Below are 144,179 nucleotides of genomic sequence, written 5' to 3'. Positions count from 1 at the left end.
GCATACCAAATCATTTGGAGACAACATCTTGTGTGGATGTATGTCTAGGGTGTCCTAAGAGTCGTGCAAAGTTTCATCCCCAACAGATAAGTCCACATGCGTATTTTGTTAGTATGTGCACCATTTTTCATACGTAGTTGTGCTAGTAGGGACCAACAGATAAGTCCACACACGTATTTTGTTAGTATGTGCGCGAATTTTCTTAGTCACGTTTCTAAAATGTCCTAAAGCACAAAACACAATTACAACATTACTACTAATAAACAATTTTTTGTTTTACAAACACAACAAATCCCATTGAGAAGACAACGGACATCATGTATAAAATAGAATCTAATACAATGATGTGTATGAGCGTGTATACAACCATCGTAGTGAAATACAAAATATGAGTCCATGAAAATTACAATGGTACGGTCACACAGTGAGCCTATACATATCAAATACAAAAATATGTAATCAACTAGTGATACCCAATAAAAATCAATCTGATCAACTGATGATCCCAAAAAATATGATATGTAATGTGCTACTCCTCAGGATCAGCTCTCATGCCAATAGTTGCAAGTATGCTCTCGTGATCCGCCACTGCAAGGCGCCATCGTGGAGTGCACGTCGCCTTGCGAGTGTGAACACGGCTCAAAGTAATCTTGATCGCAACAACAAGATGAGAATATATGTATGCCTCCTGATCTGCCATGTACTCCTGGAACTCAATATAGCGACCACGCCTCTGTATCTGCTGAAAATAGTTGTTCCGATGATCATGCTATGAGCATTGAAGTGCATCCCATGTCCATCCACTATATCCTCATTCAGCACACTCTTCACCATAGAGCATCGCAACAAGTAATAATCCACACCCTCCTCATTGCCCTCCGAAGCAATAACCACAAAGATATCACCAATGCGCAACATATCTGTAAGCTGGTCATAATCTCTAGAGGAACTGAATCTCGCATCCTGATCATCATGTACCTCCTCCCAAGGCTGGAAGGGAGAAAGCACTCGCCGTGCCCATGGATTGGCCCATGGTATCATGGAGTATCCTCCCCAATCATTATCAATGCATGCAGAGCAAAAACATGCAAACTGTCGAGAAAAGATCATGGGGTGAGACTCACCTATGCTCCTGATGGAATGGAAATCAAGAGTGCCAGACACTGAACGACAATCAAAAGGCCTAGACCGATCAAGACTCCCAATGTCCACGCACCAAAAATACCGGCTCACCACCCTATCGTCACGCGACTGAAACGAGGAGATAGCACTAGTGGATAAGTGTTAGCTGCACCACCGCACCACATCATGTGCATCCTTGAAGCGATTGGCACTGTGACGCAACTGGTATTGACACAAAGCACGCTTCATGCAAGCACATGCACCATCATGCTCTCCCTTACCGTGCCCTATCTCGAAGTAGCTCCATGTGATCGGAATGCCTGTCTCACGGTGCCATCTATAGAACCAATAAAACTATCTAGCAGATTTGAACTAACCACCACAGCCGTCTGACCAGATCCAGTGCCGCTGCCACGTGACACCATGTCCCTCAAGAAACTATCATGCAAAGTGAAGCAATGCTGCACAAAATGGGCATCATGTGATCGATCATCACTAATGTGGAAGTGATACTCTCACACAATGACACGTGAGTCCATGGTGCTATCAATGCCATCCACATGAGCTTGTGCATGACGATAGCTAATGTGCACAAATATAGCAACCTGCAATATGGCATTGAAAAAAAAATATGACTATTGAAATAATTCAATATAATGAGGCCATAAAAAAACCAATAACTCAATCACACGTCACTTGTTCAGAGAAATAATACTCCGATTGGATCTCATGCTGTGGTGCAAAGGTATAATTCTCCGCAAAGTCCACCACTGAGACAACCACCCCTATAGGAAATGTCCTCAAACATGCACGGAACTGATGATCCTCCCATTTCACAGTGTGCGAGTGGCGTATGTAGCAGTATAGCTTCCCTTGAAAATTGTCAATGAATACAACACGTGGTGTCTCCTTCCCCACAAGTTGCAACCTCCTCGACTGTGCACCACCATCTAATGTCAAGGTACTGTACTCATACTACTGCCAACAAACCATCTGCACATTACAAGTATCTAGTGCAACTTGTGGCACTCTAGCAAAGTCACCACACAAAGTACACCTGCCTTCCACACAATCAAGGGAGTGGAATAAAGCATCACCATCTCGTGTACACAATATGGAATGAATGAAGTCGTGAGGGCTAGTAGGAACCACTCCCCTATGACCATCAAGGGAACAAAATACGTCATACATTAATCCAAAATCCACATGGTAGTGACAACAGCATGTGTCACGCTCCTGAGAGCATTGCACAAACCATGGCCTGCATCGCTCAAATGACCTCTGCCCAATCCTAAACTCCGGGTGTGCCTCTACAAACTGAGTGTACAACTCAGTCTGGGTACACTCCAAAAAACATGCACCATGCTCAATGTACACACCGCGTGACACCCTCTTCCACAATGCCTTCTTAAACACTGGGGATGCTATGCAATGCTCCTCCCAAAACTGTTGTATGAAGGAACTAGTGGAATCATCCAACAATCGATCGCTATGAGGTGCACGACCACTCGAAGCCCAAAGAGCATCAGTCTCACTATCCTCTAGACTCTGCCTCCTAATCATGCCTGCTCACAATGTGTGCGGTGCAATCTGAAGAAGACGTGAAGCGGTACGCACATGGCCTATCATATGACGTCTACTAATGGCAACCACAATAGCACGACATGCTGCCAAGGCATCACTGGAGTTCCTATGCTTAATAGAAGCATAGGAATTTCGGACACTGCTAAGGACCTCGCTACATACAACCCTATCTCTACGTGCACCAAGACCAGTAAGCCTCCTACACTCTACCAAGTCAGGGTGATCAATCAGGGACATGAGAAGAGCAGACTGTGAAGCTGGCGTGAGGTCACTAAAAAAAGACTGCACAATCTTGCTAATACGACGACGGATAGTGGACTTCAGCAAGTCACGTCGTGAAGCAACACTGCTGCTGCAAGGTGGGGCAAGGGGATCAATGGGAGATGGTAGGGTGGAGGGGGGAAGGGAAGCACCAAGGGGAACTGAGGGAGGGGGAGGGGGAGGGGGAGGGGGAAGAGGTAGGGGTGGAGGCCAAAATGTAGGTGGCTAGGGGAAGGGCAAAGGCTGGAGGTAGTGGAGCGGATGAGGATGGGGGGACAATTGAGGTGGGGGTGGGGGTGGGGGTGGAGGTGGAGGTGGAGGTGGAGGTGGGATGTAGAGGTGGAGATGGATTGGTGGTGGCAACGCGAGCTCTAGCTCTAGAGGCTCTCTTGCACTCACGAGCCTTCCGCTTGCGCTCCTCGTCAATGAGATTTGGGGGGGGGTTCCTACATCTTTCACATCTACTAGCTCTACGGTTTTGAGAACCCATTCTCAATGAAAGTAGGATGGAAGGTGTGACAAAGTGATGAGGAGGCAAGAATGGCTAACAATGGGTGAAATGAACCAAAACGTGGTGTCTTATAGAGAGCCTCAACTCATCCACTAGATTGCTCTTAGATTGCTCTTGATTATTATTCATGGAGAAGGTGCTAAGATTGAAACTAATTGGCTGGAATCCAACGTTAATTTTGAATATTTGCATTGTTTGATTTTATTCCAGTTTTGTACCTCTAAATACCTTGATCGTGGTCATAAACCTCGATCGAGGTATGCTATGCCTAGGTCATATACCTCGATCAAGGTATTCAATGCCTCATGCAAGTCATAAACCTCGATCGAGGTACTCTATACCCCATGGTCATATACCTCGATCAAGGTATTCTATGCCTCACGCAGGTCATAAACCTCGATCGAGGTATTCTATGCCTCGCACATCGCGGTCATAAACCTCGATCGAGGTATTCTATGCCTTGCGCACATCGTGATGTGTATACATGTGGCTGATGTGGCACCATGCATGGTCATGATGTGGCAATATGGTGTGGAATATATGAGTCTCTTCCATGACATGGAAATGTGATGTGGCATGATGAGTTGGCATTCATGAGGTGGTAGATTAACATGGCAAATTGAGGTGGAGGGATTGGTGACGTGGCAAGGTTAACGAGGTATGCCAAGGTGGCAAGGTGTGATGACATGGCTCCAAGAGTTCCTATGACATGGAATGATGAGGTGGCACATGTGGCTGATGTGGCAGCATGTGTGGCAATATAAGGTGACATGGTAAGGAGTGATGTCACATCTCCTTGATGACATGGCACCACTCGGTCTAACAACGTGGCATGGTTGCAAGGCAAAAATAGATGACTCAGCCTTCCGCATGGGCAGCATGCACACTCCAAAGGCTTGCCACTAGGGTCGGTGATGCTCCTAGCCTCCCTCACCAAGCCTAATACCAAGCCTACCTTGTCTTGGTATTAGGCTTGGGTGGCCCTTTTTCCCCCACAAAAGGGAGATTTTAATCTTGGAGGCCATATCGTACGTTTCCCTTACTCAAATTTAACCAAAATTTTTTCCTCTTATTCATCATGCGGAGGACTAAAAATATTGACATTTTTTAAATGTTTGGTCATGTTTGAGAATTACTAGATTTATTTTTAATATTCTTTATTGATCCTCTAAGTAGTAAAAGTAAAAATTAAACTTCAATCTTCCTAAATCTAACCGTTGGATTTGGGATTTGATGATTCAACCACACACCCTTATGTGCCTACTAACCTTCCACCAAATTGGATTTGCTTAATTATTCAAAATACTAAAAAAATGTGGTGTGCTACTAAAATGCATGTATTTTATGACTTTATTTATTATAAATAATTATTTATAATTAGATAAATCATTCAAAAAATTACCAATAAATCAAGTTAAGCTCTACATAATGTAAAGAGACCACCTACAAAGTTTCAATAACATTGAATCTAAAATGAGTGAGAAATTTAGAATTTAATATGACACTCTCTCTTCTGACAAAGGTGTGACTACCCTGGAACCATGCCATGTGACACAAAGAAATTTTTTGTGTGTGCATGTAATTTTCGATCGGACTATACGATTGTGTGCACAATAGCATGTGTGATGTTGTGTCTGAAGACTTCAAAGACTAGATCCATAGGGAAGTAGGTGAGATTTGCATTTTTGTTGCTAAAAAGCTTGTTTTTCCACCTCCTAAGGATTGGGGAGTGAACAAAAAGTGGACACCCTTAGCTTGCTACTTCCTCCTAAACCCAGCTGGGTGAATAAAGCTTACTCGAAGTTTTTGAAGGAGTACAGGGACAACCCCTAAAAGTTCGACAGTCAGAGGAGGGCTACGGGGGGACGGCTAGACACCGTAGGTACTTTGTACTTTGGCAGTGGTGGAATGGCCGTGTTTGAGGCATGGGTGGTAAGTCTACTTCTTCTCATTTAATTTATTATTCTATTTGTTTTATTACATACTGCATGCACTTTATCTAACTCTCATAATTTGGGTCCACAACAATATGTGATTGGTCACCTTCCTACGAACGAAGAGACGAGATGTGCATTCTGCATAGGACTGAAGCCGTGGTTTATTGAGATGGAGGTGCAGGGAGTGGTAGTTGATTGGGCTGAGGTGGCTGCTTGCTCGATATAAGTCTACTCCTACTTGTAATCTCACTTTTTCAATTTTTTTATTCTTTAAGTTCCAACCTAATTTCCAATTAATATGGTTTCACTCTTAGGGTGCAAGCTCTAATGTCCCATTAGCGGAGGCAAGTGGTGATAACGAGGAGGTAGGTCTCAAGGGATTTGGCTTAGATGGCTTCGATGAGGGCCAGGGATCATGCGAAGCTCACGAGGGCTAGGGATCAAGGGCCAAGGATCAGGCCAAGGTGACCATGACGACGACAATGATTCGAATGAGCAATAGTAGTAGTAGTAGTATTAGTGGTAGTTTGTATATACTTTGGCATGTATATGCTTTTGTCTGTTGGCTCATTTGAGCGATTTTTAATCACCCTTTTCGAAAGGAAAATTTTGTAACAAACGAGGTTATACTTCGGCATGTATATGCTTTTGTCGTTTGACTCATTTGAGTAATTTTGTTTCACCCTTTTCATCACAAGGACATTTTATAACAAACAAGGTTTGAGAGTTTTATCTCGCCTGTGTGCTTGTAAACATTCTTTTATAATGCAAAAAGAAAAAACATTAGTGGGGCAAAATAGGGCCACAGAAAGCCCTGTTTTGCCCTACTGATGTTTTTTTTAGAGTTTTGTTAAGGGTCGCTATATACCGACGCTTTACCAATGTCGCTATATACCGACCTTCACTAGCATTGTTATATACCCATGCTTATATTGTGACATGTTTTCCAACGTTAATAGTGACATAAATAATGACCTTTGCGCCCATATAAAAAACTTTTTAGTGTAAAAAAGGTCGGTATTTCCATCGAAAAACGGCCTGTGCCTTGTAGTGAGCTTTGAATCTTAACAAGAGTCTATAATAGCTCATTTTCAAACCTCTTCTCTTCATTGAAAGAGATTAGCTATCATAATAGATGAGTTAGAGGGGCTATGGATGGATAAATATCCAATCCATCAGATCAAGACACTCTTGCACTCCACCATCTTCATATTGGTCAAAGATCTACTCGAGTGATAGTGCACGAATTACGACAAGGTTCTCTTTCAGCAAGAACACCATTGTTATAGCTACTTTTAGCGATCAACGATTTAAAAAGTACATTTAAAAAAAATGTAGTACATACTTTTTTATTTAAAAATGTGTCTTGATTTTCTAAACACAAAAAACACATTTTTTCTAGTTGGCTGGAGGTGATTGTTTGATCAGAAAAATGCCATGCAGTATACAAAATACCATGCAATATATCTTAAAAATATTGCGTTGTAAACCAAAATATGCGTAGTATGATGAAAAACACTATGTGGTAAATTTGTATACCACATGATAAATTTAACACCATGTGGCAACACGCAGCACGACTTTGGAAATGCATCTCAACTGAGGCCCTAAAATTATTGTGTGGTAACTCAATTTACAGTAAAACTTATAAAAAGGCCCCTTTTGCATTTTCTCAATTCATTGCCAAAATAAGGCTTTGTTGTCGCCACATTACGCTTCCTTTTGGTGAGTTTTTTACTATTGTTTATAGCTTTTGCGTGTTAGTCAGGCCAGGTAATGGCCCTCTTCGCTCTATCAAAGTCACCTTGCCCTAGTTGACTATAGGATGAGAGAGAGAGAGAGAGAGAAAGACAAAGAGAGAGAGAGAGAGAAAGACAAAGAGAGAGAGAGAGAGAGAGAGAGAGAGAGAGAGAGAGAGAGTTAGCCCTCGAGTTAGACTAACATGGAACCACGGGTTAAACTGGTCACTAAGTGTCAACCTCATGTTGACCTTAGAAGTGGTGGAATCATGAACGGACACCCGTTTTGCAATAGAGGTGCAAAAGATTGTGGCATTACCACCTATCAATAGAAGCAGAATGATGCATCAAGTGCTTTTACACTCAGAAGGCAGTTCTGTTTAGATAGATGATGTGGTTGTAATAGTACACAGAGAGAACAAGAGACTAGTGCACCAAGGTCTCTTCTTGTGACCTAAGCTTGCTTACTATATGGAGTGATTGAGTGTTCATTGGAAGCTGAGGCATCTTGGTTGTACTCAAATCCACACAAGTTAATTCAATACAAGTTGATTCCGTTCTTGTCCATAGTACATACAATTGTCTTTGTTAATGAATTGCTCAGTATTCTCTTAAGTGTGTGTGTAACTTGGGAGGTAACTTGGTATTCCCCTATCATCATATGGTTCTCCTGTGAACATCTAACCCCGACCTATGAGTGTTAATGATGCCATTTGTTCTAGATCACATGGGCATGTCATACTTAGGATGACAAGAGAGGGCATTTTTCTCAAGCATAGCACCAAGTTGGGTTGACACCGTTGACCTTTTCTAAGTTAGCCACGTGTGAGTGAACCCAACCAACAACATTTTTGTGATCTTGCTTGGGAAGGTCAATTGAATTGCAAGTGGCCAAGTTGTTAGTTTAGGAGATTTAGAGAACCAAGTTAGTAATCTCAGTGTTGAGGTCAATGAGGTTCATGTTAACCATGACAAAGTGAAACAGTTGGTGGTTATTGTGGGCTACTATAGGAAATTTCTTTAAGTGACTCTAGACGAGTGGCGCAGTCTAGTGGTTTGCTTGAAGATCAACATGTGGGATACACAAAGTATTTGGATTGCTACCCGGATATTTTCTATCTTAGTCAATGGCTAAAACACACAATGAAAGAAGAAGAAGATACGCGACCAAGCACAAAGAGTCTTTGAGACAAAGGAATTGATTACATCCTACCTTGAGTGTTGGACCACAGTCTCGAAACCGGAGTTGAATGCCCAAAGGAGGAGGGATGAAGAAACAACTATCCAATAGGAGCAACCAGAGCAAGGAGAGAGACTCGGCCATGCTATCCTAGGGGTGGAAGTTGATTATCATGCAGAGTCAGAAGGATGGAACCTTGGTATTAGGCTGACACATCCCATAAGATTGACAGATGAAGGTCCATCATGGTAAGTGGAGATTGAGCACTCAGCGGAGAGCTTGGATTTTGAGCGGATGGCCATTTCCTATTTAGAACATCAAAATGAACAAGAAGACCAACTCAAAGAATTAAGAGAATGTCTTCGACAATACTCGACTCTATCATCCCAGAGGAATTACGTCAAGAAAGATCTGAAGGTAGAAGACCAGGTATAATAGATGGACAAAAAAGTAATCGAAAAGAAGATCGACGTGCTTTTTACGGAGAGATATGCCACTAAAGACCTAACATGAACGTGGAGCAACTAAGGCATTCTGCTTGAGTTTCTCTCATGATAGACAAAAATTCTACTCAACTTATAGACGTACATCGAACCATAACCCTAAGGCCTAAAGATAGTACCAATCGACTACGAGAAAGTCAATATTGGCCTATATGCATGAAGGCAGATATGACATGTGGAAGGCTAGTGACTCAATCCTTCAGAGTGGAAGACCTTCATACTTAGGTTTTGGAGCAGAAAATTCTAAGTCCAACACCAACATCAAAGTCTACTAAGGGTGAATGGGATACCAAGCTACATCTACTTTATGGGCTTATCGCACTATTTACAAGGTAATTACAAATCTTACACCCTTTTATATGGCCTTTGGCTTAAAGGTAGTTGTTCTTTTAGAATTTGTGGTCCCAAGTCTTCAAGTTTCTCTAGAGTATAATATAGATGAAACGGAGGAAATCAAGGGCCGATTCCATCAACTAAGCCACCTGGATGAGGTAGGCCTTCAAGCTACCTTGTCATAGATGGTAATATAGCATAGAAGGAAGGCTTGGCATGATTGACATATTGTGCCTAGGCATTTGAAGGAGGGTATGTTTATGCTACTCTATACTAAGTTGGGCCTATCAAAACCAATTTTAAGCTGGGATGGAATGGACCCTACCGGCAGCGGCTAGTGGAAGTTTTTGACAATGGGATAATGCAACTTGCAAATTTAGAAGGTAATGTGTTCTCTGAGTTGTACAATGGAAGCAAAGTAAATCCATATAGTGCAACAAGCTCTTCAAACGAATGAAACTCATAAATAAATAACCTAGTTCACAATGCCTTGGTAGATTTCTCAAAAGGCAACATGCCAGCTAGTTGCTTAATTATGATGGAGCAAATTCCTCATGTTCACCATATGGCATCATTAATGTTGAAGTCTTATTAATGCAGGATTAAAGCAAGGGAGGCTCATGCAACCATTGATTTGATAGGAACTACAGTTGTAGATTCTGATAGACTACATTTGGTTAGGAACTCTACTAATCGGCCTCACTTGCAAACTTAGTATACTTCATCATTGTCATCTTAGTAATTTTCAACAACCCTCTCTATGCTTCCCATTGCTACAACTTTCATGTTTCTATCATCCTCTTCGAGCTCTCTATCTCTCTTATGCCAATTTGTTCTTGTTACCCAGCCTCTTTGCCAACCATCTTCCTTCTCCATCACTAGTTGTGTTATATTTGTCATTATACAAAGAGCAGGGTGCCAAGTCCGACAGAAGAGGAAATGAAGCTCTCATGTGTCACCCCCAAACCTGGTTGAAGACTTCTCCTATGATGTCCTGATAAGAATCTTGGCAGCCAACCATCTTTAGAAGTTTGCACAATTGCCGTGGAAGGATGTCTATAACAAAGAGCTAGCGGAGGAGATCCTAGACTCATATGATGCATATGACCACAGTCTCTTAATCAACAAAACACATGTTAGGATCACCTCAAAGTTGCTAAAGAAGGCCTTCTAGGTGAAGCAACACACCACTCTTGCAAAATTGGTGGATGCCAAATGCTGTGATGATTACTTTGAAGGAGGAAGCTACTCGTCATCACAGGGGTACCTGATCAACAAGGATGGAGATGAGGGCTTGAAGGCCATTTGCAAGTTCCTGATCGAGTTGATTCAACTAAAGAAAAGCATGGGATATGTGTCTGTTGGGATATCTCAAGGTGTATGCCTCAGGCACACCTTATGTTTCTATGTGTAAGTGTTAGAGGCACAGTTAGGTGCCCACAAGCATACTTAGGTGGTGGAAAAGCCACATAGGATGATTGAGAGAATCTAGGAGCAGATTGAGGAGATGATTGTGGAGCTCTGAAGTCATCAGTGATGTCAGTGAGCATGTATGAGGTGCCTACTTAAGGACCTCACTCTTCTCCATTCTACAAGCAAGTAATGCAAGTATTCTGAGTTTGTGTCCACTCTTTGCTTTCCTTTCAGCTTACCAACATGGTATCAGAGCCCTTTGATCCCTCTTGAGCCCATTTTTGCCACATCATCATCTTCTTCTTCATCTTCTTCTTCACCATCTCTCCCTCTTCTTCCCAAAGTTTGCTTAAGCTTGGGTTCTCATCCATTTCCCACGTCCTTCCTGCTAGAGATCCACCTTGAAGGGGCAAACTTCTGGCTGAGAGGAATCAAAGAAAACCGCGCCCGTTTCGTCGCCATTACACGATTTTCATCGATTCTTCCTTCTACATTTTCTCTCAGCACACCTTATCTTCCTCTAATTCCTTTCAGGGGTAGATTCTCCATGCCTTGGGCTATCCTGTGCTAAAATCTGAGCAGCAATGGTTGCTTATTCAAGCTGAAAACAGAGAAAAACCAGTCGACGTTGGAAAGGCAAGCTATGGAGTTCTGACACCTTTTTGCGCCTCTTCTTCCCAGAGGATCTTCTGTGGTATAACATCTCTCTTTTGCCTTAAAAGCCCTCTTTTCCTTGCTTTGAAGAGTGAGCTACAAGCCCTCCAAGTTCAGCCTTTTAGTTTTGACAGTTTTGGACAAGTTTTTGAAGATGATGCTACATAAAATGCTACTCTAGCATATCTAGTTTTTTGAATCTTTCAATAACTTCAGTACAAGTGTGGCTTCAATTTTGTTTTGAATTGCTAGGCCTGGTTTTGATTGGAAAGTATTCATTTTAGCCACTTCTATGAAGCATGTAAGAAGAAGCATCATTGTTTGAAATTTGGTCACACGACTTTACTACATTAAATGCTTATATTTTGAAGCATTGCAGTTGTTATTCTAAGCCCTATAAGAGAGAAGACAATGCCCAATACCTGGGTTAGACCCTCTCATGGCTTGCTTATGCAGAATATGTGAAAAGCCAAAACATAAAGCAATGTCTTGTTATGCTACAAAGGATGAAAATGTCAACCTGACTTCCTTGTTGAAGATTGCCAAAACAATGGTTGCCAAAAAGGAAGCAACTACAAAGCCAGAGATCTATCCTCTCATGGCACTTTTATTTGACTCCAAGTACAAGAAAAAGATGAAGGTCAGATACCTAAGATATGCTTCTCCACACAACTATGGAGATGACAAGATAATTGTTCTCTTGAAGGATATGATTTTCAGATCCACTTGTTCTATCATAGTACCATCTTATAAGGCACTAGACATTGCCCATGTGGTAAGACCTTGCCTTGACATGGATATTCTGCCTCCACAAGATGAGGCATCCTTTGAAGATTATGCATTTTAAAACATCTCTATATATGCTCCAGATCTCTCTTTTTATGTCAAGGTACTCAGCCTGGATAGTCCTCCAAAATGAATGAAATAAACTATTGTGTTTTGTGTGTTTTGTAAACAACTCTGGTCACCTTATGATGTAGGCCATGTGTATGTTTTGCTCCATGGTACCTCCTGCAGACATTGTGTGCATGTACATGTAGGGGAGATAACCATTGGAAGGTCTTTTTGTATCCCTTTTTGTTTACCTAACACCCAAGGGAACCCTTGCTAGCATGAGAACCTAGCCATAGATTAATCCTTGACCACCATGAGATGGCATGAGAAACTATGAGACTAGATGTATCCTTGACATAGCCTGAGGCATTCCCTTGAGGGGGGGTTTGTTGGGATATCTCAAGGTGTATGCCTCAGGCACACCTTATGTTTCTATGTGTAAGTGCTAGAGGCACAGTTAGGTGCCCACAAGCACAGTTAGGTGGTGGAAGAGCCACATAGGATGATTGAGAGAATCTAGGAGCAGATTGAGGAGATGATTGTGGAGCTCTGAAGTCATCAGTGATGTCAATGAGCATGTATGAGGTGCCTACTTAAGGACCTCACTCTTCTTCATTCTACAAGCAAGTAATGCAAGTATTCTGAGTTTGTGTCCACTCTTTGCTTTCCTTTCAGCTTACCAATAGTGTCAAGGTAGTATGTGGCTCAAGTCATCAGCGTAGTGGTGCAGGATCTTCTTCACCAATTGTGCTCTGCCTCAGTCACAGAAGTTCCTTCATCGTGTTCCCCGCTTGTTTATTCCTTGGATTTTGTACTTTTAGTCTCCGGTCTTCAACAGGCTCAGCACTTTGGAGTCTGCCTCTATTTTATGGTAGGGTTTTATCTTCAGCTTAGCTTCGTCATTGGGCTAATGTTGTAGTGGTTCTGGATTGTATTTCTTCCTTTGTCTTTCTGGGCCGCGCATTGGATGAGCAAATCCCAAATCAAGATCCAGAGTAGATGGCACAGGCTGCATCATATCCCGTGAAATACAAAGCCTAACATCATGGGTAGCCTGCAAGAAATCCTATCTAGGAACGTGGAGAGGCCTGCCCAAAAAAGCTGCAAGAGTTCTGCATTCCCTTGTAAGCTCTTCAATGCTAAAGGCACATACTGCCAAATATTGTTTCATGTCTTCAAGGTTGTCTTTGCAATCCTGGAGCATTTCTTATTTGTGAATTAGAGTGAGTCGAGCTGGTGCCACTACCTCCGTCTGCTGAGCATGTGCGAAGGTCAAGGAGTTATAGTAGGTCTATAGGATTGCTGTTTCTTGTACTGCTGTTGTTAGTTGTGTTTGACTTTGGTGGAGGTTGGAGGTCACATCCCTCACTGCCTTCTCTTGAGCTTGGAGAGCTTCATTCATGCGCAGTTATTCTACCTCCTTCTCATCTATCTACACCCGAAGTGCCTTGACCTCTATGGCAATTACCTGGAATTGGGGTCTTTGATTTCTATTCAGTCTGTCTGTCCAATTCTCTTGCATATTTTTCCTTGGCCAAGCTAGTGAATAGTTTTGACATTTGGATCATTTGGCTAGCTTGATGTTGGAGAATGACAGATGGTGATGAGAACTCACGATACTGCTGATACAACTAGTGCCCATGTAGCCATCTCGATGATTGTGTAGTACTTGTGGGAGGTTGTTCCAATGATATTTCAAACACTTGTGTACAATAGTCATACTGTTGATCTGAACTAGCTCCCCTTGTGGCTCATGAACTGGCATGGCGTCAATGGGCAGTTCTAGTGCTGATGTAGCCTTAGGCTCTGGTGCCGATCTTTCCTCAGGCTCTAGTTACTCCTGTTGTTAGAGATATATTGGTTGCAGTTGTGCACTGAGCTGCAGCATCTCGTGGAGTAATTCCTCAATTTCGACCTCCAAAATAGGTATTTCTTCTAAGGCATCTGCACTTGCCAGTGTGATAGTATGAGAAGTTGGTGACGGCTCCCATACTGGTGAGAAAGGAACATCCAACTCCTCAATTAGTTTTGGTGACTAGGCTAGAGTCATTTCTTATTCTTGTAGCTCTTTTTTTATGATTATAGCCAATAAGTGTGGAATTTTACATCTTTTGCCTAATGAACCATCTAGTTTTTTTGTAAAGAAGATGACTAAGTGCTAGATCCAGTCTTGCTTTAGCTTCCTACTCAGCAAAACAAATGTGTGGAATGGAAGGGATTGATTCTTACCGCACTTAACCCCTAGGATTTGGATAGAAATTATGCTACTTCGCTGAGGCAATGGTTAAGGATGGTGCGAAGTAATATGCCATCCCTATGGATTAGTGTGCCCTTGGCGAGGAGAGGCTGTACTTCGAGAAATTTTGCATCGGTAGGCCATGTAGGATATTTGGCACCTTGTGTTGGGAGTGAGAAAGCCCTTTGAATGAATGTATTATCGAGGATAATGCTGAGTGGGCTCTGATGTACAGTGATGGTACCGTACTTGCCAACCTGTGCATTGCTAGAGTGGTAAGAATGGAGAAAGTCCCTAATGTATGTGGTCATTATAGGACTGTCCTCCAAGGATTTTAGGCACTCATGCAAATTGCCTAGACCCCTTTGCTCTAAGTAAGATGTTGCTTCCTTGGAAAGAGCATAAGTCGATGTAGGCGACCAAACGAGTTCTAGTGATTAGGCCTCGTCAATGGTTGTGTAGGCCAGTGGTGACTGGGGTAGCATTTGTTCTTCTTGGTCATGCATTGAATCATCCTCAAAGCTATCGCTCTGTACCACAAATGCCTGTGGTTGTCGTGGTTGAGAGAATGTAGATGGCTGCGAACTCTAGAGGGGGTCTTATGGTTGAGGCGGTGGGCTCTTTCTGTGTGTCTTGTTTAGTGGCAGCATTTTTTCTGAACTTGCATCCGTGTGCATGTGGTGTACCATTGATCATTAGATTAGTTGGCATGCATGTATGACCTTTATGTGTGTTTGTGAGAGATCTTATTTTTATACATGCTTTGAGAGTGTGGAATGAAAGTGTGTGGCACAATTATTCATGCAATCATCTATGTGTCTAAGCAAAAGCGTGTGAGTGCACATGACCTGGTAGCTAGGTAGAGACTAACTATATGCTTTTTTTGTTGCTGGGATTTCATAGGGCAGCTAGAACTCATGCATCACTTCTGAGCCTTAGGTTAAAATCATTTGATTCTACCTATATGTGCGAAGATGTACATATGCAAGTGAGTGCTCATGATATAATCTAATCCTAACTAAGGAAGACTTGGTTTCCCAAATCTTCATTTTTTTTGGGGATGGCTTGCATGTTGAAGTAGTAGCACTTCAGTCAGCTCTCATTTATTGTTGTGTTGAATTGGACTTCGTCTAATGTTTCTAGTAGCACAGCTCCAATGGGATTAATCTTTCTTACTCGGTAGGATCCTTAACCTAGATACTTTAGTTTTCACTTGTATACTTTGGCATTGTATAACACCCACGTCACATTCCTTGATGTCTTTAGCTTTAAGATTTCTGTCAAACCATGCCTTTCTTCTACGTTTTTCTATTGTCATGGCATGGTAGGCGACTAGTCTTATCTCTATATGTTTCTCCAACTGATACAGTCTTTCTTTCAAGGATTCATGGTCTCCCATGTGTTCCTGTACTACTATGCATAGGCTTGTATTACAAATTCTAGTGGGACCACGGCTTCAACGCCGTACACCAATTGAAAATGTGTGTTCCCTGTACTGACCTTGAGTGTGGTTCAGTATGCCCATAAGGCCACATTCAGTTTCTCTGCCCAATCAGAACGCTGTGGTTCTACTACCTTGGTGAGGATAATGCATAATATTTTGTTGATGGATTCGGCTTGTTGTCCATTCCCTTGGGGGTAGTAGGATGTGATTTTTCTATGGATTACCATAAAGCCAAACAAGAGTTCTTGGATTACCTCATTGAGAAAATGTGTTCCTCTATCCGACACAATTTCAATGGGACACCCGAATCAAGTGATCACATTCTCGTATAAGAATCTCGTTGTGCTTCTAACATCTGCCTTTCTGACTGCTTTAGCTTCAGCCCATTTTGTAAAGTAATCAGTGGCCATAATGATGTAGCATGCCTGTGTTCCCTTTGCTACTGGATGGATGGGACCCACATAGTCAATCCCCCATTTTTCAAATGGTTTTTGCGCAACAACTGTTGTTAGGGGATTAAAGTCTTTGTGTTGTGGTTTAGTAGTCCATTGGCATACATCACAGCCTTTGTGTTATGTTAGGGGATTGAAGTCTTTGTGTTGTGCAAGCATCCAAAATTCAATATGATAAATACACAATTGATTGTAATACGCAATACAAGTCCTTAAGGAATGACTGGGACATTGCATATGCATAGCCACTTTTGGTCTCGAGGATGAGAAACAAGACCCATACTACCTCGTAGTAGCAATCTACTTCCTTGGCTAAAGGAATGGAAGAGGGACCCCTATCCAAAGCAATACTTTCATAGCAATACAGTCACCAGCCTTGATGATGAAGTCTCTCAACTTGTCTTTAGTCAAAAGGTTACAATAGATGCAAGCCTGTAGGGATTCCAACCCTTCTTTATGGCTTTTGCAACTCCTATTTTTTTGTTACAAGACTCAGAAGTAGATGTTATTCACCTATTGCAGTGATAGTTATTTAATGAAAACTAATTCAGCTAAATTTTAATGCATATCTTGTTTTTTATTCTCTTTGTTAGAAAAAGTTTGACTATGTGTGCCGTGCATGGATGCGTCAATTTTACAAGCAAAAACCTATGAGCAGGTTTATCCGAGCGTGTTTTTCAAGAGATTTAAAAAATAGTATTTCTTTAAGAAACATGGTATTTTCACTTTTATTTTATACAGACTAGTCACTCATTCATTTTTACATAGCATAAATCTTCTTATTCATAAACGTCAGTTTGTACCCTTGTTATTACCTTAAAAAAGTGTTGAAAAATAATTTTTTAAAGAAACATCCCTCATAATCACTCTCAATGTAATAATATTAGACATAAATAATTACTTATTAAACACATTTATATCATATGGCAATATCTTTCTAGTGTTTTTATAGTATTAATAACAATATATTTATGGACATGTTTTTAAAGAAGTTTAAATTACTATAAACAAGTATTAACTTGGGCTTAAATATCACTTTCATAAAATACATGTAATATTTAATACTATATATGCCAGATTTTCCAAAATATAACCTCATCGATGTGCTCAAATGGGACTTTCCGATCAATTTGAGTAGCTGAATGACTATATTTAGACATTAGATGTGAAAGTTATGTCACTTTTAAAAGTACTGTCCAAGGTAGTTGCACCAGCGAAACTACCTTGGAAGACTACTTCAAAGGGGTTTCGCTAGCGAAACTACCTTGATGGCTTGCTTCAATGAGTTTTCTTTGGAAAAGCCCTTTCATGAAGATAGGTTGAGAGAGGTTTTTCAATGTCACCCAAAAGTTGTTAAGAAGGATCATAAGGAAATTTTCATGGAGAAGTCTACTCTACATGTGGGTTTCTTCAAAAGCCATCCCATTCTGTTCTCACCATTCCCAAAGATTCACGTAAAGATTCGTGTATAAAATAGGCATTGTTACAATACTTTGCATATTTCTAAGTGAAACTATGTTTACTTCCGATCCATTTTTGCCATATTTTTACATAGTTGGAAGCTTTTTTTTTCCTTCGCTCGAACGCTCGAAAGATTTTGCTCGAAAAGTGCTCGTCCCCATGCATGTTGAGCTGTAGCAATTTATGGCGTGCCATTCTCTCTTTCTCTTGTGAGCTTGTTCGCATGTTTTCATTTAGCTAACTTTTTGAAAATGCATGGTGTTAATATTGCATTCGTGCATGTTGAGCTGTAGCAATTCATGGCATGCCATTCTCTCTTTCTCTTGTGAGCTTGTTCGCATGTTTTCATTTAGCTAACTTTTTGAAAATGCATGGTGTTAATATTGCATTCATCTTGGGACAATAGTAGGAATGCTACTGACATGATATCCTTACTTCACAATGTATAATATAAAACACACGTGACTGATCCTTTTACACCGAAAATTGTATCATGGTCTTATTGGATAGATATAAAATAATAGTAGGGTGATACATGTCATAAAGTGATCTTGTTGCTTAAGCTATTACACAAGCTAAGGTGGATTCCTCCTATTCAAAATCAAGCTTCTCCATTAAAGACAGACATTAGCCCGATTCTACTCTTAAATTTCAAATTTGCGATTGTATTAGAAATTTCCCAAGGATGAATAAGGAATGAGTGGAACAAAATCAATTGTTTTGGTACATTTTTATGGTTCTTGTATCCTTCTTTTTATGCAAGGTCTTTTACAATCTCTTGATTTCATTTTTTGGATATGTGTCATCGTTTAGATAATGCAAATCTATATAAATCGCAATGTAAAATGCTTGTATGAGGGTTTATTTGTTCTATACATATAACATAAGATAAGCTACCATGTCTCTTTGCACATGTATACTAAAAATATTATATATTTTCCAATAATTGGCTATATGTACTTGTTTTGGGTCTTTTGAAGTGTGGACTTCATGTAGAATTTAATGCCATTTGTGCATGTCGTTATGTATGGACTTTACTATCTTTACTATCCAAGCTTGTAAAAGTATTATTGTAAATTCATCCTAATCCTAAACCTTTTATCATGCCTTGATTGCTTTATGATATTTACAACAATTATTTAGTTGAAATTATGATGATCTTGTGCTCTTGACTATAATAACAAGTAGTCAAAGGTTATGATAGTTGCGGTCCCAATATTCTCAACGAATTTGTACTAACTTGTGTTTTGCTAGATAGTAGGTAATAGGTTTCAACTTTTGTAGCACAAAATTTGTGTTCTTTTAAGAAATAATTTCAAGTTGTGTGTGTGTGTGTGTGTGTGCACGTGCGTGCATGCATGAGAGAGAGAGAGAGAGACAGCACGAAAGTTGTGTCTGTGTGTCTGTGTGTGCACATGCATGCATGCATGAGAGAGAGAGAGAGAGAGAGAGAGAGCACGATCTATGTTTAAAGCACAATCAATGTTGGTTCAAAGAACAATCTATGTCTATATAGCTAATTGTGTGTGTGTTGCATGTGTGTGTGCGCACGCGCATGCATGCATGCTTCTAGCACAAAATCTCTTTGATTTCAATCAAGACTTTCAAACTCTATGTATGGTTTATAGCAGAGCTTTGTGTGCCTTCAAGCATGACCCACATATGGATTCAATGTGTATGTATGTGTGTGTGTGTGTGTTGGGGGGGCTGGCTAATAAACTAAACTTGGTGTGCTTTAAAGCACTTAGACTATGTTTGGAGGCATGTAGCTATGGCAATGAAGTTAAAATCACATTGAGGGAAAGGATACAGAAGCTCTTAAAGGGGGTGGAACTTACTTATAAATGAATCACCAAGCAAACCAATGAATTGCACAAAAGGGCACAAGTAGTTGTCCACAAATCCTAATCCTACTAAAAAGGTTACAACTAGTTATGGGAGTATTACATCCTCATCATCATAATATGAACCATGCACTTTTGAGGTCTAGCAATATGTCTTATAATCCTTGTCTATTTCCTACACTGGAAGCTTATTAGCCTTTATAAGATGGGATAGCAGTATAGCAACTAGTTGGTCATCCCATAAACAATACGTGTGATGTTGAGAGTTCACGCTCAACATCATGTGATCATGTGTGCATAGCACCATCATGAGATCATATGTGCATAGCACTAACCCACTAGAGTGCTATAAAGGAAAGGGTTAGATGCCCTGACCTTCACCCTCAATGGGTTTGTATATATTCTAGTTTTTCAACTAAATCTAGTATACAATTAGTCATTTGTGGTGTGCTCTTTAGCTGTGCCCTCTCCTCATCTCCACTCTTCTCCTCTCCCCTCTTCATATTTTGTCATGGTATCACAGCATCCTTTCCTTCCGCTGAGACATTCAGATCCTTACGAGAGTAATTGAGAGATAGAGAGATCGAGAGAGATTGAGTGTTCATCTTTCATTCCGTTGAGTGCTAGGAAATTTCGTCCATTTGAGAGAGATTTTCGTCTACATTTGAGAGATTTCTTCATTTCTTTCTTCTAGGTTTTGTGAGAGATCTTCTTTGAGTGAGAGAGTTTTAGTGTGAGAGATTTCTTTGAGTGAGAAAGATAGACATAGGAAGTCTCATAGCTCTTGTTGTCAATAGAGAGATTGTTTTTGAGAGGCTTCAATGCCCTCTTGACCTGCAAGGGACTCTTATGACCTCTACAAGTAGGAAAAATGACCGACCAATGCTCTCAATCAACTCGACTATATGGACTCCAACAGGCCCGTGAAAGGTTAGATGGTCATCATCGCCTAGTGCTACGCCCTTCTTCAAGGAGTCTAACCTTCCTGCTTGTAGTACCTTGCTTCAAGGAGTCTCCCTTATCGGTTCTCTACAATGAGCCGTCCGCTCCTATCATAGAGCCCAGCGCTCTAGCACAATGAACTCTGCATCCATCGTTGCGCCATCAACGGCAGTGGCCTTGCAACATAGAGCTTCTCCAACTCCGCGCGATGGCCCCAACTCTCCAACCACATCAAAACAAACGACACACCTTCTGCGTTCCAGCGCCCATGCAAAGTAGAAACGACTCGGACCTCCATCTATGTGCAACAGAACTTCACGTCTCTCTACATCTCAACGACTCGCCGCAAAGCTTCTACCAAAGATAGCGCATCGATCCGCCTGCAACCAAAGCCCACACGTGATGCCACACAACACACTCCAGGCAAGGCGACGCCATCAACCTCACTCACAGAAATCTCTAAGGTTCGCATACCTTAGGAGACTAACACGTGTCCACTTTATCTTGATAGGCTTGGTAAGCCTAACCCTAGTCACTTTAACTAGATAAGATAACTGTGGCTAGGTAGCTGTGAATCCCAGTTAAGTGGACTAGTTAGGTTAGGCCCAGTTTAGCCAGTGGCCAAGTTTTTGCCATGTGGTAACCCTTATCTGATCTGTCACATCATCATTACGATGTCAACCTACCACATCACCATCGACTGCCACATCACCACCCACTACCACATCATCATTGCCAGCTCAGCTACCACGTCAGCATAGCCACGTCATCTGTTGACATCATTATATGTGCCACCTCATCAGTGCCACGTGGCACACTAACCCTCTACAGACACACACAGTGCTCCACATGCACTTCATGTGACCACTCCTGCCACCTTAGCATAGGGCTTCACAGGCACAGTGCCACATCATCACTACATGTGACCCACAGTGACATCATCACTACAGTGACCCACAGCTCCTCCACTTAGATCAAATCGTATCTCTTGATCCAGAAAGATTTTCAAGGCGCTTCAAAAAGAAAAGTCGATCAATTTTTTGTGCTCTACATGCTCGTCACATCACACGCATATTTTGACGCAAGTATCACTAACTTTTGAGCCTCGCTGCCGCGATAAGTCCACTTCCTACACTCACATCAGCCTCTACATCGACGCATCTGACCCAGCACTTTAAAAGAAGAAAAGAAAATGAATTATTTGCTGTTCTTTCATCAATCGATGGTTGGTATAGATCTAGATCAAAGTAGACTAGATCGCCATAGAGGGGACGCTTTGAATCTCTCCAAGTTGCCAATCTAAGCCATGCCCGAAATTCTCAACCAGTACCTACTTGGAGTCAGTCCATATGCTCACATACAGTTTCACATCATCACATTACTTGAAACCTAACATTCATCAGTTCAGTGAGCAGACTTCAGAGTATTCAGAGGCATTGCCGATTGTTTAGTGGGCAGATAGCACATGATTTGATTTCACACACACATGCCACCATTGTAAAGCCTATATGGCTATTTCACGACATTGTGCACATCATTTCAACCTTGTAAAGCCTCTTGGCTATTCCCGACATCATTTGCCACAAGCCTTGTAATACAAATTGGATTTATATATTGCAGCTCTATCTTCACCGAGAGTTCAGATTTCCCTTAGCACAGTCAGTATTTTGCAATTGATTCATACAGTGATTTTCACGACACTTTGAGTATATTTCTTGCACCATGTCTACGACTAGCAACCTCAATTTGAAGGCATCTACTAAGCTAGACAACTCCAATTATGGCACATGGAAATACCGAATGGAGACCATTCTTGTACTTCAGGACAAATGGGAGTATGTCGATGGATCTACACCTAGGTCATTGGACGATCCAACCAGCAATAGCTCTACTCCACCGGTTATCACAACACCAGCAGCGGGATCTACAGCTACACAAACAGTGATCTACACCTAGGCCATTGGACGATCCAACCAGTAGTAGCTCTACTCCACCTATTGTCACAGCACCAACAGCAGGATCTACCGCTACACAAATAGTTTTTGCACTTCTAGCACATCATGCCATTGCCCGAGCTCAAGTAGAATGGGATAAGAAAGACAAGTACGCATATCATCTGATCGAGCAGAATGTGCAAGATGTCATGCTAGGACAGCTCATCATAGTCAAGACATCGAAAGAAGCATGGGATATGTTCGCAGCTCTCTACGAGTCTAAGAACACTTCCAGGATTCTCACATTGAGAAACCAAATTAACCAGATTTTCCACAACAGTAGCAAAATCAGTCATGCTTATGTACTCCGGATAAAAGACTACAAAAATCAACTTGCAACAGTGGGAGAGACTATGAACCTAGTAGAAATGGTTTAAGTCATCCTAAATGGACTAGGAGAAGGATACGAGAATCTAGTCCAGAGTATTGCCATTCAACGATAAATTCCGACACGGCAAGAGCTCAGTCCTACTTGGTGAAGAACTCAGAACTCAGGCAATTCAAGTGCGAAAAGGTCATTCTAATGATCAGGCATTCACAGCTTCAGACAGAAGCAGAGGCAAAGGCAAAGGTAGAGGTAGATCATTTCAGAAAAGTGGTCATCAACAACAAGGTCATCATCTGCAAAGTCGAAATTAACATCAACATCATCCTCAGTCAGCAAAGAGGAAATCATTCCAACCGAGGAAGACTACAAGGATGAGAGAATGCATCCACCGTGTCAAACATCCAGTGCAACTACTATCATAAGTTTGGACACTATGAAAGAGATTGCAGCAAGAAGCAGTACGACCAAGGCAGTCAATCCAGCAGTAGTAATCGAGGGAATTTTCACAACAGAGAAAATCATGGTGGACATTCTAGTCACTGTCATTTTGCAGATGAACATGGGAATATGTTTCTTGCAAACGAGGAAATGCAACAAACTAATACAGTGTACTTAGACACTGATTACAATCCAAAAGAGGATTTCAACTATCAAGTCGACCAAGCAGAATAAGATCCTTGGTACATCGACAACGATGCATCATCTCACATGACAAATCATCAGGAATGGTTCACAGAGATGAAAAGCTATGCTCTCTCTCCTCATCTCCACTCTTCTCCTCTCCCCTCTTAATATTTTGTCATGGTATCAGACCATGGTTTCGCCTTCCGCTAAGGCACCATCTTTGGGAGAGTGTGAGAAAGTGATTGAGAGATTGAGTATTCTCTTCCGTGAGAGACTTCCATTCATGCAGAGATTGTGGCATAGGACATGCCTGTATGGATTGTCCCATGAAAAATAAGGTCCCACAACAAACAGAGGTTAAGCATGACGTCCCAATCGGCATCATTGGGGTGGACCATCAAAGTCTGGGGCCGGCAAGCATAATATCACAACTTGTGAATGTAATTACACGCCAGCAGAAAGAGGCCACCAAGGACCCTAACATTCCAATCCACCCAAAACAACTTCTTAAGAAGAAAGCACAAGTGCCTCCACCTCCGCCAAGCAATGAGCAGCCAAGTTCATTCGCATCAACTCCCGAGTCTCAAATAAAACAAGCTCCATACCCAAATGCAGAGGTGAAGAAGGCTCATTTTCAGAAACTTCAACAATGGGTACAAAAGAAACAAGCTCAATTTGAGGCTGAGAAACAAGCTCAATTTGAGACTGAGAAGCAAGCACCAAATCCAATCCATGACTTCAATCCATGACTATTGATACTGTACTCGAGCCTCTGTTCCAACAACAGACTCCACAACATAATGTACCGCCACGTCAACTTGAAGGAGCCGCACTCTCTAGCATCTTGAGTTGCCCTATGTCAATTTCCATCGAAATCCTCCTACACAATTATCCCAATCTTTGGGAGAGTTTCAAAGGATGGATTGAACTCGCAAATCCCCCTCCACCTATGAACGACATCGAAGATATCCATGTGCGGATGGGTGAGAGATGGCATACGCAACATTACTGTGCCTTTTATCCACAAGGCATATAATGAAGTCCAAGCCATAGTGGATGGTGGAGCAGGTGTAAATGTCCTATTAAAGGAGCTCTACGATGAATGGGGTCTCCCACCAATGCAAAAGACTAATTTTAATATACGCCTTGTCGATGATTCACAGGCTAAACCCTTGGGAATAGTGAATGGTGTGTCAACAAAGGTTGCAAGAGTCCACTTTTTCATTTAATTCACAATCTTGAATCTTCCCAAAAAATCCTATTAAATCTTACTAGGACGTCCTTGGTTACGGGAAGCATCAGTCCTCCATGACTAGATAACTAATAGATTGACAATCCAGAATCGTGATACCATAGTAAGGGTGAATGTGGGAATAGGAGATATAAAACCAATTGTGCCTAGAGCATTAGATGACACATCTTTAATGACAATCTCAAGCAAATCAGCTCCCTTACAACAGCATGCCATAGTGGGCGATTCATAAAAGCCTTTGAGCTTTTAAAGTGGTGCTTAATCACAGCACCCATCCTTATATCTCTCAATTGGGATATTGATTTTCATGTTTATACTAATGGATCCAAGTATGCAATTGGGAGGGTGCTTTGTCAACTTGGTGAACATAAGGACTACCCATTCTACTTCGCCAGTCGACAACTCAATGATGCAGAGATCAACTATACCACCACAAAAAGAGAAGCCCTAGCAATGGTGTATAGTGAATTTCAGCACTATCTACTAGCAAATGATTTTGTCTTCTATACCGACCATCAAGCATTGATTTATCTTGTGAACCGTCCATGTACAACATGAAGAATAACCAGATGGCTCCTCTTGCTTCAAGAATTCAACTTCAAAATAGTGGTTCGCAAGGGTACCTGACACTACATTGCCGATCACATGTCTCATATCAAGTCAGGAGGAGAAGCCACTAGAGTAGAAGATGACTTGCCAAATGCCACACTATTTCAAATAGATGCTATTCCAAAGTGGTGTGGAGATATCATTAGGTATTTAATGGTAGGAAGACTACCCCCCGAAATGAAAGCAGTAGATGCGAGAAAACTAATTTTAAAGGCTGCACCCTATGAACTCATTGCAAGACAACTATACAAGATGGGCAAGGACCATGTATTAAGAAGATGTGTGATGCCTCATGAGATGATGCCAATCCTGAGTGAAGCCCATGAAGACATTGCAGGAGGACACTTCCAAGGGAAAGCCATAGTAAGAAAAGTCCTCGTAGGCTACTGGTGGCCAATACTTTGGACAGATGCCTATGAATATGTAAAAGATTGTGATCTATGCCAACGGACTACTAAACCACAACACAAAGACTTCAATCCCCTAACAACAGTTGTTGCACAAAAACCATTTGAAAAATGAGGGATTAACTATGTGGGTCTCATCCATCCAGCAACAAAGGGAACACAAGCACGCTACATCATTGTGGCCATTGATTACTTTACAAAATGGACTGAAGCTAAAGCAGTAAGAAAGACAGATGCTAGAAGCACAGCAACATTCTTATACGAGAATGTGATCACCCGATTCGGGTGTCCCATTGAAATTGTGTCAGATAGAGGCACACATTTTGTCAATGAGGTAATCCACGAACTCTTATCTAGCTTTATGGTAATCCATAGAAAAAGCACACCCTACTACTCCCAAGGGAATGGACAGGCCAAATCCACCAACAAAACATTATGCATTATTCTCACCAAGATAGTAGAACCATAGCGTTCTGATTATGTAGAGAAACTGAATACAGTCTTATAGGCATACAAAATCACCTTTTCAATTGGTGTACATCCTTGAAGCTGTGGTTCCACTAGAATTTGTAATACCAAGCCTACGCATAGTAGTACAAGAACGCATGGGAGACCATGAATCCTTGAAAGAAAGACTCTATCAGTTGGAGAAGCATACAGAGACAAGACTAGTCACCTACCATGCCATGACAATAGAGAAACCTAAAAGAAAGTCGTGCTTCCATCAGTAGAAAATGACACAGTATTTGATTTTAAATATCATGATCCGAATAATCCAATTAGCACTCCCATGCCAAGTTTCAATTATGGATATGATTTTGATGAGATACCACTTCCCAGTAACCCTATCAAGAAATTTTTCAGCAAATATTCTGATATGAAAACTCGAAGTGGATGGATCCTAGACAACTTTTCTACCAACCTTCATCAGCATCAAATTAGTGAAGATTGGATAAGCAAGTTGGATTCACAACCTGATTGGTGTCGTCCCAAGCTCTTTAATGTAATCTTCTTAAAAGAGTACCTACGTGCACCTCCATGTCTCGAAACCCATTCCAAGTTCTATGCAGTTCCACGATATAAAAAATGAAAAACCAATATACACACTTTGGATGAAGATCGCAGCATTAATTGACCAATGATCGAACCATACTCTGGCTTAGAATGAAATACCCAAGGCACAATAATCCGAGCATTTCATCAGCATGAGCAAATAATGCGCGGCAACATTGATCGCTTCCTTCGCCTAAGTGCTATCTTTTGCAAAACATTGGAATACATTCTAAAAGTCTCATGTTACCTCGATAGCCATTTGCCTTCACTCAGTTTTAATCCCAATAAACGGGTCGATGCTCAGATTACAAGCCAACTCTATCAAAGAGTGATCTTAGAAGCACGCCACATATCTCTGTTCAAACAAATAGTGGATACGGGCTACCTGAAAACTGAGCAAAAATTGTATGGTACAAAGGCTTTACAGCAAGATCGACTAGCACGACACAAGTTCCACAGCCACTTGACTAAAGACATGGCAACTCAGCTACGTGCTCGCAATAAGCCATAACCCGAGAATAAGTAATAAAATGGATCCAAGAGTATGTTTTCTTTGTGCCAACATGAACTTAGGTAGTACAGAATATGTGTGTAGAGTAGCAACAAAGCTCCGCTTATACTTGCATAAGGCTAGGAATAACCTCTCTTAGGAATCCTCAACATGCAAGTTCTACTTGTGATTCCTACATACGAGTTCTACATGCAACTCCTACATGTATGTTTTACTTGCAACTCCATGCATCCGATCTATACATGCGAGTTCTACATGCAACGCCTACATGCAAGTCCTACATGCAACATGCAACTCCTACATACAACTTCTATATGTAAGTTCTACATGTAGAGAGAAATTGTCTTACAATTCCTACATTCAGAGAGAGAAGCTCTCCAACTTGTATAAATACCTCATAATGGAATGAAGCCCACACTCTTTGGGGCATTGTGTTGAGTTCTACTTTGATATTCCAAGCAATTGTCTCAAGTGTCCATGCTTCCTTTCACTCCACGTCCAAGAGCATGTCCTAACCTTGTAACTCCTCCTCCCCTCTCCTCCAACCTTGCAACCCATCGTCTCCCTCTCCTCCTCCTCCTCCTCCTCCTCCCTCCTTCTCCCTCCTCCTCTCTCTATTTTTCCCCCATGCTCTTACACCTTCTTCGTCTCCCACTCCTATGCTCCCCCTAAACCCTTAACCTTCATGATCTACGAGGGAGACGAGTTCTCCACCATGTACTCTACCCTGAATCTTGGATCCTCCTTCTAACCCTGGAACCTCCTTCTAAACTCTGGAACATGTTTTAAACTCTGGAACCTCCGTCTAGACCTTAGAATCTCTTCAAAACTCTGGAACCCCCTTCTAAACCTTAAACTCCTTCAAAACCCTGCAACCCCCAATGAAGGCGAAATCCTTCATTACCTCAACCATGACGATGCATGTTCCTTTCATACATACATGCACTAAGTTTGCTTACCATACTTAAGCCTACGTCTCTCACTCGAGGTCCTAAGCTACACGTGTACTACAAACGACAACCTCAATATATCTGTAGGTGACAAAAAGCCTCAGAACCCTGCATAAAGAGAATACCCTGCTCTAGGATTCTGGTTAGGAACGTATGCTTAAGTGTGGTAAGTAAACATAGTACATACATGTGTGAAAGGAACGTCCATCGTCATGGTTGAGGTAATGAAGGCTTTCACCTTCATTGGGAGTTGCAGGGTTTCGGAGGAGTTTAAGGTTTAGAAGGAGGTTCCAGAGTTTTAAAGAGATTCAAAGGTTTAGAAGGAGGTTCTAGAGTTTAGGACAGGTTTCAGAGTTTAGGAGGTTCCAAGGTTAGAAGGAGGATCCAAGGTTCAAGGTAGAGTACATGGTGGAGAACTCGTCTCTCTCGTAGATCATGAAGGTTAAGGGTTGAGAAACTAAGGGTTTAGGGGGAGCATAGAAGTGGGAGAGGAAGAAGGTGTAAGAGCATGGGAGGAAAGAAGAGAGAGAAGAGAGGAGGAGGAAGAGGGAGGAGGAGAAGGGAGGACGGAGGAGGGAGGAGGAGGAGGGAGGAGGAGAGGGAGACGATGGGTTGTAAGGTTGGAGGAGAGGGAAGGAGAAGTTACAAGGTTAGGACATGCTTTTAAACGTGGAGTGCAAGAAACCATGCACACTTGAGACAATTGCTTGGAATACCAAAGTAGAACTCAACACAATGCCCCAACGAGTGTGAACTTCATTCCATTATGGAGTATTTATACAAGTTGGAGAGCTTATCTCTCTGCATATAGGAATTGTAAGACATTCTCTCTCTATATGTAGAGCTTGCATATCGACGTTGCATGTAGGAGTTCCATGTACGACTCGCATGTAGAGCATACATGTAGGAATCGTACGTAGGACTTGCATGTAGAACTCGCATGTAGAACATGCATGTAAGAATTGCATATAGGACTTGCATGTAGGACTTACAAGTAGAGCATGCATGTAAGAATTACATGTAGGAGTTGCACGTAGAACTCGTATATAGGAATCGCAAGTAGAACTTGCATGTTGAGGATTCCTAAGAGAGGTCATTCCTAGCTTTATGCAAGTACAAGCGGAGCTTCGTCGCTACTCTACACACATTCTGTACTACCTAAGTTCATGTTGGCACAGAGACAACATACTCTCGGATCCATTTTATTATCCATCCTCGGGTTATGGTTTATTGCGAGCACGTAGCTGGGTTGCCATGTCTTTAGTCCAATGGCTGTGGAACTTGTGTCGTGCCAATCGATCCTACTGTAAAGCCTTGGCACCATATTAATTTTGCTTAGTTTCCAGGTAGCCTATATCCACCATTTGTTCGAACAGAGATATGTGGCGTGCTTCTCAGGAGGAGGTAGAAGAAGGAGGTGAAAGTCCCATGTTACCTCGATAGCCATAGCCATTTGGCGTGCTTCTAAGGAGGAGGTGGAGGTCCCACATTACCTCGATAGCCATTTGCCTCCACTCAGTTTCAATCCCAATGAACGAGTCGATGCTCAGATTACAAGTTAACTCTATCAAAGAGTGATCTTCTTAGAAGCACGCCACATATCTCTATTCGAACAAATGGTAGATACAAGCTACCTGAAAACTGAGTAAAAATTATATTTGCCAAGGATTTACAGCAAGATCGACTAGCACGACACAAGTTCCACAGCCACTGGACTAAAGACATGACAACCCAGCTACGTGCTCGCAATAAGCCATAACCCGAGGACGGGTAATAAAATGGATCCGGGAGTATGTTGTCTCTGTGCCAACATGAACTTAGGTAGTACAGAATGTGTATATAGAGTAACAACAAAGCTCCGCTTGTACTTGCGTAAAGCTAGGAATAACCTCTCTTAAGAATCCTCAACATGCAAGTTCTACTTACAATTCCTACATACGAGTTCTACATGCAACTTTTAAATACAATTCCTATATGCATGTTCTACTTGCAAGTCCTACATGTAAGTCCTACATGCGATTCATACATGCACGTTCTATATGCGAGTTCTACATGCAAGTCCTACATGCGATTCCTACATGTGATTCTTACATGCATGTTCTACATGCGAGTTCTACATGCAACTCCTACATGCAACATGCAACTCCTACATGCAACATGCAACTCCTACATGCAACTTCTATATGCAAGTTCTACATGTAGAGAGAGAATATCTTACAATTCCTACATGTAAAGAGAGAAGCTCTCCAACTTGTATAAATACCCCATAATGGAATGAAGCCCACACTCTTTGGGGCATTGTGTTGAGTTCTACTTTGGTATTCCAAGCAATTGTCGTCCATGCTTCCTTGCACTCCACGTCCAAAAGCATGTCCTAACCTTGTAACTCCTCATCCCCTCTCCTCCAACCTTACAACCCATCCTCTTCTCCTCCTTCTCCTCCCTCCTCCTCTCTCTTCTTCCCCCCCATGCTCTTACACCTTCTTCCTCCCACTCCTATGCTCCCCCTAAACCCTTAGTTCCTCAACCCTTAACCTCCATGATCTACTAGGGAGACGAGTTCTCCACCATGTACTCTACCATATATTTTGATAAACTCACATTATAAATGTCATGTGTAGGATTAGTAAAACCTTTCCAATACAAGAATATTGCTAGTGGATATGCCACCTTTGAAGGGATAGTTTAATAGCCCTACATACTGAAACTTTTCGAAAACTTGTTATGTGACTTTGTTGATGTCCTTAAAGGAGTTTTGGTTTCGCATGCCCATCATATGGTAGGCTAAAGAAAATGACACCATTGAAAATACTCTTAAGACTAATAAATCTGGGACAATAGTCTTATCATGTATAGCAATACCTATAAAAATTCATGAAGGATGTTTGAAAAGGTACCACAACAAATATAAGCTCTTGAAATGTCATAATGTTAGTGTAAGTTAAGCTCCGCAATAAGATATAAGTGGAAAATGGAATCCCAATTGTGGATACTTTTACGAGATCTCTTAACATTTTGTGAAAATGCGTCTGCCACTCAGCAGTGTAAGAGAAGTGCAACCACTTATTCCTCTCTATCTGCCCTACTCAAGATAGTAAACCACTCTCTTGGATCCCACTGCAGCTCCCTCAAGGGGAAGCCCTCCCAAAAAGCCCCATCATCCTTGGTGTCACTGTCTACGGTCTCTAACTCAAATTGCAATACCCCCTCGAGACCTATTATGCTAAGGAAGATTGGATAGGGCATGTCCCCAAAGACCCATCATAGCACAACCTAAGGTGATCTGCATTTCCAGTGTACATCAGTGGCTTTCATTGTCTAAGCCACTCATGAGCCTCTGGAATAGCTGTGCATCGATCTTCGAAATCCTGCAAGCTGCCCTCTTCGTGCCAACGCCCACAGTTTCTCGTCTGGCTGATGCAAAGATGGCACCATACATCCATTAATCTAGCCGATCCACCATTCCATTGTGCCCAAGTGATATGTGTCTAATGTCCGACCATGAAGGCTTCTTGATCCCAGACATCTAGGTGCCGAATAAGGGTTTTCTGCTTTCTCATTCTTGCAATGAGGGCTGGCACAAATGAGAGCAGTCAATAAGTGTCACCAGACGCTCTTCGAAGTCCTCATCAAGGGAGGATCCCTCCCAGTTGGTGGGGCATCTGTGAAAATCCACCTATGCAATGGATGCCACTGTCCATTCTATGGGTGTTCTTGAGAAGCCCTTCCTGAAGCAATAGCTGGGAGGGCTTTGAGCCTAGAGTGAAACCACGCGCAATCAACTTGCCCAGAAACAGTACACGTCCACAAAGTGTCTCACCCTCTCCATGCTAGCTATTGTTCCCTGCAAGAAGAGATCCATGTCGTCTGCAAACTTTTGAGTCCAAAAGCTCCTCATCCTAGTGGATAAGGAGGCACTTCCCTATCAAGATTGCCTCCAGTGAAGGGAGAAGTACATCAAAGCCTGTACAATGAATAGAAGCAGAAAGGAGGCAGAAAGGGAGAAGTACATCAAACCCTGTACAATGAATAGAAGCAGAAAGGAGGCCAATGTCCTACCTCAAGGAGGCCAATGGATAGTCCTACCTCACAGAGCTTGTAAGGAAAAAGGCCTCTCTAGCCACATACAATTCTGAAACCCCACTCACCCAGTTTGCTGAGACGACCAAGCACCCCATAATCCTTTCCAAAAAGGTCCAATCTACTGTGTTACATGCCTTCAGGAATTCACAAATCCATCCATGAGAAAGGGACAAGGGCATTTATCCTCAGTCCAAGATCTCCTAAAAGACAAAGCGAAGAGTGGTACTGATCCAATCCAGATACTGCATAGAGAAAACGGATGAAGATCATCCTTCCTGAGTGTTTCTACAGTAAAAGACCTTCAAGGCCTCAAGCATCTCCTTGACTATAAAAGGGGCCTGCAGCTGTCACATAATGTAAAGGGTGTAGATTACTCCTACCAGAAATGACCCATAAATTTTGAATCTCTATCACTGACAATTTCATGAGGGATTCCATGATGCTTAAACATCTGATCAATGAACTGCCAAGCAAGCTGAGATGCCGAATGTCGGGTCTTAGTGGTATGAAATGGGCTTGTTTTGTCAGCCTATCTGCCACTACATAGATGCTATCGCATCCCATATTTGTAGAAGGCAATCCCGTGATGAAATCCATCGTGATGTGTGTCTATTTGCCCTCTGGAATGGGTAATGGCTGCAACAAACCAGCCAGTAGTTTGCTGTCCACTTTATTTTGCTAGCATGGCAAACATTCAGCAACATGTTTGACTACATCTCTCCATAGACCTTCCCAAAAACTCTGCCTTACCCTCTCATACCTCTTTGTGACACCTGTATGTCCTACCATAGGGGAAGAATGCATTTCCCTCAGCAGCTGTCCATATCTTTTAGTTTGGGACCAAGAACATTTTTATCTGGAGCCATAACAACCCGTTATGCAATTTAAAGTGAGGATGATCCTGGCATGAGGGCTGCTGCAATTCTGAAAAGATGGCTGATGTCTTTGAATTCTGCGTGTACTCTCTTAAAAGCCATGTATCCAATCCTAATAGATGGTAGAAACTGCAGACAACATGCAAGCCACATCCTAGACAAAGGCATCTGTAACCACATTTTCTTTCCCCTTCATGTTATTTTGTTTGGCTAACAAGTTGGGATGCGTGAGAAAAAATATGAGTTTTCTGATTGATCAGTTTTGACTTTGATTTTGCTCCCGTATAGGTAATGATGCCCATGTTTTAAGGCATGTAGGATCGTGAACATTTCCAGATCATAAGCATGGTAGTTAAGCTCTTTGGGATTACATTTTCTGCTTCAAAAGGTATTACACCATACTCTTGCCTTAGAACAGCCACCAAGCCTTTACCACTAGCGTCTTCCTCCACATGATGGCCATGAGAAGTCAAGGCATACCAACACAAGGGCATGAGTCAATGCAAATTTCAGGTCTTCAAAACTGAGTTGCGATTCTTTTGACCACAAAAAGGCATCCTTCTTTAAGAGGACCGTAAAAGGGTCTGCCCTCTTAGCAAATTTCCATATAAAGTGTATGTAGAAGGAGGCAAGACCCAAAAAGCGTCTTAGCTGGATGGGATTTAGTGGCTGCATCCATTCTCTCACTTTGCGGTCTCCACCCAAACCCCATCTCTGCCCACAATGTGCCCCAAGTATTCAACCTCTTCTGCCATAAAGATACATTTGTTGACTTTTGCATAGAGCTAACGCAACCTCAAACTTTCCAGCACTCGTTTGGCATGCTCAATGTGCTCTTGTTTTCTTTTACTATAAATGAGGATGTCATCAAAGAACCTAGAACATATAGGAAGACAAGTGGCTTCAATATTTTGTTCAGGAGAGTATAAAAGGTAACCGGTGCATTAGTCACCCAAATGGCATCACCTTGAACTCAGACAAACCCCTTTTTTTTTCGGAAGGCTGTTTGTGCTCATCACACTCTTTTCGATCTAATTTGATGATAGCCTAATCTCAAATCTATCTTTGTTAAGAACAAAGCACCCTTTAGTTCATCCAACACATCATCAACCCTGGGCATGGGTAATCTGCTTTTTATAGGGGCATTGTTGAGATCCTTGTTATCAATGCATATGCGGTATGAAACATCTTTCTCAGCAACTCCCACAAGCCTAGTATATGGGCTTACTTGTAGGTTCCAAAACAACCGCATGATCATTGACATGGCATATCAGTAAAATTAGAGAGCTTTCTTTCTTGCCTTGCTGAATCTTTGGGGCTGTCAAACCCTGCAATACCATTGTTTTGCCCTTACGTGCAAGGCAGAGGGTCATGGCATTCAAGCAATACTAAACGCCCCACGGATTTCATCCAATCACATCCAAGACAATGGCAATTGGGCCCATGTCCAATGCAAAGCGATCACCTACAAAATCATAATCATGAGAAAGCCGGATCCTCGCATCCTGGCAACATAGTCTACTAATCATATGCTGTCCATTATGGCAACAAGCCCCAAATTCTGCAAGGTCCTAGTGTTGATGACACTGTGCGTGCCCCCACTGTCCACAAGCGTATGGACAGCCTTGCCCTTGATGTCACCTTTCAAGCTGAGTGTCTCGGCACGCCTAGCACCCATCGATGCATCAAAACATATTGAGCAAAGCACCAGCTGAGCATCGCAATATTGCTCCTCCCCATCTACAGGGGCATTCCCATCAGCATCATTCTGTGCATAAAATCGCACATCAGCATGAAGTCCAATGAAAGTGACTCTATTGGGCTAAACCCTGTGTATGTCATGAGTTTTCCCTCCACGGAGGTGGGTTTATAAAAACTTCGGTGCCGCCTCCTGCACCATTGATATTGAAAACCACAAAACACCCCATTTGGCCACTAACAAAATTTCCACAACATAGTCCCACCCAGCTGCCAGGTATGCAATGCATACTCAGCAGCTGTACGAACTGAAAAAGCTTCACTTGATCTTCATGTCCCTCCAGACCAATGTAGAAGCTTGTATGCATGCCACCTCTTCTTTCCAAGAGGATTTTCTACATATATTCCTTGAGTATGATCCATTCAAAGACTCGACCCCTTAGTATTTTTGCCTGAACAAAACTACTTTCAAACTTGGTCACATCATCAAGTATGCCCACATGCTATAATGAAACTCATCATCCAACAGACATCCACCAGCGTAGCCTACTTTTGCACACGAGAACCAGGTTCAGCATGAGTAGACATGACCTCCCTGCTGTCCACAAGTGTTTCTCTCTCTATTCTAAAGGTTGCATCCAATGCATATACCATTTCAAGAGATGCCTTCACTCTATTCTCAATATACACATGGGAGCCCTCATTCACGAGTAGTGTATATGTGCATGACCAAGCTCTATCCTCTTGAAAATGAGGGAGTTCACAACACTTTCTTGTCCATTGGGACTTCGGTTTATAAATGATAGGGTAAAGTCTCATCCAGGAGGCCAGCATCAACAACATTAGCACCTAGACTATATCTGTGTGTGTGTGTGTGTGTGTGTGTGTGGGGTACTTGGCCCATCCATGGGCAGTTTTCCCACGTTTTTGTGCATGAAAATACTGAGCTATCTTTCTTTTCTACACTGCTGTATTTTCTGCGTGAGTTTCAGGTAGTGAGTGCTGTTGTTCCTAAGGGAGATCAGTGAGTGATTCGAGTGTGTGTGTGTGTGTGTGTGTGTGTGTGTGTGTGTATGGATACTCTTTCTCCTCGGGTCGTGTCTGCACATCAGCTTCTTTTGTAGCATATTCATCCAATTATGTCTGATGCTTAGGCTTTGGAACTTGAACATCCCTTCATTAAAAGGAAATTGTCTGATGCACTGAGATCCTGTGGCAGATGGAAATCTCCAGGATGGGATGGTCTCACTCTTGAATTTTTTCTTGCATTCTGGGATCTTCTTAAATTCACCTTGCAAAATCAGCAGATGCCTGTGTCATGGAAAAAGGGTCTTCTCAAGCTGATTCCAAAAAAGCAGCTATGTGATTCACTTGGTGATTGGAGGCCAATCACGCTCATGCCAGTCATTTACAAGATCATTGCCAAAATGGTGGTTGATCGGATTAAAGGTTATTTGCATGATGGGTTGCATCCCTCCCAATATGGCTTTGTTCCACGTCGCCATATCACAGATAACATTGCCAATGCTTATATTGGGATTGAATATGCCAAATACACGTAGCAAGATGTTCTACTCTTGCAGGTAGATATTGCAAAAGCCTTTGACACAGTTCAATGGGATTTCATCTCGCAAACTATGCGAGCTTTGGGGTTTGGACCAAAAATGCAGCAGGTTATTTACTGGCTTTACAAAGATAGCAATGTGGCTTGCATTCTTTCTGGGGATATCTCTGATGAATGGACTCTTCGTTGTTCGGTCCGCCAGGAATGCCCTCTCAGTGCTTTACTGTATGCCATTGCTACTCATCCTATGCTGCAATATATTGATCATCTTGTGGCTACAGGATCACTTCATGGCTTGGAATTGGATGCTAATCGCAGCATGGTTGCTCAAGCTTATGCTGATGATTCTTTCTTTACCCCGAAGAATACACCCCATGATCTTGGTGCCTTGATGCAGGCCCTCTCTGTTTATGGTTTGGCCACTGGTCTTCATGTTAATTTTCAGAAGTCTAAGCTGCTCCCTTTGCATTCCAAAGACTAGCATAGTCTATTATGGCCCGGGGATATCAGTCCACCCACTCAATTTGTTCGTCATCTTGGTTACCCTTTGGGGTGGGAACTCACTCGCCGACAACAAACTGATTGGGTTTTGGCTAAGCTTCGGAAAAAGCTTGAGTATTGAGAACTGGCAACCTGGCCTTCGCACGTTCGTCTTCGAATAGTGCAATCCATCCTTGTGGCATATATTCAATTTTACTTTCCATTGATCATGTTCACTAAGGCAGATCTTACATCTTTCATGTCTGTCTTTATGGAAATCTTCATGTGCATATTCTTGCCCACAAGGGGAAAATGTTGCTGCAATTTCTGCAAGGTGGTCAGCCTTGGGCTCTTATGATTAGGACTCTGGTTACTCATATCAGTATTTCTGCGTTTGGTCATTGGCAACTCGATCACTAGAATTTCTTTTTTGGCTGCACTGATGGCACATTGCATGCCTGCCCTTTTGTCTCCCGCTTGCTTCTTGACTGGAAGCATGTTCTTTCTTATCTGGAATGGAATGGACGGCAATCTTTGCTTGGGAATTCTTTGAGAGCTGAAAGCATTCATTGGTCGAAAGTCTTTCTGCCTCCCTTGGCTTTACAGGAACCTCGACATTCCTACTTTGTTTCGTTTAAAGGCATCACCTCGGTTGCTGATGTTATAGATGATGCTGAAACTTGAAGGGTCTGATGAGAGAGAGTGTGCAGATAGCAAAGGGTCACAGAAGAACACCCGTCACGTCAAACTTAGATAAACCAAAAACAAAGGAGTACAAGTACCCAGACCTAGGATAAGTGTCCTAGGTGTCACATAGGACTAAGTGTCCTATGTGGCCTAAAAGACACTAACACTATAAGTGTCTTTATTTATGCCTACAAGGCACATACCATGGCCTATAGGGCATCACTAGAACCACCATAGAATGGCCTATAAACCCCCCTCCATGGGATGGGCTGAAGTACTCTAGAAACGTCTCAGAATACCTAGTATTTTCTAGTCATGGTGGCACATGTTCATCCAAAAGGATATAGCCACCTATGAATGTACAAGGGATGTCAGATCATGTAACAAAAATAATCAAGTGTAAAGCCTGTCGAAACACTTCGAACTTGGGACGAGGAAGTACCTTTGTAAACATAACTGCTATGTTGTTCTCTGTGGGAAGATAGGACAACTCTATGTCTCCTACTGACAACCGTTGGGTTACGCGCAATGGCCAAAGCACTCTCGCTGTCAGTGTAGACAATAGTGGAGGATGTCTGGCGAATACCAAGATCTGTAAGTAACTGTCTAAGCCAAACACACTCTATTGTAGTGGTGAAAGCTGCCCTGTACTCAACCTCACAGCTAGACGTGGCAACTGTTGGTTGCTTCTTGCTGAGCCAAGAGATACATGAATTGCCAAGCAAAAAACAATTGCCAGTATGTGACACTCTGGTGTCGGAACATCCTCCCAGTCACTATCCGTGTAAGCATGCATGGTAAGTGAACACTGATCACCATAGAAGAGGGCTAAATCCTGAGTGCCTCTGAGATATCTGAGGACTCTCTTCACTGCCTGCCAATGCTGTGAACTGGACATGTGCATGAATCTGCTAAGCTGAGATACTGCATACTGCAAGTCAGGTCTGGTGTGACATAAATAAATAAGGCATCCAATAGCGTGCTGATAAAGAGTCATATCACATGGTGAGCTTCCATCATTTGAAGCCAGGGTCCACTGGAGTAGAGATTGGCTTGCAATCGTCAAACTGAAAATGATCAAGGAACTGTACAATATACTTGGACTGAGACATCATGATACCCCCCTCGACATGAGCAAACTGAATGCCCAAATAATAATGGAGCTGTCCCATGTCTAACATGTCAAAAATCTGCTGCAAATCAGCCTTGAAAGCTGCAATTTGCTGAGTATCTGGGCCTGTGATGAGCATATCATCCACATATAAAATCAGCACTAAAAAATCAGATCCACTCCCACGGACATAAAGAGTGGGTTCTGTGGGACTATTCTGAAAACCAAGGGATAGTAAGTGTGCATGAATTTTGGCATACCATGCCCTGGGTGCCTGCTTCAAACCATAAAGGGCTTTTCTAAGCCGGCATACCTTATTTTCAGAATTAACAACCTCAAAGCCAGGAGGTTGTGTGACATAGACTTCTTCCTGCAGATCCCCATGGAGAAAAGCAGTTTTGATGTCAAGCTGGTGCACTTGCCAATGATGATGGGCTGCAATGGCAATGACACATCTAATGGTAGTAATCCTGGATGTGGGAGTAAATGTTTCCTCAAAGTCAATGCCTTGTTGCTGGGCATACCCTTTTGCAACAAGACGGGCTTTGTATCGATCTATGCTGCCATCAGATTTCCTTTTTAATGGATTACCCATGGCCACTAATCGAAGGGTTGTAGCAAACCCTTGATATGTATCTAGCAGTCCATTCAATAGACTCACCTTCATTCATACTGACTTCCTGTAATTGCCTTCTCAAATATGCAACACGAGCTTCATTGCGAATCTAATAGATAGAAGCCAATTTATCCCAAGCATCCTTTGCTGTCCTGCAAGACCGGATGTGTGGAATAATGATTCTCTTGCATGATAAAGCAATGCATGACTATGTATTTGCATCTCTTGCATCCCATCTTGACTGTTCTTGAGTTGGAAGAGCAGCAACAGGAGTGCTAGAGGAAGAAGCATCAGGAGTAGTACCCCCTGCAGAAGGACCAGCAATAGAGGCAACCACTGTAGCATTGGCTGGCCTCAAATCAGCCCCAGAATCAATATTCCACAAATGCTTTGCAACAAGAATATATTTCAGGAGATAAGACCACATCGGATAGTTGGTGCCATCCAACTTATCATCTTCACGAAGAACTCCAAATAAATCTTGATTGTTCCCAGCCATAGCAAATGTGATACCCTGAAAAAGACCTGAAAACCCAAAAGCCTCAAGGCTATCACTGCAAAAAGCTGGCTGTCCAAAAATGACAGCAAATATCTGCAAATTTTTGACCCAAATCAAAGGGCAAATGCAGAGCTGACCCAAAAGTGACTATGGCAGGCAATGTTCACTGCAAAAACAGTAATTCTAGCAAAAGCCCCAAATTTATTGAGGGCAAATAGGCCAAAAAGAGGGCAAATACAGAAAAGCCCAAATTTTGCTGAAATTTTTGCAAATGTGACCCAATGTATAGCCTCAAGGCTTTAAACTGCAAAAGTATGATTTACTTTCCCAAACACTAGCTGAAATTGAGCTCCCAACACAAAAGCCGCAAATTTTGTTGACCTGAGTGATGATGTGGCACAATGTGACAGCAGTCCTGAACCTGAAATTAACTGAAAACTTCAATTTTTGGAATTATTTCAGTTGTCAACCTTGTCCAAAATATTGTATTGATAGGTTAAAGGTCCAGATGTCAAAGCCCTAATTTTTAATGTTGGAAATTAGGGTTTGACGGTCAAATACTGTCACAATGCAGTAGGTTCAACAAAGGGGAGGCTGTAGGATCCTGTAGAGAGCAAATTGGACAACTCTAGAGAGGCTCCTAAATAACTTGCGTGGAGTAGGCGCCTGCTGTAGATGAGCAACCGCCACTTGGAGGTGCCTCGAAATAGAGCCTAGTGCAGATTGCGAGCTGAAAAATTGTATCCAGCTGGTCGCCTAGCCAGTAGAAGTACCTGCAATGGAGATAGAGTCTCCAGCAGAGCAGCAGCAGCAAGTCGAGGTGAAGGAGCAGCTACAAGATGGCTGGAACTGCCTCAAAAGGCTTTGAGCTAACGATGTAGCTGCTGGAAATCCCTGAAGAGTGTCCTAGACAGATCGCGATCTGCTGTAGAAGTAGCCCGAAGTGAAAAGGCAGTCGTACAAAGCTTAAACTAGCTGATGGAGATTTGCGAAGTGCTATGGACAGACGCCTCTGAAGTTGCCGATGAAAAACTCCTGGAAGTCCCTCGAACAGCAGCTACAGGAAATGTACGGTATCCGTACGTGTCTGTACGGACTGTACGGAGAAATGGCGCAAGATAGCAGATCTGTTGAACGATGGAGCAGGTACAGCACAATACAGCAGGTGTACGAGCAACTAGTACAATTTGTATGGAAAGGGTGCTTGGGAAGAAGATCCTGCTCTGATACCACTGAAGGGTCGGATGAGAGAGAGACTGAAGAGAGCAAAGGGTCACAGAAGAACACCCGTCACGTCAAACTTAGATAAACCAAAAACAAAGGAGTACAAGGTACAAGTACCTAGACCTAGGACTAAGTGTCCTAGGTGTCACATAGGACTAAGTGTCCTATGTGGCCTAAAAGACACTAACACTATAAGTGTCTTTATTTATGCCTACAAGGCACATACCATGGCCTATAGGGCATCACTAGAACCCCCATAGGATGGCCTACAAAACTGTGCTCCCCTTTTCTCTAGTAGCCACTACATATGGATTGGGCTCTCATTATCATCATTTGTGGCGACAAATTACTTCTATGCTTTCACCTTTTGTTTCGATTCCTCCTTTGAAACTCCAGGACCGCCGGCTGGAAGATTGGACTTTGACTTCTCCAGAGTCCCCTTCTCGTCCTTTGAGGCTATCTCAGATTACTATACCTACATTGTATAAAATCCTTTTGCCTCAACCTTGGGTTTCAGAGAGAAATGATTATGTTTGGCAAATGCATCGCCCAGCCAAGTGGAGGAAAAGATTACAGCAACTTTGGGCCTATAAAGTACCGCTTCGGCAACAGATTTTCTTTTAGCGAGTTCTTTTGGGAGTATTTCCATCTGGACAGCTATTAGCTCATTGATACTTTTACTCTTGCACTTTGCCACAGATGTTCTGCTTCTTCGGAGACTGTGCCTCACTTATTTTGGCATTGTCCGTGCTCTCGTGAGTTTTTTGATCTGCTTCGACAACGCTTGCAAGCGAGATTTCCATCTGTTCCATTTGGGAAGTTCTTCTGGCTATTTGGGTTTCATCCATCCAAACCGGAGTTTCATCTTTTCTTCGTTTGGGTTTGCTACTGGGCACTATGGACTTTATGGACATATAGGAATTGTAAAGTCTTTGGTGATCCTACTTTCTCTCTGTTTGGCTTTTTTAGGCGTTCTCTGCAGCAATCTTTCTTTGATTGCTTGCAGACCCGCTGCATAGATCATGAGGTCTTTTTGGCATATACTGAAATTTTCGGTTGATATAATTGTAGCACCCTATTTTGAGGTTGCTACTTATATAATATAATCAATCAAAGAAAAAAAAGAGTGTGTGTGTGTGGCAGTGGAGAGCAGCTATGGCATTTTGGATCTCCTAGAAGCCTGCTTGACGTCCCCGCCAGCCCCCCATACTGTCTCCGTATAGCCTGACAACCCCTGTTCTGTTTCGTACGACCTGACATCCTTTCAGTGTCCATATTGTGTACGCCCTCTGCACCGTACTGTGTACTGCATCCGTACTATGTATGGTTTTCTTCCGTACAGTCCAGTACTGTTGTACAGCTCTGCCTCGGGCTGTGTGCAGTCCTCTTTCGTCATTTCCTCCTCTCCACCGCCTTTATCCTACTGTTTTTGTCTTTCCACAGCGTGTGTTTGTGTGTGGGTGTTGTGGGCAAGTTCCGGGACTTCTTTGCTGAAACTCGAGGATGTGAACACACGCTACAACCACAGTGGACTCGGAGTTGACAGTAAAGCAAAGGCGAGATCCCTCTCTACCTCAGCTTCAACTTCAGGGTTACGCTCAAGTTGAGGTAACATGATCTCGGAAGGGTCAGTCGACATTTTCCTTTAAAGGATCAATGTTTGTATTATATTTGTTTGGGCTTCATGTAAATGATCAAAAAAGGAATCAAGGTCAAGGTCCTTGGTGAGGGTGACATGGCACTAGACTAGGTGGATCTAAGGCTAAGGGACCTAAATGCATGAAATGTGCCAAGGGGCAAATGGTTTTAATGATATCCCAAGAGAGGGGTAAATGATGCATTAAGGAGGGACCCTAGAATGAAGACATGTGGCATACTAGATCCATCTAGGGAATTTTGGGTCTTGGTGGAAATCAAGTAAGCAAGAGCTTCAACGTAACGATTTGGAAGAAGAGAGAGCTTACTACCACTGAGGTTGGCTGGGAGGTGATTTCGTGTGCCTGTGCCCGTGATTCAATGTAAAGCTAGCACTAAGCAGTTCTGGATGTGTCATTTGGTATCAGAGCGCAGGATTTGGTGATTGCCATTGCAGGCACTCTCTAGCAAGGTACTGTGGACTTCTGCAACCTGCAGCCCGCCTCCGCCTTGGATAGCCACTGCGTCAAGCTTCCTTCAGTACTCTGTCTCCCCTCTTTTCGTTCCCATCCTCTAGAAGTTCCTCTCCCTTCATTGGCGGCAGATTACGGGAGGGCGAATGCATTGGATTTGCAGGCGAAGCTAGGATTGGTCTCCTCTCTTCGATGCTATGCCAATGTGAACTGCCTTCTCTCAAAAGGCCGTTAGTTATTCCTGTGGGCAGCAGCATTTTATGTACTTGTATGGCAGCAATTGTGAAGTGTCGGAGGCACGATGTGATCGATCAAGATGGAAGCTTTCCACCAGCAATTGGGCAAAGGAGGCTTTTGATCAGTACCAACACGCGCCGGTGGCAGTGAAGAGGACCTACAAACACTCCAACCAAGGTTCCTTGTCGAGGTTTTCATCATAGGCAGGCTTAGGTATCGGAACCTGGTGCCTCACATCGGTTGGTGCACTAAAGGGGCCCGGGACGTAAAGGCGAGCACAGTGTATGTACGATTACCAAGGAACATGGGGCTATCTCGTGCCTCGTTTCTGCATCACTAGGAAGACATCCGACAAGACGGACGTGTACACTCCCGTACAACATCACCCGTCTTCAATCGATGGCTACGCGGGTTGGGCTGCAATTTGAAGTTGGACTTGTGATTTGTAAATACAGTTTCAAGCGGTGTTTTATTATTTATTCGGGAAAGAAAAAAAAAAAACACCCATCGACCTAAATGGAAGTAGAAGAAGAAGCTTCTAGGATGGATCCCGTAGAGTCGGGAGTCCGGCCGACCCCGCAGGTGTCGCGCCCAGCAGGTCATACACTATCTGGCAGAATTGCAATGTTAGAGGATGCCTTGCAACAGATTTTAGCGCAACAGTTACAAGCAAATGTAGGGCAATCTAAGCTCATGAAAATGGTACATAGTATGTCTGCTAGGCCATCCCGTGAAGAGAAAGGTAAATCTCCAATGGAACCGGAGTCCAGTGTTCATACAGTCGAGCCTAGGAGGGCTAAGGTGCCTAATATTGCCAATTATAGTATTCTGATCAGATGTCTGACCGTAGTTCCGATATCATTGAGACCTGGTTACACAAATGGGACGAGGCCTTCGCCATTTGTGAAATCAAGAATGATATGAAGAAAATCCGCGAGGCCACCCATATGTTTTATGAGGCAGCGGATAGGTGGTGGATAAAACAGCAGAAAGATGAAGTGGCATCCACTACTTGGGAAAGGTCTAAAAAGGAATTTAGAAAGCACTTCCTACCTCTTGACGAAGCATCTCGAGCTTGGGATCAGTATCGAAACCTTCGTCAGAGAAATTTATCAGTGGCGGAATACACAGATAAGTTCAGAGAAAGTGTAATGAAGGTTGATGAACCCCTACCTCAGTCAATCCAAGTAAAAGATTTTATCTTTGGATTGAATGATCGGATCAAGATGGAAGTTCGGGCTAAGTATGCGAACACGCTAGTTGAAGCAATTGCCATAGCCCTGAACTATGAGGATGCAAAAGGAAATAGACCAAGTGGGTTTTACCGAAGAAGCGGAGGTACGAAGACAACTGGAAGAATACCTCAAGCTAGGGCATATTCAACCAAGTTTCTCACCTTTTGCTTCGCCAGTGATATTAAAGAAGAAGAAAGATGATACTTTTCGCCTCTGTATAGATTACAGAGCATTGAATAATATCACTATTAAGCACAGGTATTCGATGGCTCGGATCGATGATTTGCTAGATGCGTTACATGCGGCCGTAATTTTTAGTAAGATAGATCTTAAATGTGGCTACCATCAGATCCGTATTAGAGCCCAGCATGTGCATAAAACCGCTTTTAGAAGCAGGTTTGGACATTATGAGTTTTTGGTAATGCCGTTTGGGCTTACCAATGCTCCAGCTACATTCGTCATGCTTATGAACGATTTACTACGTCCGTATATCGGAAAGTTTGTAGTACACTTTATTGACGATATTTTGGTATTCAGTAAAAGTATTACTGAGCATCGCGAACACTTAAGAATAGTGTTCAGTACTTTGAGGAAAGCCAGTCTTTATGTAAATAAAAAGAAAACTATACTATGTATGGTAAGACTTGAATATTTAGGATTCATAATTACTCCTAAGGAGGTAGAAATGGATCCAAAGAAAGTGGCTGCGATACTGACTTGGCCAATCCCTCAGAGTTTGACCGCTTTGCGATCATTCTTGGGATTTGTCCAATTTTATCGAAGACATATCAAAGGATATTCCCAAAATGTATCGCCATTGAGTTATCTGACCTCAGATAAAGTACCTTTTATATGGGGACAGAATCAACAGGAAAGTTTTAACACCATAAAACAAGCTGTGGTCTCAGGACCGGTGTTAAAAATGGTTGATCCCCAGAAATCGTTTTTCCTTGAAACCGATGTAAGTGGCATTGCGATAGGAGCAGTTCTCCTCCAAGAGGGAAGGCCAGTAGCCTTTGAAAGCAAGAGGCTTTCTCCCTCTCAACGAAATTGGCCAACTCATGAATTAGAGTTGTATGCTGTTGTCCATGCTCTGAAAACATGGAAACATAATTTGTATGGGTCAGAGTTTTATGTTGATGTTGATCACGATACTCTAAAACATTTTTGTAAACATCCTGACTTGAGAGGCCACCAAGCTAGGTGGGCACAACTCATGCAGGAGTTTAACTTGACGATTCGGTACCGAAGAGGGAAGGATAATAAAGTTGCTGATGCGTTGTCACGCATTATGTATAATATGAGTTTCACGGTATTAGAGAGTGCTCTAATGACCGAGATTAGAGAAACCCAAAAGGTGGACGAGTTCGTCCAGAGCCTTTGGCCTAAGGCTCATGTATTCAAATCTGGGGAAAAGGATGACCTGGCATCCAGAAAAGACCAAACTTATGCAAGATATGCCATAAGGGATGGTATGCTGAAAAGAAATGGCAAGGTAGTAGTACCTAATCAGAATGATCTCAAGCAAAGAGTCATTCAACAATGCCATGATAGCCCATGTGCAGGACATCCAAGAGTCGAGAAGACATATGATCTCATGAAGCGAGATTTCTTTTGGCCAAAGATGAAAAAGCATATTCATGAATATGTGAAATGTTGTTTTTTATGTCAGGTAAGTAAGGCAGAGCGGGTGAAGCCGTCCGGACTTTTACAACCCTTGGAAATACCACTAGGTAGATGGGAGAGCATTTCCATGGACTTTATTGTAGGTCTGCCTACGACACAAGGTGGATATGATTCTATCCTTGTGGTGATTGATCGTCTTACCAAGATGGCTCACTTCATTCCAACTAGAGAGTCTGTTAGTATCCCGCAAGTGGCGGATTTGTTTATTAGACATATATTTCGTTTGCATGGATTACCCAAATCCATAGTGTCAGAGAGGGATGTCAAATTTACCGGTCATTTTTGGACTGCAATGTTTGAGACACTAAGGACTGAGTTGGGAATGAGTAGTGGGGATCATCCATAAACGGATGGTCAGACCGAAAGAATCAACCAAATTTTAGACGATATGCTTAGAGCATATGTGTCATTGAGGCAACATACATGGGACAAGTGGTTACCATTGTTAGAATTTGCCTACAATGATAGAAAACATTCCTCTACAAGGTTCAGTCCTTTTGAGCTGAACTATGGTTATAGACCAGCGAATCCAACTATAGTTGAAGTACCTCAAAAAGTGCCTAGTGCCGCAAACTTTGTGGTTCAGATGCGGGAGATGCTAGCACTTACGAGAGCTAACATCCACCAAGCTATGGATAGAGCTGAGGCATATGCGGATGAAAACCGATCCGCTAGAGAATTTAAGGAAGGAGAAAAAGTTTTTCTCAGAGTTCCTTCGTACTCTAAGTCTTTGACTACAGGAGAGTGTGCTAAGTTACCACCTCGATATTGTGGGCCATGGTTAATTCTAAAACGAATAGGCAAGGTAGCCTATAAATTAGAATTACCACAAGGTTGTAAGGTGCACCCATTGTTTCATGTTTCTCGTTTAAAGAAATTTTTGCATACAGGTGACTCGCTAATCGAGGGTGTTATTTTGTTTCAGGAGATAGAGAATAATGCAAGACGCAAAGGAATCATGGACCGAGAAACAATGCAAGTACGCAATCGGAAGATACCCACGGTGTTGGTTGCATGGCATGGTCTACCTCTATCAGAAGCTACCTGGGAATCCATATACCAATTACGGAGAGTATTCCTAGACTTTATCATCGAGGACGCTGATGCCTGAAGAGGGAAGGAATGTTACACTCAAGTTGAGGTAACATGACCTCGGAAGGGTCAGTCGACATTTTCCTTTAAAGGATCAATGTTTGTATTATATTTGTTTGGGCTTCATGTAAATGATCAAAAAAGGAATCAAGGTCAAGGTCCTTGGTGAGGGTGACATGGCACTAGACTAGGTGGATCTAAGGCTAAGGGACCTAAATGCATGAAATGTGCCAAGGGACAAATGGTTTTAATGATATCCCAAGAGAGGGGTAAATGATGCATTAAAGAGGGACCCTAGAATGAAGACATGTGGCATACTAGATCCATCTAGGGAATTTTGGGGCTTGGTGGAAATCAAGTAAGCAAGAGCTTCAACGTAACGATTTGGAACAAGAGAGAGCTTACTACCACTGAGGTTGGCTGGGAGGTGATTTCGTGTGCCTGTGCCCGTGATTCAATGTAAAGCTAGAAGTAAGCAATTCTGGATGTGTCATTCACTCTCAGCTTCGGTCTCAGCTACATCCTCATCCTCAGCTTCAGCGCCAGCCTCAGCGTCAGCTCCAGTTCCACTTTCAGCTCCACTTCCGTCCAGAGCCTCTACAGTTACAATTACTGGCTCTTATATACCCCTACCATCAGTACTTGATTCTGAGGTAAGTAGATTTGCAGAGTATCAGGGACTTAGAGCAGCAGGACAAGCCGGTTTCAGGCAGGATCATGGGACCATGGACCACATTCTCGCACTCAGATGTATCATCGAGGAGGCGAGGGCACGAAAGCAGAGGGTTTATTGTTGCTTTGTGGATTTTCGCAAGGCATTTGACACAGTTCCGAGAGCCCGCCTCATATGACGCCTACAGGGTTTGGGTTACAACCAAGAGATCATTTGGGCTATCATGGCACCTTATGAGCGAGTTTCAGGCAGAGTCCAGACAAGATCTGGATGGACAGACGAGGTCATGAGCACTATCGAGGTCAAACAAGAGTGTCCATTATCATCTACCTTGTTTGACCTTTACATTGACGAGCTCGAGACAGTGATGCAACACAGGGGGGTAGGTTGCTCTCTCGCGGGCACGCTGATCCAGATATTGCTTTACGCAAATGACGTGGCTCTCTTGTCTTCCTTAGCTGAGGGGCTCCAGAGACACCTTGATAAACTATAGTCCTTTTGTGAGTCTCATGATTTGAAGGTCAACTTGGGTAAAACGAAGGTTATGATCTTCAATACGTCTCGAGCCATCATGTGCTAGAAGCAATTCGCATTTGATGGGTCCCTTGTTGAGGTAGTTTCATCATACACTTATGTTGGGGTCGTCTTTTCCAGACCCATCTTCACTATGAGACCCGAGATGCATGCACGTCTGAGCAGAGGATATGCTTCATTGGCTAGACTAGAGAGGCAGTGCTTCTGCTCTCACTTTCAGGATCCACGGACCAAAGGGTTGCTTTTTGACTCCTTGGTCTGCCCAGTAGGGATGTATGGCGGTCCATGCTAGGGGCCAGACTTGTCGGATACAGAGTGGGTCAGGGTGGAGTGGCTACAGGTTCTCATGTTATCACGGATGATCAGTGGTAAACCATCCGTTCCTCACCAAATCATTCGGGCGGAGTTTGGGTCACCCCCATCACAGCTAGATGCTGCATTTCAGGTCATCACGTATCTGTACTGAGTCGGGGAGTATGGGGATTACACCTTTGGGCGTAGCAGGATACCATGGCTAGCACTGTCCTCTTCTATGGCACTTGCAGCAGGGGGAGAGCAGAGGTGCTGGTATGCACGCAGAGAGAGATGGTTTGAGGGACTAGGGCTCCACATGGACAGACTACCTCCATTCCAATATAGCATGAATGCTCCGTTCTCACCCCTCCTATCACACGAGGTCAACCAAGTTATCTGTGAGGATCCACTACAGCTACAAACATTCCGGACTTGGTTGGGCCCGAGTGATCTTCCAGTGAAGCTGTGCTTCTACAAAGATCACTTCTTACATATCACAGCGGAGGGTTCATTGATCCACCAGGATACACGCAGATTCACCTACCCCACTCGCTGAGGATCTCTCTTGGGCAGTTTCGGGTCTCTTCACACAAACTTCGTATCGAGAGCGGCAAAGCAGAGTGGTTACCCAGGGAGAGGCGCATATGCACACTGTGTGACATGCAGGAGATTGAGACAGAGGAGCATTTCATCTTCAGATGTCCTGTTTACTATGAGATCCGAGGGCGTTTCTACGGCTTCTTCAAAGATAGTTATGGGGTTTTGGCCCATTTCCTCTCCTACCCAGACCAGCGGTGTTTGGCTGGTTTCATACATGAGGTGCTTAGACACTGCGAGAGGATACTCCAAGCACGGAGACATGAGCAAACTTCTTCCTCGACTAATACTTCTCAGAGCTCTATCACGGAGTTCTTTCAGCCAGATCACATAGACCCCCACGAGACGAGACCTCGACATGACCGTGACTCGGAGCCTGTGACCCGACAGCTAGGACAGAGGGTTGACACATAGATCATACTTGGGGACATCCCCTCCTTGTTTAGGGTCGGAGCCCAACCGACGGGGGTCACAGTGCCCTTGGTTAGACGCAAAGCTACAACCACGAGACGTACCAGGACTGCACCCTTGAGGGACCGACAGCGCTCTATTGCTGACCTCATGCCTCCACTGCCTCATCCATCCTAATGTCATGTTGCTGCTGATGATGATGATGATGATTATGATGATGTTGATGATGATGATGATGATGCTGACATTGATATATAGTCGACTATCGACATGACTATGTTGTACCATGTTGTACTTAGGGCTTAGTACTGCCATTTTGCATTTTTTGCATTCTGCATTGGTGTGGATGCTCGTTTAGTAGCTCCACTACCACAGCTCATTGTATCACATTTTTCACAGTTTCATAGACCCATCGGTCTTCCGAAGACTTTAATAAACTTTCTTTCTTTCTTTCTTTCTCTTCTTTTGGGTACTTTTTTCTGTTGCTTGCCTCTTTTTTTGTCAGACCTCTCCCTTGCTCTTCTCTAGCCTCTGTCGATACCTTTCTATCTCTATTCATTTTTGTCCTGTATCTCTTTTTTTGACCTGCCTATTTTACATCTATATATTTGTCTTCTTCTAGTCTTTTCTTCCTCTCTTCTACTTACACAGGAGATCATGGCTACCATGAAGATTTACACGCATAAGAAACATAAGTAGGATTTGGGTCAGGATGACCTCGGGCAAATCTCTCTGGAAGCCCAATTAGTATATGATGTGATGCACGAGGGATTTGAAGACACTCGCAAGGATTGGAAAGACTTGGTTCCCACTGTTGGGATCATGGTTGATGTTGATGATATTGTGGATCATGTGCGTGAATATGCCAAACATGTAGTTATTATCTTTTTTCCAAGCAGGATGGATGCTAGTTGCAGCTGTAACTAGCTGACACGAGCTTTAGGTGGTTATTTTGTTCTTGCAGCTAGGGGCTTTTTTGAAGTAATTATGGTGGATAAACAACATAAACAAATGCTTTTGGAACACTCCACTTTTCTATGGACAGCAAATGGTACATGTTCTCCCATGGTCGCCCACCAGGGACTATCAAGCTTTAATTAGGCATCGTTGTCTGGTATGGGTGGAGGTAGTGTATTTTCCTCAGTGCCTAGCTTCTTTATTGCCAAAAATTGCGGCATCAGGCTCTTTCTTTATATGGACCAGCTGCTGGTCTTCATGTCAATTTTCAAAAATCTCGCCTATTGCCTTTGCACTCAAAAGACTGACATAGTCTTGTATGGCCAGGTGAAATTCTTTTGCCTACTCAGTTGGTATGCCATCTTGGTTATCCTCTTGGATGGACCATTACTCGTCGTCAGCAGATTGATTGGGTCCTTGTCAAATTAAAGAAAAAGCTTGTATATTGGAACCTGGCAACGTGGCCTCTACATGTTCGGCTCCCAATTGCCTAATCTATCCTGGTGGCATATATTCAATTTTATTTGCCTTTGATCTTCTTTAAGGCAGATCTTACTTCCTTTATGTCCACCGTTATGGAAATTTTTTGGCTTTCAAAACATAGCAGGAAAAGCTGGCGCTTACTTCCTTTACAACAGTTCTGTTCACCAAAAATGCATGGGGGATTGAATATTCTAAATATTCACATGCATACTCTTGCTCATAAGGGGAAAATGATGCTTCAATTTTTGCAAGAAGATCATCCTTGGGCTGCTATGATGCGTTTTTTGCTTCTACGTATCACCACACCTAGTTTTGGCTATTAGAGGCCTACTCAATGGGATTTTCTGCTAGGAAGTATTGAAGTAAAAGTCAAAGGTTGCCCTCTTGTCTCTCAAATGTTTTTGGATTGGAAACATGTTCTATTGCATTTGGCTTGGCATGGCCGTGACTCCTTGCAGGGCAATTCTTTGAGAGCTGAAAGTATTCACTGGTCCCGAGTTTTTTCTCCACCGCAGTTGGCCTTGCAAGAGCCCAAATGATCATATTTCCTTAATTCAAAAGGGATCTCCTCTGTGGCTGATGTCATTCAAGATGACCGGACTCTCTTGTCCTTTCCATTGGCTACTAGAAAATATGGGTTAGGGATGCATTATCGCCCTGTATGGCAGGCTATTACTCATATGCTCCACTCTTTTCAACCGGTACCAGCTCTAGATAGACTTTAGGAATGGAACTCTTTCTCCACTAAATTCCTCCATTCGTCCTTTGAAGCTCTCTCATATTACAGTGTCTTCTTTATATAAAGTTATATTGCCTCCACCTTGGGCTTCAATTAGAGCAAATAAGATTTGGACATTGGATCGTCGAGTCAAATGGTCGCGGAAATGTTTGAGGAAGATCTGGCATTCCAAGCTCCCTCTTCGACAACACGTCTTTTTCTGGCGTATTCTACTGGGGGTTTTTCCTTCTAGACACTTGCTCTCATGCCAGCGTATTGCTCCAACTGTTTGTCATCGTTGTCTGGCACCCAGGGAGTCTATGTCTCATATTTTCTGGTGTTGCCCTGAAACATGTGATGTCATCGGCATTCTTCAACAGAGATTGCATTTACGCTTTCCTCATACTACTTTCAGCAGGTTCTTCTGCCTGTTTGGGATTTATCCTCGCCGACCGGAGTTTGACTTGTTCTTTTCTTGGGTTCGGTATTGGGGACTCTCTCAAAAGCTAGAAACCACAGAGTCTATAGTGATTCTAGTTTTTCTACTTTCGTTTTCTTTCACCGTTCTTTGCAGCAATCTCTTTTTGATTGCCTGCAAACTCAATACATAGAGTATGATGTATATTCGTCCTACAGTGAGATTTTCTCTTGATGTATTTTTCAGCTTTCTGGTTTGGGAATTCTATACTTTGACATATCCCATTTTGGGATTGTTACTTTGTAATATAATCCAAAAAGTGTGTGTGTGTTTGTGTGTGTGTGTGTACATATATATATGTAATGCAAAGCACAACTATCTATGTCCAAATCAAAAGCATTATATGCCGGCATCCTCTCCTCAAGCCAACTGCCAAACCCCAAGAAAGAAGCTTATTGCATTGGTGAGCACTGAGTAGGAACCTCCCCATGACACAAATTCCAAGAAGAATCTCTTGCACAAGGTGATCACACGTGCCAAGCACCAACCCTATGGTATATCCATACCGCCCATGGACTCACCACCCTAAGTGGTCTTGCAGCATGGATCAACCTGGCAAAGTTCTTCCTCAAACAAGCCAACAAGACTATCCTCAAGAACCTCTTCCTCATGGCATCTATCGTACTCATCAAGTAGAACCAAAGGCAACACAACAAAAAATCCTCACTCACATAATTTTGTGCTTCTACTAGCAGCAACCTCAAGCATGTCTTCGGTACGATTAGCAAGGTCTTCATCATCAAAATATTCACATTCAAGAAATGAAGCAGTGTCATTTTGCTCATTATCCTTCAGCTCTTCCCGTGCTCTCGTTTCACCTTAAACCTCTTCACCAAAGCCTGCGTAAGAAGTCTCCAACTTGATTGGGAAGAGCATCACTCCATGTTTGTGCATATTTGTTAAGACTTTGACCCAAATCCATCCCTTTGCAGTAAACAACATGAATATGCTGTTTCTTATACTCCCTTTTCACATGTTCAATAAAAACATCTATGTTGTAAGAACCATCACCCTGTTTTCACTGAGCTCCACAGATGCCAAGACCTTTACATTTTTCCCTTCCTTTCCTCAAAAAATAAGAAGTTCTACCATCTTTGTGCACTGCCCTATCACACCTTCAAATAAAACCAATTCCCCAAACTACTCACACTTAAAACTTCCTCCACTTGCCATCCATCCTTTCTTTTTTTTTTTCCCCCAAAAAAGAGACTTCTATTAAGTAAGAAAGAAACTCGCTAGAGCAAGCTTTGAGTGAAAATACAACATCATGACATCATGAGGATAAATAAAACCCCCTCAAAGTGAGGTGGAAAACAATCAAGGCTGAGGCTGAAAGTGCCACCTCAACCCTGTAGGAGTCTCAGAGAAGAAAGGAGAGTCATTCCATTCCCTGAAGAAAGAAGCCCTCCTAGCTGAGGCTGCACGGGAGTCTCCCTGTATACTCATCCATATGGCCATCAAAGTATGTACGGTGTCTGTCCAGATACTAGCCAAAGTGTGCGAGGGATGAACCTGAGTACCCTCCATAGCCTCTGTACATTTGGCCCTCCAGATATGCTAGGATGCTATGCTCGCTAAAATCTCCCAAGAAGTATCCACCGAGGCATGTACATCTGTAAAAGGAAGGTGTGGTACCACATCCAACGAATAGGACTCAATCTGATGACGTCGAACCAAAATGGCCCGAGAGGAGTCAAGTCTCTCATAGAAAACCTGAGGCCCTGTAAGAGAAAGCCAAGCCACTGAGCCCCATGTCATAAAGAATGGGGAGTGGGCATGGCTACCCCCATCCAAATCATCCTCGCCTGTCTGCAGTCCCATAAACAATGCTGAATAGTCTCCGAAGCAGAGAGGCAACGAGGGCAAGTAGGGTCGGCTTCGAACCTGGATCTCCAAAGGTTCACTGCAATCCCACCATGGATAGAAAGCCAAAAGAAAAGAGTGATCTTTCTATTCCTATGGGATTTCCAAAGTCTCCTCTAGAAGCACCTCTGCAGATCCGCAGTGATATCAACAACCATCCTCTCTCACTTAGGCTTTCACAAATTTGCTCCTTCCCCACTTTGATTGTCTTCAATTTTGCAGCTCACACCCCTAACTCAGCAACTCCCTGCACACATCATGGCTCCGTGCAAAGATCTCTTGCCATAGAGGATGCTATCGACCCAGCCTACAAGGGATGAAAACGGTACGTCTGCGATCCCTCTGTAACCCCAAGCTTTCAATGCTCACCGCACCAAATATAGCAAGATAAAAAACTTTAAAACCCTCATCCATGGGAAGAAAGGGTGCTATCATGACCCTCCCATCCTCTGGTCTATTTGTTTTCTTCCAATCTTTCACCATACCCTTCTCCTCTACGTCCCTCCTCACTATAAAGTTTTCCTCAACATCTCATCCTCCTAGATCTTTCTTTATTTGTCATTTATATTGCCCCTTCATCTTTTTTTAAACTCCTAACCACTCTATCCCCAACCATATAACGCGTTTTATCACACATCTTGGCTTCCGGTGCGCGATTGGCAAGAAAGAGTCACAAAAAGAAGCCCCCCCAAACCCCAACCTCCCTCTTGATTCCATAGCGGAGGTCGGTTTACAAAAACCTTGGTACAGTCTCCTGCACCAGTGATATTAAAAACCGCAAAACACCCCATAAGGCCACTAACAAATTTTCAACATTACAGTTCTGTGATGGTCTTTGAGCTTAATCAAAATTTCCTTTTCGTGCAAAAAGTTAGAGGCTACTGACTATAAGTAGACCCATGTCCTTGTAAGCAAAATGACCCAATTACGACCCTTCTCTTTTGCAGCATCCTATGGCTGGAAACTGTATTAGGTGAATGTCCAATGCAAAACGTGCTAAAGAGGGGGTTTTTGGCTGGAGTGTTTCTTTAAAGAGCCCCAAAGTTTCCAAAGTTCAAGGGTAAGAACATAAGTGTGTAATTGGACAAGGCATTTCATGGGTTGGAGCAAGCCTCAAATGCCTGATTTTAAAACCTTATGCATACTTTTTTCCAAAGGGCTTCAAAACATCCCATTAGAAACTATTTTGTGAAAAACTTTGATGAAAAATTAGGAATGGGTCCTTGTTATTACTTTAAGCAGATGTAGCAAGCTACTAGGCCATAAGCTGTCATTGAATCCACCACCAGGGAGGACTCATTGCACATAGTAATGCATGCGATAGAGGCCATGAGAGATGCTGTCATTGAAAGCACTGTTCTCACTGTAGTAGACTTAGCAACTTGTGCAACAGCCTATGTGAAATCTACCCCCTCCTCTTGAGGGTACCATTTGACAATGTACTTGTCAAAGGAGCCATTTGCTTTGCTAGTTATATTATGAGAGATCTTTTCTATAAGGATTTGAGCCAGAATTCTTTAGATTCAGAAACTGGAACACATTCCACTTCATTCTTGGCAATAAAGGCTGCCATTTCGTAGCAGCAGACCGCTCACCTGTGCGTTACCTATGGGTTATCCCAGTCTTTTTGGCAAAGACAAGACCTTGATTGATATTCTGAAGGAACTTGCGGCATAAGGCTTACATTCCTCTTCAAACCGCCCGTAACCCCAAGCAAAAGCACACAAGGATAGACAATTTCTAACCTCAAACCTGTAAGATGAGTGAATTAAGGTTTAGCACCTATGGCTAAGAACTTCAAAAGGAAGCTATGTGTATGCAATTTTGGTCCAATTGTATGGGAGCAGCTACAAGCAGGAAATAATGATACACCATATTTATCAGCGTGATACACATCAGCCAGAACAGTTGGCATCATCATCAGCAGCATTGACAGCTGTTCAATGATCTACAATAGCTGTAGAGGAGACTGCTAAGCCAAAAATTAATGATAAGTTAGTGATTAAGCACATGAGCCGTCATGAATGGGGAAGTAAAATTTCAGGGGAGCAATTGCCATTTACTATGCAGGTAAAAATATTTTTAAATTTTGCTTTCAGTCCAGGGCTGAAACCTGTAAGAATGTACCTTAGGCCCCAGAATAAAAAAGGCAAGAACTGTTAAAAGTAATGCCCACAACATGCAACTGCTCCAAATATGACTTCTGTCTTTCCAAGCAGTAATGTACTACCTGAAGCAGCTACAGAATGCTCACAGGTGGACAATTATCCACACCAGTATTTAAAATAAATTGCCTATTTGCAATAACATGAGGCAAGAAACAAGAACTCACCACAACCCTAGCTAAAGACTGTGTTGCTGCAAACAAGGCTACGCCACTGCACTGAAAGCCCACAATAAGGAAATTGAAAATATCAGAGTTAAGAAACCACAGTGATCTTATAATGCTCCAAGATGTAGACGCCTTATGTAAGAATGCACTGAGAAATATTACAGCATCACTGAAACTGTAGAGTTACCTTTGATATAGCCACAGAAAATGGTAAGCTCCGTGGTCGGGGAGTGGTTATTCTACGGACTGCACAAGCTTGATTATTGTATGAAGACAAAGGCATAACTTTGTGAGAACAGTGAGCCTGAAAAGGACGATTGACCAAGAGAGCATTGCTAGCTGTATTCACTGATTCATCTAATTGCTTCATTCTGGTTGAATCCAGCATATTGCATTGTTGTCCTCGAGCTAGGGTGCCACTCTTTCTGGACATCCCATATGATGTTGATCCAGCATATGGATTGGAATAAGCCTCTACAAAATGCAGAAGGTGATAACACCTCATTTTTCTGATTGACAAAAAGCATTGTATATCAATCTGACTGAACCCTGAACAAGCAGATACCAGAACCTAAGAGCTTGTACCAGAAAGTTGTATGGCAGCTTCTGCTAAAGCATGGGCCGCAGTATTGTGATCCTACACAAAAGCATCATCCAGTGGTATCAGATCCAACATAGAATGAAATTTTAAAACTTTGAAAAAAGCATGTGTGTTTCTTTCCAGTCTTAATAACCACTTTGAAAACATTTGGGTCTTCGCTGGCAGACTAAAGCTATATTCATCTATTGCATATGCACTTCTCGAAATAGGTCACCTTGTCAACATTGCTGATTGAAAATTTTTCGAACCTCCTACGCAAATCATTTGCCTCTTTCCACAAAGCTCGCAAGTCTTCACTCTTAACCTTGGATTGCCCCATCATCTGATTCATCACAGAACTCACCATGTTAGTCCCTTGAAATTCCTTCTTCTGTTGAAGAAAATATTAACCTTGTTAGATTTAGACCACGACAAAACGTCCCTTGGCTGTCTCTCAACCCAAACTGGCCACAGAAACCTCAGGTTACAATGGCATAGCACAAACTCTGTCACCTTCTTCATGGCACAAAGTCTCAAAAGCTCATCAAGCAATACAGGAAGAAAGTGAACCCACAAAGTCTCAAAAGCTCATCAAGCAGTACAGGAAGAAAGTGAACCCACAAAGTAGCACTTGCAGAACATTCCTAGGTCAAGTAAACCACCAAAAGAAAGGCCACAAGTTACAAACTACAGTTCATCTAATTGCAAAGAAAGAATTTTGTGGGGTACCTGCTTGAAGACAAGATCAGAATCACCCAGTACATTTATATGGGAGATGCCACGATCAAGTGCTGTCCGCAGCCCAATCACCAGGGCCTGGTAATGGGCAGCATTACGTGTTGCAGTCCCTAAGCGTTCCTTCAGCTCTAATTGCTGTGCAGTTCCACCAACAATGTCTCAACCCAGATATCCAGCTAAACATCAAACCAACAGCAAAAATTTAACTAGGTACTGTAATAACAATGACACTACTATCAATGTGTCCATAAATCAAACCTTTTAAAGAAAGGTATGTTCACTTAACATTAAAGTAAAGGCAATATCTCTTAAGTCCTGACAAACCTACCACTCCTTACCGCACTTGCCTCTTTCTGTACTCTACCAATCCAAAACCCGGTCTTGTGCTTTCCTTCCCACCCCTTTGTTTCTCCACACCTTTACCTTAAGTTCCTGAAGATAACTCAAGATAGTGCTGCTGAAAGAAAGAATCCCTTTATTCAAAGGGAGGAGAAATAGACCCAGTACACATTAGGGATGGCTATTAATCTCCAGCTGTTTTTAAAGAATGATACATAAAAGGAGATAGCAAAGATGGCTGATGCCAAAGTGGAAAAGGAACATGGAGGCAATATTAGAATAATCATGTGGGCGGTAATCAGATATTCCCTAGCATGAGCTACCCGGACAGCAAGGCGGAAGGGATCACTGGACAGAGAGTCTACATAAGCTCAAAGGAGCACGCGGGCTCAGAGATCTAGAGGTGCTAGGCAAATATTAGGACATTTCGGTAAGATCAGAGGACCATGGTTTGGTGGGCATCTCCTTTTTGTATTGTGTCCGGTTTGTGAACAGACGGAAATATGCACATGTTTACGAAGTTTGGTAGTTTATCCTCACTTTATTCTTATTCTAATATTAGTATGTTGGATGCTTAATCAATTATAGTTGGGAAAGTCATACACATGAGGATGCACCAACAGCATTTTGTTGTGTAACCAGTGATATCCAAGTGCCCAGCAGCATCACACAGCACAATATTAGAACTTGCATAAATGCATCCAATATAGTCAAGAAATATTTCAATATACCAATCGCAGTCACAATTAGCAAACAGGCCTACCACTGAGCCATCAGGATGGCGCAATAGAACTCCCACACCAGCCTTGCCAGGATTGCCTTGGGATGCACCATCATATTCAAGCCAGTGAAACTTCTGCCACGGCAGCCATGCATCCAACAACTGTCAATATTCCTCCAAATTTTGGTATACTTTTTCAGAGAAGTGCTTCTCATTAACTTCATCAACCACTTTGGTTGGTGATAGAAAAAAAAGCATAAGGAACACAGAAAAAAAGGTTACAAGATTACCACTCCTTCCTCCAAGGCAGATGAAGAAACTTTCGAGTCCTGATAATCCATCTTAGGCCCGTGCTCATATGCAACATCAGCATCTGACTGCTGACGAAAAACATTCCCTGGTATCTCTGGATCTGCAGCAACCTAAGACTAAGAATATCACGAATCCATGAGTGCTACACCTAGCAAGGTGCACTTTCAAATGTATGAAAACCCCACCAAGAGATTGCAATAGTAGACTGTCAAACCTCATGTCGACTAGCAGCAATGTTCCTTGAGACCTGCACTTCCACCTTTCCATGATACTCATCACCTGATGGAGTTACTGTGATATAAGCCTTTGTCTTGTGACAGGTTACAAGTTTGTCCTCTGCACAAACACAAAATGGGAAACGGGGGAACTGCACAGTTTAAATTGTTATCTAGGCAGAAATTTAAAAAAATTATCTGAACTAGTAACATCAGAAGACAATCTGAAAGCAGCTGACCAGGAAGCTCAACTGCAGTGTTGGCAAGCGCATCAGCGGCAGAGTTTTTGTCCTATCAATATAACCAATCAGTTGTCAAATCATCAATAATGTTCAAGCAAACATGAAGTGGATATGGTCAGCATAATTTCCAACTATGCAAGACTATAATCGTAGGCAGAGCAAACACATACTTCATCTCTTGTTTTGTCAGAAAAAATACAAATCACCATAATTCGTAATACTTAAGAGCTGTCCTCATCCGGAATCCTTATGTTCCATTTCTTATTTATTAACTTCTTATTCCTTAAAGTAGAGATAGAATCATTGGATGATATGAATGCAATCTTATTGGATCTCAAGGATCAACTTGTTTTCTATGTAGTCAAAAAAGCCTTTCAGCCTTGAAACTTGTGCATGCATATCCTAGCATTTGGATTCTAACTTTGGGCTAAGAGATGGAAACCAGTAAACACACACGCACACACATCCCAAAAAAAGTGTGAAATTGTATAAATAAAAATATTTTTCCCCTAAAAAGAGACTTTTATTAAGTATGACCAAAATGTGCAGCTTGGTAAGATCTATAAAAGTATATTTTCAACATTTGATACAATGGTCTACATCACACCGTCATCAGGGCTGGGGGACAAGGAGATGATATTACATGACAGCAGCCGATGGATAGGCCCTCATAGGCCTCTAGCTCTAGGAGACCTTGTTCCCTGACCCCCCGTAGCACCATCAAATGGATTTTGGTGAGCTTGAATATGCACGGCCTCTCAACCATGAAAGTCGGCGACCACAACATTTGATTCTTCGGTAGGAGTTACATAAAGCCTTAGTTGGCAGTCAGGTGAACACCTTTATGGTATAGCACACACACATATATATATATGTATCTATGTATGCATGTATGTGTCTATGTATGTGTGTGTGTGTGTGCGCACGTGTGTCGTTGAGCGGTGTGTGTAGTGGTGTGGAGGTTGCTGAGTTTCGCCATGGCGTTTCCTTGCTGCCGCAGTTCTGCCTCGGGTCTTGTGCCCTCTTGAGAGCCTCGTCCAAGGTCCTACGCCTTCACTTCAGCCCCGTCTAGGGTCCCATGACCAAGAGGAGCCTCGTCCAAGGTCCCGCATCATCCCTACGTTCTTGTCTGGGGTCCCGTGCTCACCAGCAGCTCTTGCATCATCTCTCCCTGGTTTCGTACCCTACCGTACGTCTCTTTTGCCGTGTTGTATGTCGTTTTCAAGGTTCATCTCCAACGCCTCTCTCTTTTTCTCTCTCTCGCATCTTTGTTCGTCCGTTTTCCGTTTACTTCTAACCTATATGTGACTCTTTGTGGGATATTCCTATTTTCCTTCTTGTCCTTCTTTATCCTATGCATAAGCTTCCTCTTTTCTGGGCCCTTTCTCTTTTGTCGTTCTACATGAAGTCTTCCTTCTCTTCCTGTCTTCTCCTTTGTTTTTCTCTCCTTTCAGTTACATGACTTCAATGAAGATATATTCACACAAGAAACAAAAGCAGGACTCGGGTCAGGATGACCCTGTGCATGCCTCGCTTGAGGCTCAGCTGGTTTTTTATGTTATGCATGAGGGTTTTGAAGGTACCCGCAAGGATTGGAAAGATTCCGCACCCACTGTTTGGATTATGGTGGAGGTTGATGATATAGTGGATCCAGTGCATGAATATGCAAAGCATGCTGTAATTATCTTTTCCCAGATCGTATGCCAGCTGCAGCAGATGTGGGTAGCTGGTTGACCAGAACACTGGGTGGTTGTTTTGTTCGTAAGGTGCACTATGCAACCCATGGGTTTTTTAAAGTTATTATGGTTGATGAGCAGCATAAACAGATGCTCCTTGAACATTATCCACTTTTTTACCGACAACAAATGGTTCATGTTTTGCCATGGTCACCCACCAGGGATTATCAAGCTTTGATTCAACATCGTTGTCCGGTGTGGGTGGAGGTGGTTAATTTTCCTCAATGTTTAGCCTTGCTTTTGCCAAAAATTGCAGCTTCTTTAGGCAAGGTGGTGTGTCCACCAAGGACAAATGGAAATTCAATTAGATTTTGCATTCTATGGGATACTCGTAATCCCACACATGAATCTTATTCTGTTACCGTGAACAATGTTGATATGGGAAGTGCCTTTTTTTTTTCTCCAGAAAAAAAAGTTTGTTTATATTATGATCATCATATGATTTGTACAAATAAGGTCCTCAAAAACCAAAAGTCCCTCTCAAGAGAGGAATATACAATCTATAGCCAAGATATCTCCTGATCAGACCGAAAAGACCAAAAAAAGCTGTTTCTAGTGACCTAGCAGCATCCACATAGCCTTATGACAGAAGAACATGGTGTCCTTTCAGATTGTAGGTTCTTCTTTGACAGGGAAAAGGGAGGGTAAGAGCTGTGATTGAATATCAGCACTGCACCTCCCACCATCTCTGATATGGTCCTCCAGTTCAGCCTGCAATTGTGAAATCTATTCATTAAAGTTATGGAATTCTTAATCCAACCTAGACCACAGAAGGTAGTGATTAGTTAGTAAGAAAATACCTTCCATACCAATTCAAAAACAATTGATCAGCATGCATGACCTCATCATTAAATTAATAAGCATTTCTGGTAATTCAAATAAACCATAAAGCATGTGCCCTGATATACACCCATGTGGCAAAGGGCAGTTTGAGTGCATCTCCCAAGAGAAGTAACTTCCAGTTGATTGGTTCCCTAGCATTAACTGAACCACCTTCTGAACTTTTCTTGCCCTAGGGCATGAGATAAATAGATGGAATATGTCTTCTTTGAGTCCAAAACAATATTTACAAGTGTCATCTCCCTTACCAATCCTGAGGCTTCTGCAATTAGTCCAGACAGCTTTATGCAAAATTAGCCACAAAAGAGTGGACATTTTCACTGGTATCCTTCTATCCCAGATCAATCAAAACATGTTATCCCATTTCCTTTCACCATCAGCAAGATTCCATCTGGCATTGAGTGTGGAAACAACCTCTTTAATGCCCTCAGAAGAAGTAGGTATAGGTAAAAAAGACGAACTGCCAACCCAGTTAAACTCTCTAGTGAAGTTTAAGACCCTACCCCCTTTCCAGGTAATGTCTCCCTCCCACAATTGTAATCTGCTCATAACCAGCTCTTGATCTGCATTACTGAGTCCATATTCCCTTCTTATCTCTAGCCACGTCTTCCATTTGAGGTTGGTTTTGTCCCACAGATCTCCCCAGTTGGTTAGCCTCTTCTTTGAGAGTTGCCATGCTTTTAGGAAGTCCTCATCACTTAATTGCTGTTTGGTAAAGAAAACAGACACCCAGATTGAATCTAGAGTCATGAAACTCCCTTTTCCAAAGAGAACAATATGACTCTTGATCTGTTCAAAGACCCCCCATAAGGTTTTCCAAAGCTGACTCCCCTTAGTCATGCAAGGTTCTGGGTTACCAATAGCTGAGAGAAGAGGAAAGTCCTTCCACCTAGGGGCCCTGTAGGATCTAACAAATTTGAAGTTTCTAAGTAGGAGGTTAGCCCAGTCACTGTCAGGAGAGGTGATGGTTTTTATTATCCATGTGGCTGCCAGTTTGTATGCTACCAATTGTATATTAATAACTCCCAACCCTCCTTCCTTTCTAGGTCAAGCAGTAACAGAAAGGCTTTATAAATGGGAAGTGCCTTTTACAAGCTCAAGTGGGGTTTATTTGCAAGAGTTTATTTTGAATGCAAATTATTTGGGCATATGGCTTTACAATGTCCTTTGCATGTGCAAAAAATGCCACTAGTAGCTATCCTTATGCAAATGCCAAATAAGGATACTGGCGGGTCTTATGCAGTCAAAAATAAAGGCAATAAACAGGTTTCTGTAGCACAAGATAACGGCAAAGCACCAATTGTTGCTAATGAGACTAATGGGAATGTATCTGCTTCAATGCATTCTGCTTGTCAAGCACAAATAAAGGGAAAATTTCAAATGAACCTCGTCAAAATCCAAGAAAAGTTATCTCAGCCAGGAGACCCTTACCGCCTCACACATGACTTCCTCTAATGGCTATACACCTGAAGAAATGCAGGTGTTGGCATTACTTCGGCTGCTGTGACAGCCAGTCGTACTCTTTTCCCGAAAGAGGATATTGTGGATTGTCGTCTTCTCAACAGGTGCTTGTGTCACCTCAGGGTAGAGGCCCTGATCCTGAGGTGGATATGCAGACTTGATTTAGCCTTGCTTCAGCTGTATATAAACTGTAAATATGCTGTCACAAATCAAATGTTTGGCACTTAATGTACAGGGTTTGTGTGATGCTAGAAAATGGAAGCTAGTTTGGGTGTATCTCAATAATTTGCAGCTTGATATCGTGGATCTACAGCACAATCAGCATACGTATGCGGGACAACATGGTCACTTTGCTGGCTATGACATCTTTTATGCGGGAGAGCACTCTTTTTCAGGTGTGGTCTTTTTGGTGAAGCATGATCTTCAGCAAACTGTTGCCTTTCATGACACTCAAGGTAGATGATTGTTATGCATTGTCTTGTTCAAGGAGAGATCTTGAATTTGCTTTGGTTTATGACAACCATCTCATAGTAGAAATATGATTTGGGATGATATGCAACAATATCCGTGGAGGCACCATGCTTTCCTCTATGGAGACTTTAATAGTGCCCCTCAACAGGGAGATAATACATCTAGTCGTACTCATATGTTGGCCTCAAAAAGGCATAATTATTGATTACTCTGGCTGATCTTTGGAAGGAATCGCAACCATGTTTGCCAGGCTACACATTCCAACACAATGCACATTCTTCTTATCAGGCTCACTTGGATCGTTGTTATAGGGTCAACCCACAACATTATGATAATCTCACTGCCAAAATGTGGGTGGCCAATGCTTTTACGCCCCTGTGCTCTCCATTCTTTGACAGGCCCAGTAGCTTGAGATTTGTCTTTATTTCATGGGCAGGGTTATTTATAACAATCAGCTTCATCATCGTTGGGCTGATGTTGCATTGGATCCTGATCATATTTCCTCCTTTGTCTTCATTTTGGCAAAGGTTTCTATTATGCTTGCTGCTCCTCGATTGATGTGGTAGAGAAATTGGTGACTCATGCTAGTGTCTCTGGTGCCTCTTTGGTGCTAAATCTTTTGCATACGTTATGCCTTGGGATCGTTTGTTTGATTTGGTAGCTACTCTACTTACTCATTGTCCTGTGTGGATTACCCTGAAGGCGCCACTAGTTTCTTTACTTTTGCATCTTCCTGCCCTAGCAACACTTTTGGGCAGAGTATTGCATGTCCTGAGGTAGGATTTCTTTCAGGCCACTAGGGATATTCCGCTATGTGTGTTGTGGGACATAGAGAAGCCTTTGGTTTTTCCCATCCGTTGTGCTATAGGCTCCATTTTGCTTTATTTCCTGCAACCTGTTACACAAATGCAGATATGTGGACCTTTATGGACCCCCCCCCCCCAAAAAAAAAAAAAAAGAGGAATCATTCCCCCCATTGAATCTCTCTTCATTTTAGGATTTCTTTAAATGAAATGCCAGATGATAGGCTGTTACAAAAAAGACTGCTCATTGTAAACAATAGTTATTTGGAGCATGATGCATATAAGGCAATGGTCTATGATGCATGTCAGCCTCTTTCGCATCAGAGTCTCATTGATATGGATAATGCTTGGAATGCTTTTGTTGCTAGAATGCAATCAGTTATTCAAGATTATGGCAAAACTTATATGAAGACCTTAAGGGACATTGTTGCTCAGGCCAAAAATACTTGCCAATCTTTGACTGAGCTTAGTCATTTTCAGCCTTTGTCCAAGGAAGAAAGCACATCTCTATGTCAGTTACTATCTGTGCGAAGTAAAGATCATAGAAAAATCACTAAATGGGAGACCAAAGAAAGACAAAGGGCTTTCTTGGATAAAGGTTGTTCATCCAAAGAATTCTTTAAAAGCCTACATTACAAGAGACAATCTGCAAATATTTGCCATGCTCTTATGCCTGATGGTGTTTGCGAGCACAACTTGCTGCAGCATGAGTTGCTCATTTTTCTAGTCAATTTGGGATTGCAGACCTCCCTTCACAAGAGGTCTCGCAGCCAGGAGCCAACTGTTACAGCATGTCTCTCCCATTATCTCTCCTACACAGGCTCTGGAGCTAGAAAGTCCTTTCATTGAAAGAGAATTATTTGATGTGGTAAAACCTGTGGCAGATGGAAATCTCCAAGATGGGATGGTCTCACTATTGAATTCTTTCTTGCATACTGGGATATCCTAAAATCAACTTTGCTGTGTATGATCAATTCTTCCTGGGAAAATCAGCACATGCCGGATTCCTAGAAAAAAGGGCATGTAAGCAAATATTTGAATCCTTGCCTGATTGAAGGCCTCACACAAAGCAAATCATCTTCGCAAATGAATCATCCTACAAAGTGGTGGCATATTGCTTCAGCCGTTTGCCGTAGATGTTTAGCTCCACCGGAATCAATGCCTCATCTTCTTTGGCATTGCTCCCACACCCCGTGATTTCTTGGGCTTCCTTGGGCAGCATTTGAGACCCACATTTCCAAATGCTACTTTTGGAAAGTTTTTTTGGCTTTTTGGGATTCACCCACCTAGACAGGAGTTTGATTTACTTTTCACTTTGGTTCACTACTGGGTACTCTGAACTCTATGGAAGGACAAAAATCATAGTGTCTTTCGTGATCCTGCTTTCTCATCTCTCTCTATCTGCAAACTCATTACATAGACTCTGATGTATACTTGTCTTATACAGAGATCTTCTCTTGATGTATTTTGGCACATCCCATTTTGGGATAGTTACTCTGTAATATAAACCATCAAAATTTTCACCCCAAAAAAAATGTGTGTGTGTGTATGTGTGTGTGTGTGTGTGTAGTGCGTGTGTGTGTGTGTGGTGTGTGTGTGTGAGTGTGTGTGTGTGAGAGAGAGAGAGAGAGGAGAGGGTCTGTCCGCCTGCTGTACAGCCTCCCCAAGATCCCGTACAGGATCGCGACCCGCCCGTACAGACGTACGGATGCCGTACGACCACTGCACAGCCGTACGATTACTCCGTCCCCTCCCTGCGCAGTCCTCAGTATCTCCGCCCCTTTTCCATCGTCACTTCCACACCTTTTCTGAAACTTCCTTTGTATGTCAGTACCCTCCTGTCCCCTTCCGTACAGCCTAGCATTCCTACCCACTTTTCCCTTCTCGTACAGTTTCTGCTCTCCCCCACAGCATCCCCGTACCCTTTAGCTTGTTCCGTACAGCTCCTTCCGTACACCTGTACGCTCCGTACAGTCTGTACAGCCCGTACAATCTGTACTCTCACCCTCTACTTTGTCCGTACACTCTGCCCGTACAAACCCCACCGTACACCTCTGTTTTTTCTGCAATTCCATTAATCTTGCCCTGCTCCCCTCCATGGAAGACCAGCTTAAAAGCTACTCCTGCAAGGACTCGACCCGAGACTCTAAAAGACAGCAGGTTGATTTCTCTTCTGCAGCCTCCGTGGACGCTCATATGTCTTCAACATGCTTAAAGATGAATTTCATCACAGTCGAAAGGAATGGGCCAAACCTCCCCCTGCTCTCAAATATAAGTTAAAGCTGCCCTCCTTGGTCGCTCCTCTTCGAAAGTTCTCTCAGCAAGCAGTTATCATTTTCTTTCCAGGAAAGTTACCTTCAGCAAATGATGTGACTCAATGGGTTCAGGCTTTGTTGGGAGGTTGCTTTGTTGAAGGTGTATACTTTGCCTCTCGCGGTTTTTATGAAGTGCACTTCTCGGATGCCTCATATCGTCAGCAGATATTGGAGATGTCACCTCTTTTCTATGGCAGACAAATGGTGCATGTCATGCCATGGTCGCCAAATAAGGATTATCACAGTCTCATTCGACATCACTGCCCTGTATGGGTTGAGGTAGTGGATTTCCCGGATTATATGAGGGCCGAGTTACCAAGTTTAGCAGCTACTTTGGGGCAAGTTGTATGCCCACCCCGTCCTTCGGGCAATCAAAATCGGTTTTGTATTCTTTGGGATACAGATCACCCGACCCCTCCTTCCATTGTGGTGGAAGTGGAGGATGTTCCCCTGGGTGAAAAATATTTTGACTTGAAATGGGGAGTATTTGCAGGTGCTTGTTTTACATGTCATAAGTTTGGCCACCTGGACCAGCAGTCCTGCATCAGCTCCCACCCACAGCCATTGCTCCAGAAAATACCTCCCCCCCCACTTATGGCCCGGGGCCTAAGGCTATGCCAACCAAGCTGGGTGATGTGGCATCTAAATCAGTCCCTCCCAAAGAAAATGTGGTTCAGGTTTCAGCCAAGCAAAAAGATAAAAAAGGGCAAAATTTCAGAATCTCATGCCTCCTCCCAAAGTGCCTGGCAGCAACCCAAAAAGGTATTTGCGCTCAAACCACGACCGTTACAATCTCATCATTGGGATGCCTCAACTTCCACCCCCGGTCAGACCTCTACCCCAGCTGATAGCCTCGCTTCTCAACTGTGGGTTGATGTGTTAAAGAGGGGCATCCCTGTATGTGACAATGATGAGGATTCTAGAGCCAATGATCCAGGAGGCCAGGTGGATGTTGACGTCATGGCTGAGGCCTGACAGCTTATACCTTTGCTATGCTTTTTGGTTTGACTGTACATATCTCTCATGTCAACTTCAATTACTTGCATTACATACAATGTTCAAGGTCTTTGCAATGTCAATAAGTGGAGACTTTTCTGGCATTATGTACATAGAATGCACCCCGATGTAATTTCTTTACAGGAACACAACCAACACTTCTTGGCTGGCCAGCAAGGTCACTATGCTGGATATGACATCTTTTATGCTGGCACAATGCACTTTTCGGGAGTCTGCATGTTAGTGAAACATGATATGCAGCCCATGGTTGCTTACAATGACCCCCAGGGTCGATGGATGGTGATCAAATGCACTTGTCATGCTGATCTCTATGAAATAGCCTCTGTCTATGCCTCTCAAACTTCAGTGACAAGAGCTCGAATGTGGGCCTCCCTCAAACAATATCCATGGCTGTCCAATGCCTTCTTGTGTGGAGACTTTAATAACTCGCCTGCCACTCAAGACAATACCACTCATCGTTCTCATATGATCCCCACTGAGCTTCAACTTGGGAAGATATGCTTTCTTTCTTGCATGCAGAAGATCTATGGCTCTCAACAAGGGACAGAGATACAGGTTATACATACCATCACAATGCCCTTACTCATTACTGGGCTCGACTTGACAGATGGTATTTGTTGCATGCTCAGCAGTATGCCAGTTTTACATGTGCATTATGGGTTGATCATTCCCTTGCTATCTGATCACTTCCCAGTATGCTTGACTTTATCTATGGCACGTTTGACAGATGATATGCCTTTTTTTGGTCGTCGCCTACTTCATGTTAATAGTGCTTATCTACTTCATCAACAATTTCAAAACATGGTGAAAGTGGCTGTCCGCCCCCTCCTCTCACATGCTCAGGAGGACATGGATTTTGCTTGGATCAGTCTTGCTCATCGCTTGCAGGCTGTTATTCAAGACTATGGACGGAGTTACATGGGAGACCTCAGGCTCAAGCTGAAATGGGCTCAATCTCACAAGCAACAAATGGATATAATCAGCTCTTACAGGCAGCTCACCTCCTCTGAACAGGATTCTTGTGCTTATGCGGCTCACATCATCCATCAAAATGATCTTCGTAAATTAAAGAAGTGGCAAATCCGAGCTCGCATGAAACCCCTTTTGGACAAGGGCTGCTCCTCCAAAGCTTTCTTTAAAAGCCTACATGCAGACAGGCGAAAGAAGGATATTTGCAGGATCAGGAAAGATGATGGCACCTGGACTACCTCCAAATCAGAATTGGAATTGCAATGCTCCAGTCACTTCCAGCATCTCTTTTCTCCTCAGATTGATCATTCCGTGCAAGTGAATGCAGCCAGGTCTCAATTCCTTACGCATGTTCAGCCCATATTGTCTCGGGAACAGGCTCATGCATTAGAGCAGCCCTTTAAGCTTAATGAACTAAATGATGCTCTGAGTAATTTACGTAATGGCAGCTCTCCTGGTTGGGATGGATTGACTGTTGAATTCTTCCGTGCATTTTGGGGTGATCTCAAACACACACTTCTTCTTATGATCAATCATGCTTGGGCAGAACAATCTCTTCCTCCTTCTTGGAAACATGGCCTTGTCAAATTGATCCCCAAAAAAAGGTTATCTGAGACAATGGCTGATTGGCGGCCCATATCTCTTATGCCAGTCATTTACAAACTCATTGCCAAAATGATTGTCCTCAGGGTTTGATTCATTTTGCATGCAGGACTTCATCCCAGGCAGTATGGGTTTGTTCCCAGAAGGCAGATTACTGACAATATCTCCAATGCTTTGCTTGCAATTGAGTATGCTAAATATTCCAAACAAGATGTTCTCATCCTGCAAGTAGACATTGCGAAAGCATTTGATACTGTCCATTGGGATTTTATCTCTCAAACTATGCATAAATTGGGATTTGGCCCTCGGCTAGTTCACATTATTTACTGGCTCTACTCTCATGCCACTACGCAGTGTTTGCTTGCTGGTGGGTTGTCAAGAACCTGGACTATGACCCGCCACATTGCATGTGCTGTATGCTTAAGAAACAATCAACACAATACTAGTTTTGGGGTGCTCTTTCCCATTGGATGGCCATATCCAATGTCCATTTCTCTTCCCTTCCAGTATAGCATGGATGCTCCGTTTTCTCCCCTCTTATCACACAAGGTCAACCAGGTTATCCGTGAGGATCTACTACAGCTACACACTTTTCGGACCTGGTCGGGACCGAGTGAACTCCTAGTGAAGCTTAGCTTCTACAGAGATTACTTCTTACATATCACAGCGGAGGGTTTCATTGAGCCACCAGGATACACATAGATTCACCTACCCCACTCGCTGAGGATCTCTCTTGGGCGGGTCTCTTCACACAGACTTCGCATCGAGAGCAGCAGAGCAAAGCGACTGCCCAGGGAGCGGCGCATATGCACATTGTGTGACATACAGGAGGTTGAGACAGAGGAGCATTTCATCTTCAGGTGTCTTGTGTACTATGAGATCCGAGGACGTTTCCACTACCTCTTCAGGGATAGTTATGGGATTTTAGCCCGTTTCCTCTCCTACCCAGACCAGCAGTGTTTGGTAGGTTTCATTCATGAGGCACTTAGACACCGCGAGAGGATACTCCGAGCACGGAGACAGGAGCAGACTTCTTCCTCGGTTGATCCCTCTCAGAGCTCTATCACGGAGTTCTTTCAGCTAGATCACATGGACCCCAACGAGACAAGGCCTTGACATGACCGTGACCCGGAGCCCGTGACCCGACAGCTCAAACAGAGGGTCAACACACAAATCACACTTGGAGACATCCCCTCCTTGTTTAGAGTCGGAGCCCGACCGACGGGGGTCATAGTAGCCTTGGTTAGATGCAGAGCTATGACCAGGAGACGTGCCAGGACCGCACCTCTGAGTGGCCGACAACACTCTATTGCCGACTTTATGCCTCCACTGTCTCATCCATCCTGAAATCTTGCTGTTGCCGAGGAGGATGATGATATTGATGATGATGCTGAGATTGATATATAGTCGACCATCGACATGACAATGTTGTACTTAGGACTTAGTACTGCCATTCTACATTTTTGCATTTTGCATTGGTATGGATGCTCATTTAGTAGCTCCACTACCACAGCTTGTAGTATTAGGATTTTCACAGTCTCATAGATCCATCGGTCTTCCGAAGACTTTAATAAACTTTCTTTCTATCCCTACACTCTTGTTTGCTGCATACCTTAAGGAAAATAAACAGTAATTTGAAGCATTCACGAAAGAGAGAGAGTACGTTGCATTTCACTTGGTATTAGAGCATGCTTGGGGCAAGCAAGGAGAGAGGGGGCAGCACGACAAGGGTCCAAAGTGGGGGAAAGAGAGGTGACGTAGAGTGTCGATAGGCATCACGGAACAACATGTGACAAGGGCGCATCATGTAACAAATGCTTGCGAAAAAAGGAACGGCGAGGTACTCGGTAGAAGCGTCAAAGCCAAGACCGAACAAAGGGAAGAGCAAAGTAGAAATTGTTAGAAACATGGTGAGAGTGAGAGAGAGAAATAGTCTAGGGAGTGAAGAAATGATACACAAATGTAGAAACCAGAGAAGGCTTTCATTCGTTCATCATTATCAAATGAGACAAGTGAAGTACAAGCCTTTTATAGGCTACACACTCACACAATAGCACGAAGTGCATACGGGATCCGTCCCATAGTGACATGTGGCACTCACACATGACTCACACATGAACTAGTACTAGATCTCCTATTACAACACATCACGCATCACATCTCACACACTCTTTGGCTATGATTCTCCAACACCTCCCTTCAGAGCAAATAGTGTGAGACCCAACACGCAAAGAGTAGACCTATCCCCCCTCCACCGCAATACTGCAACGAGCAAGTCAACTATCCAACACCTCCCGTGTGATAGTGACTTCTCAGTCAGCTTGCGACTGGCAATGGCAAATCATCACTCGCCACCCCCCCTTACTATGAACTGGGTGGTCAATACCATCATACCAAAGTAAAAGACAATATGTTCAATTTTGGGGCACAACCTAGGGCAAAGTATCTCTTATTGACTCCAAATACATTCATTTTAGACGGACAACTCAAGGATGAGAACCTTTATTGACTCAACACAAAAACACATAGCATATAGGGTGTAGAAAGCCTAATCCGTGTCATATGGGTCCACGATAGAGAGGCTGTGAACCTCAGCTGTGGCTGCATGTATCTCCTCAGGGGACTCTTCATGTTCGACCTATTCTTCAGCAAGGAGATTGGCATGATGCTTCTCTTGCTCCTGTTCCTTCTTCTTGAAGCAATGATCCTCAAATATGTCCTTTGCTAAACCTGCAAATAATATTCTTGTTGGTCTTTCATTTGCTTGTGGAAGCAAATGCTTGATCACCAGGAGAGGCAAGATTGTCTTCTTTATTCTGACGGTCCTTCTCAATGAGTAGTGCCACCATATCATCAAACGTGGTAGTGGCAAGGCATAGCGGGATATCCCGTGCATACTCTTCATAAGGACAGCCATCTTATCTTCATCATCAGGCGTGCTTTCCAAAGTGGAAAGTTGTTGAACAAGAGATTGAAGCCTTGCTAGACTCAACTCATCACTCTCTTTCATTTTTAAATCATAGAACATGAGCTTCAAAAAGACTTTGGAGTTGATGATTTTCTTACCAAATAACGTCTCAAGGTGATCCCAAATATTCTTAGTTGTTGATTTGAAGAACACATGATGGATGAGAGAGTCAGCCCAATGAGGGCAATGGCTTTTGCATTTTGCTGCTTCCAAAGCTTGCGTTGTTGCTGATCAAGTAACTCAACATCCCAAACTCCGTCACGCATAAGGAGCAGCCTTGGTTTGCCATGTGGGAAAACCTTCCCCCTTGAACTTCTCCACGAGCAAGGAATAGAAGACAACGAAGTCATGATGGTGAAGACCTTCGTGAAGCCGGGCAAAAAGCTGAGATGAAGAACCAGCAAAGGAATGGGGGCTTCAAAACACAACAACAAACTCCTCGTGTGCGAAGGGGAAGATATAGATGCCTAGTGAAGCTCCAAATGTGAACCTGAATCAAGAAACAACAAGTATATGCCCCGAAATGCAGAACTGAGTGCTGCAGCAGATCTGTACTCTTAAAAAACGGCTCACTAGGGCACTCTGTTTTGCCAGGCAGTATCAATCATATGCAATAAAACATGCTTAATGGCATCCCAGGAAGCCAGAAAGAATCCCAACATGGGGACTTCCATTTACCACATAACTTTAGAGCATCAAGGAGCTCCCTTTTCGTGAAATGTGACTCAAGCTCCTCAGCCTGAGCAAGAGTAATAATGGGAGAAACATGCTGTAATAACTTTTGTCTTGCCAACATAACTTCTTTGTAATGAGGACTTCAGATTCCCAAATTGTCGGGCAAAATGATCAACGCACGCTTTGTGAGGAACTCCAAAGACCATCATAAGTCAAAACCCTGTAAATATTTTGAGCTTGCACGCACGTGTGCGCGCGCACACCCACCCACACATACACACTTTTTTTTTTTTGGGTAAAATCCAGTGCATTGTATTTATATTCTCATAACTTTACAAAACGGGAAGTCTCCAAAATGGAGAGTATCCCAAAGATCAGAAGCATAAAAAGAAAAGCTCTATGCAAGAAGCATGTATATCACCCACACATGCACACACACACACACGCTTTTTTTTGTAAAACTAGTAACTATATTATTAACATGAGATCAATGTACATGACATTGGACTCTGAGATAGAGCCTAATGGGAGAACTCAAAAACAGTCAGAAAATACTTCAAGGCTAGTAGCATCCAAGTCCCTCGCAGCATAACTATCATATAGAGATTGCTTGAGGGACATTCTGAAGAAAGCATATGCCTGAGGAAAATGTTGTCCCATCCTAAAATGCATTCTCTGTGTCCAAATGGTCCATAGTACCCAAAAGTGAGTCCAGTGAAAGAAAAGGAGGAATGGAGACATCTGAGATCAGAAACATCCAAACATCTAGAAGAGTTTCCCGAGTCTGATGGAGGGAAACCGAAGCCCCAGCAAATGAGAGACATGAGTGATCAATATCCGGGAATGCGAGCAAGACCATAATAGATGAGGAATTGTCTCACGGTGATGAGAGCAATGGGGGCAGGAAGGGGAAGCAATGCGACGTGCTGCCAATTTCACCCCAATGGAAAAGGCTCCCACTATACATCTCCAGAAGAAAAGCCTCTGTTTCAATGGCAATTTGTCTTTCCAAAATTTCTTGAGTCGTGATTGCCACCAAGATAAAGACCTATCCAAATTCCAAAGAGTGTTGGCATGCTTATCAATCCATGGCAATGGAAGAAGAAATCTGTAGACCATCGAGGAGGTCAAATTGTGCATTGAAAGCGAACAGAAAGCAGGAGATGGAGAGATCAGATTCCAGTCCAATAATCTGTCCTGTGCAAACAGTGGAGGAATATGAGCAAATGGCTGCAACATAGTTGTAAGTATTCTCCAAATGGATCTATGATGTAGACCCAAAGGGAATGTCCTGCAAGCTTGTGGAAATGAAAGCATGTAACCTTGTTGATCCAACATCTCCAACAGATCTTATGCCCAATTTCATTAGATTATACGCTTTAATGGGTGCCTGTAAAGCGAGGGGCGATTCAAACACCTTGCTCCAATGGATGCTTTCCAAGCGAAAGGAATTGCCATGATGAGAAGAAACACCTGTCCATTTAGCATAAGAGAGAATTCTCTTCCAATCATGAATGAAAGCAGTAGAAAGAGGGCAACCAGGAATTTTCCCTTGAAATGTGGTCATGATTGCTTCCCAGTGATCCGTAATCCAGTGCCCATATGTATGGGACGTCATGTTTCCACACATGGCTGCTAACATTATGGCCCATGGCTGTTTTTGTTGAAAAAAATCAGCAATCATAGTGCTCTTTCTTGCCAACATATGAAACTGAAGATTGAGAATATTCAGCCCCCCATGAGTCTTAGGTGAACAAACAGACTGCATTGGAAGTAGTCGCAAAGCCTTTTTGTGAGATTTGCTTTTCCAAAATATCTCCATGGCCTAGGACACATAGGAAGCCAAATGCTTATGAGACCAGGAAAGAAGAGGCAAATAAAATTGCACATATGCCATAATGATGGATTGTACTATTCGAAGTCGAACGTGTAGAGGCCAAGTGGATAGATGCCAGTATTCCAGCTTCTTGTTGATCTTTTGAAGCACCCATTTGAGCTATTGTTGTGGGGTAATATTCCAGCCAATGGGATACCCTAAGTGCCTCACAATAGTATGGGAAGAAATAATGTGACCTGGCCAGAGAAGTGCATGCCAATCAGTTTCTTTCAAAGCTAGAAGATTTGATTTCTGAAAGTTAATATGCAGTCCAGCAGCTATGCCAAAATTCTTCAAAGTATGCATCAAATGAGAGAGGTCACTTTGAGAATTACTGGGCATGAAATATGAGTCATCAACATATGCCTGTGCAAGAAATGGCTGTGCCCTTGGAATTTGCTAGCCATGAAGCCCTGTATCTGCAAGATGGTCCATATGCAACAATAGCGGGTAGGTAGCAATGGCATACAATAGCGAACTAAGGGGGCAACCCTGTCAGAGGATGTGGGTGAGGTGAGTGAATGTGAACAAGAAGACACACGATGTGATATGAAGACGCTCACACCTCTTCGCACCACCCCATTTGCTCAATTGAGATACACTTAGCCCAATTTAAATGACTAAGGTCTTGGACCTTCTAAAAGTGCACTCTAATGTGTCTACCCGCACCTAGGTGCCTCATTGATGACTCTTCTTATTTCAGTAATAAAATAAGTGGTACATGTCCAAAATTGCTGCCGCCTAAAGCAATGGCTTTACTTTGATGGGCCCTATCTACCTAGACGATCCACCACCATAACAATCTCAGTCGGTGTCCATCATAAATACAAACATATGTCGCACCCTAACATTGGTAATAATGTTCTAATGTATGTTAATTAACCAAATAATCATTTTCCTTGTATGGAAATGCCCAAGATATGGCTCAAACATTCTCGTAATTATGCAATTGCAAATTTTAAGTTATATTCTTCCATTCGGCTACCCCATTTTGCTGGGATTATAAACCACCAAGTATCAATACATACTCCCATTGGCTTTGCGATTATCTTTGAAAGCCTAAGAGAACCCACTTTATCACTCCAAAGTGTTTTACTTTTCACCACATGGTTCCCACCCTAGATACAAATTCTGTAAAACACACAAACACTTATAATTTATAACTGCCATGTTGACCTCATCGAACTTTCAAGACAGCATACGACATTCAATCAATATAATTTACCAAGGATACAATCGTCATAAATAGGTGATCGAACTTTCCAAACAGCATGTGACATTCAATCAATGGAATTTACCAAGGATACGATGGAAACCTTGTTGGGATTATTGTGGTCACCTCCCCGACCGTGAGCCCCCAAATGAGGGCATGAAAAAATTGGACCAGAAGCATGTAAAGGATCTAGGAGTAACAGTCTGTGCAGTGCATGGGGCTGCTTGGTGGGCTGAACAGGGATTCATCACATGGTCTGCCACAGGGAAGCAAACAGCTGCCATGTAGGCAGTATGGACAGTCCCTAAGGCTGACTGTAAGGCAGAACAAAGCTGCTGTGCAGGTTGGCAAACAGGGCTGTTTTTGGCTCTGATTTAGGGCATGGCAGAGGCTGGAATGAGGTCCAGGTGAAGGGGGCAGAAGAGGCTTCGGCCAGGGCCTTCAACAAGCAGCAGAGCCTGCAGCAGGACAGAAGAGATACATACCAGAGCAGCAAGGAGGACAGGAATCAAGATCAGGTCAAGGAGAAGGTGTACAGTGTCTCACCATGGACTGCTTTGCAGAGCAGCAAGGAGACCTGTTTGTGCGACATCGAAGCAGCCCAATGAAACTCTGTATGAGCACGCAGACTGACAGTTTTGGAGGTGCCAGGAGGAGGTAGAAGACAGTTCTAAGGTGCCATGGATCCACATCTAGGCAGTAATCTATCTGCTAGATGGTGGCATACTAAGCACATCTTTTGTATAAGATTTTTGTCCTTCTTTGGAGCAATTCTTGTTTATTGTTTCTACTTTACTATGCATGGTTCATTATTTGTATCTGCATCTATCACTATCTGTGTGCACAAAAGAAAGCAGTGAGATATGAATTAAGCACTTTGTGTTTCCTAGGCTACGTTTCTATTCCACTGCAGGAGTGTTGGCTACAGCAAGCAACCTCTGTCTCTCTTTCTAACATGGTATCAAAGCCCTAAGGAAGAACCACAAATGCAAGGAGCTTGGAGGTGAGAATCTTCCGAAGGAGATCTCAGTTAAAGTCCGTGGAAATCATCTTCTAGGTCCGAAGGACAGGTACCTTTGCGAGAAGGAAGGTGACCAAGAGTCAGACAGGTATGTCTTAGTGAGAGATTGCTTGTTCTTCTTTCGGTTGCACCTATCTTGAGTTCAACAGAGGAACTTCAGTTCAATGCAACACACGCGCCAATTCCAAATTTGGAGAAGCGGGCAAGGAAGGTATGGAAGATAGCAACAGGATAAAAATATAAGCCCAAAGACATCAAAGATGCGACAAGAAAGGTAATTAAACAAGCTGATCATGACAAGGTAAGAAGAGTGGGAAGAGAACGATGCCGAAAAAGCTGTCAATGATTATCATCGGGACAACATCAGACGGAGTAATTCTGCACATCCAATTGGCAGATAATTTGAAGGAAGCATGGGACATCTTGAAGGACCTGTATGGATCCTCAATCTCGAGAGCCAACTATTCACATGAGGGATGGACGAATGTGACACCAAGCGGAACTATCTCATGAAAGTGAAGGTACTGAGATCAACTTGGTGCGGTTGGTCATAAGGTGGGCCCGGTTCAATTGCCAAAGCCTATGACGGCAACGCTGCTCACCTTTGAGGAGCTGGGGGACATGTTGGGTACAGGAGGTAGCTAGGGCAAAGATCTATGATGCAGAGAGTGGCAATGACAAACCCTTTGTTGCACAAGGCAAGAGCAAGGACACAGGAAAGGACAAGCTTGGCAATAGCAAGTCCAATCAGAGGAGAGACAACAAAGTTGATGAGGACAACTCTTCTAGTGGAGGAATCTAGAAGAAGAACAAATGCTTCTATCGTGACCAACCAGGAGATTATGCAAGGACTCCAGAAAGAAGAAGGCTGATCAGAAGAGAAGAAAGGGGCCCAAGCAAGGATCAGAGAGGTCAAAACCATACGCCAAATGTGGCAACAGAAACAGGTGAGCTCTTCTCGGTGACAACTCCAAGTGTTGCCAAGATCAAGTATGCTGATTTTGGTGAAACTGTTCTTATGCCTAATGTGTATAAGGGAGGCGTCTTTGGAGAGACTTCAAGGATCAGAGTAGAGGAGTACACGGACACTAGAGGCGAGAGTACAAGGTTACACTTGGATGCTACGGGTGCCTCATGAAGGTACTAGTTTACTTTCAAAGCAAATAGTCAAATGGATGGATCCAACAGTTTGTATATTCTTTGTGCATACATTCAAACTTCAATAGCATGGTTTGGGCAAATTTGCCTTGTGATTCTCAAGTGATGAGGAAATGGAGGGTGAAAGCCTTCCTAGCAAGCAGAGGGGGAAGTCCTATTGCAAAGGACTTTAATGACTTCTTTAATGACTTATGTATTACTTTAGTCAAAGGCAGTGATGATTGCTTTGAGAAGCATGACTTACTGACAGGGACAAGAAGGCTTAGTTGTAGAATACTGGAAGCAGAACAAGGTGCACCCGTTGGAGCCTTTATAGTGATAGATGGGCATCTGGGTTACTAACTTGAGAGCTCATCTAGAGCTTATAGTCCAGGAGTTCTAGAGAGACACTTGAACATGGGGATCTATGCGAACAAGCCATAGGGATCTCATTGTTCAGGTGGAGTATTTGGAGTGGTGAGAGGTCAAACAGAACTTGGGAGCACGGTGTTGGTAGGAACCACGCTATCCTTGGATTCTGAGGGGGACAGCAGGACGTGCCTGATGTTTGTACCAGGATTGTTCGAGTACACCAGAGTGCTCATGATCAAGGATGGTGGTACCATGGACTATGGGTGTGTTGGCCCACAGTGGGTTGGTGAGAGGGGTGTTGGGATTATTGTGGTCACCTCCCCACCTGTAACCCCCAATATGAGGACATGGGGAAGGTTTACAACAGCATGTAAAGGATCTAGGAGAAGCAACCAGTACAGTGCATAGGGCTGCCAGATGGGCTGAACAGGGATTCATTAGATGGTCTGCCACACGGGCAGCAAACAGGCAACCGCAGCAAGGACAGTCCCTAAGGCTGACTGTAAGGAAGCATCAAATTGCCGTGGAGATTGGCAAACAGGGCTGTTTCTGGGTCTGGTTTAGGCCATGGCAGAGGTCGGGGCCTTGAACAGGCAGCAGGCCAGCAAAGAAAGGTGCCTGGAGCAGGACAGATCATGGTGGATTGCATACAGCAGTCAGAGCTACAGGTCGTCTGTCAGACTGCGTTGGTGGTCAGATCGGGTGCATGTGTAGGAGACTGGCTAGGGGCAGGACCCAGCAAAAGGCAAGTGGGCCAGGGCCTTATATAGGCCTCTATGCAGGAGCTCGGCTGAGATTGGTCCACCCAGTCTGGTGGGCTGACAGACTGGTTGGCCAATCTGTAGAGCTGGCCGGCCAGTTCAGCAGGGCTTGAGCCCTGTAAATAGGCCCCTGCTTGGGGCAGTCCATTATTTCATGCAGTGCCTCATGTTCGGCTGCATACCAGAGCAGCAAAGAGGCCAAGGAATCAATATCTCACACTTGGGCTGCATCAAGAGCAGCAGGGAGGTCAAGGAGAGTGTACAGTGTCTCACTATTGGCTGCTTTGAAGAGCAGCAAGGAGACCTGTTTGTGCAGCATCGAAGCAGCCCACTAAAGCTCAATAGCAGCATGCAGGCTGACAGAGTTTTTGAGATGCCAAGAGCAGGTAGAAGACAGTTCTAAGGTGCCAGGGGTCCACATCTAGGCAGTACTCTGTTTGCTAGGTTGTGGCACTGAGCACACCTTTCATCTTTGGAGCAATACATGTTTATTGTTTCTACTCTACTGTGAATGGTCCATTATCTGTGTTGGCATCTACATCTGTGTGCCAAATGAAAGGAGTGAGATTTGAATCAAGCACTGTTGTCTTTCCTGGGCTACACTTCTGTACACTTCCTGCTGCAGGAGTGTTGGCTACACAAAGCAAGTTCCGTCTCTATTTTCTAACAAACCTGCTGAATGTCAAGCATATACCGAACTTAGTGTAGCAAGTACTTGAAGAATAAAAACGAAGGCTCTAGACTACATGAATAGAAGACAGACTCTGATAAGAGAGAACACCGACATTTCATATGAATCTAGATACTTTAGATTGCAATTAAAAGAACACCACGTTGTATGAATAATACCTAATTATAGCTCAAAGGCAATAAAGCAAGAATATGGTTACTTTAAGGCCAGCAGAAAGCATTGAAGAATGAAAAGATGAAAGAGAGAATACCCTGTAAACATGATGAATTGAGAAATATCGAAACCTTTTTACTAGATTCATGACATCAGAAAAGAGGGTTGCAAGATTCTGGCTATGGACTTTCCACTCTCCCATCACCTGCAACACTAGATCAAGATAGGAAAAGAATATTAATAACAATTCAACATTTTTAGGTATGATATTGAAACCTAGCTTGAAATTTACTGGTCATCAAATGGACATTCTTGTGTGTAAGCAAGCCAAAACCAAAGCAGGCAAGTATGAGCTGAACTTTTTCTCTTTATGGGCTGGTACTTTTCTCAAGTATAGCTTCACCTGGTTGCACACAAGCTTTGAATCCCCTTGTGCTCTTATATGAAATATGCCTTGGTCCAAAGCAGCCTGTAAACCCATTAAGAGAGCAGTATACTCTGCAGCATTGCATGTGGCAATGCCAATTCCTTTTGTAAGCTCACAAACCTGGACCAATTCAAAACATGCAAACTTAATCCATTGAAAGATATTTCCTAATCAAAGCTTAAGTTTTATGGTACTACATCAAGTCATACTCGCACTCCTCACCCGAGACTTCTATTAAAACTGAAAACAGTAATACCCCCAAAAGCACCTACACTGCCTAAGATGAAAGGGAAAGAGTATCAGAGTCAGAGGATTCAGAATCTGAGACAGAGGAGCCTGAACCACCAAGACAACTTCAACAAAGGAGAAGAGACTACCACGCAGGTATCTGAAGACCTTGCAGGATTATAGATTGACAGATTTTCCAGAGACAGGTTCAGGGGTGAGGATATCCAGTCAAGTGCAGAAGGACCCCACTTGAACATTGTAACACAAAAGAAATCAAATTGATATTCACTTGAAAATGACAGTAGATGGCCATGGAACATTTTGAGTTGAATGGCATCTTGCTGGTGATTTGAAAACTCTCAAGTGCTTGCATGGTTGTGATACAGGGGAAAATGCAATGTTCACATGCTTTTATTGCATGGTTGTGATATAGGGGCAGTGATCTAGTGGCTCAGATTTAGGAGCTTGCACTTTAAAAATGCACCAAAATGGCAGGCTGCTATCGAGGTGGATATTGAAGCCATTCTAAAGAACCACACCTGGGAATTGGTGGAAAGACCTTAAGCAGAAGTACAAGGCAAAGTACAAATCCTATGGCAGTCTTGATAAGTATAAAGCAAGGCTGGTGGTCAAAGAATATGTTCAGGCAGAGCAACCAATATATGCTAGTAAACCGTTGATAGGTAATTGCATGGTAGAAACAATGTAAAACATAGAGAATGCTCGTTCTACAACCATAGAGTCGAGTAGGACAAAGCAAAAGAGATTAGAAAAATGCAAAATGGAAAGATCCCACAAATGCATATGTTAATCACGATAGTGTTAGAGAGGCTCTCAAAGTTTGCTAAGAGGCACGTAAGTCTACACCAAGTGTTAATATTTGCAATAGTCCATGAGAGTTGAGTGACCAAGCATTCAAGCCCATCTATACATAACATCAGTATTGTATGCTCTTTGCTATGCTGAAGGATCGCGCATTTATCTGGAAGGCATATGCGGAGCAGTTCGTGTAAAGCATACAGATCATTAACATCTCCCTTACTTGCCAACACACAAGGACACATAGCTAAAGACACAACGACGCTGGCAGGTGCCGATCAGATAGCTCAGTAACTACATCCCTAAAGCTACTAATACACAAACAATCCCATTCACTACTATGATAGAAGCAACAGAGATTAGCATGGATGGCGACCAATGGACAGCCATTCGTTTGGCTACTCATCATGGATGGGTCTATTTTCCAGACGGATGCCAAGTCTGTTTTTAAATGGTGATCTGGAGGAAGAGGTCTACACAAAGCAACCGCATGGATTTCAAGTTTCAGATTCAAGTGAAAAGGTGTACAGAAGTACTGCTATGACATCTTGAAGCAGTTCCAGATGGAGGACTGTAAGGAAGCAATGACATCGATGAAGGTTAGGACCAAACTATGTAAGAATATTACATCTCAATTAGTGGATGCTAGTAAGTATCAGCAATTGCTTTACTTAACCAATATCCGACCACATATTTATTTTACCGTTGAGGCTCTCTGTCAGTCATCAGAGAAACCAAGGGAGGATCATTGGAAAGCAAGGTTATGGGTGCTCAAGTCAAAGAGAGGACCCAAAATGTATTACAAAAGGTGCACTCACAAACCAAAGGTGCTGCCCACTAGTGCTTGAACTAAGGCCACAAACTGTTGCCCTAATCTGCTGTTCACTCCTGCTATGTACATTTCAATGAGGTATTGACTAGGTATGGGTGGAGGCCAAAACTCTCCATCCGTCAGCACATTTTTTTTCTCTATGTGATCTGCTAACTGGTTGAGCTCTTCACAATGGCTACGGGCTCTAAGGGCTGCTGCCTCTGCTGGTGCCTTTTCTGCACCCTCCTGCGTAGTTGAGAGCAACTGTAGCAAACGGAAAAACACTTTCATCAGGGGTGGTGCTGAAACAAAACATATGCCAAGAGCACACCCCTCATTTTAATAACTTTAGGGTTCTACTTTTATGAACATCAATTAGAAATCGCAATTCTAGGCATGAAATCCACAGAAAGCAAAACTGATCACACAACCGAAATTCACAGCAAGCTACTCCAGATGATACTTCTTTAGAAGTTCAGAATTTTGGCGGGGGGGGCGGGGGGGGGGGGGGAATGTATCGATTACAAACACATCTTTTAAAAACGTTTTGAAATGTTTGCTTCAGGTAACACATTTTATTGCAACTATGCCCTGCTGGTACCCTTGCTGGGTATCCTCACACGGACTATGGGTTGAGACAGGATGGGCAGAGGTCCACTCGTCTATGCAGATGCTCCATTAGCTCCCTCTTAAAAGCTCTCAGGAATAAATCGGAGACGTCATCGATCAGTGGTCTTCAAACCCGCACCAGGTCTAGCTCCACCAAGGTAAGCCATCCCAGAACATAGGTACAATCGAGGTAGACATCCCATGTGAGAAACGGATCTGCAAGTACGTGGTATGCACGAGACTGAAATAGACGATCACTTTGGATTTAGATGCCCTATGTATTATGAGATCCGTGGACGGGCAAAACTATCTTTTCAGCAGCAGTTTTGGCCCACTTAGAGAGTTTCCGTCACACCCTGATCAGTGAGTCATGGCTGTTCTCCTCCTCAAGGCCTATGACATAGAGATCAGCTAATACGAATGCACTGGAGAGCACAAGAGGGACCGTCACAACCAGAGGACGATCACATACTTTTTCTCCAGCTACCCAAGCCAAGGGCAGCAAGGGACTAGACGTAGCAAAGAGTCGAGTGCACGACTCAACAGACTTGATCTTGGAGGACACTCACATGAGGACTGCAAATATATCGTGTCCACTCTTTGACGTGTGGAGACAGACCTTCGGTCTTCCGTAGACAGTAATAATCCTCCTTGGTGATTTCAAAGTACGTACAGGGGATAGAAGGTGGAGCTGCTGGATTTTGAGTCAGACCCCTCCAAGTGCCAAAAGTAGGCCCAATAAAGCTTGATATAGAGAGATACTCAGAGGATGCATCACATGTGACTCAGTATGGGAGACATTTATTGGATATGGGAGCGATACATGACCTGATCATATAACAGTCTCCAGCGATGGCCGAGGTCTGGAGGGCTTACATGTTTCCCACACGGAGGGGGCAGCAGCACCGTGGACTACTCAATGGGCTCCCCAATCTTTCTGACACGAGTACAGACTTCGTAGTCCCTCCCACCCTCTTGGCGCCGATCACTCATACCTGTCATTTAGCATCTTGACTACATTGCTAGATATAGTACGAGATCCACCCAGGTTCGGGTACATTTCGATCATGCTCTTGATGAATTTTGTATGAGCCACCTGTCCCGCAGGCTAGTGACTCCCTTGAGAGATGATGCAGACCTCGCTCTTGCCGCAGATGCACTGGTATCAGTGATCCATGATGCCGCCACCAGATCATTCCCCACAACTAGATCTACAGTTCACCCCCCATCCAAGAAGATGCCACCAGAATCCTTGGTATGACGATGAGTGCCAGTAGATGAGATCCTACCTCATACGGGAGCAGGCCTTGGGATACTTGATGAGGTCTGAGGCACAGTGGATTTCACGACGTTTGACGTGGCGTAAGAGGTGGGCTGATCCCAAGACCATGAGGGTCTACGGACTGAGCACTCCACACATGGACACGAGGTCTTGGCCCCAAGCTTAGCACAGATTTCAATCATGCGGTATGTCATGGATTCCCTTCTGCTTGGAGTACAACTACCATTGTACCTATACACAAAGAAGGAGATCCCACCAATACAGGGAACTACCGCAATATCATGATTGGTCACACATGTTGGAGGTCAATGCCACCCACCTGTGAGCCCCCGATTTGAGGGGACAAGGGGGCATTGTACCATGAGGGGAGGTGAAGGTTTGGGGGGAACTATGGGCTGCAACACAAGCAGCAATCAGTACCAAAAGGCAGCCAAGGGGAGGCCCTATTTATAGACCAACCCCTGAGGCTGGTCGGTCTAGCCAACCAGCCTGGTCGGCCACCTACAGCAGAACCGATCTGCTGGTCAACCTGCTCAAGGGGGCTGGTGCCCCTATATAAAGCCCCTCTTCCCCCATTCATTCTTCGTCAGCCACAGCACCACTGAAGCCCTCAACAAGGCAGCACGGAGCAGGAGAAGACTAGCAGTAGAGTTCCAGATTCATAACCAGCCCTTACTGGATATTTTGTGCTCACCTTGAGCTAGGTTTTGCCCACTGTTTGGTGGAGACATCTGAGTTCTCTCTCTTGTATATACTTTCTATACTCTATCTGTTGAGTGAGGTTCTAGTGTGTGGTCTGCATCATTGAGAGGTTAGAGTGATTGTATGGTACTAAAGCACGGTTCTCAGCTCTAGACGCTCTCACATCGAAGGAAGGAGTTCTTCAGCAAAGCGACTCCAATCCACAAGGTTTGCAAACTTGCATTTCATCTACCACATTTCTATTTGCTGTGTGAAATTTACAGCAAACATGTCTAAGTCAGAAGCCTCTTCTGCCACTAATACTCCTTCCGTTACTCATGTTCCCTCTTATACCATCGATGGGACAAATTAACCAATCTAGAAGGTAAAGATCCGGAGTCACGTTGTGGCCCAGAAGCTATGGAAGCTCACAACATGAGTCGATGCAAGGCCAGAGGATGTAGTAGACAACAAGGGCAGGATTTTGATGCTGGTGGACAAAGATGAACTTGAAGCATGGAAGGATAAAGATGCCCAGCCCATGGCTCTAGCTATAGGGACAACGGCGAACTTTATGATTCCAGATATCCAGTTTGCTGAAACATTAGTGGAGACGTGGGCCACTCTAAAGGACTTGTCTCCAACGCCAGCTTTTCCATTGGCACATGGATGAGGGAGAGTGTACATGACCGGTAAGAGATCAACTGGCATCGTTTAGTCAGAAGATGGATACCTGTCAACTGGCACTATTGACACTCGGGAGATTACCAAACCGCTTCAATGGATTCATCACCAAACAGTAGGACAAGGACCAAGCCTCTAACATTCGAAGAGCTTGGGTCCTTGCTATTGTAGGAAGAAGCCCATAAGAGGTGATACAACGAGGATGATGATAAAGCACTTCTAGCAAAGGATAAGCCCGGTAACAGCAAGTCCAAGGACTCCAAACGCAAGGCCGATGACTCAGAGCAAAAAAAGAAGGTAAAATGTTTCTACTATGAAAAGCTTGGTCATTATGTGAAAGACTGCCGGAAGAAGAAGGTAGATCAAAAGAAAAAAAAGTCCCATGGCAAGGAAAGCCTTTGAGGGACACATACAACATCACTACTAGAGCATAGAGCATTGCTCCACCCACATATAGTGAGTGAACACAAGGAGGCTTGGTACATTGACAGTGGCACCTCCAAACACATGTCCAACAAGGAGTGGCTCAAGACCATGGAGGGAAGCCATCCTGACTCGAAGGTGACCGTGGGGGATAGCTTGACATGCCCTATGAAGGGGGTTGGAAGTATTCCGTTCATCACCAGAGCAGGAGACGAGAAGGTAATATCTAGTGTGCTGTTTGTTCCAAATCTATGCAAGAATCTGCACTCTGTGAGTCAGATGGATAAGCATAAGATGCCAATACTCTTCGAGAATGGGGAAGTCGTCATCACTTCCAAGGAAGACGGACAGATGGTGGCCCAAGGTGTGGAGGACTACGGCTTATACCAGTTACATGCTCTAGTTGTTCACGAAGACCATGGACACTCCAAAATGTGGCATGAAAGGTTTGGTCATGTCAATCACAGTGCTCTTACACAAATGCAAAAGTCCAAAATAGGTGAAAGTCCTACCTACTATCAAAAATATAGAGAAAGTCTTCCAAGCTTAATTGAAGGGCAAGCGACACTAGCAGAGATTCCCACAAGAGGCTACATCGAGGGCCAAGGGACCATTGGAACTAGTCCACTCCGACATTTGCGGACCAATGTCAACAAACTCATTTGCAGGGTCCAGGTATACTCTTCTATTCCTGGATTACTTTAGTCGAATAACTTGGATATACTGCCTGGCCAAGAAGTCCTAGGCAGTTGAGAAATTCAAAGACTGGAAGGCCAAAGTAGAGATGGAAATACGCAAGTATGTCAAAGCATTCCGCACTAATCGAGGGGGGGAGTTCACCTCCACATAATTCAACACTTACTGCAGGACTCATAAGATCAAATGTTGATGGGAGGAAAATTGTAAATATTTTTTCACACTTTAGAGTTATACGAGGGTAGGCACTATGCACATATTTGTATAGGTATGGGGGTGTTTGGTTTTGCCAATGTGACTGGCATCACATGTAACAAGGTTGGCTTTGTATTTAAAGATACTAAATAAGTGTTTTTGCAAGGACTCCTCGGAAGTGATGAAATGCAGTGCGGGTGGATAGGCATTCCAGAGCATAGTATTCCGTATGTTACAGTGTTGGTTGTAAATGACATATGTTTATCTTTGTTGTCTTTTTCCATGTGTTCATATGATCATGAGTGATTCCTGTGTCGTCATCATCTCATGTGGGCATCTCTCAGTGGGTTTGGTTGTTTTATGTGTGATTATAAGTGCCATACATACATTGAAAGCTTTGCATGCAGTCTTGTGCAAGAAGTGTGCCTAAGGTTGGGATTTTGGGCATTAATTGCCTTGGTGTATGATTTGGGGGAAAGGAATTGGAGAGTGGTAAAATGGAAGTGGTGATGTGGCTGGAAATTTCGGAAGGTTAGCATGTGCATGCAAGGTGGCTACGTGATGAAGGTTTTCCACGCTTCTGGATAGCGAGCTAGCAATGGCATGTGAAGTGGTATTTCCTGGAGAATTCGGAAGAGGGGAGGAAGCGTTGAAGAGGACAGGCTAAAATGGATGGCGGGGTGGGTGAGCATCGACGGATGTAGGAAGTTTTTGCAGAGATCGTGAGTGGTGTTGTGGGCTGTCGGGAGATGGCAGCTGTTTTATGATCCTGTGGCTGGTCGATGTGATAGCTCACTTGGCTCACGAGTTGTTTGTACAGAGTTCTCTACGCTAGGTGCTGAAAACACTAAGTCATCCGTTGGCTGCAGTTTGTGCATACGGGACTATAAGGAAATGTCACGTAGGAAGATGTCGTGAAGGAAAAAAAGAATTGATCGTATTGGTTTGCTGATCGAACTGGTTGATGCTAGTCGTTGATAATGAAAAGTTTGTTATGGCCTGCATGGCTGATGGGCTTGGGAGCAGAATGAAGAAGATACTTCTTGACGTTGCACATATGTGGATAAATTGATGTTGAAAATGCTGATTGTGACAGTTTTTTCTTAACGTGGTGAGGAAGAGCTTGTCCTGTTTATATGCAGCTGAAGATTCTCTGTGGGGAGAAGAAGATCATGGTTCTTTTCGTAGCTGGTTCCTGGCTTGGCACAAAAGAAAAGTCTTTCATCTGATGTGAATTAGATGCACATCTGAAATTGTCATTGTCTTGGGCATGGTGAATCGTGAGTCTTCCTAAGTGTATCCATCATATGGAGTTTGGTGATGAAGATGATCTCAACTGAGAAGGTGTTTGTATTACTCGAGTGTGGGGCCGTTCTTTGAGTGCTTAGTTGTGTGCTTTTGCCTTCTCATATTTTCACCCATCATAGTTTTGGCGATCCTGCTAGGGACCTTTTTTTGAGTTGGTGAGTGAAGACCCACCCGAATCAAGAAGGCTTAGAAGTTTGAAAATGGCACAAGATTTTGCAAGATTCTATGCCCTGGCCAACGAGGACCCTAAGAGGTTCATTGAAGGCATCGAGTTTACAGCCCTTATTAAGGATAGGAATGGTCCGGAGGTCTTGTTGCCGGAATTCTCCTTTTGTCTAATGGGAGAGGCCCGATCTTGGTTGCAGAGGGTTATGGCAGCTTGCCAAGATGACCGAGGAGAACGTAGGAATCCCACTTATGCACAGGTGAGCTGCATTTTTGCCCAGTTTGCTCATGCAAAGGATGCAGCTGGTCTCAGGAGGGAGATGTGTGGTCTACAGCAGAAGCCTAGTCAAACTGTGGATGGTTATGTGGGAACCTTTACAATTATGTGGAATAGATGGCAGTCAGCGCTCTCGCCAGAGGTGCCACCCCGTGTTATTAAAAAGGACAGGTTTATTGCAGGATTAAGGCCTGACACACGAATAAAGGTGGAAGTGAAGGAGCTGGCTACCTTTGAAGAGTGGCAAAGGAGAAGGAGAGGAGGCAAGAGAAGCTGATCCAGCTGGGATATGATGTGCCTGCAGCTCCTAGTGTTATGGAAATGCCTACTCAAGGTGTGGTTGAGCCATCAAAGTCATAGGAGAAGAAGGGAAAGTCTGTTACGGTAGAGATACATGACATGGCAGAAATGACGAAGAACTTGAGTCTTAACCTTATGGCTGGGAGAAAACAAGGTCGTATTCAGAATGATAGAGGAGTAGGTAGTGTGCCTAATCCTGGGGACATTATAGCTCACAATGTGACAAGCCTCCCAGGGTGAGTGGGGATGTGTATCCCCTTCCACCTAAGTTGAATAATAGGCAAAATGATCATGGAATTGAGATAAAGGAGCCAGTACCTTCAACCAGCAGCGGGGAAAAAAAGTCACATTTGAAGATCAGGGGAAAAGTAAGGTTGTTAGCATGCTGGGAATAGTGAAGGACAATGCTGATATGTCACCTCTTACATTAGAGGAAAGTGATGCTGATGTTTTTCCTCTTGGGAAGAGAGATAGGAATGAAGGAGCTGAACCAAGTGCCAAAAGGAATAAATAGACAGAGGAGGTGATTACTTACTCAAGGAGGAAGTTAAGGAAGCCCAAACAAAAGTATAAGACAGCTAATTATCCTTTGGGTAAAGAGCAGGCTGAGTATGATTTGATAGGTGATCTATCAAGAAGGAAGGCTGATATTATGTTTGCACAAATGGTTGGCCTTTGTCCCAGGCTTAAGAAAGAGTGGAGAAGGGCTATATATCTGGGAAGGAAGAAAACAGCTCATAGAGAAGTTAAGAAAATTATGTCAATAACAGAACCGTTAGATATATGTCCTTCGGTGGAGGCATGGCATAAGGGGTTTGGTCTTGGAGAAGCCTATATTGATGGAGGTGCACAGATCTGTGTGATTACCCAGTCATGTGCTGAAAGGTTGGGTCTGAAAGTCACTTCCCCTTCTCATTTCAAGATAAGGATGGCCTATCATGCAAAAGTTAAGAGTTTCGGTGTTGTTACAGATTTGGATGTTGAGGTCTATAATGTTCATTGCAAAGTAGATTGTCATGTAATGCCAGCAGGAATAGGAGCTTATCCACTCATTTTAGGCAGGCCATGGTTGAGGAAGGTAAGAGCAATACAAAATTGAGGAAAAGCAGCAATTTCTGTGTATGCATCCCATGGGAGAAAGTTCAGTTTTGACATGGTGAATCATGCAGAAATTCCAAGTCCAATTGAAGAGGAGGAAGACAATGAGATTACCAATGAAGAGGCTAGCACTGCTACACTTCAGAGTTATATGAGGGTAGGCACTATGCACATATTTGTATAGGTACGGGGGTGTTTGGTTTTGCCAATGTGACTGGCATCACATGTAACAAGGTTGGCTTTGTATTTAAAGATACTAAAAAAGTATTTTTACAGGGACTCCTGGGAAGTGATGAAATGCAGTGTGCGTGCACAGGCATTCCAGAGCATAGTATCCCGTATGTTACAGTGTTGGTTGTAAATGATATATGTTTCTCTTTGTTGTCTTTTGCCATGTGTTCATATGGTCATGAGTGATTCCTATGTCGTCGTCATCTCATGTGGGCATCTCTCAGTGGGTTTGGTTGTTTTATGTGTGATTATAAGTGGCATGCATGCATTGAAAGCTTTGCATGCAGTCTTGTGCAAGAAGTGTGCCTAAGGTTGAGATTTTGGGCATTAATTGCCTTGGTGTACGATTTGGGGGAAAGGAATCGGAGCGTGGTAAAATGAAGGTGGTGATGTGGCTGGAATTTTTAAGAGGTTAGCATGTGCATGCAAGGTGGCTACGTGATGAAGGTTTTCCATGCTTCTGGATAGCGAGCTAGCAATGGCATGTGAAGAGGTAATTCCAAAATTCGGGAAAGGGGAGGATGCGCTGAAGAGGACGGGCTGAAATGGATGTCGGGGTGGGTGAGCATCGACAGATGTAGGGAAGCTTTCCATATGGGATGTTTTTGCAGAGATCGTGAGTGGTGTTGTGGGCTGTCGGGAGCTGGCATCTGTTTTGTGATTCTGTGGCTGGTCAATGTGATAGCTGACATGGCTCACAAGTTGTTTGTACGGAGTTCTCTACGCTAGGTGCTGAAAACACCAAGTCATCCATTGGCTGCAGTTTGTGCATACGGGACTGTAAGGAAACGTCACACAGGAAGATATTGTGAAGGAAAAAAAGAACTGATCGTGTTGGTTTGCTGATCAAGCTGGTTGATGCTGGTTTGTTATGGCCTGCGTGGCTGATGGGCTTGGGAGCAGAATGAAGAAGATACTTCTTGACATTGCACATACGTGGATAAATTGATGTTGCAAGTGCTGATTGTGACAGTTTTTTCTTAACGTGGTGACGAAGAGCTTGTCCTGTTTATATGCACCTGATTCTCTGTGGGGAGAAGAAGATCATGGTTCTTTTTGTAGCTGGTTCCTGGCTTGGAACAAAAGCAAACTCTTTCATATGATGTGAATTAGATGCAGATCTGAAATTGTCATTGTCTAGGGCATGGTGAATCGTGAGTCTTCTATGTGTCTATGTGGTTGTTTTCAGTTAGTTTGAGGGAGTTTATATTGAGTCTTGCGACATGGATACGTGCTCTAGATACCTGATGCATTTGCTCCTACTCCATGAGCTCTACACTGCTATCTGATCCCATTGGAGACCTGGCTTCAGTTTGCCTCTTAGATGCAGATAAAAAAATGACTGATGATTTTATCTGTTGAGCTGGGCCAAAGGTACTTGGTGTTTTCTTTGATGGTCTTCACATAGAGGTTGTGCTATCCCTGGTTCATGGTGATTATTGGTTTCCGTGTGCTAGATGAAGAGTGGATGCTCATGACGCTTCCTGATGAAGAAGATCTTCTTGAGTGTATCCATCATATGGAGTTTTGTGATGAAGATGATCTTAACTGAGAGGGTGTTTGCATTACTCGAGTGTGGGGCCGGTCTTTGAGTGCTTAGTTGTGTGCTTCTGCCTTCTCATATTTTCACCCATCAACATCAACTTACTTGTGCCCGCACATCTTAGCAGAATGGAGTTGCTTAGCGAGCGGTTATACAGACAGCGTTGACCATGATCAGAGGGAGAGATCTCACGAAAGCTTACTGGGATGAAGCAGTAAATACTGTAGTTTAATCCTCAACGAGACTAAGACCACGACCATTGCAGATATGACGCCCTATGAAGCATATTATTGTAAGAAGCCCACTATCTCTCATCTGAGGAATTTCAGATCCGATGCATTCATACATGTGCACAAAGATGACAGGACAAAGCTGGATCGAAGTGCGTCTTTGTCGGGTATTGTGAAGAATCAAAGGGGTACTATAATTGTCATCCTGCTTCAACAACATGTATCCACCTGCTTGGTAATATTTCTTTTTGTTTTCCAATAGTATGCTTATTAAGAAATGAAATGTTTTCCTACTGTTCAGTTACGGTCAATGGGGACTAGGTATAGCATTTGAGGGTGGACCCCCTTGCTTGGGGTTATGGGCATTAGTGACCCACAAGAGTGATGGCCTCTCTTTGAGAGGGACATCTAGAAACCACACCCCACCTGAGTACCCAAACATGGGACCAATCAAATGCACAGATTGCATACTGACCTAGGAACCATTCAAGAGAATGTTCCCTGAGCTTTGGATGTGGGCTTGGCAGCATGCCAAGAGTAATGGAGATACAAGATAAGACGACAAACAAATGAGCTCAGTATAGCGCAATTATGACCTTAGAGTATGTCAGTAGATAGTCCAAGCTGCTAGGAACTTGTGGGTGCGATCAGAATTGAATTCTGACAACTTTGAAATTTTAGGGTTTTTGGGAATGACACGTGGCAGACTGCCATATGGAATCTGAGCTGGCAGGTCAGTCCACCTGTCCTGCACATGTGGTAGCATGCATGGCAGGTGGTAGGGCATGCAGGAAAAGTGTCTGGCCCCAAATTTGGTAGATTTGGGGCAGGTTGTGGGCTGTCCTCTTTGGGACTGCAGCCCACCAAAAATCTGGGACAAGTGTCCACCTTCCACTCTGGGCCTGGGGGGGGGCTGAGCCTATAAAAGAAGACCTCTCCCCTTCATTCCTTACATGAAAATTCGTCACTTTTCTTCTCCCTCCTTTTGGTTGATGCAGCAGAACCTCTCCAGCTCCTTGGGTGCAGCCAGCTTCTCCCCAGGCCATTCTCTCACCTCAGCAGCACTTTCTCTCTCTACAGCAGCACACTCTCTCTCTACAGTTTCAGCCCCTCCTCTCCAGAAATCTGCCCCCTCTCAGCTCTTCTAGAACAGCAGCAGCATCCTCTCTCCTTCTCCTAGCCTGGAGCAGCCACAGCCCCTTTCTCTCTCCTGTTGCAGTCTTTCTCTCTCTACTGCAAAATTTCTCTCTCTACTGTTCCAGCCCCTGCAAGGGCAGCCCCTTCCCCTTGCAGAAATCTGCCTTTCTCTGCACCTCTGGAACAGCAGCAGCTCCTCTCTTGCATCCCCTCCCTTGGGATCAGCATTGGCACTCTCTCTCTACAACTATCACTCCATAAAGGCTTTCTCTCCCTAGCCTACAGGCTGTTTTTCTAAGCTGTTCTCATTCCAGCCCCATTTCCACACTCTCCTCACCCAAGGGAGCTTCAGAGGCATCAAGGACTTCATCTACAAAAGGGTCAAGTCACGAAGGGAGTCTGTATTGTCAAGTTTATCTCATTTACAGCACTATTTCATGTTGTCTCTACTATCTTTCTAGAAACTAGTGCTTGCCTCTAATGTTGGATGTAAGTGGTGATTGTTGCAGGCTTCTTCCTTGTGGATTGGGCAAGCCAAGAGTTGAAACCTGAGCTTGGAGTCCTCCTTTCTGTTGTCTACCTTGTACATATGCTCTTGAGTCTTGTATCTAGGTCCTAGGCTTTCACTGAGTTCGTAAGTTTGGAAGGTGCATTGCACCTTGGTCTTGTATCTCCAGTTTCAAGAATAAAGTGAGCCTGGATAGGGGGGGGGGGGGGGGCGTCTTGGCCCCTCAATCATATTGCAATTTTTCAATAATGTCACTTTGTGTTTAAGCTGTATAAGTCTTAATTCCAGCTTAATTGCAATCTCTTAAGTTCAAGTATATGTGTTTGGCAACTCGCAATCATTTCATTCAAACGCCTCTGCAAAATCCGTTGTCTGAATTGATAGAAAGCACCGAGTAGTTTACATTGGTATCAGAGCTTAGGCAGTGGTCCTGTACTCTGTGCTTTCTCTTGTTGAGTCTCTCCATCATTGAGTCATCTTGTCATCATGGCAGCCAATGGACCTGACCCTCCTCCTAACCTGCATGAGTTCAGTGCTCTCTTGTCAAACATTGCTCAACAAGTTCAAGTGCTAGAAAGCAACCAAGCAGAAACTCATGACACAGGGCCCCAATCCCAAGGAAGAGGCCGTGCGGACAACACCAACTCCAACAAGGAGGGAAAATCATCCTCTTCTTCCCCTCATCAAGGTAGATGGCGTCATCGGAGTCCATCTCCTTCGAGACGTCCACGGAGACGAAGGTATGCAAAGCATAAGGTACCTCTTGGAGACAAGCTATTCCTATATAGTCTTCAGGATGCATGCTTCACATGCAACATAGCACACCTGGAAGCACTTCAAGAAGAACTTGATGAGGCACTTCCTACCTAAGGAGTTTAAGAGAGATACAATGGTGCAGTGGGACATCCTCCGCCAACGCCAAGAAGAGAAAGTCAGTGAGTATGTTGATCGCTTTTGGGATACTTTGTTAAAAGTTCAAGCATTCAGTAGGAAGGATAAAAAAGAGCAGCAAAGGAAGTTCTTTGCTGGCCTACGGTATGTCGTTCAACATGAGGTGGACATTGCCGCTTTTACTTCTCTCGAAGACACCATCAACATTGCCTTGAAGGTGGAGAAGAAGCAGGCGTTCTCCAACAAGCGAACGGCAGCAGCAACAAGCGAAAGTCCCAAGGAACCTCTTCCAAGGAACAAAAGGATAAGGAGACAGCAAAGGACGCACCAAAAGAGCAAAAGTCAGCCAGCCAGCCCCCTCCGAAGAAAGCAGCCCGCACTTTCAGCTCATTGTCTCCACAACAGAAGCAAAAGTATTACTCCGAAGGGCAGTGCTTCAAGTGTGGCAAGCGAGGCCGCAACTTCTACGAATGCCCTCAAGCTGCCAAAAACAGCAGCAACAAAGAAGTAGCCCCCAAAAAGCCAGCTTTGGTGGTTAACAAGGTGGAAGCACCTCCAGAAAAGGGAGCTACAAACGACACCCATAGTTTGTTGAAAACATGGGGTCAGGTAAAGGATCAATCCGCTTTGTTTTTGTTAGATAGCGGAGCTACTCACAACTTTATTTCTCATGAGATGGCACAGAACTTGGGGATAGCCCAAGAAGATAAAGGAGAAGCCTTGGAGGCAACTGCAGCCTTCAAGAACCAAGAAGAGAAGGTGTACCCCATCATCGGCAAGCTTCGAATACACATCCAGGGGTACTTGGATCATCTACCCTTCATGGTGGCACCACTTCAAGGATCGGATGTAATTCTCGGCATGCCCTGGCATAAGCAAGTCAACCCCCGAATCGATTATGTGAAGAATATTCTAACCCTCCAACATAAGGGTAGAGATGTGAGCATTACAGCGAGAGTTTCAAGAAACGCCATTTCTATGGTAAGTCATGCACGATCTCCCAATTCGCTTAAGAAAGGAGTATGTTCTTTTCTAGTGTTTGTACGCGATAAGCAACCAAGTGAAGAAAAGTCAGATCCTCTCACAAAAGAAAGAGTAGATTTCCTTCAGGAATTCTCTAGTTGCTTCTCTCAAGAACTTCCTAGTCACCTCCCTCCTAAGAGACCAGAAGGTCACAAAATTGACATAGTTTCAGGGTCTTCACCTCCAAATAGACCCCCATATAGAGTTAGTCAATCCTAGCAGGATGAAATCTTCAAGCAAATCCAAGAACTCTTGCCAGTAGTTCTCCCTTCTGCTATCATATGTTACTACTCCAAAAGAAGGATAAAACCTTCAGGATGTGCATAGACTATAGAGCCTTAAACAAACAGACGATTAAAAACCGTTTCCCAATTCCTCGTACAGACGATATCTTTGATCGTTTAGGAGAATTTAAAATTTTCAGCCGCATAGATTTTAAGAGTGGCTACCATCAGGTACGAGTTGTACCTGAGGACATTCATAAAATAGCCTTCCGAAGCACATTTGGGCTGTATGAATATAAGGTAATGCCATTTGGCCTTACCAATGCCCCAGCCACATTCAATCGGCTGATGGAATGGTTGTTCAGGAACTATAGACAGTTCACTGCAGTCTTCTTTGATGACATCCTCATTTTAGGCAAGAATGAGGAAGAGCATAAGGAGCATCTAAAGATTGTATTTCAAATCTTAGCTGAAAATGCTCTTCACATCAATGAGAAGAAAAGTGAGTTCTTTCGTCCTAAGATTCACTATCTTGGTCACATTATCTCACGAGAAGGTGTCCGTATGGACCCAGCCAAGATACAGACAATTGTAGAGTAGCCTGACCTGAAGAACGCCCATGAGGTAAGGTCTTTTCTAGGCCTATGCTCATATTACCGAAGGTTTATTTGGCATTTTGCTGAACTTGCAGCCCCCCTACATGATCTCACTAAGAAAAATCTAAAGTTCAAATGGACCCAAAAAGAAAAGGACTCTTTTCATGCTCTAAAGCATGCCCTGACTACAGCTCTTGTACTTATCATTCCTGACTTAAGGAAACCATTCCTAGTAGCAGTTGATGCCAATGGCGATTGCCTTGGGGCTTCTCTTACCTAGGATGGTCATGCTGTGGCCTTTGAAAGCCGACGGCTAAGAGATGCTGAACTTCAATATGATATCTATGAAAAAGAACTCTAAGCTGTATATCATGCTCTTAAACTTTGGAAACACTATCTTTTAGGGATAGATTTTCTTGTAAAAACTGATCATGAAAGTCTTAAATATTTTCTAACTCAACCTCTGATCAGAGAGAGACATATGAAATGGTCTACCTTTCTGCAATCATTTCATTTTCGAATACAATATACTCCTGGAAAAGAGAATGTAGTGGTTGATGCCCTTTCTCGTATACCACGGCTTCACCATATTTCAGTTCCCTATCATGATGAGCTAACAGCCCTCAAAGAATTCTATGAGGGAGATGCTGATTTTGCTCATCCATGGGCACATCTGAAAGATGGAGGCACCCATCATGCCTACCACATCAAGGATGGCTATTTATTCATGGAGAACAAACTATGTATCACAAAGCAGCTTAGATCTGAAGTGATGGAGGAAAGCCATAACCCACCCTATGCTGGTCATAGGGGTATTGTGGCCACTTTTTCAGCCATGGATAAATTTTTCTACTAGCCTGACATGAAAAAGGACACTGCTGCCTACATTTCAGCTTGTCTCGCCAAAAAGCTAAGTATGAGAGAGTCATCCTGTCATTGAGTCATCCTGTCAACAAGAGTTCAATACTCAGCTGAATTCTAAAAAGGATTGACTTCCTCCTGTCCTTGTGCAGCCCCTCACAAGTCCCTGTTGAAGATCAAGCCCATGATCTTCCTCTCCTACCCTTTCCTGAACATAAGGTACTGTAGGCCATCTCCTGGTGGTTCTAGTGATGCCCTATAGGCCATGGTATGTGCCTTGTAGGCATAAATATAGGCACTTGTAGTGTTAGTGCCTTTTAGGCCACATAGGACACTTAGTCCTATGTGACACCTAGGACACTTAGTCCTAGGTCTAGGTACAAGTACTTTGCACTCTTTCTTTTATTTTTATCCAAGTTTGACGTGACGGCTAAGACTTGTGCGACACTTTGCTACCTGCACTCTCTCTCTCTCAATCGATCCTATAGTGGTATCAGAGCCACCTTAATACTTGCTTCCTGCTCCTGGACTCGCACCAGCTCCCTTCAGCCTGCTCCCTCATCCATACAGTCCGTACGACTATACGAACGCCCGTACGCACAGCCTGCTCTGCTCCGGGTCACTCACTGTACCTGCACTGTCATACCTCTTAGTACTGTATTCCGTACCTGCATCGTTGTACTTTGTACCTGTGTTCCGTACGTTGTGCCTGCTTTCGTACGTACCTGCGTTGTACACTGTACCTACATCCGTATATTGGATTCCGTACTTTCCGTACAGCGTGCTTGCATCGCCATACAACCGTACATGCACTCCGTACAGGCACAATACATGTTTAGTACCTGCTTTAGTACAGGCATCGTAACTGTTTTCGTATTGTGCTTCAGTACATTCTCCGTACAGTGCTCTGTACAACGTACCAGATCCGTACAGCTTGTACCTGCACCAGGTATTCCGTACAGTTTCACACATGTGAAACTGTTGTCAGAATCCGTACTAGCTAGCATTGGCTGTCAATCCGGACATTGGCAGTTCTTGGGGCTTTCAGTGCTTTTCACCTTCTTTGGTTGCAATTTCTTGCAAGAACATTGGGACTTCGGGATTTGGGGCTGCAATCTCTTGTTTGTTTGCAGTACTTTTGGGTCAGATTGCAAGACATTGAGTCACTTTTGCAAGACATTGAGTCAAATTCGCATACATTGGGTCACATTTGCAAAAATTTCAGCAAATTTTGGGGCTTTTCTGCATTTGCCCTCTTTTTGGCCTAATTGCCCTCATTAAATTTGGGGCTTTTGCCAGATTTGTTCTTTTTGCAGTGAACATTGCCTGCCACAGTCAAGTTTGGGTCAGATCTACATTTGCCCTTTGATTTGGGTCGGAAATTTGCAGATATTTGCTGTCATTTTTGGACAGCCAGCTTTTTGCAGTGATAGCCTTGAGGCTTTTGGGTTTTCAGGTCTCTTTCAGGGTATCACATTTGCTATGGCTAGGAACAATCAAGATCTATTTGGCGTTCTTCGTGAAGATGATAAGTTGGATGGCACCAACTATCCGATGTGGTCTTATCTCATGAAACATATTCTTGTTGCAAAGCATTTGTGGAATATTGTTTCTGGGGTTGATCTGAGGCCAACCAATGCTACAGTGGTTGCCTCTACTGCTGGTCCCTCTACAGGGGGTACTCCTCCTGATGCCTCATCTTCTAGCACTCCTACTACTACTCTTCCAACTCAGGAACGGACAAGATGGGATGCAAGAGATGCAAACGCACATTCATGTATTGCTTTATCATGCAAAGAGAATCATCCAAACATCCGGTCTTGCAAGACAGCAAAGGATGCTTGGGATAAATTGGCTTCTCTCTATCAGATTCGCAATGAGGCACGTGTTGCATATTTGAGAAGGCAATTACAGGAAGTCAGCATGAATGAAGGTGACTCTATGGATGCATACCTGACAAAGGTCAAGGACCTCATGGAACAACTTGCCAACATTGATGAGGTGGTGCCAAATTCACAGCTTGTCAGTACCACATTGAATGGACTGCCAGATACATATCAAGAGTTTGCTACAACCCTTCGATTAGCGGCCATGGGTAATCCAGACCACTATTCTTTTGATCAGCTAGTTACTTTTCTTTTGTAGGAAGAGCAAAGTAGAGCTAATAGACAAGCCATTATTCATGATCATGCATTTGCTTCACAGCAGACAGGAAGAGGCAAGGCTTCCAAGCCTATGGGCAAGCCAAAATTTGCGCATAGCAGCTGCAATTCCTCCCATGCATCTAAAAATACAGCAGATAAGTCAAAGAAGAAAAGATGCAACTATTGTCGCAAGCCTGGACATGACATTTCAGAATGCAGGAAGCGCATTGCTTCGAAGAAAAAGAAAGCCGGATTGACAGTTACTGCCTCTCATGCTATTGAATCCCATGAGCCAGAAGATGCTTCACATGCACATGCTCTTCAGGATGATTGGGCTTGGGCTGTCCATTGCTCATTTGATTCCTCCAAAGCTGATGCATTCTTTACTGCTAATGATGCTTAGTCCTGGTACTTTGATAGTGGTGCTTCCAAGCATGTCACATCTTGCAAACAGTTGTTTCATTCTTTAGCTCTGATGCACCTCAAGGGGGGACTCTCACATGTGCTAATAATGCTTCCTATGATGTAAAAGGAATTGGAGATGTGCAGCTGACATCCATTTCAAGCCATCCTGTCACTCTGACAAATGTTCTAGAATTGAAGTCAACTTGATTTCAATTTCAGCAATTGCCACCTCAGGTTTCAGAGTAATTTTTGATGGTTACAGATGCCTAGTTTATGATCTTCGTGATGACAATGCCATAGTTCTCACTGGCACTTTGCAAAAGGGGCTTTATCACCTTGATCATCACTCAGCTGCACTTTCTATGGGAGGGGGATGAACATAAAACTGCCTTCAGGACAGAACGTGGGCTCAATTCAAAGTGATGGCATTTGGCCTAACCAATGCACGTGCAACTTTCCAGGCCCTAATGAACAAGGTGTTGCAGCCTTTCCTCTATAAATTTGTGTTGGTATTCTTTGATGATATATTGATCTACAGCAAAACGAAAGAAGAACATTTATTGCATGTCCAGCAAGTATTGGAAGTATTGAGGACACACCAGTTGTATGCCAAATCAAGTGAATGTTGGAATCGGAGTCCTAGTGTGTGTGGTCCTAGAGTCTTAGGAATGTCCTACAGTTGTGTGAGTGTGAAGAGTCTTGAGGACACTTGTGCCACCTCATGTGGTAGATGTGATTCCTCACCTAGATTATAGGATCTAGATTCTCTTGTGTGTGACCTCATCTATGAGGTGTCTGTAAGGCTTGCCCAGCCTATAAAAGAGGCTATGTACTTGCTGTGATTAATCAATCTATCAACATCAGTTCGTGCCTCAGCTCGTCTCCAGTCATGTGTCTCTCACCTTCTCCCCATTTCCATCAAATGGTATCAGAGCAGGTCTTCCCTGACTGAGCCTTACCTCCTTCCCGCCTCACCAATGGCTAATCCTTTAGTCAACCCAGAAGCCCCTTCATCAACCTACAAGAAGATCGCACAACCCACTGCAAATCAGCCGTATAGCCTGTACGGCTTGCCTGCCGTACGACCGTACCTGCAGCATATAATCTTCCATACAATGGCGCCGTACAACTTGATCTCTGCAGCTGCTGTATGATTTGTCGTACTGCTGTACGATCTGCCGTACTGACGTACGATTTGCCATACAGCAAGCTACCAAACAGCCTCGAAATCTCCACGCTGCTGATCCCGCTTCTACTCTACGCCTACCAAACAGCCTCGAAATCTCCACGCTGCTGCTCCCGCTTCTGCTCTATGCTGTGCCATCCTGCGGATCTTCTACCCGCTTCTCTGCTCGTCATCTGCTGCACCTCTCTGCTCGTCATCTGCTGCACCTACATGCCATAGCCTCTGCTGCTACTGCCCGAACACCTGCTGGTCTGATCCTGCTGCTCCCGCCTGTTGAGTGCCCGTTGCCCACGCAACTTCTCCCATGAACAAGGCGATGAAGTGGCGTGGACAGGAGGGTATTACTTGGCGATGACTTGACTCGACGACTGACGACCTGAGGGCTGTGGCCATCAACTCACCTCACGATCGTCCATGATTCGGCTCATTGATTCCTTGCTGCCTCCTTGTCTCTTGAGGATGCCTTGATGCAGTAGCAACCCTGCTCTATCTGTGTCGTATGTAAATCTTTTGTGGATTTTGCCAAATTCGTGTAATTTCATCACCATTTGGTACATTCATTTGGGAATTTTGCCCCCCCTTGGGCCTAATTGCTCAAACTTGAGATTCTTCTCCGACATTTGGTGACTCTCACTCTGTCACTTTGAGAGTCATGGGCTGATTGTCCCATGTAGCTGCTCCCATGGCCGACATCGACATATCTTCCAGGCATTCCCGTCATGCGCTTCATCGACACTTCATCGATACGGGGGAATGTGCACACTCTTGAGCAAGCAACTACTTCGGGCTTATATTCTCTACCCTTGCTATGCATAAAATGAATATATATTTTCTATATTCCTCGTGTGTTAGGTACTCTGCCTTGGGTAGTCCCCCTAAAATGATGTAATAATTTGTCATTTTGTGTGCCTTGTCCTAAGAGGCTCCACTTACTTCCATGTACCCAGTAGGAGACAAGGGGGGTTGTTATGTCTTTCCTTTATTAGGCCTGGCCGAGTTCCAAGATGTTGGTGTACTCCCTAGACCTATGAGTTGGTCATGCATCCATGCTCAGATTTGAGTCTTTGATCATGTTGACACCTAAGCCATGAGAGTGCTTGGTTCAACCTCTGAATTATGCTCAGCTGTTAGCCTCTGAGATTGCTTGGGATGCACAGTCTGGATGATGTCATAGTTTCTCACCCTAGCTCCGAGAGGGGGTTTGTTGGAATCGGAGTCCTAGTGTGTGTGGTCCTAGTGTGTGTGGTCCTAGAGTCTTAGGAATGTCCTACAGTTGTGTGAGTGTGAAGAGTCTTGAGGACACTTGTGCCACCTCATGTGGTAGATGTGATTCCTCACCTAGATTATAGGATCTAGATTCTCGTGTGTGACCTCATCTATGAGGTGTCTGTAAGGCTTGCCCAGCCTATAAAAGAGGCTATGTACTTGCTGTGATTAATCAATCTATCAACATCAGTTCGTGCCTCAACTCATCTCCAGTCATGTGTCTCTCACCTTCTCCCCATTTCCATCAGTAAATGCACTTTCATGGTTGAAGAAGTGGAATATTTGGGCCATATTGTCAGCAGTAGTGGCATTCAAGTGGATCCCAGCAAGGTAAAGTGTGTAAAGGATTGGCCTATACCTCTCAGCTGAGAGGGTTCCTTAGTCTAGCATCATTTTATAGAAGGTTTATAAGGCATTTTGCCAAATTGGCAGCTCCTCTCACTGATCTTCTAAAAAAGAATGCTTTCCAATGGTCTGACAGTGCCAATAAGAGCTTTGAAGCATTAAAGGAGGCATTAACTTCAGCGCCTATCTTGGTATGTCCTGATTTCTCTCAACCTTTTATAATTGAGGCTGATGCTAGTGGAAGGGGCATAAGAGCTGTCCTAAAGCAGAGTCATAGAGTTATTGCCTTTGAAAGTCGGAAATTGGATGACAAGGAGTCAAGTTTCCACATTTATGACCAAGAGATGTTGGCAATACTTCATGCAATCAAAAAGTGGCACCACTACATCTATGGCAGCCATTTCAAGGTCAAGACTGATCATAAGACTCTCATATATTTTCTATCTCAGTCTTCTCTATCACCCAAGCAAAGGAGATGGCTATCCATTGTGCAAAACTATGACTTTGACATAGATTACAAGATGGGCAAAGAAAATATTGTGGCAGATTCTCTTTCCAGGATATGGGCTTGTACTTTATCATCTATTACTGAGGTTTATAAAGATTGGATCCATGGCATTCAAGAAGAGTATCTCAATGATCCTCAAGCAGTTGCTACGTTCCAAGACTTGCAAGATCCTGACTGTCGGCAATATCCCAATTTCAAGTTACACAATGGGCTCTTGTGGTATAATGATAGAATATTTCATACTGAAAATTCCTCCTATAAGCTGCTAATCTTGCAGGAATGTCACTCATCTCCTATGGCTGGGCATATAGGCCTCAACAAGACGTATGATAAGGTAAAACAGAGTTTTTATGGGAAGGGGCTTTGGAAGGATGTTCTTGCTTATGTTCAAAGCTGTAAGCCCTGTCAACAAAACAGGGAGTTGAATTTGAGGCCAGCTGGTCTACTACAACCTCTACCTATACCTCAAGGTAAATGGACACATATCAGCATGGACTTTATTACAAGTCTACCAATGACCTCTATGGGTTGGAACAGCATCTTTGTGGTTGTTGATAGCCTTACTAAAGCTTCCCACTTCATTCCTAATAAGACCCAATTTACAGCTTCCAAGGTGGCTAAGCAATTCATGGAGAATGTGTTTAAATTACACGGACTTCCTCAAGAGCTTGTGAGTGATCGTGATGCTAAGTTCATGGGGCATTTTTGGCAAGAGCTTTTTAGTTCTATGGGAACACTTCTTACCCTAAGTACAGCAGATCACCCTCAAACTGATGGGCGAACAGAGAGGGTTAACCGCTGGTTGGAAGAGTATTTAAGGCATTTTTGCTTTGAGACCCAAGCATCGTGGGATCAATGGTTGCATCTAGCTGAATTTTGCTATAATACCACCAAGCATACTTCAATTGGTATGAGCCCTTTTGAAGCCATGTTTGGCTGTAAAGCTCATGTCCCATCAACCATTATTGATCAAGCATTGACAAGCCAGCAAGCCAAGGATGATTTGGCTCACATGACTGCTCTATTACAGCAATGTAAAGATAATATGGTAAGGGCCCAAGCAAGGATGAAGGATTATGCTGATGAGCATAGGAGAGGTCTTCATTTTGAAGAAGGGAATTATGTATTTCTCAGATTACATAAGTCTAGGCATGCTTCTTTGAAAGGTAATACCAATGTTAAACTTGCTCATAGGTATTATGGACCTTACAAGGTTTTGAGGAAAGTTGGGGAAGTGGCTTATTAGTTGGAGCTCCCACCATCCTCTAGAATACACAAAGTATTCCATGTATCACTGCTCAAGAAGTATTTGCGGCCTAAGGAGCAAGTAATGGAAGAGCTACCTCCTATGGATGACGAGGGCCAAATTGAGTATATACCTGAGAAGATCCTTGGATTTAGAGATCATGTGTTGAGGAACAAGTCCTACATGGAATATCTTATCAAATGGAGAGGTCTACCTGATGAGGAGTCTTCTTGGCAGCCATCTACAATTGTGGAGCAGTACCCTCAATTGCTTAGCTGAATTCTATGGCCAAAATTGAGTCTTTATGAGCAGATTTGATTTTCTCTTGCTATACAGCATATATGGACATGCTGCAGCCAGCATTCACTATCCTTTCTCAGATCAGCATGTCTCTCACTGGATTATATGATCAGATCTGTTATATTGGACAGCATAGCTCTTCCACCCGATTGCTTGATTTCTTGGGAATATTATATGATCCATTTACAGATCAGCATGCCTACAGGGAGGTATTTGACTGAAAAACCTCATTGTTTAGCTGATATGACCAGAATTGAGCTGTCCAAGTTTACAAGGAGCATTGTATGTCCAGGTTACAGCCTTTTCAAATTTGAGGACAAATTTCTATTTGAGGAGGGAGGATTGTAACAGAGGGTTACTTCTAACTTAGGCTAAAAGTTAGTAGAAAGGCCTTTATTGGCTTGTAAGTGTTTTCTTCTTTTTTTAGGGGATACCATAAGTTGCCACGTGGCATCCTAGGAGATAATCCCATAAGCAACACTGCTTTGTACTACCCTGGGCCATACCTATATAAGGGCTCTAGTTGTACTTGGCAAGCTATTCATGACTTATACTTCATTACTGAAATAGAATATATAGCAAGAGTTCAATACTCAGCTGAATTCTAAAAAGGATTGACTTCCTCCTGTCCTTGTGCAGCCCCTCACAAGTCCCTGTTGAAGATCCAGCCCATGATCTTCCTCTCCTACCCTTTTCCTAAACTACACTACTTTAACTTTCCTGCAAACTCTACTAAACTTAGTAGTGTTTACTGTTAGTTCGGAGCAGTCCTGTTGCAGGTGATGTGTTCCCATGGTCTCTCAGGAATGGGTAGGGGCTGAAGTCAACCCTTGAGTTTTCCTCTCTCATACTTAGCTTTTTAACTGAAATGTAGGCAGCAGTGTCCTTTTTCATGTCAGGCCAGTGGAAAAATTTATCCATGGCTGAAAAAGTGGCCACAATACCCCTATGACCAGCATAGGGTGGGTTATGGCTTTCCTCCATCACTTTAGATCTAAGCTACTTTGTGATACATAGTTTGTTCTCTATGAATAAATAGCCATCCCTGATGTGGTAGGCATGATGGGTGCCTGCATCTTTCAGATGTGCCCATGGATGAGCAAAATCAGCATCTCCCTCATAGAATTCTTTGAGGGCTGTTAGCTCATCATGATAGGGAACTGAAAAATGGTGAAGCCGTGGTCTACGAGAAAGGGCATCAGCCACTACATTCTCTTTTCCAGGAGTATATTGTATCCGAAAATGAAATGATTGCAGAAAGGTAGACCATTTCATATGTCTCTCTCTGATCAGAGGTTGAGTTAGAAAATATTTAAGACTTTCATGATCAGTTTTTACAAGAAAATCTATCCCTAAAAGATAGTGTTTCCAAAGTTTGAGAGCATGAATTACAGCTAAGAGTTCTTTTTCATAGATATCATATTGAAGTTCAGCATCTCTTAGCCGTCGGCTTTCAAAGGCCACAACATGACCATCCTGGGTAAGAGAAGCCCCAAGGCAATCGCCACCGGCATCAACTGCTACTAGAAAGATAGTAGAAACAACATGAAATAGTGTTGTAAATGAGATAAACTTGACAATACATACTCCCTTCGTGACTTTCTCTCCCTAGCCTACAGGCTGTTTTTCTAAGCTGTTCTCATTCCAGCCCCATTTCCACACTCTCCTCACCCCAAGGGAGCTTCAGAGGCATCAAGGACTTCATCTACAAAAGGGTCAAGTGATAGCTATAGAGAGAGAGTGCCAATGCTGATCCCAAGGGAAGGGATGTAAGAGAGGAGCTGCTGTTGTTCCATAGGTGCAGAGAAAGGCAGATTTCTGCAAGGGGAAGGGGCTGGAACAGTAGAGAGAGAAATTCTGCAGTGAAAAGAGAAAGACTGCAACAGGAGAGAGAAAGGGACTGTGGCTGCTCCAAGCTAGGAGAAGGAGAGAGGATGCTACTGTTGTTCCAGAAAAGCTGAGAGGGGGCAGATTTCTGGAGAGGAGGGGCTGAAACCGTAGAGAGAGTGTGTGCTGCTGTAGAGAGAGAAAGTGCTACTGAGGTGAGAGAATGGCCTGGGGAGAAGCTGGCTACACCCAAGGAGCTGGAGAGGTTCTGCTGCATCAACCAAAAGGAGGGAGAAGAAAAGTGACGAATTTTCATGTAAGGAATGAAGGGGAGAGGTCTTCTTTTATAGGCTCAGCCCCCCCCAGGCCCAGAGTGGAAGGTGGACACTTGTCCCAGATTTTTGGTGGGCTGCAGTCCCAAAGAGGACAGCCCACAACCTGCCCCAAATCTACCAAATTTGGGGCCAGACACTTGGCCTGCATGCCCTACCACCTGCCATGCATGCTACCACATGTGCAGGACAGGTGGACTGACCTGCCAGCTCAGATTCCATATGGCAGTCTGCCACGTGTCATTCCCAAAAACCCTAAAATTTCAAAGTTGTCAGAATTCAATTCTGATCGCACCCACAAATTCCTAGCAGCTTGGACTATCTACTGACATACTCTAAGGTCATAATTGAGCTATACTGAGCTCATTTGTTTGTCGTCTTATCTTGTATCTCCATTACTCTTGGCATGCTACCAAGCCCACATCCAAAGCTCAGGGAACATTCTCTTGAATGGTTCCTAGGTCAGTATGCAATCTGTGCATTTGATTGGTCCCATGTTTGGGTACTCAGGTGGGGTGTGGTTTCTAGATGTCCCTCTCAAAGAGAGGCCATCACTCTTGTGGGTCACTAATGCCCATAACCCCAAGCAAGGGGGTCCACCTTCAAATGCTAGACCTAGTCCTCATTGACCGTAACTGAACAGTAGGAAAACATTTCATTTCTTAATAAGCATACTATTGAAAAACAAAAAGAAATATTACCAAGCAAGTGAATACATGTTGTTGAAGCAGGATGACATTCCCTCCGTCTTTCATTTGGTTGTCCTCAACTAAAATGCTTCCTCATAAGCATCCAGGATTTCAGGACTCTCCTAAAATGTAGCTCTGTCCACCCATTGGGCATTGGTGGATGGGAGCCCTCTGAACTTCAAAAGGTACATCTTGCGAGTCATGCCTCGACGTCCCGTAGTGAAGTTATGCAGAATAATTTGCTCTTGGATCAACAAGATCTCGGTGTCCTCTACTTCAGGTGCATCATCCAGTGTGGGCTCTTGAGGTGGTTCCCCAATGAAGGGTTTCATCAAGCTTACGTGGAAGACATCGTGGATCTTCCAATGCTCTGGAAGTCTCAATCGGATTGAGACATTGAATGGCTGCTCGAACCGTAGCATAAGCAGAGTCATAATCCTCCACGAATTGATCAGGGGCAAAGATTTTCTCTTTTGTTTGCATGAGTGGAGTTTGATAGTGGTGCTTCCAAACATGTCACATCTTGCAGACAGTTGTTTCATTCTTTAGCTGATGCACCTCAAGGGGGGACTGTCACATGTGCTAATAATGCTTCATATGCTATAAAAGGAATTGGAGATGTGCAGCTCACATCCATTTCAAGCCATCCTGTTACTCTGACAAATGTTCCTTTTGTGCCTGGAATTGAAGTCAACTTGATTTCAATTTCAGCAATTGCCACTTCAGGTTTCAGAGTTATTTTTGATGGCTACAGATGCCTAGTTTATGATCTTCGTGATGACAATGCCATAGTTCTCACTGGCACTTTGCAAAAGGGGCTTTATCACCTTAATCATCACTCAACTACACTTTCTATTGAAGCATTGGCTATTTCAGATTCACAGCTTGTTGAAACTCATCTTTGGCATGAGAGAATGGGCCATCTCAATTATAGAGCTCTTGCAAAGCTACATTCACAACAGATGGCAAATGATGTACCTCAAACTCACACAGTTTCCAAACATGTGTGTGAGGGTTGTCTTTTGGGTAAGATGCATCGATTTCCTTTTCAAAAGAATTGTCCAAAACTCTCACAAAGGAAATTGCAGCTAGTGCACAGTGATGTCTGTGGCCCAATGAGAACAAATGCCATTGGGGGGTACAAGTATTTCATGACTCTCATTGATGATTTCACAAGATATTACTAGATATATCCTTTAAAAGCCAAATCTGAAGTTTTCCTATGCTTTCAGAGATGGCTGAATATGGTTGAGAATGAATCAGGAAGCAAGCTTATCACCCTCCACACACATAGGGGGGGGGGAGAGTATATGTCAAAGGAGTTTGATGCATTTCTGTCTTCACGGGGCATTATTCACTCATGTACTACTCCTTACACTCCTCAGCAGAATCCTGTTTCTGAAAGGAAAAACAGGTCCACAATGGAGATGGCCAGATGCATGCTTAAGGCCAAGTCTTTGCCCAATAAATTTTGGCTTGATGCAATAATGTGTGCCAAGTATGTGCAAAATAGATCACCTACACGAGCATTTAGACTGTTACACCTTATGAAGCATGGAAAGGCAGGAAGCCTTCACTTTCACACATGAGAGTTTTTGGGTCTCTTGCATATGTTCATATACCATCTCAGCTGAGACATAAGCTTGATGACAAGGCAATCAAATGCATATTTATTGGTTACAGCCAGGAGAGCAAAGGGTATCGGTTATACCAACCAAATACTGGCAAGATTATTGTCAATAGAGATGTAATCTTTGCTGAACATTCAGCTTCTCCTCTTGTGGACTGCAAAGCTAAGCCAGATGTTGACATGTTTGATGCCTTTGAATCTTGGTTACCTCTGCCATCCTCAGAAGAGGACTTTGACCAGCAACATGAGCCTCCTGCAGGCCCTCCACCAAGCAATAATCAGCCACTACCTCATGCTGATTTGCAGCTTTCTCTTCCGGCACAAAATGATCCCACTATTCATGATGCAGTCATTGAAGAAAGAGCTGTCAATAGACAGCAAAGGCAAGTTCCCAGATGGCTTCTTGATACATTGAGGAACAGCAAACAAGATCAGCCTTTTGCTGCCCGGACAAGATCAGGGAATAGACAGCATGGTCACTTTCTTGAGTTTGCACTCCTTGCTACAGCTTGCAATGAAGAGCCTCTGTGCCATAAAGATGCTTTTGACAGCAAAGAGTGGATGGATGCAATGAGAGCTGAGTTACTTTCCATTGCTAAAAATGACACATGGGAATTAGTAGATCTCCCTCCCGGCAAGCATGCCATTGGAACCCGGTGGGTCTACAAATTAAAAAGGAAATCTGATGGCAGCATAGATCGATACAAAGCCCGTCTTGTTGCAAAAGGGTATGCCCAACAACAAGGCATTGACTTTGAGGAGACATTTGCTCCCACATCTAGGATTACTACCATTAGATGTGTCATTGCCATTGCAGCCCATCATCATTGGCAAGTGCACCAGCTTGACATTAAAATTGCTTTTCTTCATGGGGATCTGCAGGAAGACGTCTATGTCACAAAACCTCCTGGCTTTGAGGTTGTTAATTCTGAAAATAAGGTATGCCGGCTTAGAAAAGCACTTTATGGTTTGAAGCAAGCACCCAAGGCATGGTATGCCAAAATTCATGCACACTTACTATCCCTTGGTTTTCAGAATAGCCCCACAGAACCCACTCTTTATGTCCGCGGGAGTGGATCTGATTTTTTAGTGCTGATTTTATATGTGGATGATATGCTCATCACGGGCCCAGATACTCAGCAAATTGCAGCTTTCAAGGCTGATTTGCAGCAGGTTTTTGAAATGTCAGACATGGGACAGCTCCACTATTATTTGGGCATTCAGTTTGCTCATGTTGAGGGGGGTATCATGATGTCACAGTCCAAGTATATTGGACAGCTCCTTGATCGTTTTCAGTTCTAAGATTGCAAGCCAATCTCTACTCCAGTAGACCCTAGCTTCAAATTCTCAGCTCATGATGGGCGCCCACGCTGTTGGATGCCTTATTTATTTGTGTCACACCAGACCTGACTTGCAGTATGCGGTATCTCAGCTCAGCAAATTCATGCACATGCCCAGTTCACAGCATTGGCAGGCAGTGAAGAGAGTCTTCAGATATCTCAGAGGCACTCAAGATTTAGCCCTCTTCTATGGTGATCAGGGTTCACTTACCATGCATGCTTACACGGATAGTGACTGGGCAGGATGTTCCGACACCAGAGTGTCACATACTTGGCAATTGTTTTTTGCTTGGCAATTCATGTATCTCTTGGCTCAGCAAGAAGCAACCAACAGTTGCCACATCTAGCTGTGAGGCTGAGTACAGGGCAGCTTTCACCGCTACAGTAGAGTGTGTTTGGCTTAGACAGTTACTTACAGATCTTGGTATTCGCCAGACATCCTCCACTATTGTCTACACTGACAGCCAGAGTGCTTTGGCCATTGCGCGTAACCTAGTGTTTCATGCGCGTACCAAGCATATTGAAGTTCATTATCATTATGTTCGGGAGCGGTTGTCAACAGGAGACATAGAGTTGTCCTATCTTCCCACAGAGGACAACATAGCATATATGTTTACAAAGGCACTTCCTCGTCCCAAGTTCGAAGTCTTCCCACAGGCTTTACACTTGGTTCCCTTTGTTACATGATCTGACATCCCTTGTACATTCATAGGTGGCTATATTCTTTTGGATGAACATGTGCCACCATGACCAGAAAATACCATGTATTTTGAGACATTTCCAGAATACTTCAGCCCATCCCATGGAGGGGGGTTTGTAGGCCATCTTTTGGTGGTTCTAGTGATGCCCTATAGGCCATGGTATGTGCCTTGTAGACATAAATATGGACACTTGTAGAGTAGTGCCTTTTAGGCCACATAGGACACTTAGTCCTATGTGACACCTAGGACACTTAGTCCTAGGTCTAGGTACTTGTAGCTTGTACTTCTCTTTTTCATTATCCAAGTTTGACGTGACGGCTAAGACTTGTGCGACACTTTGCTACCTGCACTCTCTCTCTCAATCGATCCTACAAGAGCAGGGCGGTGCTCTAGAAGGTATCTCATGCTTTCTCCGTTTATCCAGGTAGAAGGTCGACTTCTGGCATCAGATGAGTCACTCGGTGTGTTTGTCTATAGCTGTGCTCTACCCTCCTCGGTTTATTGGGGGGATTGTTGGGTTTGTTAGCATCAGTGAATGGTAAACCTTGTAGGGTTGATTAGGGTGGCAGTGAGCGGCCACTTGGCATTATTGCATGCATGCATGGACATGTACAAGAGCAGAGCGGTGCTCTAGAAGGTGTCTCTTGTAGAAGGTCGACTTCTGGCGCGTCACTCAAAGGTGCTAGCTGGTGATGGTTCATTGGAGCACATGGTCGGCAATTCTCCCTCTCTCCTGCTCGTCTTGGCACCGTTATATGCGGCGTCTTCTTCAAGCTTCTTTTTATGCTGAATGATTTGAGGCGTGTCGCCTTTTATCAGAGCTATGTGCTCATATAGCATTGTGGAGTGTCTCGGCCTGTGTGGCTCCTACTGTTGTTTGCTCAATTGTGTGTCGATATCATAGATCTTCTTGTAAACTACAACAAGCTTGGTCGGGCTAAGCAGTTAGATTTCTTGTATGTACTCTATTGTCCCAGAGTTTTTGTCATCTTTTCAAACAAGATCATTACTTCGAATTCATGTGTGCATTATTGCTTCTCATCTTGAGTGAAATCTCATACTCTAATACCAATAGGAGTTTGAGATGACAAATTTGGGATCTCTCCATTACTTCCTTGGGATCGAGGTCAGGCAGAACAAAGACAACATCTTCATCTCCCTATCGGGAGATACTGAAGCGATTCAAGATGATGGACTGCAAGGATGATGTGACACAGATGGAGGTCAAGCAGAAGTTGAGCTTACACGACTCTCAGATCTGGTAGATGCCAACAGGTATCGACACTTGGTGGGCAATCTGCTTTATCTAACCAACACCAGGCCGGGCATCTCCTTTGCCGTTGGGCTGTTGAGTCAATTCTCTGCAAAACCCAAAGAGAATCACTGGAAGGCAAACCTCTATCTCTTCTCAGAGGAGGGTAAAAGCCTGGTTCTGATCCCATTGTGTTGACGATCTAATCCTTACCGGTGACCATACTAGGAAGATCTCTCAGGTCAAGAAGATAATCATGGAGAAGTTTGAGATGACAGATTTGAGATCTCTCCATTACTTGCTTAGGATCGAGGTCAAGCAGAACAAAGACAACATCTTCAAATCCCAGGAAAAATACTATCGGGAGATACTGAAGCGGTTTGAGGTGATGGCTACAAGGATGCTATGACATTAATGGAGGTCGGGCAGAAGTTGAGGGGCACTGGAGTCATCTATGCGGCTGGCTGAGAGTGGGGCCCGCATGGCCTGGTATGCACGCATTTTCAAATGGTTTGACAAACATGGCATTCAGATGGATCGTCTCTCCCCCTTCTAGTACTCTTCTTCTTCATCATCCCTTTAATCCTCCACTTTTTTCTCCCCCACTTTTTCTCTCTCTTTGTCTTCTTCTCCTTCTCTCTCTCCCCCTCTCAGCTTCCAATTCATCTCACCATCTAGGGCAGGCCACATGAATGAAATTCACCTTGTTTGGAAAGTACCCGATTCGCCGTTTTCCTTTGAATAATGCCCCTTGATCCAACAGGTGGGATTGGCTTTCCGCCGACCCCCGTTGTTGACTGATCGCGGATCTTCATGGGTATGAGTTTTCGAAACCAGTCAACGTATTTCGCATGAAGCCATTTATAGGGATGCGGGAGCCTACTTACCAATCGGGAGATCCGGAATAGTCAGGACTCAGATGTGTTGGTCAGGGAAGTTTTCGGAGGGATGATGCTTTTGATCCCTAGTCCCACGGGATGAGATCAACCGTATCATACGGTTAGACCTGCTCCAGCTTTATACATCACCAACAAGGGACCAGGAATTCCACACAAAGGCTAGATTCTTTTGCGAACATTTCTTGAGAGTGTCAGAGGATGAGTGATCATCAAACTCCACTATCTGGAGGACAAGTCTCACATGCCCTTAGGATTGCCATTGGGCAAATGTGAGTCTCATCCCATCAGCTAAGGATTGAGGCAGGAAGAGCCGCAGGCACACCTAGGGAGTAGCTGATCTGCAAACTATGCACCTTGGGTGAGATAGAGACAAAGGAGCATTTCTTATGTACCTGCCCAATTACTATGAGATCCGAGGATGCTATCACTACCTCTTCCAGGAGGACCTTGGATTTGGGCCTCTCTACAAATTGATTCACTTCTAGGACCATGTCTACGTCAGGCTCTATATGATGGAGATGAGACATCGTAGAGAGACCCTTCTACGTCATATCACAAAGCGGGACAAGCCTGCTCAACGGGAGACATGAGCTCAACAACACATCACAGACTTCTACACATTCGAGTATGCTCCTGGGCATGTCACGAGAGAGGAGGAAGAGATCGACGACATAAGGGCAGCATAGACCAGTGAGATGAGACGACGACGAGGAGGGATACAGGTAGAGACGTAGGAGGCACCCACGATGCAGTGATAGACCAAAGCACGCACGATGGAGGTCCAACCCATTACAGCTCTACTTGGCGAAGACCCCCCGAGCAAAGGCGTCACTATTGATATGGCACACCGAATACAGAGAGCTCGGAGACCGAGCCCCCCACCACAGCGTGAGACGACCAGAAAGACACAGATACAAGACATTTTTGCAGCTCACAGGAGAGCCACCATGGCAGCTAGATATGTCTTCTAGCTCCTACTCTAAGACTAAATCTAGCTATTAGTCCCTAGTTTACGACTTGGAGTTTGTGTTTTTGTATTTCTGATTTGAGTCTAGTATTGTACACAGCAAAGGGTCTTAGTGAGCCCTTTGCCTCAGCCCTTTGTGGCTTGTATGAGCATGTGTCATTCTAATAATGTACTTTGTCTCATACGCCCGCAAGGCCTTTTGAAGACGTTAATACATCCTCTCTCTCTCTCTCTCTCTCTCTCTCTCTCTCTCTCTCTCCCTCTCAAGCAAGGAAGATTAGGAAGAGGGAGAATTATGACGGTGTCAAGCCCATGGGATGAGTGTACACACTGGATTGAAAATAGGAGTATGGAATTGTAATGGCACATTATGGTCTAACCCAGGAGGTTTCTTGGAGACATATAATGATAGAGATATGATCTTTTACACCGAGACGCAAAAAAGCCCAAAGAGAGGGCTGCCCACAGTAACAGGATACACATGGGAGTCAGCTCATAGGAGGGAGTTGAGGAGAGATAGTAGAGTACGAGGCTCCAGGGGATTAGCTGTCCTTTTCAAATCACACTTGAGACCACTCATATCTGTGGTACACAGAGAGAAGCATACACGACACATGTAAAAACGAGTTCAGCTGCCACATGCCAACCTATCTTCATTGCGGAGTGTTGCTTCCCTCCAGACACGTCATCCTATGCAAGAGGTCACTACAGATGGACGCAGCCCATCTGAGACGATCCATGATGACATCACGGAGTTCTCCAGACAGGGAGACACCCTCCTACTGAGGGATTTCAATGCACGGACAGGAAATAGACAGGTGAGCCTGCTTGACTTCACAGATGACAGAGATCCCCATAGTCCTGGAGCTAGATGCAACTAAGCTCGGAATACTGAGACACTCTGCAGATGCCCCATAGGTGACAGGATATGGACGACATCTACTTGAGCTAGGGGCATTCTACGACTTGATCATCTAGAATGGTCTTCAAAGATGGCCATCACCTGGAAGACTCACTTGCTTCTGCATGGCAGTGGGTCTAGTACAATGGGCTACCCACTAGGCCCACTAGACTTTGTCTCATGGATACACGACATCATCATACCCCCCTCCTCTGGATGCGTCAATTTTACGAGCAAAAACCTATGGGCAGATTTATTCGAGCGTGTTTTTCAAGAGATTTAAAAAATAGTATTTCTTAAGGAAACATGGTATTTTCACTTTTATTTTATACATACTAGTCACTCATTCATTTTTACATAACATAAATCTTCTTATTCATAGACATCCGTTTGTACCCTTGTTATTACCTTAAAAAAGTATTGAAAAATAATTTTTTAAAGAAACATCCCTCATAATCACTCTCAATGTAATAATATTAGACATAAATAATTATTTATTAAACACATTTATATCATATGGCAATATCTTTCTAGTGTTTTTATAGAATTAATAACAAGATATTTATGGACATGTTTTTAAAGAAGTTTAAATTACTATAAACAAGTATTAACTTGGGCTTAAATATCACTTTCATAAAATACATGTAATATTTAATACTATATATGCAAGATTTTCCAAAATATAACTTCATCGATGTGCTCAAATGGGGCTTTCCGATCAATTTGAGTGGCTGAATGACTATATTTGGACATTGGATGTGAAAGTTATGTCACTTTTAAAAGTATTGTCCAAGGTAGTTTCACTGGAGGTAGCGAAACTACCTTGGAAGACTACTTCAAAGGGGTTTCGCTAGCGAAACTACCTTGATGTCTTGCTTCAATGAGTTTTCTTTGGAGAAGCCCTTTCATGAAGATAGGTTGAGAGAGGTTTTTCAATGTCACCCCCTATTAAGTGAAAGTTGTTAAGAAGGATCATAAGGGAATTTTCATGGAGAAGTCTACTCTACATGTGGGTTTCTTCAAAAGCCATCCCATTCTGTTCTCACCATTCCCAAAGATTCACGTAAAGATTCGTGTATAAAATAGGCATTGCTACAATACTTTGCATATTTCTAAGTGAAACTATGTTTACTTCCGATCCATTTTTGCCATATTTTTACATAGTTGGAAGCCTTTTTTTTCCTTTGCTCGGACGCTCCGAAGATTTTGCTCGGAAAATGCTCGTCCCCCCCCACTCTGAGCTGACCACTCATACCTGGCCTTCCATATCTCTACCACTATGCCAACCACAGGGAAAGCTCCCCCCGCGCTTGCACGTATCCAGATTCACTTTGACCATGCTCTCGACCTAGTGTATGTGAGTCACCTAGCCAAGGAGCTTTGGCCATACTTGGGAATGATATAGACCTCGTTCGTGTCTCTGACACCCTTGTCTCAGTGGTACAAGACATTGCCACCAGATTCATTCCCATGACCGGATCCATGCGGGTCCAAGTTGGGAAGATGCCTAAAAACCCTTGGTTCGACGACAAGTGCAGAGAGGCAAGAGCACACCTCACACACGAGCGGGCCTTGGGTCATCTAATGTCATCTGAGGCGCAGAAGATCTTTCAATGATTGACACGTTGTAAGAGGCGAGCCTTTCTCACACACAGGATGGATGAAATTCTCAGATCTTTTTGAGGAGGAGACCCGACCACTGGGTTGGGGTTTCTATTGGAGGGGAAGCCACCGAATCCCATCATTGACCAAGATGTGTGGCACAAGTATGCATGTTCCTTCTATGATGCCTAGATGCAGACACCGCCGGACATGTCCTCTGTGCCCAAGCCCACCACCTATCACTAGTTCACCACACAGATGTATGGGTGCACTTCGTCGATTACAATCGGAGAGCACAGGATCATGAGGGCCTACGGACTAAGCACTTTGCACATGGGCAGGAGGTCTTCGCTCCAGTCCTAGCACAGATGTTCAACCGGGCTGTCACAGCTTCCCACTTGCTTGGAGCACCACCACTATTGTGCCGATACACAAAGCAAGGGACCCTATGGATACTGGGAACTACAGTACCCTTATGATTGGCCATACGCTAGCCAAGATTTATAGATCAATATTAGAGAGGGAGCTCAGCAATCATACAGAGACTCGGGGGCAACGGGCACTAGGACAGGCAAAATTCCAAAGGCAGCATTCTACCCTAGACCACATCTTCACCCTGAGGGCCATCATTAAGGAGGCGCGGTCTAGACACCAGAAAGTCTACACATGCTTTGTAGACTTTCAGAAGGCTTTTGACACTATCCCACGATCCCGCATGATCAGGAGACTATAGGAGATGCAGATTCCAGAAACACTGATCTGAGGGGTGATGAGCCTCTATGAGTCAGTCAGAGGCAAAGATCGTGTCCCAGGTGATCTATCGGATTGGGTCAAGAGTACGATCGGAGTGAAGCGGGCTTGCCCCCTCTCACCGACCCTTTTCGGGCTTCACATTGATGAGATCACTTCCTTCATTGACAACCTAGGAGGCAAGGGATCATTACTGGCCGATCTCATGATACAAATATTGCTATACGCTGATGACATAGTCCTTATCTCGTCCTCACCGGAGGGGCTGCAGAGACATTTGGAGGCCCTAGAGGTGTTATGTACAGAGAGAGAGACTTGACAGTCAACCTTGGGAAGACCAAGGTTATGGTCTTCAACACCTCACACGCAGTGCTCCGTCGACTCAGCTTCATTTATTGAGACGAGCCAATGGAGATAGTGCAGTCCTACACATATTTGGATATTTGGGAGCAGTCTTCACAGGACCCCTTTTCACTATGACCCATGCAGCCAAGCACGACTCACACAGGGACGGGGTGCTCTAGCCCGGTTGGAGAGACAATGCTTCCAAGCACACTTTCAAGATCCACCTAGCTTTTTGATACACTAGTGCGACCGACTGCCATGTATGCAGTGCACCCTTATAGGGATGTGATCTACCGATGGCATAGTGGAGGAGATTTGGGCGGCTACAGGTGACTATGGGGTCTAGGATGATTCGGAGTAAGCCCTCACTCCCACATGAGATAGTGCAGGCAGAGTTCACCATGACACCACTGCAGGTTGATGCCATCTTCTAGAAAGTGACATTCCCCATTGACTCGAGCCACATAGAGTTGTTCCCACTGACTCACGCGGCCTTATGTATACCATCTTGTATTTGTTTGGAGGTTATGACCTAGCAGACCTAGAGGGTGTTTCCTGGTGTTCTGCTGCAACTATTGTATGATGAGCTGTTGCAGATCCAGATGGGTCAGATGATTGCTAGAGCGGGATTCCAGGCACCACAGTTTGATCCTAGTAAGCTATTGGATGCCCATTGTTTCTGGAGCACAGTGATTCATCAATCTCCTGTCAGTCTACCAGTATTTGGACAGCTATTGTACACACTTTGATGGTCATTTGGTTGAGTATGCAGGAGTCTTCCAAGGTTGCTTCTGCCAATATAAGTTTTTTCCTCAGAGAGTGGAGAGGTTGTCCCTTCTTCTTGAAGGGCACTACAAGTTTTACATGGTCTTTACCAGGCTTTTTTGTTGAGTATAGCTTTGACTCTCTCCTATTTTTTCTCATGCTAACATGGTATGGAGACAGCTGAGATCCACTCGCATCTCCATTGTTTGAAAGACTGAATTGCAAAGATTGGATGGACATCCAAATAGCCTGACAGGGTGTGGCTAGACTATAGGTGAAACACAAGCTGAGAGGGTATTTCAACTGTAGCAACGAAACGAGGGCCAGTAATTGGAACACTTGAAACAAGAGCCCCAGAAAGGGCCAAGCATAAAAGAAGAATACTTTCTCTTCATAAGAAGCATTGTTTTGAGAAGTCAATATACTTCTCCTCAAACATTCTCTTGGCCTCCATTGAATTTCCCTTGTGCATGCAGAGCAAGTGCATGCACACACGTCTGCATGTGCGTGAGCATGCGTGCATGAGAGAGAGAGAGAGAGAGAGAGAGAGAGAACGAGACATATCTAATAAATTGAGAAGTATTCAGATATGATACTTGACACTGTTGCAATGTATCGCTCTGGCTGTTCAGACTTTTCCAAGTTCAACAAACACAGCTTCCAATCTATTTTTCGCTATGCAGACATTTCCAAGCACTTGATGAATAGCTTCAGATCTTTCTTTTAAAGTCAAAACTCCCGAGGATACTCTCAGAATTCACGAGGCAGCCACGCACCACTGAACCATCTGGACTCCTAAGAAGGGCCCCTGCTCCAGCTTTGCCGGGATTGCCTTTGCATGCACCATCAAATTCCAGATGAAACAAATCCTGCAGCAATAAATAGATGCAACTATCTGATAAGCTATCAAAACCACTGATGCCATGAAATAAGATAAGAATTACTGCATTCCATCGATCAAGCAAATTATAGGCAAAAGGGAAGAGGGTGTGTGTGTGTGCGCGTGTGTGTGTGTGTGCATGCGTGCATACATTATTGAGATATTATAACATGTATTTTGTGCTACAGGGTGCTTAACAGGTACTGAGTTACTCCAGAAAATTCTGAACAAGATACAAAGATTAAGTTCACATTGAAGTCTCTTACATAAACGGTATGACGGGACATACATGCGACAAAAATAGCAATGGCATGTCCCAATAGCGAGACTGATCAGCTTCAACTCGTTTTCATTAAGCAGCGCCAGATCAAGGACCAGTTCTGATTGGGCTACTAAGATGCATCTGAAAAGGTTTTACTTTCTAATATACAGAGGCGCAAAAATACAGATACTGAACATAGTGATTTTAAGCTCCATTGAGACCACCATAATTTATGCGTCATTGCTTAAGTATCCTATCTGATCCAAACAAGGCCGCCACAATTTGACAGGCTAGTAGGTATCTTCTTGTGTGAAAGTTCCAGTGTAAAATGGCTACGAGTGTTGTATTGAACAGAGATTATTGCACTACAGAAATACCATTCTTTGAAAGCAGCTGCAGAGGCTCATGGCTACATACCATGGAATCGTTTTCCTTGTTTTCCGAAGACGTGTTGCAAACGACTGCTGCACGAGGCTTCTTAGGACGAGCCATATAAGATAAAGTGCTTCAATTCATCATGAAAACGATTGGTACTGCAGAAAAGTCGCAAAGTGAGGTTGCTGGGATGAAGCAGCTGAGCTGATACTCAGGAAGTTCATAATTGAATGTAGTTTATTTATCTCATGTTAACCCCATTATTTCTTTTGGACGTTTAGGTGCTTAGAGCCTCACCCCACCACATGGCACGCCCAAGGATCATGGACCCGCAAGATTGCTCGCCCACGTCCAGCCCACAGCAGATGCATTCAATGCACCATGGGTAGTCACATGGGTCAACATTGTCTTTTTACACTAAGGGCCGTACGTGCTTGCCTAAGCAAGAGAAGGCATTTGGATTACACACCAAGCGGACGAAATAAACCAGAAAAGTCCAGCATGTGACAGTGCTTGCGTGGTTTAGGTTGCCGAGGGATAGTTGATTGGAGGCCGTGCATTCAATTCATGCTGGTAGAGCTTGGGCGAGGGAGATGGCTACCCATGACTATGGCCCTTCTTGCACGACAAATGATGCCATGCCACATGTCATCCACATCACACTGCATCCCTTCCCACACTTGGGCAGAATACTCCATGGCAGAAATGACGTCGAATGCCTACTCACTAGAAGAGGAACAGATTATCCCATTCCCGAACAATGGTGCAATTGGTGAGAGGCCCTACACCAAATTGTAGTCCTCATTCTTGAGCTTAGATAGTTGATTCGTTGTTCAAGGTGTTTGTAGATTAACAATTACACTTAGTTCTTCAATAGATGCAACTCAATAGTTGGGCAAGCAAAGTTATAGTATGGGAACGTACAAGGGTCATCCTTCTACCCAATTGTGTGCGAAGGAATGTTCATATGCTTTTGGGTGCTCTCATATGGATTTACTTTTTATTTTTGAACTTTTCAAAAAAATGTGAAGCGTGGAAAACTATGAGAGCCAATTCTTAGGTCATGTCAGGGCCAATGCTAAAGCACTATGCCCCAATAAATGTGCAAGGACATATTAACAAGTCGCCTTTTCTATGAGAAGTACATAGTAAAAACATGCATAAAATTGGGTGACACCTACCTTCAGGTTTGGGGCACCATAACACTGGCCGCTCTACCCTACTAGGATGTTGAACACTTCATTTATGAAGTGTGCACCTTGGTCATTGACAAGCTCGATCATGCATCTATACCTATAGATGATATTCTCATGGTCGTGCTCTGAGCTGAGTTGTCCCTTCATGCTTTGGCCATTGGTAGCATAGTCGATCGCTGCTCTGCAAGGATATACTTATTTTGCACGTGTTGTGATGGCTGCTTAAATGGTCCCATGAAGTCCAAGGCCCATATTTGGAAGGCCTTTTAAAGCAAGCTTGGCTGCATAGGCATATGATGGTGGGGAGAGAGGCATCCCATTCCTTGGCAGACATCGCACTATGTGCACAATAGATGAGCATCCTTGAACACTATGCTCCACCAAAACCCAGCTTGTAAAAGTGTAGTCCGACATCCAACTCTATTGACTCCAATAAGTTCAACTCTGTATTTAGCAACTATCAGTTGTCCCCACCAAGTCTTAAAGATTATACCATTGTAGGTATGTAGCCGCTGTCGCTTGAGGCGTTATTGGCATAGCATGTCTGCGAATGACCATTGGCAGAACTTGTATTTGAAGAGCATGTTGCTTGATTGTAAAGGTTACCCACTTTGTAAGAAAATAATACAACGTCTGTGCTCAACAAATAACAAGATCTCGTATGCAAGAGAGAAAACAAGATAGTATGGAGAATCAAAAATTTGATTACTGTAGAACTGATACAATAGATGGCGTTGCCTCCCAACCGTGCGCTCCTGTGAAAGAAGCTTCGATGGCGTGCTGGAAACAGTAGAAGACAGAGGCTGGATGCTAAGGAATCAGGGTTGCTGTAGCCAGTGATGAAATGGGCTTCACGGGCTTGCTCTTATATAGCCACCAACGGTTAGGCTCAATTGGGTGACCGACCCAGTCCGCCCAAAATGGTCGACTGGGGGTTGGTCTCGAAATAGGCCATCGACCATACGATAGAACCGGTGCGCAAGACAGAGCAACAAACCTACGGTCTCCGTTCGGCCCAGAGCCATCCAAGATCATCTGAGGCTCCAAACTGGCCCCGCAACCTGAGAGTGGGCTGCCACAGGAAATGCTCCATCTATCCTCAGTGTGGTCAGTCAAGGGATGCCTTCCCGCACTTGCATGTAGCCTAGTTGGCGGTGTGCCAACTCTATCTGAAGTCGTCCAGCCATCAGGCCACACATGGCCCCCATCTGGTGTCCAAACTAGGACCTACCGAATAACCGAGCTACTCAAATGCCTTCTCCTCATATGGGGAGCTTACAAGTAGAGTTAGCTGGTTCCCGCGTAGTTACACGAGAGTGGAGCATTGATATCTAACACACTTATCAATTTTTTGGGAAATTCAAATTGTTTTAGCTCAATTGTATCAGAAGTTGAGTCTTAAGCACTCCGTATGCATTAAGCAATGCTCTTTTCTTAAGAATCCCAACTAGTGTTGCCTTGTTTATCTTTCATGCTTATTTTTTGCTAGTTTCAATGCCATTGTCTGTTGCATAGTATCATGATGGTTAACTATTTAGGACAAGCAGCTTTTGATATACTTAGTTAACGAGGGCATCATATGTTAACACTTGGAGAACACAATTTTCAAAAGAACTCAAATGGTCATGTCTACATGTGACGAGCGATGTCATCATCGATAAGAATGGTGTGTTGTGGATCTCTTGATTTGTGGAGAACCTAGTGGCAATGCTTCCTCATTGAATAGTTCTTTTGAGGATTCATTATCCTCATTTCCTCGTTTTATTGCTAATACATCGCGTGTCATACCAATTCCATCTCCATATCCTCCACCAATAAAATTTCAATGCTACATCCCTCTTTGTCACCCATTTAATCTCCACATGCAACCATGATGGCGGTCAAATACCCCAAGGTCTCTTGGAAGTCCAACGATAATGCTAATTTGTAGATTTTGTTCTTTGAAATTGCTTAGTAGGTGAATTCTCTGATGGTGCAATAGGTCGATTAGCCCCTTAAAAGGTGATGTTTGTACCAAAGCTCTACAAAGCAACATCAATATGGGTGGTGCAGTACTTTGATGCACATTTTGCTAGCTACAATGCCTTTCTTGCTCTCTTTTATGAGGAAAAGACAACAGTCCATGAGTTGGCTAAGATTACCTCGATGGAACAAAAGGGCTCGATAGTGTAGGAATACACGATCAAGTTCCATCATCTCTTACGACACCTATCGGCTGCTAATCATCCTCGATAGGAAGTCTTAAAGTTTATTTTGTGCATGGTCTTTCAAAAACTTAATAACATTATGTGGCTTCTGTAGATATTGTAGCTCTTATGTTGGTGCAAGTGGTTGAGTTTGTGTTTAGGGCCAAGCAGGGGGTGGCACATAAAACCAAGCATATTGCAAATTAAATTCTAGCAAACCTGAATCTTCCGACGAGTTCATGTCCCCAGCAGCAGAAGTCAATAGTTTCAATGACGATGATGACAAGCACCAAGATCAAAGATGGCAAGTAACGACAATAGAGAAGATGACTCTAAAGGAGTTGCTCCACAAGGCTCAGATGTTTGAAGATGGCACACGTTCAAATGCGCATCTCCAACCCAATGTCTAGTGTGGCCAATGCCAAAACCATGGACATACCTCTGGAGAATGTGGACCTAATGAGCTCTATTGTTCCATTTGCTAGACTACAACTCACACCATATAAGCTTACTGGTACAAGGCTCCGATGCACGCCCTAGCAACCTATTGTTGCAACCATCCAAACTCTTATTTTGCTTCAATACTAGCCACATCCTCTACCATGCAAGCACATCAAGGCAACATCCATACTGATCTCGGTAGTGTACATCCAATGGCATGCTTAAGCATATTATTTGTTATTATTGTTCAGTAGATGGTCATCATAAAATAGAGTGTGAATCATGGAATAAGCATCAAGCCAAAAAGGACAAACTACAAATTCAAAAATGAAGCTTCATCCATGGATGGTCCTCAAATTAATAAGGTACAAATTGTGGAACTACTACAACAAGAATGAAGAATGCTCCACTTGTTCTAGACATGCTAGATACACATCTTAGCAAGAAGAGCCAATTCATGGGCAAGAACAAGAAGCCATTTGTGCCATAGTTATAGAATGGGTCCAAGAAAGGTAGCCTCTAGTGGTTGATGTCCACCATAATGACCAATCAATGCCAAGTAGTGTAACAAGGTCACTCCCTAAGATAAAATTCAGTACAATAGATGATGTGGTGGTGAGCCCTAGTTTGGGAAGAGAGTCATCTTTTGAGTCTAGATACGACCTATGGGACGTATTGAAGGACTACCAACACATTTCATGATGGTTAACCAACTGTTATCACTCATGCCAAACTTCACAAGCTCTACCAACAAATTCTAAATTCAAGGGCACCAATGACAATAATGCCAAATACCCCTTCCCTGACCATTTGCATAGCACAATTGATTCCCAACTAGATGGATCAGAAGGGGCCATCTATGATGAGAGAATAGTAGTCCTCATGGTAAGTATTGCAGGGCTAGACAATACCAAGCATGCTCACTCGATGGAGGCTCCAAAGTCAAGTTTTTCTAGATGGGATCTATCAAGATCTTATTTGCTATCCACATGGCAGATCAATGGTGTGCATAGTCAATGGGCCTTCTCCTCGGAGTGAAAATCATAGTGGGAAGCATGACATTTGTAATTGCAATAGCAGCATTGTGCATTGAAGATATAAATGGCATAGACCCTTGCTATCCGGTAGGCCTTCGCTCCAACATGCAGTGTTAAGCAAGATTGGCATTCCAAATGAATCACTATTTGGAAGAGTAAGAAAAAGATTATATTATTGGTTGCCACTAAATGACCATTAAACACTCGTCTTCGATCACTGATTTTTTAGGGAGTCAATATGAGTGACGGATTTGATGAAGTTGAGAAGGACCCATACCTTAAAGATCAATCCAAATCTCATAGGCTTGTTCGAATTGGATGCTGTAGCACTCATGGAAAAATACTAAATGGTGCAATAAGAAATGGTTTGGCCAAAAGAAATCCCCGATGAGACACAATTAGTAGTGGAGATTGAAAGTGACTCTGATATTCAACAGCTTGCTGGCCAAAAGAAATCCCCGATGAGACATAATTAGTAGTGTATCAAGCAGTGGAGCTTGAAAGTGATCCCGATATTCAACAACTTGTTGCAATGAAAAAAGCCTTTGAATGGAACCTCCAAAAGTCCCAACGAGTCAAGGAAAATTACTTGTTAGAGCTCAATTTGGGAACTAAAGTTGACCCATAGGTTGTTCGTATAAGTTCCCAAGTTGACTCCGATGTTTCAATCAAAACTGCAAAGCCCTCGACCATTCCAAGATTCCTTGCTTGACATTGTTGTAGGCTACCAAATGCACTCCTTCTTGGATGGCTTTAACAACGACAACCAAGTAAGTATGGTGGAGTAGGATCAAGAGAAGATTGCGTTCATCATGGAGTGGGGATTGTTTGCATCCAATGTAATGACATTTGATCTAAAGAATGCTCCAACAGTGTTCCAAAGAATAGTGCGAGAGATCTTGGATGAATACTTAACTTCATTCATGTGAATTTTTATTGATGAATTTAGTGCATTTGGTGATCAATATCTATAGCTCACTCATCTCATGATGTGCTTGATGAAGTGTCAAGAAGCCCATCTATCCCTTAATTCGGCCAAATGCACCTTTCAGCGACGAGTAGTAGAAAGCTATTGGGACAAATCATATCCAAAGAAGGGATCGCCATGGTTCCAAGAAAGGTGGAGAAAATCTAGAAGGCTACACTACTAATCAATAGCAAACAATTGGCATGTTTCTTAGGCCAAGTTCAGTGGCATAGCTAGATGTTCAGGTATCTTGTAGGCATGGCAGCACCCCTTAACAAACAACTTAACAAGTTTTTATAGTATGGTCTCCAAAGTGTAACTTATCATCAATAAGTGTGAAGATTATGTTGGCCAATGATCCAATAGTCCAACTGCCAAACTGGAACCTTTCGTTCCATGTCTTTATGGATGCCGCTAATGTGGCAATATGCGGTGTGTTGATGCAAGAGTAGCAACCCAATTGATATCGGCCAGTGTATTATGCCAGTCGATGATTGCCAAAGGCTGAAAGAACTATGACACTCCAGAGAGAGAGGCACTGGAAATGATATGTTTGGTGAGCAAGTTTTGATACTACCTCTTGAGAAATAAGTTCACCTTCCACAAGGACCATTTTGTGGTATTAGACCTTGTCAACAAAACAAACCTCATAGGTAAGTTAGCACATTGAATGTTGCTCTTACAAGAGTTTGATTTTTTTGGTTGTTCATACTTTAGGTTGTGCCCATGCAATCGCTTTTTTCTAGCTTGGAGAAAGAAAGAAACAAAGAAAGTTTATTAAAGTCTTCGAAAGACCGATGGGTCTATGAGACTATGAAAAACATGATTCAATGAGTTGTGGTAGTGGAGCTACTAAATGAGCATCCAGACCAATGCAACATGCAAAAAATGCAAAATGGCAGTAATAAATCCTAAGTACAACATAGTCATATTGGTAGTCGACTATATATCATTCTCAACATCATCATCATCAACCGCAAGATGTCAGGATGGATGAGGCAGTGGAGGCATGAGGTTGGTAATAGAGTGCTGCCGCCCCCTCAAAGGTGTAGTCCTAGAACGTCTCTTGGTCATAGCTCTGCATCTAACTAGGGTCACTGTGACCCCCGTTGATCGAGCTCTGACTCTAAACAAGGAGGGGATGTCCCCCACCATGATTTGTGTGTCAATCCTCTGTCTGAACTATCGGGTCACTGGCTCCGAGTCACGATCATGTCGAGGCCTCGTCCCGCGAGGGTCTATGTGGTTTGGATGAAAGAACTCCGTGATTGAGCTCTAAGAGGGATCAGCTGAGGAAGAAGACTGATCTTGGCTCCATGCTTGGAGTATCCTCTCGCGATGTCTAAATATCTCATGAATGAAACCTACCAAACATCACTAGTCTGGGTAGGAGAGGAACGGGCCAAAATCCCATAGCTATCTCTAAAGAGGTAGTAGAAATGCCCTCGGATCTCATAGTAAACAAGACACCTGAAGATGAAATGCTCCTCTGTCTCAACCTCCTGCATGTCACACAATGTGCATATGCGCCTCTCCCTGGGTAGTCGCTCTGCTCTGCCGCTCTCGATATAAAGTCTATGTGAGGAGACCCAAAACTGCCCAAGAGAGATCCTCAGTGAGTGGGGTAGGAGAATCTGTGTGTATCTTGGTGGGTCAATGAAACCCTCCGTTGTGATATGTAAGAAGTGATCTCTGTAGAAGCCTAGCTTCACTGGAAGATCACTCGGGCCCCAACGAGGTTCGAAATGTGTGTAGTTGTAGTAGATCCTCACGGATAACTAGGTTGACCTCGTGTGATAGACTAGAATGGAGATAGTTTGACAATGTGGAGCCCCAGCCCCTCAAACCATCTCTTTGTGCATGCATACTAGCACCTCTGGTCTCCCCCTACTGCAAGTGCCATACAAGAGGACACTGCTAGCCATTGTAGCCTACTATGCCCAAAGTTGTAATCCCCATACTCCTTGACTTGGCACAGATACGTGATGACCTGAAATGCAGCATCTAGTTGTAATGGGGGTGACCCAAACTCTGCCCGAATGATTTGGTGAGGAACGGATGGCTTACCCATGAATCATCCGTGATAACATGAGAACCTGTAGCCGCTCCACCCTTGCCCACTCTGTATCCAATAAGTCTGGCCCCCAATATGGACTGCCATACATCTCCGCTGGGTGGACCAAGGAGTAAAAAAGAAACCCTTTGGTCCGTGGATCCTGAAAGTGAGAGCGGAAGCACTGCCTCTCTAGTCTAGCCAATGAAGCATATCCTCTGCCTAAGCGTGCCTCCATCATGGGTCTCATAGTGAAGATGGGTCCAAAAAAGATGACCCCAAGATAAGTCTATGATGCAACTACCTCAACAGGTGACCCATCAAATGCAAATTGCTCCTGGCGCATAACGGCTCGAGATGTATTGAAGATCATAACCTTGGTTTTACCCAGGTTGACCTTCAAATCATGAGACTCACAAAAGGACTGTAGTGCGTCAAGGTGTCTCTAGGGCCTCCCTTTGCTGAGGAAGACAAGAGAGCCACATCATCTGCATAAAGCAATATCTGGATCTGTGTGCTCGCCGCGAGAGAGCAACCTACCCCCCCTGTGTCTACATCATTGTCTCAAGCTTGTAAATGTAGAGGCCAAACAAGGTAGGTGATAATGGGCATCCTTGTTTGACCCCGATAGTGCTCATGATCTCATCTTTCCACCTAGATCCTGCCTGAAACTCGCTCATAAAGTGCCATGACAGCCCAAATGATCTCCTAGTCATAACCCAAATCCTATAGGCGTCGTATGAGGCGGGCTCTTGGAATTGTGTCAAATGCCTTGCGAAAATCCATAAAGCAACAGTAAACTCTCTGCTTCTGTGCCCTCGCCTCCTCGATGATACATATGAGCATGAGAATGTGGTCCATGTTCCCATGATCACGTCTAAATCCGGGCTTGTCCTATTGCTCTAAGTCCTCGACACTCCGCAAATCTACTGACCTCATAATCAAGCACTGATACATAAATCTTGGACATGACATGTCCAATCATAATGATCCTGTAGTTCTCTGGGCTCATGGCATCTTGCCTTATGAATGGGTGAGATCATGTTGATGGTCCAGGTGCATGGAAACCCCAAACAAATAGCTTCATTAAATAGCTTTGCTAAGATCAGGGCTAGGAGGTTAATCTCATATGGAATGAACTCAGTGCACAGTCCCTCATGATCCTTCGCTCGGCCATTATGAAGTTTCATTACAGCATCCTTTACCCCCCCTAGTGAAGAGGGTGCAGGATGTGGGGTGTGGCATATGTGAGAGGTTAGGGACTAGCTCATTGGGATATCATAGAGTGTGCATGCATAATCAAACCACACCTGAGTGTCAGTGAGTGGTGAGGGGGACCGCCCCTCTAGAAATCTCCACCAAAAGTCATTACAATTGTTACTGAACAGAATGTTCAGTAGCTCCTCCTCGTTCCTACGAACAAAGTCTAGTTTCTTTCTGTGTACCAGTCGACGGTGCTCACGTAGCAATTGCTCAGAAGACTATTTTTGGTTTCAAATCTGAGCTGATGGCATAAAGCCTTACAGTCATCATCATACCAACTATTACAGGGTACAGTCCCAAGGGGGTAGTGGGTGGGTGGTGTGGGGGAAAGCATAGAGAGTAGCCTCGTGTAGGGCAGCACGGTCCTCTAATAGGGGTATAAAGTCAATGTAGGCAAGAAGTATAGATGGCTAGAGTAAGTAGGTGAGTGATTGCGATCAAAGTGTATATCATGGTAGGTGGAGTAAGAGCTAAGTGGGGTTGAGAGTGTTGTGCGACGGGGAGTAGAAATGCTAAAGAAAAGATAGGTGTGGTCAGCCCCTGGAGAGAGAGGCGCTACGGTAAAGTCAATGATGTGAGATGTGAAGGCAGGGGATCCCATGATGTAGTCCACAAAACTAGAGCCTCCCCCATGTGGAAAGCACATGAAACCACCTGATGCGGGTCATCTGTCAAGACCATTATAAATAACAAGATCAAATATTCTACCGAGGTCTAATAGGGCCTACCCATAAGATGTGAAAGGTCTGTCAGCCGAAACCAGTAGCATACCTACCTCCTTAAGGTCAATGTCTGGCAATAGAGTAGAATCATCCCTGAAGTTGAGGAGTGGTGCCTGATGAGCGCCTGTCCTTGCGTTGAAGTCCCCAACTAGGAGGACTTCTCTGCAACTAGAGAAGTCAACAATGGATTGATAAATGCAGCAAATGGGGATTTCTCATCCTCACCTTGAATATCTCTAGCAAAGTGGGAGGTCTTAGGGGGAAAGTAGCAAACTGCAATAAATAGATCCCGGTTGTCCATGTGTTGAATCCGGATCCATGAATTCAGATCCAGAGGAACCTGGAATGTGTATCTCCCTGCTCTACTGAGATGGACCCCAAAAGTGTGGATCTATAAAGGACTACGACTCTTCCTGACCCTCGAGCTCCTTCTGTATCCCTCGTCTCATCTCTATAGGCAGACTCCCATGTATAACCACTGACTACTAGTAGTGGGTGCTCTGGACTTTGATGTGTCTTTGTATAAAAGACTATGTTGTGACCTGTGTAGGATTCTGAGAAATTCCCTATTTTTGACCATAAGGTACCATTACAGTTCCAGATGGTGCAAGATAGGGCCTCGAATATCTGAGTCTCATAGACCCCTTCCCCCTATGTGGGAGAGGAGGTTGGTGCCCGATGGGGGCCTATAAGAAGTCGTCCATCTCATACTACTGCCCACTTCCCCTCCTTGTGTGCTTGATTCCACTGCTACAACTGGAAGCGCCTCTCCTCAACCTGTAGTGGAGTGAGGTCCTCATCCATAGAGATCATTGGCTGGTCTCATAAGGCTGACCTATGACGTAAAGTTGAGAGTCATGCTTGAGCGTCTTGGAACCATATGATAAGGGGCTGCTCTCGGTTGTGGTCCCTCCTGACCCGCCATGTTCTCTCAATCCTGTGCTTAGTTGCCCCTAGAGTAGTGGCCACGAAGGCTGTCACATTTGCCATCAGTGTAACCTCAGTGCGTGGGATCCCCCGTACTCTGATGTTGAGAGCCTTACTGGCTCTCTGCTACTGCTCCAAGAGGGTAGCCAAAACGCTTACCCTTGCAGGTTCTCATTTGGCTATGTGGACCCATCTGGATGTCTCCTCAATGGCATATTGCATGCTCACAATCTGTGCCTCCACCACTGGGGTGCGTATAGCAGTGACCTATTGGAGCTATGAGATCTCTTGTCTAAGTCCCTGAATAAGATCACCCTAGTCTCGGATAGCTTGAGCCTGCTCCTGTATGAGACGCACCTACCCCTGGGTGAAGCGTGTCTGCTCCTATGCAAAGCGTGATAGCTCCATCTCACACTCTTGAATGCTATAAAGCTCCATCAGCAAGGTCTCCCAAGCCTTTGATGAGTTAGCTAGTCCGTGTCCCAATGGAAACTAAAAGAACTGTGGCATGAAAGTGTGGGGATGAGACTGGAGGCTTGGTGACTGGGTGAGATGGTGTAATATGGAGATGATAGTGGCCTAGAGGGAACAGTGTATGACCCCTCCAAAGTAGGTGTCATAATCGGAGAGGAAACTGTAGCAGGAGAAGAAGGGAGAGATGGAAGAGATGGTGTTAGTGACAACCCCTCTATCCTAGGGGAGGGTGGAGCCATTGATTTCATGGGTAGGGGTATATCAGTGCCAGTGGTTATAGCTGTGGATGTAGAGGTTGTGGATGGAAGTGGAGCTGAAATTGAAACTGAGGCTGACACTAAAGCTAAAGCTAAAGCTCGCTGGCATTGAAGCTGAGGATAAGGATGTAGCTGAGATGGAAGTTGAGACTGAAGCTGAGGCGAAGGCTGAGGTTGACACTGAAGCTAAAGCTGAGGCTGAGGTTGACGCTGAAGGTAAAGCTGAGGCTGAGGTGGACCTCGCCTTTACTTTGTTGTCAACTTTGAGTCCACTGCAGTTGTAGCGTGTGTTCACATCTTCGAGTTTCAGTTGTATTTGTTTCTTGTTTCTATTGTCGTCTTTCTTGGCAGCTTTATCCATATCTTTGCCACCTTTCCCTATTTTTCCTGGCTAGTCCTGTGTTCGATGTAGGTTTTAGTGCAGGAGCGGGAGCATGAGCCCCCCCCATGACGGGAGACACACCGAGTCCTGGGGGCAAAAATGGTGGGGCTGTAAGGCAAAGGGTGGAAGAGAATGGATGGATGAGGGTGGAGAGCGAAGTGGCAAGGGAGGGCTAATAGGGGAGCTGCAAGGCGAGGGGGAGCTATGAAGGCGGGCTGCAAGAGGGGAGGCAGAGCAGCAAGGAGGGAGGCAGGCAATGAGCAGAAGGGGAGGCGGAGCAGCTAGGAGGGAAAGTGGAGTACTAGGAGGGGAGGCAGTGCTTCAAGCATGCGAGCTGGGGAGCAGAGAGCAGTGGGCAAGAGAGCTACGTCAGCGGGGTTGCAGGGGAGGAGGGAGCTGTGCGGTCAGAGAGTGGAGCAGGGTGGAGCAACAAGGGTGGAGGGCGGAGTAGCAAGGGCGAAGGGCAAGGACAGAGCATCAAGGGCGAGGTTGCAGGCAGGAGCGGAGCAGAGCTGTAGTGGAGGCAGCAAGCAGAAGAGGAGAAGAGGGGAAAAAGCTACCACGTGAGCAGCTAGCAGGAGCAGCAAGTAGGTGACGCAAGAGAGCGGGAGGGGAGGCTAGTGGGTGGAGTAGGAGAGGAGGGGGCGGAGCTGTCATGGGCAGTCATGACGAGTAGGAGCACCGAGCGGACAAAATACAAGAAAGAAAGAGAGTGAATAGAATCCAAATCTATTCTTTGATTATTTCCCAAATGTAGACCTATTCGAAGTCAAAGTCTAAAGTTCACATTCTAGTGTTTGTACCTACTTGGTATGATTACAATTTCAGTTTATGGAGATTGGCATCCTAGAAAAACAGTTGTCTAGAGACTAACACAAATAGCTCATCCTCTAGAGTCAAATCTTCCAAATCATTACAAGGTAGCTCTATTACTCAGGCTCCAATATCTGGTTCTTCACCATTGTGTTCACCACACGAAAAAGAAGTTATCTTGTGAGAAGCCCGTCAAGAGGTTTCTGGTGGACATTTAGCCAGAGATGAAACCAGTTGGAAGGTATTGGAAGCAAGTCTTTGGTAGCCAACCGTGGCCAAAAATTCCCACAAGCATCCCAACCAATGCGACATGTGCTAACAATTGGGCTAATTGTTGATGATCCAACATCAAATGCTAGACAATCCCATCCTTCCCATTGAACCATTCAAAAAATGTGGATTGGACTTTATCGGAGTGTTCAAATTAGTTACGTGGCATATAGAGAACTAGTAATGTGGCCATTCCCTTGATGAAGCTACCCAAGAGCTAGTCAAACAACACATGATGATCCACAAAGTTCATAGTCTATCACCCTCATGCCAATGAGTATGCAAAATTGTCCAACAAAATCTTGCAAAAGATTATGAAGAATTCGATGAATGAGAATCAGATAGATTGGGATGTTAAACTCCGCCCCACCTTATGGGCCTTTGGAGTAGCATACAAGGTATCCATAAGGGGTCACTACAAATTAGAGTATAGGTTAGTGTGAACTCTAGGTCAATAAGGACTTAAGCAATACAAGGTGTGTGTGTAGAGCAGTGGGAAAGCTCTGCTTGTACTTACATATGCCTAGGAATCGTCTTTTAGAAATCTCTCTTACAAATCCTATTGCACATCCTAAATGGAATTCCTATATATGTGTTTTGCATGGAATTTCTATATGCACACCGAGGACCCTACATATAATACATACATACAATTACTACATCTAGAGAGAGGAACTCCTACAAATTCTACATGCAAAAAGATAAGATCTCCAAAATTTTACAAATACCTCATAATGGAATAAATTCCAAACTCTACGTTGTGTTTAGATCAAATTTGATGTGTTCTTCTATATGTGACAAAAACCTCACAACCTTTCAAATGACATAGAGAAGTAGCAACATTTTGGCACCATTGTTGCTAAGGAGACTAGCATCTTAAATTAAAGCAGATATGCATAAGCATGCACGAGAAGAACAATCCTCAAACAAACTATTACTGTCATACCACTCAAGGGATGGGAGAGCTTAAATATTTTCAACTAGAGCCAAACACAAGATTCCCTAGCTAAAACCTTTAATTATCAGCCTAGGAATTTATGTTTTCTTATCAAACAGCCAAATAAAAGTGAAATCAAGCCATGACATGGATATCAATATTTAGAGCTTTACATTATAAACATCTCCCCTTTTTTTAGAATAGGGATCTGACATACCCATGAAGCCTTATGGGCAATGGAACATCAAAGGTCATAAATGCCCCTATTCTCACGAAAAGGGAATTTGAAATATCCTTGCTATCCAAACAATCCTCCCTATACAAATGTGGACAATTGGTGGGTGCACAATTGTAATACTCATTCCACACCTCCCATCTCATTTCTTATAAAAATACAACCAGCCTTGTTATTCTTATTCTTCCCATTTAGCCTCCCTCCTCTTCCAAATTCTCTAGCCCCATGCAAGTCACTCCCTCCCTCTACATCAAAGACAATACTCCTATCCTCTATGTACAACTTATGCATTGTGCCCTTCTCACTATAATGATTTAGCCATCCACTCACCCCCAACAATCTCCTCCCTCAAATTGCCCATCTACTTCAACAACCATCCTTGAGCATCGATGGATAATTTTTTATTTTCTTTGCTTGAAGTAATCATCTCCCACTCCCTCTTAGATTCCATCTAGTTTTCTTCATTTTGTAATTTCTATCATTGCTTGGAGATTTTCATCAACTTGTAATTTCTGTCACCTCCATCTTTATTTTACCCTCTCATCCCCTTTCTCCCTATTTCCCCCTTTTTTGATCGTTTCCCTCTCCCCTCTCCTTTCCTCCTCCTCTCTTTCCATCCCACCTCTTCTCTTTTTTTGTCACTCCCTCTCCAATCTCACTCTCTTTTTCCCCTTCCACCATTCTCCTACCCCCTCTCATTCCCATCCCCCTTTTCTCCCTCGACTCTCTCACCCTCTTTGATTCTCTCATCCCCCCTTCATTCTCTCACCCCCTTCCCATTCCCATTTTCTCTCTCATCCCCCCTATTTTTGTCCCATGACATTTCCTACTCTGCTCCCCTTCAATTCTCTCACCCCTCCATTCTTTCCACCCCCCCTTTCCACTCACTCCCTTTCCATGCCCCCTACACCCCCTTGCATTACCTTCCCCCTCTCTCTAACCCCCTCATACTCCACTGTAACCTCCCCCCCCTTGCCCCTCAGGCACTGTGCCGACCCCCCATACATGCCACCATGGGTGCCTGCCACCCTAGATGCCTTATGTGCTGACCCATGCCTCCGTTTTGTGCCAACTACACTTGGTTGTCTATGTGCTTTGGGTGCTACCTAACTCATCAAGACCATGTGCCTTTGAGATTCATCACCTGAGGTGACTACCTTGGATATGGCACCCCCTGTCCTACCTCTATATTGCTTGTCATCGCCGTTGTTGGCACAACTGCCTAGGGTGTCATGTGCCCTCCCCTATGCCTCCTATGTTGTCATCAAACTTCAGCTCTTGATACTCCTAATCACTCTCCCCTCACCCCTACTTGCCTATTGCACCTCTCCCCTCATGGCAAAGCTATCGTACTCTCCATTGTGTCCAAGGTTCAGAGTGGCTAGACCAGCTAACATCCCCTTGCCATTCCTCCTCTACTTGCCTCGGTGTTAGCACCCTTCACAAAGTTTCTATGACTCTACCCACTGCCACTAGTTCATAGTCTAGTTTGTTTCACTCCACACATCTATGTGCCCTTTCTTCAATCTCTCCCTCATAGTTTGTGGCCATTGGCCTCAAAACTCACTAACCTTCCTTCAGGTGCTTGCAAAAAACTCCGCCACCAAAACGGGCCTCGAATCAAAAAAATGCTGCAATTTTTCAATCATGATGTCATTCTACTTTTTATAGAAGTCTTTAACCTTATGACCCATTTTACCACAGTAGTAGCATTCAACATTGCTGTTTGCATTTTGGCCTCTCTGCCATCCACCATGACCTCTTTGGCTCCCCCTGCCTCTAAAGTTACCACGTCCTCCTCCATAGGACTCGTTTTCTTGAATTTGCTGCATATTCTAATTTCTGCCACGGCCTCCACATCAGCCTACTCTACCTCTGTCTCTACCTCTTCCAGCATTTGAGTAGAAGGCAGCTTCTTTTGAAGTTCCTCCTGAAGAAGATGCACCACCATTGCTTTGCTCTTTAGAAATTAGAAGACCAATCAACTCCTCAAAATTAGGAAATTTTTCACGGACGACAATGGATGTTCGGAATTGTGCATAATCCTTTCCTAGACCATTCAATGTCATAGAAAGTAAATCATCATCTTCCACTGGTGACCCAATGGAAGCAAGTGCATCTGCAATCTTCTTCACCTTCATGTGTTAGTCGTTGATGCTCATATTTTCTCTCTGCATATTATGCAACTCCTGCTTGAGCTGCATTTTCCTTGCTTGCATATTTGTGCTATACATTTTTGTTAAAGTATCCCACGCCTCCTTTGGTGTGCTTGCATCTTGAATATGCACAATCATAGAATCTGAAATAGTGATAGATAGCCAGTACATAACTTTTGTGGCTCTCTCATGCCATCCTTTAAATGCTTGCAACTCCTGTTAATTGGGAACATTAGGAATAATTGGTTCTTGTTCAGCTCCAGTAATGAACTCCCAATGGCCTTTTCCCTTAAGGAAATTCATCATTCTAAACTTCCATGCTTGAAAGTGGTTCTTGTTAAGCTTTTTAGTGACTATTTGTGAAAGAGCATCAGACGCCATTATAGAACACTGCAAAAATATTCTATCACTACAAAAAACACAACTTCTACCTCACAAGGGCAAATCTGCAAAACTGACAAAAGTGGTATTTGACCACACAGTCACTTCCTAGTGATGATTTTGCATCAACAAGCCATAAGAATGATTCTGTCACTCCCAATATCTCTGTACATAGGCATACAATGCAATTTCTATGATAAATTTTCATCGACTTGCAGAACAGTCTTTGCACAATAAAAATACGACACTTTTTTAAGTGCCTGCAGAAAACTTCTGCCACCAAAACAGGCCTTGAATAAAAAAATGCTCCAATTTTCCAATCATGATGTCATTCTGCTTTTTATAGAAGTCTTTAACCATATGACCCATTTTACCACACTAGTAGCATTCAACATTGCTGTTTGCATTTTGGCCTCTCTGCCATCCACCACGACCTCTTTGGCTCCCCCTGCCTCTAAAGTTACCATGTCCTCCTCCATAGGACTGGTTTTCTTGAATTTGCTGCATATTTTGATTTCTACCATGGCTCCAGATTGGCATGCTCTACCTCTACCTCTACCTCTTCCAACATTTGAGTAGAAGACTTCTTTTGAAGTTCCTTCTGAAGAAGATGCACCACCATTTCTCTGCTCTTTAGAAATTAGAAGAGCAATCAACTCCTCAAAATCAAGAAATTTTTCATGGACGGCAATGGATGTTTGTGCATAATCCTTTCCTAGACCATTCAAGGTCATAGAAACTAAATCATCATCTTCCACTGGTGACCCAATGGAAGCAAGTGCATCTGCAATCTTCTTCACCTTCATGTGGTAGTCATTGATGGTCATATTTTCTCTCTGCACATTATGCAACTCCTGCTTGAGCTGCATTTTCCTCGCTTGCATATTTGTGCTATACATTTTTGCCAAAGTATCCCATGCCTCCTTCGGTGTGCTTACATCCTGAATATGCACAATTATAGAATCTGAAATACTGATAGATAGCCAATACATAACTTTTCTGGCTCTCTCATGCCATCCTTTAAATGCCTGCAACTCTTGTTGATTGGGAACATTAGGAATAATTGGTTCTTGTTCAGCTCTAGTAATGAACTCCCAATAGCTTTTCCCTTAAGGAAATTCGTCATTCTAAACTTCCATGCTTGAAAGTTGTTCTTGTCAAACTTTTCAGTGACTATCTGTGAAAGAGCATCAGACGCCATTACAGAACACTGGAAAATGTTCTGTCATTGTAAAAAATACAACTTCTGCCTCACAAGGGCAAATCTGCAAAACTGATGAAAGTGGTATTTGACCACATAGTCACTTCCTAGTGACGATTTTGCATCAACAGGCAATAAGAACGATTTTGTCACTCCCAATATCTCTACGCACAGGCATACGATGCAATTTCTATGGCAACTTTTCACCGACCTGCAGAACAGTGGTCGCATAGCAAAAATAGGGCAGTTTTCTGAGTGCCTGCAAAAAACTTCTGCCACCAAAATGGGCCCTGAAATGGCCTCGAATCAAAAGAATAATGTTACCAAGGGCTTTGCCCTTATCCGTAGCATATACTACCCTCTTGCCACACCGCGAAGGGCATCCCAATCTGAGACAGTGCACTCTTGCACTTTCCGGCTGTGCTACATGTAGAGGTTTGCTCCCAAATTGGAAAAAGGAAAGCAACACTGATCCTCTTACCAAGACACCCTGAACTTGGCTTGCTTTCTTGAGGTCCTTACCATGAACCGAGCTCTGATACCATTTGAAGAGAGTGGGAGAGAAGTAAGGAGTCTCACTTGCGGCTTTCTCACATACACAATGGGGGAATACACATAAAGGTGGAGGCTGAAAACAGTTTTCCTCTTCTTAGTTGTGAAAGCCAAAAGAACTCTCTTAGTACAAAAGGAATAGGTGAACCCTATGTGTGGGTCTCAAACCAAACTCAGCTAGCCTAGGTGGCATACTAATTGAGCCACTAACTAGAGTACATAAAGATAGCTGTCATCTAGCTATTATTCATGGGTGCTGTACCAACCGCCTCTGCAGCTAACAAGTCGGTGACATAAATGCACAACGGTCACCCTGGCATATCACGAGTGGACCTCGATATCTCAACATTAGTAGCTATGAGTCTTTCAATGCTACTCATATAGCTATTGTTGACAATGAAGATGGGATGAGTGATTCTAAAACTAGCAGCGATGATGCCAAAGCAAGTGTCTAAGACACATGCTCCATAAAGGAAAAAATCAAGTTAACTTCTGACACAGCCGATGGATATCTCCTTGTGGCCATGACCACAAAGCTAAGACAAGAAATGGTACAAGCCAAGGACTAGAAGCTTCACACATATCAGCCACCACCCTTGACATGTCCAATGTAGAAGAACATTTGGCACTCATATTGCATGGCCAATCATACAGTAAATGAGTGTCTCATCCTAAGCTATAGAATCAATGCACAATCAAATCAACCACCAAGGATGTGATGTCACATTTATTCAGCTAATGGGCATGATAAAAGTAATTACATCTTCAACATGCAAAACAACCCACCCTGACCTCAACAATACCAAGTGGCATCCATCCTAATGCACATGCAGCCAACAATTGCTCAAGCATTGCCGGCTCCAAGGTTGAATTCTTTTCTAATTTGGACCAAATCCCTACAATTGCTTAGAAATCCCAACTCCAACAATACCCAAGGGCACCGATTCACCCTCCTTTGGCAATTCCTATACAACAATTTCAAGCTAAAGAAGTGCAAAATGACTTTGAATCTGATGCAGAGTATCTAATGTATTATCTAGAAGGGACAAAAAGATTGATCCATTTTTATGCAAATTAAGTTTTTCCAAACACATATCGAGCATGTGTTATGGATGTGGAGAGAATCATTGGATTACAACATACCCTTATCATGGAAGCCTTGCTACTTTCCAACCACTTTGCAAAGAATGTGGAATTGTCCATGCTTGTATAGATTGTCCCCTCAAACCCAAGCATGAAGGCCTAATTGATCTTGAAAATTCCAATATTTATGGTCAGCCTTGAATGGGAGATTGATCTTGAATAGCTCATCATTGATAGCTATGGCTCGAACTTTTATGACCTTGAAATGGAGGCTAAAAATACTCAATTGGAAGAGAAAATGTTCGATAAGGATTCAGCCATTCTCCATGCCTTGATGGCCATTAAGACTCCCAAAGTTGAACCTCCAAAAATGCATAATAGCAAAAGAACTTAAAAGAAGACTAAAGGTGGACACCAATGCAAATTCAAGATCAAACACTTCAATGAGTTTGAACAAGTATAATATAGGATTATGGAGTTGTACCTCACTAAGCCATTCCAACCAACAACTGAGCCTCCTCAACTTGAATGGGCCCCAGTCTTGAAGGAGTGTCTATAGCAATTGAATCACTACTTGGGAATACTTTGCTAGTGGAAAATTTAGCCCACAATTCTTAAAATAAAAAATTGCAATAATCAAGACACATGTGGAGGGAAGATTGATCCTGAGGTTACAATAAAACAAATCCACCAAGATACGCAAAAGCTCAATGATGATACTAATCCACCCACTAATCATACCACCTATCTGGCTAATTCAACACAATCAGAGGTAGATATTTGTGAGGTACCAGATTACTTCAAAACCTACACTAGTGTGGCAGCGTCCCTATAGCAATGCCAAGACCACTATGAGAGCCTGAAGTACAAGAAATGGATAGCATTGGAGAGACTCCAGTGTATGAGGCACTAGTGGTCTTGGCATTGCTAGCATTGTCACAATTTTTAGAATGCTTGTCATTGCCTCATAAGACAATGCTAGCAATCTTGATATTGTATTAAGAGTGCTTGGAATGCTTGTCATTTCCTCATAAGACAATGCTAGACAATTACTTTTTATCAAATCTTCCACATGACAAGCATTCCAAGCACTAGTGGTCTTGGCATGGCTAGCATTGTCCTCATAGCAATGCTAAGACCACTATGCTAGGCAATCTGGATATTCTATTAAGAGTGCATGCAAATCTTTATGAGATTGCAAGATTCGATAGAAAATTGATCTTGCAATATGCCATGATATCCCACTGTTTCTACAAATTGTTAGTGGAATTCTTTTGGTTCAAAGAATTTGACCAAGCCTTTGAACTTCTAAAGTGATACTGCCTAGTCACAACTTCCATCCTAATAGCCCAAATTGGCTATGAATTTGTCAAACTATGTGATGTATGCCAATGGACCAACATAAAGACTTAAATCCCTTAACAATAATAATGGCATAATAAAACTTTGAAAAATGGGGGATTGACTTTGTGGGCCCAATACATCCTACTACTAAAGAAACAAAAGCAAACACAAAGTGGATGCCCAAAGTATTGCCAAGTTCCTTTATGAAAATGTAACCAAAATACCCCTTGGAAATAGCTCCTGATTGAGGCATACATTTCAATCAATGAAGCGATCCAAGATCTCTCTTAGGATCATGGTCCTTATTAAAAAAGTACTGCTACTATCCCCGAGGCAATGGACAAGCAAAGTCCACCAAGAAAAATATGTGCAATATTCTCACAAAGGTAGTGGAACCCAAACACTTTGATCGGGATGAGAAATTGAACTTTGCATAAAGTTGTTTGAATGGATACAATCCCTGTAGGATAATCCTACCTTAAAACCATATATCCAAAAATTCCTTCACTCAAATTGCACCAAAGAAGAATAGGATAGGAAATATGGTGCCATTACTATAAATCAGAAGCTGCTCGATATGTATCTTAATAATGCAATGATTGAGGACACTTTTTCACTTACACTTCAAGGGAAGAAATATCTTTCAAGGATTCTTCATACAATCACAGAACCTAACCTCAAGGAAATAGTAAGTGTTTATCCATAAGCTTGGGTGGAAAGAGTGGAAAGAATCCCTCCCTTTGACTCCAAACATTTGTTCTATTAAGTAGAAAGATAAAGTAAGACTGGATCTAGCATCTGGCCCTCTTGTTAACGAAGCAAGTCCATTGCTCCTTTAGCCAAAATTTTAAAACTCCCCACTTACTAGTGGCAATGATCATTGATATAGAGGTGCACAAATAGGAAATGGGTCTACAAATGTCACCACAACCTCTTGAGGATCTGGACTTACTCCTATCAATAGCATGGGTATAATCACAATTGCCTGTTTTTGACACATTGCCTAGTGAGGATTCCTCAAAGGAGCAACTACTTGCATCATTGGATGCCAGAAATGCAAAGTTACAACATGACATTCTACAATGCAGAGCATGATTGCACCCAAAAGACATTCAACAATAGAAAGGACTAGAGACTAGATTTGTGCAAGACGGCGGGCCTTCAACTATCATGGACATTAATGACAAACAAAGGGTCCCATTGCAAGCTCAACAATAGGACCCTACACCCAAGTGTCAGAATTGCAAATGGAGTAACCCCAAGCCAACACTATAACTTCAGGATGGATGCATGGGCACCAAGTGTATTAGTGGTTTTGAAAAACCTCATCACCATTTAGCATCATTCAACATAAAGCCAAACAGATGTAGAAAATGTCAAAATTATTCACTAGCTTGGCCAAGGATCTCCGTGAATTAGAATGCCAACTCGTAGTAGACATCCTCCAATTTCAAGGAAGACAAACAAAGGTCACATATTTTTGTGCCCAAATATCCAAGAAAGAGCTTGAAGAGATGCACATGAACCAAGCTCTCCAATGTAAGGGAAAAGTAGGCCTTGAAATGACTTTTAATCCACAATAGAGCCAAGTACAACTTTTAGAAGCACTCAATGCTAAGGCATTACTACAAACATCCAACAAGTGATTGAACTCATTCAATACTCAACAAATAGAGGAGTTGCCCAAGCTAGGCTCACACTATTCCACAAAAAGAAAACCTTTAGGACTATTAGGACAAGCTTGTAGAGTTGCAATAGGATTTGGTGGACTACACTTTTCATGTCAAGGAACTTATGGACAAATGCCTCCTACTAAAGGAATAACTTGACACAAACTTATAGGTAGCCACTACTCAAGCCCAAGTCATGGAGAAATGGTCAAGTACAAATTAACACATTCCTCGACAAGAATGGATTAGCCTACAAATGAAGCAACTTAAGGGTGCCTATAACTCCATCTACCATCAATATAAGGAGAAATGTATGGACTCAAAGTTGGTACTCCAATTGCTAGCCCAAATGAGGCAATGGATGAACTAGTGAGTGAAGTCTCATTACAGCACATGACCATACTTTACCACGAGCTGGTGGTAGCCCTACAAGTAGAAGATCATCTCATAGGATGTGCACTGATCCAATCATGGAAGAAGCTCCAATCAAGATCCTATCTTCTTGCCCGACCATTAAATGGGAATA

General features: G+C 43.5%; 1 protein-coding gene across 1 annotated transcript; it reads right to left on the bottom strand.

The window, feature by feature from the left end:
- Positions 1-56,338: 56,338 nt before the first annotated feature.
- LOC147880276 (uncharacterized) lies at positions 56,339-121,336 on the bottom strand. The gene is made up of 13 exons (XM_087371070.1): positions 121,149-121,336; positions 120,366-120,458; positions 81,346-81,489; positions 81,040-81,147; positions 59,858-59,909; positions 59,618-59,739; positions 59,382-59,513; positions 59,134-59,226; positions 58,023-58,166; positions 57,529-57,636; positions 57,299-57,350; positions 56,901-57,187; positions 56,339-56,764 (listed from the first exon to the last, which is right to left on the bottom strand). The coding sequence occupies exons 1-13, from the start codon at positions 121,221-121,223 to the stop codon at positions 56,621-56,623; spliced, it is 1,554 nt and encodes a 517-aa protein (XP_087227196.1). The 5' UTR covers positions 121,224-121,336; the 3' UTR covers positions 56,339-56,620.
- Positions 121,337-144,179: the final 22,843 nt, after the last annotated feature.

Source organism: Dipteris shenzhenensis, chromosome 32 (assembly GCF_047967505.1).
Source record: "Dipteris shenzhenensis isolate YYH24624 ecotype China chromosome 32, Dip_SZ_1.0, whole genome shotgun sequence".
Lineage (NCBI taxonomy): Eukaryota > Viridiplantae > Streptophyta > Polypodiopsida > Gleicheniales > Dipteridaceae > Dipteris > Dipteris shenzhenensis.
This window is presented reverse-complemented; position numbering and strand designations above follow the sequence as displayed.

Bases quoted from the DNA above. Each gene is read 5' to 3' on its own strand.
- LOC147880276 (XM_087371070.1), bottom strand. From the start codon at position 121,223: ATGGCTCGTCCTAAGAAGCCTCGTGCAGCAGTCGTTTGCAACACGTCT. The intron at 59,740-59,857 runs GTCAGCTGCTTT...GTGTTTGTGCAG, and splicing joins CACTGCAGTTGAGCTTCCTG to AGGACAAACTTGTAACCTGT. The intron at 59,227-59,381 runs GTAATCTTGTAA...CTGCCGTGGCAG, and splicing joins CTGCCTTGGAGGAAGGAGTG to AAGTTTCACTGGCTTGAATA.